Source organism: Lontra canadensis, unplaced genomic scaffold, assembly GCF_010015895.1.
Source record: "Lontra canadensis isolate GAN:19392208 unplaced genomic scaffold, GSC_riverotter_1.0 scaffold82, whole genome shotgun sequence".
NCBI classification, from domain to species: Eukaryota; Metazoa; Chordata; class Mammalia; order Carnivora; family Mustelidae; genus Lontra; species Lontra canadensis.
Window position 1 is genome coordinate 4,513,727 of NW_022631076.1, and position 144,179 is coordinate 4,657,905.

A 144,179-nucleotide genomic window follows, 5' to 3' on the forward strand; every position below is an offset into this window, starting at 1 on the left:
CTTTCTAGGTTGGTAAGGGGAAAGACAATGAAACAACCAATTATAATAAATGGACGGGGGATATACCTAATGGTAGTAGACAGCCCAGAGAGTGCAGGAGTGGAGGTACTGTGGAAAGGCTCTCTGGATGAAGTGATGTCTCAGGTGAAACCTCAGGGATAAGTCGGAGTCAGCAAAAGAAAGGCACTGAGGTGTGTGTATGTGTGTGGTGGAAACAAAGGAGCGAATTCCAGGGTGAAGAAGCCAGAGATAATATGGCTGTTTTGAAAGCAGCTAAGCACACAAGACTGAACTTGGGGTCAAGAGACTTGGGTTCTAGTCCTAGCTCTGCTACTTCCAGAGACATAAGTGAAAGCCACTTACAGCATGAAATCTACTGGCAAGATGCATTAAGCTACTTACAGGGTTGCTGCCCCTCCCCCTCTCCTGAACACCAGCCACATTCAGCTCTCATTTTTCATGGATCATGTGTCCTAGCATTCTGGTGTTTTGCAGCCAGAATTAAGGTTAAAAACCACTGTTTATCACGCTAAGTGGTACCATGGGGCTCTGAAACCTAAAGAGCATTTTCTTTTTACTGGTAATACTGTGTTTTCTATTTTTAGGAAGTTAAATCAAATAAGCATCTCTCCATCCCTTAATCCTGTACACTTAATACCAGCCACTTACCTATAGCTAATGTAACAGCGAGCAGGACAATTTTAAAGTACTGGACGCCGTCTTCTGAAATAAATTTCCTTGGTTCAAAATTTACCTCTTCTTGTTTTCTCTTGCCTTTCAAATAATTAACTCTTCTCTTTTTAGTTTGAACTCTGCAGGGCAAGATTCCTCTGTAGTCATTCCAAGTGGAAAGCAATTAAAAAAATCTTTATTTATCCTGTATGTACTTGAAAGTGTCAGTCGGCTTCCTGACATGCCAGGCCAGCAGCATTTCATTTTGCTTGGGAATTAGGTGAACAGTAGTTGGGCCAACTCAATGAATCATAAAACCTGCTAATTGGAGCTGGAGAATGTTTTTTTGGCTATGCCCTCGCTTGTATTTAATATCTTGATAAATTCTGACCATGCTTCTTGAACTCTGTGAAAGAGGAAAGTGATGCCCCTGCCGTCACTTGATCCAAATATGCTCCTGGAAAAAAAGTAAGGTTTTTCATTGTTTAAATCTGTCTTTTACTGAGCATCTTATTACACTCATTCATTTAAATGTAGGTTATGTATTTATCAATAAAATACACAGATCTCAAGCACCACCTTCCAACAGGCCTTTTTAGTTTCATTCACTGAATTTGTTCTATTTTTCTTAATAAAAACACAAATTAACATGTAGGTGTTTTTCTTGGGAACTGCTTTTTCTTTAAGGGCTTAACCTCAGTTTTTCCAGGTAAACAATAAAGGAGAAAACACTTTAAAGAATGGATAGTTTTCCAGAGGTGACAGCTGGTGTTTCAGCACCTGCTTTTACACCTGGGAAGCAGTGATCAGAGGTGGTTAAATCTCTATTGTTTGTTTAATGGACCAGATTTCATAATTCTCCCTAGTTGTTGTTTTTCACTTTTGCCATAAAATAAGACTAGCAAGACCCTTTGCACTGTAAGAGAGATAAAACTGAAAAATTTGGTCACAACTCTACTGCTTGAGAAAACGTTTCTGTTTGTCAAGGAGTAATATAAAGTGCATTTTTCCATAATTGTTAAGTGGTATATTATTTGTCCAATTTTTAAGAGAAATAAAATGATCTATCTTTTAAGTATTTAGCACCTTTTCTCAATATTTTTAGGATCTCAATCCAGACTCTGTAAGAATTTAATGTTTCCTTAATTAGATTTCTTTCTTCTTTTAGTGGGAGAATAAAAAAAACACACAAAAAAATTTATACTTTGCATTATGGTATCATTCAAATTCAAATTGTGACCCAGGAAAGCTTCTGAAAAACCTATTTGAGATTTTTCTTAACTGGGGGAACATTAAACTATGATTTAGTAAATGGAATCTGGTAGTAGAAGTCAAAGTAATTACTTTGAACTCATACTAATTTGTTCCTTTAAACATGCCTTTTATATCCATTATGTCACTTGATCTTTTCATGACAAAGCATGGAATAATAAAAACTTCCAAAAGTATATCTTTTCCCATGCATTGTCTCAACTACCATTTTTACTAAGATTTTTGCTTTGTTCATCCTTTAAGTTTAATTAGGTGTGAAAATCAAAATCCTTTTTACAGAGTGTTTGTCATCCAGACTTTGATCTCATTTTTCTCTGACTTTAACTCCTTCACCTGAGCCAAATTGTAGGTGTTCCTTAAGATTTAATTCTTGGTCCACTTTTTGTTTTTATTATTTTAAAATTTTAAACTACTATTTTAACCATGTACGTTCTTCCTCGGAGATCTTACTTGCTTGCAGAGTTACCTTCAATTACCACTTTCACAAGATGACTTCTAAAAACACATCAGAACTGACCACTCTCCTGAGAATTTGACTTGAATTTCCAACTCTTTGCTAGACACATTTTTAGAATGTCTTCCCGGAGGAAGCTGTGACCTAGTGTTTCTCAAATCAAAGACATCAAAAGATATCTAAGGTTAAGTTCAGATTCAGACTTGTGTGTATGATTTAGTGTTTGCATATATTGCAAATGTGTCAAATAAATTTTGATTTTCCATTAATCAATCTTTTCTTTCTTTCTTTCTTTCTTTTTTTTTTTTTTTTTTAAGATTTTATTTATTTACTTGACAGAGAGATCACAAGTAGTCAGAGAGGCAGCCAAAGAAAGAGGGGAGGAAGCAGGCTTCCCGGTGAGCAAGGAGCCAAACACCGGGCTCTGATCCCAGGACCCTGAGACCATGACCCAAGCTGAAGGCAGAGGCTTAAACTACCCAGCCACCCAGACGCCCCTAATCAATTTTTTCTATACAATAAACTCAGCCCTCAACTCTTAAGTCCTATGTGTACAAAAACCGAAGTTTATCATCAATCTGATAAAATATGCATTACATTTTTCAGTCTTCCAAACAGTTCTTCACATATCATCTTGAATTTTGATAGTACATTCCTATAAGTATTAAGCATCACATAGAAAACGTGCTTCTCTGGAATTTAAATCAGTTTTCTTAATCACTTTGACACTGTTCTTTAAACTCAATTCTGAATGATGAGTTGGCAGATCCAGATGAATTCCACCCAGATTCCTAAAGGGTTGTCATAATGGGTTGTTAGTCTTTCAACACAAGGGAGTATTTACCGAGCCAAAGGCCACTGATAATTGTCAAATGCCTTTATACAAGGAGGGCTAAACTAAGAAAAAAATCCTCCAAAATATGATAAATTCTAGGTGGCTTCAGGGGTTCTGGTCATTTTAAGAATTTAAGGGTAAACCCTGAAGAAGTGATGGGAATGTTCCAAGTTGCCATTTTTCTCCTTATAGCTTTACAAAGCTTCTGGACGATAATCAATCCAGGGATCTAAATCCAGAATCCAATCACTTTGGAGCATAGTGATATTCATCTAATGGGACACTTTGACCCACTTCTTTAATCTGAGCTCCTTGGCAAATTTTGGTAGAGGCGGGAAAGGGAGTATTGGGTTATCTATCACCTCCTTAAATGAACTGTCGAGTTAGTGAATATAAAATGAGATATTTTGTTACGCATTAATTGGGAAGCAAACGTAGGTAAAATCATATAGAGAGGGAAGTTAACCCTACAGGAAATTAAGTAACCGCAGTCCTTCTGACATTCCTCCACAAATGACTCCGGGGCCCGACCCGCCTTCCGGGCTCTGCGCTCGCTGCGGCGGTGGGGGCCGGGGGCCGGAAGGGCGCGGCCGGGGACGGAGCGGGTGGGGCCGGGGGCGTGTCCTCGAGAGGCGGAGACAATATGGCCGCCCAGAGCGCTTGGAGGACCTAAGAGGCGGCGGCCGGGGCCACGCCCCGAGCGGGAGGGCCGCTCTGTGCGCGTCCGCTCTATGATGCTTGCGCGCGTCCCCCGCGCGCCGCGCTGCGGGCGGGGCGGGTCTCCGGGATTCCAAGGGCTCGGTTACGGAAGAAGCGCAGCGCCGGCTGGGGAGGGGGCTGGATGCGCGCGCACCCGGGGGGAGGCCGCTGCTGCCCGGAGCAGGAGGAGGGGGAGAGCGCGGCGGGCGGCAGCGGCGCTGGCGGCGACTCCGCCATAGAGCAGGGGGGCCAGGGCAGCGCGCTCGCCCCGTCCCCGGTGAGCGGCGTGCGCAGGGAAGGCGCTCGGGGCGGCGGCCGTGGCCGGGGGCGGTGGAAGCAGGCGGGCCGGGGCGGCGGCGTCTGTGGCCGTGGCCGGGGCCGGGGCCGTGGCCGGGGACGGGGCCGGGGCCGGGGCCGGGGCCGCGGCCGTCCCCCGAGTGGCGGCGGCGGCCTTGGCGGCGACGGCGGCGGCTGCGGCGGCAGCAGCGGTGGCGGCGGCGCCCCCCGGCGGGAGCCGGTCCCTTTCCCGTCGGGGAGCGCGGGGCCGGGGCCCAGGGGACCCCGGGCCACGGAGAGCGGGAAGAGGATGGACTGCCCGGCCCTCCCCCCCGGATGGAAGAAGGAGGAAGTGATCCGAAAATCTGGGCTCAGTGCCGGCAAGAGCGATGTCTACTACTTCAGGTACCGCCCTGGGGGCGGGGAGGGGTCATCGGGGTCAGGTCGGGGTCAAGGGTCAGCAGCTGACCTGGGCAGGGGTTGTCTTGATGAGAGCAGGGCCTGAGGGAAGTGGCAGAGACAGGCTGGTCTGGTAGTTGAAGGTCCCTGAGCTCTTGGGTGAGACCCCAGTACAGTGACAGGACAGGCACAGGGTCTGAATGGTGAGAACCCGGAGGGCGTCTTAATGTTGACGGTGCTGGGGAAAATGTTTGGTGGAAAAAAGGGTACTCTCTCGCAAGGATGGTTAGTCCATAGAAGGGTTAAAAGAAGGTGTAATTCATCGAAACTATAAAACCCAGTCACTGTTGGCTCCTGTCCCAGCCTTTCCCAGATTCATCATCACAAGAGTGTTTAATCATGCACATGTGGAAGAATTCGCTATCTGCAGTAATAAGGTTTCAGTTACTTTGTGAGATCCAGGAAAGTTTGGTATAAAGTAGCTACTTGGAATGCCTGAAGTTTCCTGGAACTGTCTTGGTGTCGCAGAACTTACTCTTGAAAACTGAAACACTGTAATATGTTGTTAGACTCCTAGATCAAAATTTGTCCCCCAGGGGATGTTTGGCAATGTCTGGGGACATTTTTGGTTCTGATACCTGGGGAGGGTATGATCCTGGCATCTAGCCGTTAGAGGCTAGGGATGTTGTGAGATATCCTGTAACACACATGATGGTCCCCACACAAAGAATTATCTGGCCCAAATGTCATCAGTTTGAGAAATCTTGGTCTGCACGATTCAGGTTTTCACCCTGATGTGATCTTGCAGTCTGTGGTCATGCTGTCCATGTCATTGGATGAGCCACTAAGCTGAGAAAAGTGCCTGTGGCTATTGATATCAGTGGAATTTTCTTATCAAAAAATTTACTAACTTTTAAAAATAAACCATCCTATTTATAGAAGAGAGTACAAACATGTTATGTTCAGTGGTGTGGAGGGCCATTTTTTTGGGGCTGATTGAATCATTTTTCAGGGAATACATTTGCGTGTTGGAGCCTGTTATTGCCAGCCATTTAGCCATTGGAATAAAGTTTTAAAGGATTTACTTTCTTCATCGAGTAGGTTAATCCACTGGCCCTCAGTGGGGCGAGGGGAATACACATACATACACTCAACAATGTTTATGAATTGAGAGTACTTTTAAATAGATCACCGCCGGAAAATATGTAAATATGAACATATTCCTGATGGTTGTTCAAATATATGGAAGAATAGTTTCTGTAAATTTATTTCACCTTTTCAAGAAAAAGAAATGAACGTGGTGTTGCATTAGAACTTATTTTGTCACTTGATCAGAGACCACTTGTTTTGAAATCTTAAATGATAAAATGGCAAACTTATTCTAAACATTCAAAGGTGATTATCTTCTATTTCCCCATTATTAAATACTAAATTTACTTCAGTAATACTGAATAGGTTATTGTGGAACAATTGTTAATCCTCTCAAGTTCACTTGTTTCATTTAGTGCTATTCACAATTGCTCACTTTTGCACGTTCTTTCATTAACAACTTATGTTTTCTTTCTAAACGGATAATACGCTACTTTCTTTCTGTGAACTATGTATTGACTTGTAGCCAGTTATATTTTTACAAGAATATTCTGTGTCTGGGATTGAACTCCTTGAGGAATAGGTGGCTAGTCTGTTCTCAGTAGAGCGTCTTAGACTTTGAATTTCACTCTCTATGGCATTTCTCCTGGGATATAGTTTGTTTGGTTTGGGATGACGTATTTGTTCAGACTAACTTTGGGTTATTGCAAAGTGTTTTTTGTTGTTTTCCTTGCAGTCGCTGGAAAAGTTATTTAAAAAGGCGTCTTGCCGTAGTGCTAATTTTGATTTGTGGTCACTTAATATTTTTTTAAATGTGTTGTAAATTTTTACAAGTGTATTTAATACAAATGTATTTAACTTTTAAATACAAACTCAATAAATATTTTATGGTAGAAAAGCTGATATAGTTAATTTAAAAAGAACTTTCCAAACAAATTGATCTTACAGTAAATGAGAAACCAGTATAGTGATACTTTCAGAATTAAAATCTTTTTATTAGACAGTGCAGCATGATTTGCTTTTTACTTATTTATACAAAATGAAAAGACACTTTGAATAGATTTGTGCTGCATGTGTTTAGTTCAGGGTTGGAAGGAATGTTGTCTAATTGTTTACTGACTACCTACAACATGTTAGTTACTTTTCAGGATTGTAACACTCACTCTTGATAACCTTCTGAGAGGTTACATTCAGAGGTAGTGCGACCCAGAGTAGCATGATGTGGTATTTGTAATACAGCAGTTTTTCTGACTTTGACTTCCTTTTGCCGTGATGAATGATGGTGGAGGGCACCTACTCATAGTGAAGGTGAATACATTCTTTTTCAACCAAACTGTCACACTTTGCATATCAGCATCCCCATAAATGCCTCAACCTTTAAAAAACCAGTAGCTCGGGGCACCTGGGTGGGTCATTCGTTAAGTTTCTGTCTTCCGCTAAGGTCATGATCCCAGGGTCTTGGGATTGAGCTCTCTGCTCATAGGGGAGCCTGCTTCTCCCTCTCCCACTCCCACTGCTTGTGTTCCCTCTATTGCTGATTCTCTCTCTGTCAGATAAATAGATAAAATCTTAAAAAAAAAAAAAAAACAACCAGTAGCTCACAAACACCAGGCATCTCTGTTAATAGGTGGCTTAAGAGTTAACTCTCTTATTGGTAATGTGAACACCTGCACCCATTTGTTCACACAGATTCTAATAATGCTAACTCCTGAATTAGCCTGCCCCTGGGGAGATTAATTTAAACAAATCTGTGCCTGTTAACGTAGGGTGTGGCTTACACTTATTAATTGGTCTGAAATTAAGCTCAATCGTGAAAGCCTCAAATTTTGGTAAAATGGTGTTTTGGCTGTTTCCTGAGACTGCCAGGTTCTAATAGGAAGGCGTGCCTTGAGTTGCCAGTTAAGCAGTGTAATTATGCCTCCTGTCAGGATTACTGATAGTGTGTGGCAGTTCATACATTATCATATAAAGTGTGTTTTTAAAAAAGGTGTGGTTAGATAAAGTGCTGGATCCATTGGTAATAGTTTCTGAAAGTTTCTTGCCGTCATATAAACCCATTATGTGAACAGTAATATTCTAACTGGTCTACTTGACTCCTGTCATTTCTAGTTTTTGGTTCCCTGCAGTTGCTGACTGGTATTTTTGAAATTATTTTCCTCTGCATAGGACCCTATAGGAGCCAACTCATACCATTTTTATCAAGTCCAAACTTGTTGGTTTCTAGACTTTTAGTTATCATTAGGGTTAAAGATCTGGGAATCATGGCAAACTGTTAAGCTGCTGTTATAAAGTATGTGGTTGGATTTTGGAAAAAATAGTAAACGTTTTTGTTTCTTGTGTCAAAATTATGATGCATTTGTACCTGATCACTTCCCTGAAAAAAGGATACAGGGGAACCAGAGAACAATTAAAATTATCATAGGGAACAGGTGCATGAAGAGAGACTAAAGTTATTTCACTTTGATCTGGAAAGAAGAGGACTCAGAAGCAGTAAAACCAAGGTCTATAAAATCATGAATGAATGATAAAAGTAGAAGTCTCTAGGGAAGGCAGCAGCGCACAGAGATGAAGAGGTCAGGAGTTGGTCTTCTAACTGCGCAAAACCATTTGGTGCAACCTTGAGCTTGTCACTTACACTTCCTGGTCCTGTGGTTTGTCAGTTTGTAAAGTGCATATGATTTTTACCTGTACCTCATTGTGTTACAAGGATTCAATTTCACATCACTGAAATAAATACGTAGATCTCTTAAAGCTTTAGATATGTTTAAGGACTAATTAAGGAAAACAATTCATTAAAGTTGTATGAGCTGAACATATACATAGGTTTAAAAAAATGTATAGGTATATCTGACTTGCTACCAGAGGTTGGTATGCTGCTTTGAGGGCATGAATTCTGAGTCACTAAGCATGTCAGAGTTCAACCAGGCCTTTCCCTCTTTTTTTTTGGGTCTTTTATCTTAAAACAAACAAACAAACAAACAAACAAAAAACCACCACCAACAACAAAAACCTCTGCCTTATAGTCTTTGTTGGGAAAAACTAGCTGAATGGACCAGGGGAGAAATTCATCATCACAGTTCTTAAATATTAAAGTCTCTTTGGCTTTCAGTAAATTGTCTTTTCCCCTAATAATCGGGTTTCTGGCCATCACTATGTAGTTTAGCCTGGTGTCCCATCTGTTACTGTACTATTTATTTACGAAGAACCTATGGCTGTCTCACATAGCTGTCTTTCCTCCTAGTACAGTGCTGAACACATAAATGCTAAATAAGTGTTTACCAATTGACGTGACTCTTAAAAATGTGTGAAACAAGTCTTAAATGACCTGTTAGCCTTTGCTTTATATTTTCTGGTGGTGTGCTGGAGTGAAATTGGTTGAGATAGGAAGTCTAAACATTTTCTAGTTCCTTATTTTCATCATTAATATTGAGGATATTATGGAAGACCAGAAAGCATTTTAGAGATATAGGTACAATGGTAAGTAAAATGCTCATAGTGCAAAGATAAAAGTGAGAAATCAACATTTGAATTTCATTGAGTCTGAGGTTTTTTTTAGCATAGGATCTCAGGTGCCTTAATTCTTTGTGTGTTCTGTGTCACAGCGCTCATAGCTTTGGTAGCCATTAGTATTTTTTTTTTTTAATACTTTACATATATTATCTGACTGGGTTCTTCTAACACTGTTATCTATAGGTACAATTCTCCATTTTACTGATGGGGACTTAGGACAGGGAAGTTAAGTAACATGCTTGAGGTTGTACTGTTGGTAAGGACAGAGTTAGATTCCTAATGCAGGGGATTTAGCCCCAGAACTTTTTAACCACCCTGTTCTCCTGCCTCCCATAGAGATCCCTATGTGTAATCCTCAAATATTGCAACATTTCATGCCTAATTTACTTTATTGAGCTTGGCAAGCTACTAAAACCATGCAATTAGTTACTATTATATTTGTACCTTAAGTTGACAAAGGGTAAATTTTAAATCCTCTTTGGTACTGAAGCTGTTGTACTGAAAGATGATCTTCCAGCTCTGTGTAATATTGGAGAAGAAAAAAAAAAGGGAAAAATTGTAAATCGACATAATTTAAAGCAGTTTTATTCTGGATAATAGAAGTGGTCATTTTGTTCAGAAATGTTTCCCACCTTATCTCTTACTCGCTCTTTCCATATATATTTAACTTAGGATTGACCCTATTATTTCTCAGATATTCATATAGGCAGCATGTTCCCTAAGGAGCAAGCTATAGGTCATCTTCATTTTTAAAAGGTTTCACTTAAATTAGAAGAAATCACATTGTAACTTGAGGGTTAAATGTAGCTTATGAGATAGTTTTATATGTTCCCTGCAGAAAGCTCCTGTGTTTCTTTCAGAGTTGAGGTACAATTGAAATGTGCCCTACAGACCAATTAAAAAAAAAAAATCTCTTTAGTTGGAGGGAGGAACTAAGTGTAATGTTTATTACTAAGTGCTTACTGCATAATTGCAAGTTTGACTTGCTTTTAGTCTCTTTTCTTCCTTTTTTTTTTTTTTTTTTAAGACTTTATTTATTTGAGAGAGAGAGAGAGAAAGAAAGAGCAAGCACACACACACAAGTTGGGGGGAGGGGCAGAGGGAGAAGCAACTCCCCGCTAAGCAGGGAGCTGGACAATGGGCTTGATCCAGGGACAGTGGGATCATGACTTGAACTGAAGGCAGACGCTTAACTGGCTGAGCCACCTAGGAGCACTTTCAGTTTTTTTCCTTGATATTGCCTGATTGAACCCTGGATCTGGAAATAAAAGATAAACAGCTATGGTGGTAGTTCTTTCTCAGCTGTACCATCACAGCTGTTGGTGTTGTGCTAGAGGAAATTTTGTTAGGGTGCAACATTGCCATCTGTCCTACATTTGATTTTTAAAAGCTGACATGCAAAGTCTCACCTGCCAGAACCCCCACAATACCTGTAAGAGAGGAAATACATAGCTCAAAAGGAACTGATACACATACATTCTAAAAATAATCTCAAATTTATGATTTTTTTCAAATTGCTTTTAAAAAGTTTCATTTGTGAGATATAAACTTAAAATTTAATTTTTCATAATTTTAATTAATGGCATAGAAGCTGGTTATTTGCAAAGGCGATGATACTTTGTTGATATTTTGACATATTGCCTTCCATTCTGTGCATGTATATGTTTCTTCTCTTTTATTGTTTTTATACTGGAAGAATCCATAGATAAGATCAAGGATGAGTGTCCTTAAAATGATTTCCAACATGTATGCATGTCTTTAAAAAGGCCTTTTCCAGAGACCCCTAGCTCTTTTTTCAAAATACAGTCTTTTGGGGTACACTTACCTGTCTATTTTTTATTGTGGAAAAATTCAAATACCTGCAAGAGCAGAAGTAATTAGACAAGTATAATGAATCTCCCATGAGCTCATCAATCAGTTTTAACAGTTATCAACTCTTGGCCAAGCTTGTTTCATCAATATTCAGCCCCCTTTTCCCCATTATAGTTTGAAATAACTCCCAGATGTTTTTAATTTCTGACATTTCCACAAGTGACCAGTCCTCAATTCAACCAGAATAACCAGTGTTTTTCCTTTTTCCTTTCTCAAAAAGTGAGTACCTTAAGGCAGTGGGCTGAGATTAGGTAAAATTCTGCATTCAGTCATTTTTTATTTTTTAGTGGATCACCCTGGCTTTCATTTTTTCTCAACTATGATAATAGAGGTAATAGAATTTGCTATCAGTAATATACTGTTTGCATGTAATATTTGTTACATAAATGCTAGTTTATGGAATGAGAATGATTGGCACATAATTTGGATTATATTTAAGGTCTTTTATACCATTTAAATTGTGTTGGTGATTCCTTAATCAAAAAGGTGGAATGCTGTCACATTTTACCAGCAGTCAAATTGTATATAATTTTTTTCTTTAATGATGCTTTAAAAATAATTCTTTACTCCAGCCCCAACTGCTAAGGAAATTCTTTAGTGCTCAGTTTTCCCAAACTCCATATTAAAAGAACAAGCAAACGAACAAACTACTTTCCACTTTTCAGGGAATATATTCAGTTTGTATATTTTAATGTTTATGTTCTAAACATTTCAATATAGAAATTTTCAAATGGATATATAAATGTAGAGAAAATCATATAAGAAATTACCAAGTACCTAGTTCAGCAATTGTTAATTTTATTTCTTCCATATCCCAATCCACTACCCCTGACTCAACCTTCATTATTTTGAAGCAAATCTGACATCAGATAATTTCATTCATAAATGACTACTTCAGTATGCTCTTTGTGAAGATAAAACTATATAAAAAGTTTTATAACCATGCAGAACTCAGTATTTCAAAATTAGTATACAAGAGATGCCAATAAGCAGTTCATGATTATTTACCTGTTACTGGCAGGTAACATTCCACTACTTCATTCATTCTGGGAAAGTTTTATGGAAGAAGTATAGTGTGAATTGGTATTTCTGGGCTCTTGGGGATCAGGGTTGGAGTCATGCATTATAGATCAGGTAAAAGGTAAAAGATATTCAGCAAAGGACTGAAGAGGGAAACCATTTGGCCTGTTTGGAATAAATAAACCAATATAGTTGGAGCAAAGGTCACTGGGTTAAGAAGAGTGGAAAGTAGGTTTTAAAGCTTCTGGGAAGTAGAGGAAAAAGAATGTTACATGCAGGGCTAAGGTGTTTGGCTTCCATTTGCTAATGGGTTAAAGTCATTGAAGGCTATTAAATTGGAACTCTGGTCAGAGTAGTGTTTTAGGAAGAGTCGTTTGGATAGTTGAGAATACAGACACAAGCAAATAGAGTCACTTATCTTGTCCTGGTGATTTAGACCCAAGGTGATAAAGACTTGATTAGGCAACAACAAAGGAAAGGAAGGATGGATTCAAAGCTGAAAATGAAGGAACTGGATTTAGTAACTGACAGGAAATGGGAGAAATAAGTAAGGCAAGAGGAGATAAAATCTGCAGAGGAGGGCTGAGATGGGTCACTTTAGGAAAGGCCTGCATGTAAGGATTGGGAGGAAGGGAATTAGAGATGGGGGATGACTTGTAGGTAGATTTCTTTGTGTGTATGGCATTCGGCTTTGAGGCAATGGCATGTATTATTTAAATTAATTGATTTGGCAATTTTCTGATTACATGTTTTTTGTACTGAAGTACAAAAAGTTAATTTTAATTTCAGATCTTAGTCTCAGCCAAAACTTGACTTAGAGAAATCTTTTTCTTTTAATATGTACTCTGTAGCTAACAAGTAAGCTTTAACATTTAAAGAAGGTAGAAAACAGGGGCACCTGGGTGGCTCAGTGGGTTAAGTCTCTGTCTTCAGCTCGGGTCACAATCCCAGGGTCCTGGGATCAAGCCCCGCATCAGGCTCTCTGCTCAGCCTGATGTCTCTCTCTGCCTCTCTCTCTGCCTGCCTCTCTGCCTACTTGCCATCTCTCTGTCAAATAAATAAGATCTTAAAAAAAAAAAAAAAGAAGGTAGAAAACAATAGAAAGTTGATGTTTCTTTATTCTCAAAATGTTTCCAGTGCTGTAGTTTAGAGAATTTTTAGTGTGGAGGTTTTTATTATTCCTCACAAAGTACTGTTGGCAAGTGATGCACTTCTGGACATGATCTTCAGCCGTATAGCCACCATCTGCTGTCCGCAGTGCTCCTTGACACTCATAGGCCAGTTTCGCCGTATTGCACTCTGATTATTGCCATTCCCCCAGTTCATCCTGTTAGAAACTGGTTTAAAGATATATTTGTGTTTGCTCAGAGTCTGGTCTCCTCATAATGTTTGACTAAACATCATGATGATCCGTGTTACCCGAGTAACATGAAAAAAGAGGTTCTGCTGTGTTAGGGGAGTGTTTTCAGAGTGCAGTTGCACAGGCAAGCAACAGGTTTTCAGAAGAATTAGTTTTTATATGGAAACTGGCAAGGCATGTGACATTTGCTAGCTCAGGGAATGATGATTGCACGTGAATTTATAGAGTTGATAAAATGAGAATATTACTAAATTAAGATGACCACAATTTAAGTAGTTTCTGTATCTCGGTGAAGTTTTTTTTTTTTAAAGTTTAAAGTCAGATACCAAATGAAATTTCTTTCTTTTTGATAATCTTTAGAAACCTCTAAGGATGGAGTTAGGCTTAAGAAGTGCTTTAAACAGTTTAGGGGCACCTGGGAGGCTCAGTGGGTTAAATCCTCTGCCTTCGGCTCAGGTCGTGATCCCGGGGTCCTGGGATCGAGCCCTGCATCGAGCTCTCTGCTTGGCAGGGAGCCTGCTTCCCCTTCTCTTTCTCTGCCTGCCTCTCTGCCTACTTGTGATCTCTGTCAAATAAGTAAATAAAATCTTAAAAAAAAAAAAAAAAAAAAGAAAGCAAAGACAGAGTTCAAATGATGGAATGTTCTTACATGAAAAAAAAATTCATGTCTTTATTTTAATTTAATCATTCCTTTAGGGTATTTGAAAGGTAGAGAAGTTAAAGGTGAAATCACAAGTCGGTTCAGGGCTGGCATATCTGGGGGCAGTTGGTAGGGAATTTTTTTTTGTGGTTGAAAGTGAAATATTAGTATTTCATTACTGGGATTAGAAGTAATCACTTTGGTTAGAAACTGAAAATGACTAATGTCCTTCACTAGTCTTCTAGAATTTTTTTTAAAAAAGTAATTTTCCTAAGTTGTAGTTTGCTGCTTTTAGAATAAAAGCTTAGTCACGTTAAGTTCTGGTGTGTGGGGGACTGCAATTTACCGCAGCCATCTTAGAGGGCAGACTGATAACTTAGTCTAGGTTAAGACCAGAGCTTAAGTGACAGGCAGTCTTTTTGTTAATCTAGCATTATTTCATCTGCCACTGCCAGGTTCGTTTTGGTGCTGTGCACATATTTTATATCTGATGGGCAGAATTCTTATTTAACCATTCTCTTGGGCCTTGCCTTTCTATATGCTTGTCTTCATCCTGCACGGAGGAAGGTCCTTTGTTTAAAAATCTCCTGGGGCAGGCAGGTTGACGTTCCTTTTTTTTTTTTTTAAGATTTTATTTTTTTGAGAGGGAGAGAGCACAGAGAAGCAGATTCCTTGCTGAGCAGAGAGCCCGATGCTGAGCTCAATCCCAGGACTCTGGGACCATGACCCAAGTTGAAGTCAGCGGCTTAACCAACTGAGCCACCCAACCACCTCCAGGTTGACTTTCCTTAAAGCACCAAGCACAAACTATAGCAGTTACAGAGAAGAAAATGGCTTGTACCACTGTTCTGAAGGCAACAGTGTGTATGACGAGTACTTGTAGCTATCCAGTACGGATGCTTCATAGAATTCCATCTTATGATGGGGGACAGTGAGTTTGGTATGAATACCAGACTGGTTACTAGTTGATATTCCACCTTTTTGGGGGTATGTTAATGGTTAAAACTTGATTTCCACTTTCTTACTTCATTGCTAATTTAGTTATCAGTGGAGTGTCTTAGACCTTTCAGTTTCCATTTGGTTTTTAAAATTAATAAACATAGGAACAGCTTAAGCCATATTAAATTGCTAATCTAGATCATAAACTAGGCAATCACATTTCATGAGTATGGCTTTTTAAAAAAAATTTATTTATTTGTTTATTTGACAGACAGAGATCACAAGTAGGCAGAGAGGCAGGCAGAGAGAGAGGGAGAAGCAGGCTCCCTGCTGAGCAGAGAGCCCAATGCGGGGCTCCATCCCAGGACCCTGAGATCATGACCTGAGCCGAAGGCAGAGGCTTCAACCCACTGAGCCACCCAGGCGCCCCATGAGTATGGCCTTTTAACTGAGTTCTTAAGTATTTAGATTTTCTTAATTTGGGGAGGAGTGTCTAAAACTGATCTCTAATGAGCTTTGTTCTGTGGAGGAATGTTGTAGTGAGGCTCTAGTATGCTTTCTGCTGCAGTAGGTAACGGGCATTTCACCTTTTCATAAGGAATGACTCATTGCAGGGCTCACTGGAGAAATTAGGCAATTGATTTCTTTAAAGAATGACTTTCTAGTTGTCTCTAAGCTAGATCCTTAAAAATAATAGTGCTTATCTTTTTGGGAGAGGTTGCTACCTTGGTATTTTCATCTTCTGGAACACTAGTCTGTTGAAGCTAAGTCCACTCTTAAGTTCAGCTTTTATTGCACTAATGAGGTGTCTCATCAGAGTGATATCTGATTGAGAATGTCGGTTGTGACCTCCTTCTGTAGGTTGCATTTTAGAACTTGAATTGTGTTGCAGGAATACTTACATTATGTGATTGTGGGGAAGAAAATGCTGTGATGATCATCTTTTGTCTTGAAGTCATTGGTGGCAGAATACCATAGAGTTTGTGACAAAGTGCAATGTGTTGGTTTGGATTTGACCCAAAGAGAAGTTTTGCTCTTCCAGGGCAGTTTTTTATTGCTTGGTTTCCCAGCCAAAATACTCTGTTGTCTTCCTCTTAATTATTTTTCATTTATTGTGGTCAGTTCATACAAGGTTAAGTTCTAAATAGGACATGTTGGCTTTTTGGAGAAATATTTTAGAATTCTTACAGTTTTCTTCTGGTAACATATCTATGCTGACATTAACGTTGATTTTAGCAAATTTGGCTCTGAAAATTTATTAGATGAGATGGGGCATTCTTCCTATAAAAATTTTCTTATAGATGAATGCTAGATAGCAAAAAAAGTTTTAGGAAAGACCCGTTTTCTGTATAATTCTGACACTTTTATAATTTTTCAGCTTCAACAATATTTCTTATGACAAGTAAATTACTCCTGATAAGCTTCTCTTTAGGAGTTTGGCTAATAAAACTCATGTCAGCAATGTACAAACACATTTGCAAATGTTTGCCTTAGTTTCCTGCTTTGAGTAGTTACATTAGGGAGCATTTAAATATTGTCAGAATTCAATATTTTTTCTTTTGTAAATGTGAGTTCAGATTGGTAGCCCAAAGAATATATGGATTCCAAGTGTTTTTATGTGCGTGTTTTTAATAAGGATTGTTGACTTCAGAAGAATTTTTTCAGAAGAAGTTCTGATCACTGCTAACATTGTGTGTATGTAATACTTACAAAAAAAAAAGCTCTTCAGAAGTCAGTTTAGAGATAAGTTTGTAATATTGAGGACATTTGCAGTGTGCGCATTGTGCTGTGCGTGCAGTTTGTACGGGGATTCTGTCCGTGGCTGCTGGGTGGCTGGTGGGCTAATCTGCAGTAACATCTGTTATGTACTCTGTTGGTGTACCTAGTGGAGTATAATATTCTGTGATACATTATGTCTTCTTACAGGGAAGCTATGAAATTCCTTTAAGACTTTGCCATTTTTTTGAGGAACAAAGATGTAAAACATGTAAAATTCTGGTGTGGTAATAATCAGGATAGGAAGAAAGATGTGAAAAAAGGTTTATGTAGAGATCTAGGGGAAACATTGTTATCTTCTGTACAATGAATGTTCTCTTTCTTCCAGTCCGAGTGGTAAGAAGTTCAGAAGCAAACCTCAGTTGGCAAGGTACCTGGGAAATACTGTTGACCTCAGCAGTTTTGACTTCAGAACTGGAAAGATGATGCCTAGTAAATTACAGAAGAACAAACAGAGACTGCGGAATGATCCTCTCAATCAAAATAAGGTTGGTGAATTTACTTAGAGCATATGGTTGCTATTTCAGAAGCTCTCCACAAAGTATCTTACACTGTAATTATGTCACTAGAGTTTTGGCTGCCTGAACCTCCCAATCTCTTCTCCCCCCCCCACCCAAAGTATTTGGACTTACAGTTCTGATTAATTTTCTGGTAGTTGGCAGTACTTTACGTAAGTAAATTGTGCATAGTTGAAAATAGTATTTCAGTATTTGTCTAGGCCAACATAACATTTTTGGCCTACTGGGAATGTTTACAAAAGATTTCTGTGTTTATGTTAATTGTCTCTTCTTTTTTTTCCTTAAAATAGTTCCTATTTCCCAAAAAGAGGCAAAATTTTAATGTGGCAAGTACACTTACCACATAGTTTATGCTTACCTATCAGTTTTCAGAATTAGGATTTGAAAAAGGGCAGTTTTTATTTTGACTTTTGATGATGTTGAGGTTAATGACTTCTAGCAGTAATATTCACATCCTAATATTGTAATTGGAAATTTTTCCATTAGCTCTTAATTTTATTGAGCTGCTTAGTTGATGGTTTATTGTATAAGAATTTAAACAGTAGCATGTGGATTATTATGCTAATTTAATTGTATCAGAGCACCCAGTATCTTTACCAATTATATCAGAGCACCCAATATCTTTACTTTAGCTCCCCCCCAGAGCAGCTAATCTTATATAACCATTTTGATTCCATTTTTCTTCCTCCAAATTTCAGAGATCTGTGTGTATTTCCACCACTGTCATTTCACAGACGATGTGAAAATAGTGGAGGGAAAAGTAAGGGCTTTTCTTTCCAGGGTGTATATAACCTTGATACAACCTCTTATGCTGCTTGGGAGTACTGTGTTCATTTTAGGAACCCCGAGGCAGTGTGTAGGATGGGATGGGCTTTGGAACCAGGCAGGCATGGTTTGATGTACTGGCTCTGTCACTTATTAGCTCAGGCAGTCATGGATAACTCTTTTTAACCTCTGATGGCCTCAGATCTCTCATTTGTAAAACTAAGGTAATGAACTCTTTCCCTTTGCATTATTGCAAGGAGTAAATAGGAATTTATATGAAAACATCTAATAAAGTATTTGACCCATGTGAGTTCCTCTCCTTTCTCCACTGCACCTTCCTAAGCACCAAGCTTCCTTGGTGAACATTGCTTGGTGGCCAGTGTACATGGAAATTTTTTGACCCAAGATTTCTTCCTCTGTATCTTTTTACTCTTCCTGAAGATGATACAGGTCTCTGCTTTATGTCTCTCTTTATTCAGAATTCAGCTTAATAGTTTGTTAATAATAGTCTAATTTCCAAAAATTGGTATGGGGGACTGATTACATTGTTTCTTCATCTGTTGCATTGGTTACCATGCATCGATTTACCGTAGGGACATTGTCAGGTACCTTGTTTATAGGCGGGATGGGAAGGGAAGGATGAAATTGCTTTCTCTGTTGCTTAACTGTGGGGGTTACTTTGGGTTGATAGCTATGAAGGTGTTAAGGGTAAAAGACGGTGGTGGTAGAGGAAGCTGAAAAGAAAGTAAGAAACTATAGTGTGTATAGCTCTGTGATTCAGCTTAAGAAAACCCTTATTTTAGGTTGATTTTTCTACTTAAATATATAGAGCAAAATTAAGATTTAGTTTCCTAAAACTGCCTTTAAAAAAAAAACTCTAATCACAATGCTGGGTACCTATCAAAAGGGGTCAGATATTTATGAAATGAATGGGATGCTTTCAGGCCGCCCTGTTGTTTTCAGAATCACAGTTAAACTACACTAAGTATATGAAGATGTGTTCTTGATAGTTATGATTCTCTAAAAACCAAAAACTAATTCGTCTCTTTAGTTTGTGTGCACCTTTATGCTCTAGCTGCGCTGGACCGCTCATCGTCCTGCACCATGGCATGTGCTTTCAAGATTCTGCTTGCTCATGTGCTGTTTCCTCTGCTTGGAATGCGCTTCCCCCCTTCCCCTCCATCTGGTGAACTCCTCCTCATCCAAGGCCCAGCTCCATTGTCTCCACCTCTGTGAAGCCTGCCCCTGCATTCTCCAGGCAGAACCAGTCCCTTCTTCCATAATGCCTCCCTGGTGCTTTGCCATTGTATTTGTGATTGTTTGTCTGCTTCGACTAGACTGTGAGCTCCATGAGGGCAAGGACTGTCTTTCTTTTCTTTTCTTTTTTTTTTTCCTTTTTTGGTGTAGGTAGTCCAAAGCCTAGTACAAGGTAGGTACTTAGTAAATGTTTGCTTCATGTTTATTTGAGTTAATATCCACCTCATTCCAGAAGTTTATAGTGGTCATAAATATTGAATAAATTAATATACCATACATTATTTTGAAAGTGCCTTTCATTGTCATTGCTTTCTGAAGTTTCTGTCTGAATTTGGGGGGGGGCATAGTCTTATTTTTGCACCTGATTTTATTTTAATTAAACAGTCACAAAAATGGAGTTTTGAAGTTTTAAAAATAAGCTCTCTTTTGGAGTAATGCCAATATTGACTATCTCTAAAAAAGCAGAAAATGTCTTTGTGGCTAATTCTGTATTATATCTTTTAAAAAAATAATACAGTATGGAGAACACTGGGAGACATAAATTGGTAAATGGGAGTATTAGCTAGTTTTGCTATATAGTTATAAACTTGGCTAAAGTGCATAATTGTGTTGTTTTTGAGATTTTTAAAAACCCTCAAAAGAGGGATGCCTGGGTGGCTCCATTGGTTAAGTCACTGTCTTCAGCTCAGGTCATGATCCCAGAGTCCTGGGATCAAGTCCCCAGAGGGCTCCCTGCTCAGCGGGAAGCCTGCTTCTCTCTCTGCCTCTGTTTGCCACTGCCCTGCTTGTGCTTTCTCTCTCTCTGACAAATAAATAAATAAAACTTAAAAAAACCCTTGAAAGAATTTGAAATGTTATTAAAATAAACTTCAAAATAGGTTAAATTGTAGTTTATAATGACTGATTATAAACTGAGATCTTAGTATATGTTCCATATCAAAAGTAAGTTTACTGGATGCAGAATACTTCAGGTATGGTAGAGAAAATATTTTTTGAAGATCTTTGCAAAGTGGCAGTTGTTTTAGGATGAAAGGGTACAGTGGAATGGGCATTATCTTTTGATTAATATTTACTGTTTTTGCAGTACCTATTCCTTCTTGTCTCAGTCTCAGTCTTAACCTTACTCTGAAAATCTGTTCCATTCTTGATCATATTGTGCCTTACTGATTTGCCACTACCATAGTTATTTCCAGTTGCCACCTCCATCTTTCTAGTGGATAAAGTGTATGTATCAATTAGGTTGCTGGAGCTATTCCATTAGGTTAATGGAAAAAGACTAGACAAAGATTTGGAAGTCCTCAGTATGGAGTTTGAAGTGATGAGCAGCTTTCTCCGAAGCTTACTCCGAGGAAGAAATTATAGTTATGTGGTGATGGAAATGTAGCCACCAGCCATGTGTGGCTGGCTAGTGAGTAGTTGGAATGTGGCTAGTGAGACTGAATAACTAATTTTTAGTTTTGTTTAAGTTTAAATAGCCACATATTTCTGGTGGCTACTGTATTGGACAATATTGAGAGCTATGCCTCTCAATATGTAAATAAGACAACAAAACCTTTGCTTAGAAAGCTAAATATTTAGGCATTTATCCAGGCTTTGATCTTTTAAAGAGGGATGTTTTAAGGTTTCAGAGATACGACCTTCAATTTTAAAAAGGCAGTTAATTTCTTAAAAGGATAAGTTTCCTTAAAAATGTAATTGGAAAACCTGGGATTGGATAAAAAAAAAGGATAGAGTGATTCTGGGTACAAAATATGTTTTGGGAAATCCAGTAGTTTGGTTTTGTTGTTAGCAGTTCCTTTTGTTTCAGTGTTTCAGATGTGTAAACATTAAAATGAAATTCTTATGTTTCTAGTTCTTTTTTTTTTTTTAATTAAATTTTTTTTTTAATTTATTTGACAGACAGATCACAAGTAGGCAGAGAGGCAGGCAGAGAGAGAGAGGAGGAAGCAGGCTCCCTGCAGAGCAGAGAGCCCGATGCGGGACTTGATCCCAGGACCCTGAGATCATGACCTGAGCCGAAGGCAGAGGCTTAACCCACTGAGCCACCCAGGCGCCCTTATGTTTCTAGTTCTTAACAGCACTGAAATGTGTATAAATTAAAGCTACAAAACTAATACTGTCCAGGTTCCCTAACGTTAATGTGACATATGTATATTTTATAAAATGCTTACAATATGTATTGGTATGCAACGTTATTTTTTTAGATTGGCTTGTCAGTGCTACTAATACCTTGGAAAGACTCATTTCTTTCATCACATTTCTCTATTCACACAGATTTGATACATTGGGAAATAAAGAGCATCATGTTGTCTTGTACGGAATTAGTTGTATAAGTCTGCCATTATTGATTTCTCACAAATAACTTTGGTTTATGGTAGTAGCCTATTGTGATTTTATAAATACAGTCTTGGGTTCTATATGGCTGTGTCATAGGTATGTAACTGGGTGATGTAGAATGTGCTTATTTTAATTATTCTCAACAAAATAATAAAAATTCTTGTAGTAAGCTAATATATCTTGGGGGCAGTATCTGCAATTTGAGAAACTAAGTGAACAGGTAGTGAGGGTGGGAATCAGACTGGGTATTGGATCTAGAATGGGTGCAGTGTGGAGAATGGATTTGGGAAAAGATGAAACTGGAAGTAGGGATAGTGGGCTGTTGTAGTCTAGAAAAGTGATGGCAACTAACACTATAGCAGGAGGTATGGAAAGGTATGAGATTCAGTCAAGAGAAATAAGGTATAAGTACTGATGATTGTAGAGAGAACTGTTCATACCTGCTGCAGTTTTGGCTTGAGTCACTTGGGGTGAAGGTTGATAAAGAATAGGGGAGGAAGAGCAAGTTTGGGGATGGGGTGAAGAAGACCGGTTACAAGTTTTATTTCTTGGAGTTCTGAAGGGATCTGGTGCATGCCCAGGAACTCTGAGGTCACGCTTTGAGAACTCCTGTCATTGTAGATTGTCATAGCTTGTTAGAATCGCTTAACAAAGGTGCAAATAAGAGAAAAGTATCTTGTCACACTGTTAGTAGTGTATAAATGAATAAATTAATTTTGTAGAGAGTAAGAAGGAACTTCCCAAAAGGTAGTAGGAGAGTCAAGAAAATTTGGTGTTTTAAAAGCCTAGGAAAGAAAATTTTTGTTAAATGACATGGTGAGATCAAGGAGGATAAAGACTTTGTAGTAACCATTGGTTTCCAAATCAGAAGGCATCTGATAACCTTTCATAACCAGTTTTGAGGGGCCTGGTCTTAAGAAGTCTTTTTTTTTTTTTTTTTTAAGATTTTTATTTATTTATTTGACAGACAAAGATCACAAGTAGGCAGAGAGGCAGGCAGAGAGAGAGAGGAGGAAGCAGGCTCCCCGCCGAGCAGAGAGCCCAATGCGGGGCTCGATCCCAGGACTCTGGGACCATGACCTGAGCCAAAGGCAGAGGCTTTAACCCACTGAGCCACCCAGGCGCCCCCAAGAAGTCTTATTTAAAATGCTAGAAAGTTTCTGGGAAATGAGAAATTAGAAGCAAATGTAGCCTGCTTATTTAAAAGTTTTAAAATTTAGACTTATTATTATTTGATTAGGTAATTTGTACACAGGATGAAAGAATAGTCAGTAAAAAAGTCTCCCTCTCCAGCCTTTCATGTGTAGTTTTCTTCCCGAGAGGAAACTGTTGTTAATCGGTTGTTTTGTATGGCCTTCCAGAGTTTCTGTGCATTTAAAGACATGGGCATATATGTGCATTTTTACCCCTCTCCCCATAAAAATGGTTAGACTACTCTTACAGAGCTTGAATGAGAGGTGGAGGAGAGAGGACAATATTTAGAATGCGTGACCAAGGAACATTATTATTTTTTCCTTCAGTGTATGAAAGAGGCAAATAGAGAAGACAGGCAGGTGTCCAACCAGAGAGAACATTCTTCAGGAGGCCCTCCAGGAACCTTTGAACTGAGTGCAGTATTTTCTGTTATGCACTTTTCTGAGGAGAGAGTCTTATCTTTATCAAATTCTCAAAGGAAAACAGAGCTAAGGAAGTTAATAATGACTGTTTTAGAAGCAGGAGAGGAAGCAAGGCCTTGGCCAAAGATATGAGGGACCAACTCACTTGTTGTATCTCAAATTAGGCCTTTGTTGAACAGATAAGGGATTTTTTCAGTTATTCCAATAGTACCTTAGGGGGCTGACTTATTTGTATCCTTGGGACCCCATGGTCAACTAGTACTAACGAGCTCTGTGGTAGGGTCAGTTCTAATTACCAGCACCTGGTAGAGCACACTGTGTGGTAAGAACTGCCTCTTGGATTCTTCTAGAATCTTTCCATCCACACTGGAAACAGTGACCTCATTCCTTCTACCAACAGTCCTGACCTTTAGAGAAAGTAACTAAAATCTTTTCCGAAGTTGCTGGTGTCTTCTTCATCAGTGTATTAAGCATTCGTTGAATGGAGTGTCTTCTAGTAGTCTGCTGCTAAATGATGATAGCCTGGACATGTGGTGGTGGAAAGAAGCAGTTCCTAGATCTGTTTTGAATATAGAATTTACAGGATTTGCTAATGATTGGGTGGGGAAGAAGACAAAATACTCAAGTGTGAGACCTTAGTTTTTAGATTACGGGGAAGATTGGGTTACCATTCACCGAGGTCACCTTAGGAGAATGGATAATGTATGGATAAAACACATTTTAAACATGCATAGTTTGAGTTGCTTATTAAACATCCAAATGGAAGTGTCATGAATGCAGTTTGTATGCTGATGGAGAGGTCTCAGCTGGAAGGTCATCGGCACGTAGGTAGTAGTATTCTAAGTGATGGGACTAAAGGAGATTACCCAGACATAAGGATCCCAAACCAACCTCTGAGAAAATCCAATAATTAGAACTTGGTTAGAGTAGAAGGAATCAGCAAAGTGGGTTGAGAAAGAATGTCTAGTAAGATAGAGACATGGGAGAGGAGAAAGCTTCAAAAAGAAGAGTGGTCAGTTACACTGATGCCATTGAAGGGTCGAGTGGAGGAAGACTGAGAAACTTCCATTGAATTTGGCAGCATGAAGCTAATTAAGAACTTTGGTTTTCAGTGGCAACAGAAGCCAGATTTTAGAGGGTTGAAAATGAGTAAGAGAGAAAATTAGCATGGGCAAATCTTTAAGTAAATTTTGTTTGGATAGAGAAGAGATTCACCAGATGGTAGATAAAGAGATGCTCATTTGGTTAAACTCCCAACTTAAAGGACTTCGAAAAGTTTGAGAAGAATGGGGTCTGTAGCACAAGTGGAGAAACTGCAGAGGTCAAGAAAGTCACATTTGCAGTATGATGATGATGGACCATAGAACTTGTGCTGGGTAGGGTGGAATGTGGAAGTGGTTAAGGCAGAGTGAGAAAATAGGGCAGTCAATGGACAGGAGATATTGCTGGGGTGAAAGAAACGCAGAGGGCAGTTCTGAGAAAGTGAGCTGCAATGATAGGAAGTAGGAATTGGAGAGTTGGATGCTTGATTGAGATACTGGAGATGGTGTCGTTACTAGCTGTAATTTTAATTGAGTGAGGTTGGGCAGAGGAAGAGATCAAAGGACTCAGAATGTTGGGTGAATTATCCACATGGATAATGAGGTCTCTCAGAAGGAGGATAAGAGTTGGGATGGAGAGAAAGACTGAAATGGAAACTATGTAAGTCTAACGACATAAGGAGAAAGGGAGGAGAGAAAAATGTAGTATAGCCAGATATGAGCTTCAAAGAACTGGTATTTTTAAAGGATCAAAAATGGAGAAATTATTTGAGAGAAATAGAAGAGAGTTATGATAAAACCTATACCACCTCTTGGCCCTTGGATATGCAGTTGAGAGTGAGAAGGAAAAAGGGAGAAAGGAGTTGGGGGAGGGAGAAAAAGAGAAAAGTTTCATTTGAGAGAACCTGAGGGGCAATTGTATCTTCAAGGGATGGCCAAGTCAGTAAGTGCAGGAGCTGGAGAGAATGTTTAGAGAAAATATTGAGGACTTAGGAAAGCCTAGTCAGTCATTCAGGAGTGTACAGTATAAGATTGGGAGTGGGATGGGTCAAAAAAGTTTAAAAGCCACTGAACAATGGGATAGATGAGTGGATGTACAGAATATTATGGGGATGAGTGATGGGTGATAATGTATGATCAGAGGGAATTGACTGGTTACTCCTGATATAGGAATGTGATGTGCAGTGGTATTAATGTTGGTAAATGTTAGAACAGAGTATACAGTTGAAATATGGTCCTGACTGTGGGCTGTCTGTGTGACTCAGACAAAGACACTGGCCAGATACCTGTAAGTATATGTGTTAAATAGTAATAGATGGAGGAAGTCTTGGGACTGTTTCTCTTACATTGATAATCTCAAGGCAGATAATACAGATGACGATTCTTTACATAATAAAATTGAGATGGATATTGTAGACTGTATTAAATTATATTTTCCACCTATTTAGCACCCGTAAGTTTAAAGCAGAAAATGAGACTTGAAGAGTAAGGTCTGCATAACCAAAGTTTTATGTATAATAGACATTTTTTGCAATCATTTATCCCACAGGAAATTTTTTTAGCACATTCTGTGCTTAGGCATTATTGCAGACTCTGAAGATAGAGCAAGGGAAGTCCCTGTCATTGTAGACCTAGAGGTCAGGAAGAGAATTAAACCCTACAGAAAATAATTTGTGTGACTATTTCCACAATTCTCCCAAGGATGTGTACACAGCTAGTGCCAGGCCGGATGTAAAGGAGACAGTTTCACAGAGTAGCTGCCTTAGTTTGAATAGAGCTGCTTTGTAAGTATTGGATTGAAACTCATTCCCATCTTTTGCATAAGTCCTTTAATGACCTGCTATTCGCTAAAGCTGCAAGAAGCTATTTTTCAAGTAGAACTCTTCAAAACTTGTTTTCAGTGATGAATTTCAATCCTCCAGCTTTTCAGTTAACTACTTTTTTTTTTAACAAGTCCTTCTTAATGAGCTCAAAATGTAGTCCACCTAATTTTTTTTTTTTTTTTTTTTAATATTCCCATTGATCTCCTTAAAAAATCTTATTCCTGGGGCACCTGGGTGGCTCAGTGGGTTAAAGCCTCTGCCTTCAGCTCAGGTCATGATCCCAGGGTCCTGGGATTGAGCCCATTGAGCCCAGGCTCAGTGGGGAGCCTGCTTCCACCTCTCTCTCTCTCTGCCTACTTGTGATCTCTGTCTGTCAAATAAATAAATAAAAATCTTAAAAAAAAAAAATCTTATTCCTCACTTGGGATTTTACACTAAGTGGATTTTTCAGTACAAAATCATAGATTCCAGATATTCTTTACTTTTTTGCAAAAGCTTATGGAGTTTCCACAACTTTGTGAATATACTAAAAAAACACTGAATTGAAACTTTAAAATGGTGAATTTTATGGTATGTGAATTGTATCTCAATTTTTAAAAAATTTGAAAGATAGTAAAGTGCACTGTTCTTGATTTTGTGAAAAGGCATTAACTATAGGCTACTGTACATATTCTGGAATAAATCTGAAATTATTTTTTGATGATAATATTGGTTTGGTCTAAAGATACCACTCAGTCTCCCCTCTCGTGAAGCAGGAGATGGCTTTCCTCCTGGAGAAGCTTAATAGGTTTAAGTTCCTAAATTTTTTCCTCCCTCCCTCCCTCCCTCTCTTCCTTCCTTCCTTCCTTCCTGCCTTCCTTCCTTCTCTCTCTCTCTCTCTCTCTCTTTCTTTCTTTCTTTTTCTTTCATCAGAGATCTCAAGTAGGCAGAGAGGTAGGCAGAGAGAGAGTGGGGGAAGGAGGGTCCCTGCTGAGCAGAGCCCGGTGGTGCGGGGCTCGATCCCAGGACGCTGGGATCATGACCCGAACTGAAGGCAGAGTTTTTAACCCAATGAGCCACCCAGGTGCCCCTCTTTTTTTTTTTTTTTTTTTTTAAGATTCTACTTATTTATTTGACAGAGATCACAAATAGGCAGAGAGGCAGGCAAAGAGAGAGAGAGGAAGCAGGATCCCTGCCGAGCAGAGAGCCTGATGTGGGCTCTATCCCAGGAACCTGGGATCGTGACCTGAGCTGAAGGCAGAGGCTTAACCCACTGAGCCACCCAGGCGCTCCAGAAATAGCAACTATTTATTTAGAATTTACAAGCCAAAGTGACTATAAAATACATGCCTATTTTGTTAATTATTGTCTTTCCCTAACCTCCAGAATGTTAGCTCTGAAGCAGGGACTTTTTGTTTTGATGATGGTCTTATACCCAGCATGTGGCTGGCACACAGTAGGCAAATTTGTTCAGTGACAGAGTGAAAGCTGCATTGCAGCAGCATCATACATGTATCACCTTGTTTGATCTTTGTAAGGATCTTATGAGTGGTTATTTACAGATGAGAAAAGTGACCTTAGAAAAAATAGTCTTTGCTTTTCAAATTGGGGTATGAATATCTCTTGGGGGGTATGTAGTATATGGAAAGCCATAGAATTAGGATGGTACTTGAATGATACTTGGATGTATCAGTTTTACTTGATCATTTTGGGTAGGTAGAACAGCATTTTTACTTTTAAACAAACATGGCTTGGGGCGCCTGGGTGGCTCAGGTCATGATCTTGGATCCTGGGATAGAGCCTTGAGCCCTGCTTCTGGCTCCCTGATGAGTGGGGAGTCTGCTTTCCCCTCTGCCCCCTCCCCCTGCTCACGCTTGCTTGCTCTCTCAAGTAAATAAATAAAATCTTTTAAAAAACTTAAGGGGCACCTGGATCTCTCAGTTGTTAAGTGTCTGCCTTCAGCTCAGGTTGTGATCCCAAGGTCCTGGGATCGAGTCCTGCATGAGGCCTACATGAGCCCCACATCAGGCTCCTTGCCCGGAGGGAAGCCTGCTGCTCCCTCTTGCACTCCTCCTGCTCATGTTCTCTCTCTCGCTGTCTCTCTCTGTCAAATGAATAAATAAAATCTTTAAAAAATATATACAAAAAAAACAAAACATGGCTAATTTTTAAAATGAAGTATAAAATTTGCAGGATTTAAGATAAAAATGAGTCCTTTTGGCTCTAGGCATAGAATATGTACAGTTCCAAACTGTCATTCAGCTTTAATTCAAAGCCAGGCTGGGAAAAGTGATTATTTAGAATAAAAAATTAAATTCCTGCTGTTCGGACTATGCTGTGTGACGGCTTACATGGTATACACAACAGGGATGATTTTAAAAGTATTTCTGTATCCTTAACTTCTGTGTGTACTCTTTCCTGTAGTTGAACTAAGCATGCACCTGAGATGGAGGTACAGGCTCTTTTTTTTCCTGTTCCCCTTTCGTAGTCTACCTTCTCTCATTTTATAGGAGAGCACACTTTTTACTTGTCCGCAGTATTACCATGGTGCAGAATGTGTGATCTCTAGTAAAGGAGTAATTTGAGATACTGGTGTTGATGCCAAGAAAATGAATTACTTGGTAACAGTTAAGTCTTTCTGCCAGTATAATTCTTTGTCTAAAATTTATAGAGAATTTAATGTAGACTTTAATTATTAAAAATTTTTGATGATTCACAATGCAATATTTTGACATATAACGCAAAAGAAGTTCAGAGATTGACAATAAAACTCATTCTATTTACTCATTTATACGAACAAGTTTTCTTGGTGTTCATCTTTAAAAAAAAAAAGAAAAGTAGGAGCATAATTGGTTCTAAATCTTGGCCCATTTTAGCAGCTAGTAATACTCATCCAAGCCCATGAAGTTAGTTCTAAATTTAAAAAAATCTCTTTTTTAATACATCTAATTTTTATTTCACTTACTAATGTGTAATTTGCTGTTTGGGGCAGTTATATGTTACTGAGGTAGTAAACCAGAAATTTATTAACTTTTTTTTTAAATCACTAAGTACTTTATGATCACAAGAAATTTAAAAAATAATCTCAGGATGTATAAATGATCAGTGAAAAGTTTTCAAGTTGAAAATAGGAAATAACTTTGGGAATGGAATTATTCAAAGAGAAGAAGGAGTGAAACAAAATGTTTAACCATTAAAGAGTTTGTTCATGTGTAAGTGATTGGTGGGTATATTTAGATGGTGTTAGATACGTCTTAAAGTGATATGTTTATTATCAAAATGTCAACATTTAAAATACTGTAGTACATTCTTTCCAATTACTTACATTAAAGTTTGAAATAGTCTTGATGTCCGCTTTGAAATGTAGGTGAGGTATTTTCAAATATTTTTCAGCCTGTAGGAATGTAGAAATGTTTGAGAAATCACTGGTTGATGACACATGCTCTTCATCTACCCCTTTAATTACCCTCTTTTCTAGCCTGAGTCAAGCTAGGTCAACTGAAAGGCTACATGATAATTAGACCACACTGGTATTTAGTCCCTTTAAGAACCACCATCTCCAAGTTTCCTTTAAATTTTATGTTCTTGGCTTTTAAGGGAGGTCACTGAAAAAGAAAAAGCATTTGAAATTTGCTTAATATTTGTTGTGATATTAGTGCCTTTAATTTTTTTCTAGACTTAATACCAGAACAGCTTTGTTTTCCTTATTAATTGGTATGTTTCCTCCTCTCTGACCTGATATCTATATGATTTAATGTTTCTCTTTTCACCCAGACTTCTAAAAATTTTAGATCCACTTTTGATGCTCAGTGCTAGTATTGATCACTATTAGTCTTTTCAAAAGGAAATTTGTTTTCCCCTGTCACCGATTCTATATTTTTAAAAATTAATTTTTATTGAATATTTGTTCTTTCTGAGTGTACAAAGATCCACCTCAGGTATTTATTGGAAAAAGATAAACTTTTGAAAAGAATTTATAGATTTATTTTTGTATTCCTCCCAGCACCTAAGGGGATAGAAGAGAGTCTCAAAAATTATTTGAGTTATTTCAGTGCTTCCAGCCTAATATACACATTATTATAAAATACATTAAATTTTGATTTGAGGGCTAGCTTATATACTGAGATTTAGCAAGGTGGGAAACTTTTCTTTCTAATATTAAAATGTGTGTGTTTGCTAATTTTTTTTAAAAGATTTTATTTATTTGACAGAGAAATCACAACTAGGCAGAGAGACAGGCAGAGAGGGAAGGGAAGCCGGCTCCCCAATGAGCAGAGAGCCTATGCAGGACTCCATCCCAGGACCCTGAGACTGTGACCTGAGCCAAAGGCAGAGATTTAACCCACTGAGGCACCCAGGCGCCCCATGCGTGTTTGCTATTTTAATTTTGTGATACAAGAAACTTTTGCTTTACTTTTTCTTATACTGAAAAGAAAGATTACAACTATTAAAAAAGTGTTTGCTTTATAACTCCTAAGTTTATGATGGATTAGTCGTTATTTAGAAGGATTCAGACGGGGGTACCTAGGTAGCTCAGTGGGTTGGGCCTCTGCCTTCGGCTCAGGTCCTGATCTCAGGGTCCTGGGATGGAGCCCCGCATGGGGCTCTCTGCTCAGCGGGGAGCCTGTTTCCCCCTCTCTGCCTGCCTCTGTGCCTACTTGTGATCTCTGTCAAATAAATATTTGAAAAAAAAAAAAAAAAGGATTCAGACATACAACTGGACATGAACATGACTCTTTGGCATTCCTCAGGTGAGAGTCCTAATAAAATTTAGTGTTTTTTGTGACAGTCTGTGGGAAAACCAGTTAGTCCAGTTTTTCAGATCACATGCCACTGTTTTGGAATACGAAATTAATTAGTACAAAAATTCTGTCTTCAGAGCTTTCAAGCCAGTTAACGGGAGAAAACATAATAAAAATCAAAATAAGATCAAGAGAAAAGTAGCACAGTAGCTTCTTGAATAATTTCTTACTCCATCCCACTGAGGAATGCACTCTTTATCAGACAGTGGAGTTGTGTATTTTGAATACTTTTAGCCAGATTTTTCTTCTAATTTTTACTTAATGCATCAAAAACACAAGTTAATGAAAAAAATAACGATTTTACCACTGTAGCGCCAATAATTTTATATGTTTCATGCTTCCTTCCAGTCTTTGTGAATTCAGGATTCATTTAGAATAGACCCTGCTGTCTCTAGTCATTTTTGTAACAATGAGAATTTTAAGAGGCTCCACTGTTTCCTCATATAAAAAGTTGCAATATACTTCTGTGTCTGCTGATGCCGTCTTGTTCTAATACCAGCAGAGTATATTGTTCTTTAATAAAGAGTGGAAACATTAAAAACCAAACAAGGTATTATTTAGTGATACATACTAATTTTAACTAGTGACAGGAAAAGTTCTCTATAAGTTTAAGGTTGAATATTAACTATTTTAGAGTTTGGGTAGCTTCACCTACATCCTCAGAATGCTCTACATGTCATAAACGAGGGGTATCCAAACCTGTGCATCACAGAATTACTGGGAGAGTTTTCTTTCTTTCTTCTTCTTCTTTTTTTTTTTTAATATTCGTTTATTCATTTGAGAGAGAAAGAGAGAGTGTGTGGCTGTGTGTGCGTGCACAGGTGAATGGGGAGGAGGGCCAAGCGAGAGAGAAGCAGAGCAGCAGACTCCCTGCTGAGCGCAGAGCCCCATGGGAGGCTCAATTTCAGGACCCTGAGATCATGACCTGAGCCAAAATCGAGTTGAATGCTTAGCCGACTGAGCCAGGTAGGTGCCCCATCCAGAAGAGCTTTAAAAAAAAACAACATTCCTGGGCTTCACACTTTTAAAAATGGCATTCTAAGTGGTTATTTTGCAGCCTGTCAGTCAAATTGGCTTCTAAATAATTTTTTGAAAATCTATAAAAATAGGAAGCAAAGTGCCTAAGAGACATTGTTAGTCTTATTTAAGATGAATATATCTTGGGGCCCCTGGCCAACTCAGTTGGAAGAGCAGGCGATTCTTCATCTTGAAGTTGTGGGTTTAAGCCCCATGTGGGTGTAGAGATTACTAAAAAAAAAATAGTAAAAAAATATAGAAAAAGGATTAATGTGCCTCATAAAGGTAAGCACATACTTTGGAAAAAGATTGAGGCAGAGGAAGGACAAGCATGCCCAGTACATACAGAGAAGAGGGGGAGGGGGGAAGAGGGGTGTGGAGAGGATGGTAATGGAGACATATTTAGTAGTGGGTCCAAGTAATACCATAATTGTGCTAATTGTCAGTTTAATATATTCTGATGCTTACCTTTCTAGACATTGGTAACACTTTTTTTTTTTAGAATATTTTAGATAGGTCTTTAGGTTCTTCAGATTAACTTCCCCAAAAGGAGGTTAATCCCAAGCAATATTCTTTTTTTTTTTTTTTAAGATTTTATTTATTTGAGAGAGAGAGAAAGAATGACAGAGAGAGAGAGCATGAGAGAAGAGAGGTCAGCAGGAGAAGCAAACTCCCTGCTGAGCAGGGAGCCCGATGTGGGACTCGATCCCAGGACTCCAGAGGAAGTTGCTTAACCAAGTGAGCCGTCCAGGCACCCGCAAGACACTGGTAACATTCTTAAAGCAGAGGTCACAAACTCAACACCTAGGGTTCAGACAGGTAATGCAAACATGAGTTGTTGGGAAATTTTGCTAGAAGAGAACCCTTGAGACACCTCTTGTGAGCAGCCATTATTAATTAGTTATGACCTGCTGTGGCCTAATCAAGTCCAGTATTTCTAGATCTTTGAGTTTTTAAGAGAAGCTAGAATCTGGATTTTATGTTTAGATGTTCGTTCATTTTACTAAACACTAAAAACTGAACAAAATACATCTATAGGTTAAACTTGGTTCTCCTGCCACCAATTTGCAATCTTTGTTTCAGAGTAGCATTTCTCCCAGTGGTCCCTGAGTCCTCAGCAGCAGCATCACCTGAGACCTTAGTAGAAATGCGAGTTCCCAGGCCCCACCTCCGATCTCTACTCAATCAATCTCTAGTAGGAATGGGGCCCAGGATTCTGTTTTAAGAGACCCTTTGGGTGGTTCTGATGTGTGCTGAAGTTTGATAACCATTGTTGTGCAGCCTGGAAGTTGATAGCATAATTTTTATCTGATGATTGAAAAGACAAAAATTCATTGACTATCCTATAGATTTCTATGTCAAAAATAGCAGAGGTATATTTTTTTTCAGATACAGATGACCATATGTGTGTGTGTGTGTGTGTGTGTGTGTGTATAGCCAGAATACACACACACACACACACACACACACACACACATACATATATACAGAATCAGAATATACAATGATTAAATCACATTTTGGTTTTTTTTTTTCTCCTTCCTTGTCCCCCTGCCCATCTGCCTCCCGTGGTTGTTGGAACATTCATTGCAAATGAACTTAATAACAGCTCTGCCACATTTTGACTTCACTAGAACACATCTTAGATTTTATTTACTAGTCGATTACAATTAGTTAAGTTTGTAGCCAAATTGAGTTCTGTTTGCTAGAATTAGAACTCCCATTTCTAATTCTCTTTTTATATGGCAGTGAAATTTAACTTATGTGGATTTATGTAAGCCTGGCCTCCTGATAGCTGACCAGTTCACATTTCAGTGGCCAAGTATGCCATTATTTTCCTCCATTCTCAAGTGTTAAGATGATTGCTGTACTAATTACTGTTTTGAAAACCCTCCTTTTTGTGTTACCCATAAATGCATTTGTTCATTTAAAAGTCCCAGTATCATGCTAATCAAATTAATTATGAATTTCATAATTTTCTTATATTTTAAAGTACACAGAAAGCTTTTAAATGAGAAAACTTCATATATGTCTTGGATAATGAAGTGCTAAAGATGTGAGCTTGAGTATTTATAATGCTGAGATTGAGAAGTTCGGAATAATATGATTTAAAGTAATGGATAATGGTATTTGTCTTTCTCTGATTGACTGACTTTGCTTAGCATAATCTCCAGCTCCATCCATATGATTTCACTCGTGTGGAATTTAAGAAACAAAACAGGGGTGCTTGGCTGGCTCGGTCAGAGGAGCATATGACTCTTGATCTCAGAGTCATGAGTTTGAGCCCCATACTGGGTGTAGAGATTACTTAAGTAAGCAAAAAAATTTAAAAAAAAAAAAAAAAGACAAACCAAGAGACAGACTCTTAATTATAGAAAACCGTTGGTTACTAGAGAGGAAGTCGGTGGGGGGATGAGGGAAATAGGTTATGGGGATTAAGGAGGGCACTTGTGATGAGCACTGGGTGATGTATGGAAGTGTTGAATCATTATTTGTACATCTGAAACTAATATTACACCGTATATTAACTAACTGGAATTTAAGTAAAAACTTGAAAGTAATGGATAACAAATTAATTCATCAAATTATATTTATATGTAATATTTACTAATGAAAACATGCTTATATCCACAGGGTAAACCAGACTTGAATACAACATTGCCAATTAGACAAACTGCATCAATTTTCAAACAACCAGTAACCAAAGTCACAAATCATCCTAGTAATAAAGTGAAATCAGACCCACAACGAATGAATGAGCAGCCGCGGCAGGTAAGGATCTAATTGACTCTCCAGTCTTATTTGTCAGAAAATTCTGGTATTTTTACCAGACATAGTTCAAGTAAACTGGTTAAAATGGAAAATATTTGGAAAGAAAACTGTTTTATGTCCTAGGCTATTGCATGAATGCTGGAGAATAATATCATATTTAGGTAAAATGTTTCAGGAAAAAAGTTAAAAATGAATCTAAATTAATATTATGGACTACATTTTTATGCTTTTGTGTGGTAATGTACATCAGATTTGCTTCCGCTAATCTTAGTTTTTTCCTAAAGATTATCTTTCCAGGGGATAATATTTCCCAAGGGGATGAACCATGCAGTTTGTGTTGCTTAGCTTAAAAATATTTTCTATTTATAGAGACTACTTTTTGTTCTGATTTCTTATTATATGAAAGCTGTCCCTCCCCTTTTGAAAAACAGAATTAAATAAGCTTTGTCAATATGGTATATTGTCCTGTGACTTCCATTTTTGCAGAAATTGAGTTTATATTTCTCTCTCTTTATTGCTTCAAGCTGTATTGCACCAGAATCTGTTCTTAGAAAAAAAAAGTATTATCTGAGAGGCCTCCCTGCTGCTTAATAATGTCACATAGACAGGGGAGGAAGACTTGACAAAATACTTAGCTTTCCAAGTAACCTTGCTTATTCACTCCCTAATTATGGTCAAAAAGCTTAGGTACTTCGGGAATTTTTAGTAGCAATTGGGGTGAGGGAGTGGAGGGAGAAACATCTGTGCATATTTTTTCTCTCCTTTCTCTGCCTCCTCCCACTTATAGATTAGAAATGCTGATTTACCTACAACGATTATCTTTTGCTCTCATATTCCCCGTTTAGATGCCTCACTCCACCTTTTCATTTGAATTTTGTTTTTCACTAGTCCCTCAAGTGTCTCACCTCCAGACTTCATAAAGGATTGGGCCAAAACTTTCAGACAGTTGCTCTAGAAGAAACTACATAAAGAAATTCAGTTCCCACATCCTCTGTAGTGTTTTTTCCTCTTCAGGTGAGCCAGGAAAACAGAAGATATTTGGAGCCACATTGGATCAGCATCTTGCTATAGATGTCTCAAGATTTGAAGTTCTAAACTTGCTTTACTGTTGGTCCCCAAGAGATTCAACAGGGGCCATGTAAGTGTATCACATCCAATATAAAAGATGCGTACCTGCATGTGCCTTTAGGCTCTTGTCACCACTTAGGTTTTCTTTGGGCCATTCGGCATTCTGTACCAGGCTTTTCCCTTCTGTTTTACTGTTGCACCCAGTGGTAGTCACCAAACCACTGGTAGTTTTAGTATATTCATGACAACAGGGAAGGAATTCTGCCATTCTGAACTTTGCCCACCTTGATAAAGCCATTCCCTGATTGTATTCTCTCTTAGAGACTGTCTAAAGTCTTGAACATCTTGTCCTTTGGCTTTTTGGTGATTTTTAAATCATTTCCTTGTAAAGATTTTTATCAATTGACATTTTTCAAAGTATGTAATTGGGTAAGACAGTTTGCTTCAAAAAGCCCAAAAGATAAAGAAAGTGGAATAACTAGTAATAATAGTTCCATATTAGAAATTTGAGTTGTCTTACTGAGAATAGGTAGTAGATGGATTTTAGTTTCATCTTTTCCTTGTCAAATAATTCTCAGTATAGCCTATAAACCCAAATATTTTACAGACGAATTGAGTAGCAAATTATAGTGACTTAAACAGTAATTTAATTGTTCTCTGTACCTAAGTTCAGTCACAGGTTTGAACAACTGTAGTAATTATATTCACCGGGTGTTTACCTGGCTGTAGAGACACTGGTAATGGAGATTTTTGAAGCTGAAGTAGTCAGATCAGTTGCTCCTTATTCACTGATACATTGAGTAGTTTTACATTTTCCTTCTTTTATTAAAGTTTATTACATTGTTTTCAAATGAAAAGAATATGTCAAAAAAGTTAAATCCCCCCCCCAATCTTATGTCATTTTAACTCAGATCTTTTGAGGGTTTTATCTTCCTTTTAGCTTGCACAGACAGGAAGTGTTAAAATTATTTAGGAGGTTACTTCTCCAAAAGTTTGAACTGTTTTTCCCTTTATCCTCATGTCACCTGACAGTTTTTGCTGTTTTTGATTATACCAAGACATTAGTTGACTTTCCCCTGTCTTTATCTTCAGCATTAGAGTTGAGGTAATATTTGACTATTGTCGCACTAATAGGGTTTCAGAATAAAGGACTGGGCATTGGGCAACTTCTATAAAAGACAACTTTTATATTAATGTTTTGAAAATCACAATGTCATTCTGACTATTGCAGTATAGATCCTGGTTTTTAAGTAAAAGAAAGATATTGATTTAAATTATATTTTGACATGTATATGTCAGATACATTCTAATCAGCTCTCGTTGTTGAGGAGGTAGTTGACAAAAAAAAAAATAGGCAAAAATAATTCTTCCAACTGTGCTTTTCCACAGCCTTGCTGAACCAGATTGGCAGTATAAATTGCCAGATAGTCCATTTGGAGAAGTTATTTTGATCATCCAGTTAAAAAACTAGACAAAGAGGTTTCTATTTTTGAGGTTCCTGTGGATATAAATGTTTTTATCCCTTAACTATGTCACAGTCTTTTAATAAGGTATTCAAGCCATTGGTATTGTAATTCTTTTTAGAGGGTTGAATTTTGAGACCTAGAACTAGGATTAGATTTTTGGATCTTAACTAGGTTCCACTTTGAATAGGTTGAAATGATTAATTTAGATGTGAAGCCATCATATAAATTAATAATTCTGTCTTATATAACATCCTATGCCTGCATCACCATATGATAGTCTGATTTGAACTCAGTAAAATATATGAATTATAAATTTCTAGTGTATTGATTCCTTGAAATTGCCTTAGCTTTAAAATTACAAATTAGGGCATGTGAACAAAAATGCATTAAACAGAATTCAGCAGGGATTTCTGCCTATAATTAAAACTACATGGTAGAGATGGAATCTGTAAAACCTGATTATGATAGGGTGAATATATTTATATGTATACTATCAGCATATTTGATAAGTGCTTTTCCTTTCATTAGTTTAAAAAGATATCTGGAGTGGGGTGAAGGGTACTCTACCAACTATAAGACTATTATCACAAACAGTAAGATCACTGAAATGTCCTTTTCTGGTCACATATGTAAAGCATGTCCAGAAATCTTTTTAACCTGATTAAATTATGATTTTGCTGTAAGGGTATGTTTCCTAGCTTTCTTCCTTCAATATATGAAGAAATCACGTTTCTGTTTCTTATCTCTTTGATGCTGTCACCTTTGACACTTTCTGGTCTCTTGCTTTTTCTTTTATCCTCAACTCAAAGAAGCTTCATTGTTGAACCATTGCTGCTTCTTTTTAATTATTATAGGGTGCTCAGAGGCTATGGATGTTTTTGATAGTCTTTGAATATTAATTACATATCTTACAGAATATTCACTTTTTTTAACCAAAGTATAAATATTTAAAAATCAGCAAAGAAGTGGATTTAAATGTTATATTTGATCCTGGATTTTGTCCTTGTCTTTGCTAATTCTTCTGTTAAAAGATGAGAAGCTTTACTCTCTTCAAGAAGTCAGACTTTTTTTTTTAATGATTTTTCCCTCCAGTTTTATTGAGATATAACTGACATATAACCTTGTGTAAATTGGAAGTCTACAATGTGATTGTGGCTTGATACACATATACACTGCAAAATGATAACCACAATAAGGTTAGGTAACGCAGCCATCACTTCACACAATTGCCATTCTTTTGTTGTGGTGGTGGTGGTCTTGGTGAGAATAGCTCAGATCTCTCTTAGCATCTTTCAAGTATACAATACAGTATTGTTATCTATGTTCACCATGCTGTACATTAGGAACCCAGAATTTACTCATCTTATAACTGGAAGTTTATGCCCTTTGACCATTTCTTCTCCATCCACCCCCACCCCTGGCCACCACGAGTCTTCTCTTTGTTTCTATGAGTTCAGCTTTTTTAGATTCCACATGTAAGTAAGATCATACAGTATTTGTCATTCTCTCTCTCGGACTTATTTCACTTAGCATAATGCCCTCAGGGTTCATCCATGTTGTTATAAATGGCAGGATTTCCTTCCTTTTGATGGGTGATAATATTTCTTTAAGCATTCATCTGTTGATGGACACTTACGTTGTTTCCATGTCTTGGCTATTGTGAATAATATTACTGTGACATGGGGTTGTAGATACTTCTTAAAGGAAGTGACTTCAATTCCTTTGGATATGTACTCAGAAATGGGATTGCTGGATCAAATGAGAGTTCTATTTTTAATTTCTTGAGGAACCCCACATTGTTTTCCATAACAGCTGTACCAATTTACGTTCCTACCAGCAGTGCATGAGGGTTCCCTTTTCTCCACATCCTTGCTAGCACTGAATAGCCCTTGTTTTTGTTTTTGTTTTTTAAGAATTTTTAATTTATTTATTTGACAGAGAGAGAAATCACAAGTAGGCAGAGGCAGGCAGAGAGACGGGGAAGAAGGCTCCCCACTGAGCAGAGAGCCCCATGTGGGCCTCAATCCCAGGACTCTGGGATCATGAGCTGAGCCAAAGGCAGAGGCTTTAACCCGCTGAGCCACCCAGGTGCCCTCTTGTCTTTTTGATAGTAACCAAGAGTGAATATTTTAAAATATGTTAGAAGAAACTTTTAAGATGAGATTAAATTTTAAAAATATGTGTACTCTAAAGACATTGTGTATGAAAAGCTTGTAAAATATTTCAGTATTTAGTTATTATAACCCATAAAATTAGTCTTCATTCTAGACATTCTAATAGCATTTACTTCTTTCTAACCTCAGAAGGTTACTTCTGGTATTGTCCTATATTAGTGGTTTTGTGATTGAGAAATAGACAAGCTAAAGCACGGAATTCCATAGAGGATATTATATTCCTTTTCTCTAGGTAGAAACATTGGCTGCCTGGGCAGAGGAACTAGATGACATGTTTTCTGGTACTACTTAAAAGCATTATTCTGGGTGATGTAGGAAAGATCCCCTGTACAAAGGTTCAAATAAATAGTATAGACACGTGCTATAGGTGTTCCAGAAGGACGATTTTACTGTGGCTAGGAGGGTTGGTGAAGTCTTTGGAAAAGATACAGGACATATGCTGGACTTTGCAGACTGAGTGGATTTAGAAAAGCAGATGGGAGGGTGAAGACATTCCAGTTAGGGAGAGTAGTGTTAGCAAAGCTCTTAAAATGGGAATGGGCAAGGAATGAGAAGATAAGTTGTTTGGGTATCAGGGTTTCCATGGGAAGTAGTGGGAGTTGAGAATGTTGTAATGGGCTTCCTTAAATGTCAGTCTTTACAATTTTAAACATGTTATCATTTGCTATATTTATAAGAGAAAAAATTTGGGATAGACAAAATTTCTCATAATTCTTTTTTTATAATATAATTACAATAGTATTTTAGCATTTTTTATATTCTTTAACTTTTTTTATTTTTTAAATTTTTTTAAAAAAGATTTTATTTATTTAACAGAGAGAGAGAGAGAGCACAAGTAGGCAGAGTCAGGCATAGAGAGCAGGGAAGCAAGCTTCCTGCTGAGCAGAGAGCCAGATGCAGGGCTCTATCCCAGGACCCTGAGACCATGACCTGAGCTGAAGGCAGAGGCTTAACCCTCTGAGTCAACCCAGGTGCCCCCAATACTTCTTAAAAAAGATATTATTCATTAGAGAGAAAGAGAGTGAGCATGAGTGGGGAGAGGGAGAGGAAGAAGCAGATCTCCCACTGAGCAGGGAGCCTGATGCAGGGGTCAATCCCATGACCCAAACTGAAGGCAGACACCCAACTGACTGAGCCACGCAGCTGCCCCTATTCTTTCAATATTTTAATGCATCTTTTGATAGTATCTTTGATCATCTTTTGATAGTCACAGTATATATACATATATAGACATACTTTAATATGTATACATACCATTATACACGTTATCCATGTTTTATATAATTAATGTGCTATGATTTTATGATTAATTTATATTGCTCCAACAACTGTGTATTATGCTAGCATGATTTACTTGACCATTTCGATAGTGTTATTTCCAATTTTTCACTATCATCGGTAGTTCTCCAGGGAGTCTAAATATGTACGTTCCTTCCTATATTTTACATTGTTTCATCAGACTAGATTCCCAGAAAACAATTAGTGTGAATATATATGATTTTTGATAGATACTGGCAAATAAATTGCCAAAGGGCTACACCAATTTATTTATTTGTTTATTTATTCAAAGATTTTATTTATTTAAGACAGAGAGAGAGATCGAGAGAGGGAACACAAATGCAGGGGAACTGGAGAGGGAGAAGCAGGCTCCCTGCTGAGCAGGGAGCCCAATATGGGGCTCCGTTTGCAGGGATCCTGACCTGAACCAAAGGCAAATGCTTTATGACTGAGCTACCCAGGTGCCCCAGGGTTGCACCCATTTAAAAGTCTGTGGATAAGTTATGTGCACACCAGTTCTAGCTTACCTTCATTGCCACTGAGCATTATCGGTACTTCTTCTTATTGGTAACTCAATATATTAAAAAATGGTATTTCATTGTAAATTTGCATTTATTTGAATATCCATGTAGTTGGACAAACTAAAGCATTTGTGTTTAACTTTGCAAATGAGAAGTGTTTAGAGGATTTTGAATAAGGGAGTAGCTTTTTTATTACCCCTCTGAACTGAATGTAAATGCATCTCCTTGTGGCCTAAGGCTAATTCCAACACCTGTGCTCCCCAAATGCCTTCCCTCCTACCTTGTCAGAGATCTCACTCGATGGATTATGTCCACTACAATTCACCATCAACTTCTCTCTCTAAATAGCTTCTTCCCCAAAGCTCTTAAATATACACAAATCTTCCCTATCTTAAAAAATTATTCATTTTACTCTGTGTCCCTTTTAAGATTTGTTTTCTTTCTTTTCCTTTGATAGTCAAGTTTCTTGGAATTGTGTGTATTTAATACCTACCTTATCTCTTCGTATTTATATCTCTGAACTCCCACTTTTGTTCCTGCTCAGCCATTTGAATCGCTCTCATCTAGATTGCTGATGATTCCTATTAAATTCGATGGACAAATTTCAGTCCTTTTTTAAATTAAAAAAAAAAAAATTTTTTTTCCTAAATAAATTTCAGTCCTTAAATTGCACTACTTGACCTGCTTTAGCATTAAGCACTATGACTACCCCTGGCTCCTGAAATACTTTTTTATTCTGTGACTCTGTACTCTTGGTTTTCCTCCTTGTTTTTTCTCACTCCCCTTCTTCGGTTCCTTTTTTTCTATCCGTCTTTTAAAATCATGGGGCTTCCCAGGGGATACTGTGCATTCTCTCTATATAAGGCCTGCATGGATGACTTCATTCATTCTCATGGCTTCAGTTATCATCTATATGTTAATGATTTCCAAATTTATGTCTTTACTCTGAGCTTCAGTTGTTTGTATCAGTCCACTAGTAACATTGTTTGCTTGGAATTCTCACCAGCACTTCTAATTCATCTTGTAATCTCAATCGTCCTATCAAACCGGCCCTTTCTTCTGTGTGCTGTATCTCAGTGAAAGTACCACTGTCTACCTGGCTGCCTAAACCAGAACCCTGAGCATCATCCTAAACTTTCCCATTGTTTACTGCAAACATCTAATTAGCCAGCAAGTCCCATTGACTTTGTCTCTGTGAATACTCATTTGCTCCATCTCTATGCCAGGTAAATGGCATTTCATCTCCTCTCTCTGCTTCTTGTCTTATTCTCTTCAGTTCATTCTTCATACTGCATTCAGAAGCTCCATCTGACGGGAAGATCTGATAGCGCTATTCTTCTGAAGACGTTTCAATGATTCCTGTTAAATTTTAAGGAAAAAGCCACTAAATATGATGTATAAAGTCAAAACACCTGACATGACTCACAAAGTACTTCATAATTTGGCTTTTGCTTATCTCCTTGGCCTCTCTTTCTTTTCTTGTTCTACACGTGAATCACATGAAACTTTTTGCAGAGTTTTGAATGTGCTATTCATCCCCCCACCCCATGCCCACATCCTGCCCTTGCATTCTCTGGTCATATCTCATGCTGCTTTCTTTCCTACATTTAATTACCCATTTTCTACTCCTCACTCAAGTCTGAACTTAGATATCCCTTTACCTGTTCAGAGAACCTCTTATCAAGTCTGGAGTTAGAGTTCCGCCTTAGCATCTCTCCCTTCTCTTCTGCTCTAACTCTATTAGTTATTCATTGCTTTATCCACGGTATCTCCATTATGTTAGTGTTTAATATGCGTTTGTTGAGTTATGAATTAATGAAATTTTTTTTTTAAAGATTTTATTTATTTATTTGACAGAGAGATCACAAGTAGGCAGAGAGGCAGGCAGAGAGAGAGAGGAGGAATCAGGCTTCCTGCTGAGCAGAGAGCCCGATGCGGGGCTCGATCCCAGGACCCTGGGACCATGACCTGAGCCGAAGGCAGAGGATTAACCCACTGAGCCACCCAGGCGCCCCGAATTAATGAAATTTTTAAATTAAAAATACTTTAACCGAGTCTTCAACTGTGCCAGCACTTAGCTAGGTAGTGGGGATACTGCAGTGAACAGAATAGCTCCTGATCTCACAGATCTTATCTCCAACTGTGATAGGGAGAAAGACAGACAAATACGTATATATTTGTCATGGTATGATAAAGTGCAATGAAAAAAAGAGCAAAGGAGAGAATATGTGTTCTTCAACAGTGGAGAAGTATTGGGAGAACATTCTAGATAGAAGTCTTAATCTGGTTATTGTATGTAGTATGAGAAATGACTTAAGGCTAGGAGAACACTGAAGAAACTACAGGAAATTAAGGCATAAATGATAAGGTCTATTTCATGCTAGTCATAAAGGAATTGACAAAATTTGTTGACTTATCAGCCATGCCCGTGAGGAGTCTCAGAATTTAGGTAATGGGGAGAAAGATACCATTGATAGGAAATGGAAATATTGAGGGGTAGCTCAGTTTTTAAAAAATAATAAAATATGAATATGAGTATTAGAAAATTTGTACCCTTAAAGCAATCATGGGATCTCCGGGTAGTAAAAGATGATGGATTAGAGCCCAGGAGAGAAAACTGGTTTGAAGACTTGTCAGTTTTTATGGAGGTAGTAGTTATGGTGAGAAGTTAGATGTAAAAATTTTTTTTTTCTTAAGATTTTATTTATTTATTTGACAGACAGAAATCACAGGTAGGCAGAGAGGCAGCCAGAGAGTGAAGAAGGGAAGCAGGCTCCCTGCTGAGCAGAGAGCCTGATGCAGGGCTCGATCCCAGGACCCTGGGATCATGACCTGAGCCGAAGGCAGAGGCTTTAACCCACTGAGCCACCCAGGCGCCCCAGTTAGATGTAAATTTTTAAAAAATTAATGAATCCATGGGTTATTCATTCATAGTAACCATTAATCATCATGTATTTTTGTAGTCCATCTAAAAAATATTTCAGCTATCATGTAGGGAGATCCATGACATTTTTCAAAGTTTTAATATTTATCTAGGTAATATAGGAATATAGATGAAAAAAATACTAAAAAATTTATGTTTCAAAAGAGTAGTTTCCTACTTTTTATGTCTTTTAGTCTCATTTCCAGAAGGATTTATTCTTAATTCTGGCTGTTTTCCTTTATAATTGCCTGTGTTTCTGAATAATATAGTCTGCTATTTTTTTGTTGTTAATTTTTGACATTATTTCTTGATTTCTCACAATGGTAAATGAGTACATAGTTCGCTGCTGTCATGTTCCCAGCCCACATAGTTTTATCATGTTTTTGGTTTAATAGGGTCTACATTATTATGACTGAAAATATTCATGGGTAGGTCAAATAATGCCCAATCATCATCATCAGAATGGCTTTCATAATTTGTTGTTGTTGTTAATCTTAAGAATTGTATGCTAGTTTTCTTTATAGTTAATCTTCCCTAATGCCTTATTATTTCTGCCACAGGCCTATCAGTAATATTTTTCTTATGCTGAAATCCATGTTGTTCCATCTTGTGTTTTTCCTGGAGTCACCTTGATTCCCCTTAGGCTGGATTCATCCGCTAGTCCTGCTGGGTAGCTGTGGCTCTAGGGATTTCCTGTGGTACACTTCTGCCCTGGACTTGCCTGGATTTCCTTCTTCTTCTCTCTCAGTATACACCCTTAATTGTAGCTAATCCTCCAGTACCTTTCTCATAAAATATAGCGGGAAATAAAGTTTTTGAGAACCTGCCCATTAGAAATAACTTTATTCCTCTTGGACATAATCAGGTTTGACCCAGCATCATTTACCAAAGAGAGCATTCTTTTTCATTGCTCTGCATTGTCCCATCTGTCATAAATGAAATGGGAAAGGGTGGAGGTTTTATGAAGGTCAGTTTTTGGGCTTCCAGTTCTATTTTTGGTATATCTGTACATGTGAATCAGTTTCTACACTCAGGCCTATTTCATGAGTCTGTTTGTCTCTTCTTTCCTAATAACTCACTGTCTTCATTATTGTAGTTTTATAAGAAGTCTTGATATCTGGTGGTATACATTTCTAGCTTTGTTATTCTTTGTTCAAGATTATCTTGGTTAGTTTTGACTTTTTTGCAGTTCCATATAAATTTTAGACTCACCTTGTCCACTATTCTCCAGAGCTGCTAGGATTGTAATCTACAGGGCAATTTGGGGGAGAATTATCATTTTTACAATGTTGAGTCTTACAATTCACAAATCTTATATATACTTCCGTTAAAACATAACATTATATTAAAATTTTAGTTTTTAGTCTAATGATCTTATATATCTTTAATTGATTTCTAGATATTTGTTGTATTTTGATGCTACTCTAAGTGATTACATTAAATTATATTTGTTTTCTAGTTGTCTGTTGCTAATATATAGAAAAATTTAATTTTATAGATTGTACTCATTTATCTTTCTAAATTCATTTATTAAAGTAGTCAGTGAGCCTCTTCAACTTTATACATGAACAAACAAACCTGTCATTTGCAATTGAGAATTTTATTTCTTCCCTGCTGACCCTTAAACCTTTTTTTTTTCTAGTCTTATTTCACTAGCTAGAACTTCTAATACAGTCTTGAATAGGAGAGATAGCAGACATCTCTCTCTCATTCATGTTACCAGGGAGTGATTTTAGTGTTTCTCCATTAAATATGATACTTGATGTAGGTTTTTTTTGGTAAATACCTTTTTTAAGATTAAGGAAATGAAATTCATTTCTCTTCCTCATCTGCTAAGAATATTTTTTGTGAATGGGTATTGAATTTTATCAAATTCTTTTTCTCTACCTAGTTAAATGGTGAAATGGTTTTTATTCTTTATTCTGTTAATATATTGAATTACAGTGATTAGTTATGTGGTGGATTGCACTGCTTGATTTTTTTTTGAATGTTACATAAGCCTTGAATTCCTGGATTAAGCCAAACGTGGTCATGATGTATTATCATTATTACTATTGTTTAGATTTGCTGTTATGTGGTTTAGGATTTTTTGCATTTATATTCACTAAGAGATTGATTTGCATTTTTCTTTTCTAGTAACTTTCTTCTCAATCTTTAGTATGGAGGTTTTGCTGGCTTTGTATAATAAGCTAGGAGGTAATCCTTCTTTTATGTTCCCTGAAGAGTTTGTATAAAATTGGTACTTTTCTCTGTGTTTGGAGCATTCCTTGTGAGGCATCTCCTTCCTCTCCCCCCCCCCAACTTTTTTTAAATGAGAAGGCTTGAAATTAGGTTCAGTTTATTTGATAGGTATATAGATGAATATTCATATTTTCTATTTTTTCTTCTTTTAAAAGATTTATGTATGTATGTATGTATGTATGTAGGTATGTGATGGGGAGAGAGAGAGAGAGCACAAGCAGCAGAGCAGCAGGCAGAGGGAGAGGGAGAAGGAGATTCCATGCTGAGCAGAAAGCCCAGTGTGGAATTTGATCCTGGGACCCTGGGATCATGACCTGAGCTAAGGCAGACACTTAACTGACCGAGCCACCCAGGCCCCCCTCTATTTCTTCTTGTATCAAATTTAAGAATATGTTTTTCTAGTATTTGTAGATTTCATAATTTTCAAATTTAGTGGTTTAAGATTGTTCCTAACATTTCGACAAGTATTACATGCCCGCTCTGTGTAGGCTCGTTTGATAACGCTCATGACAATCTTCAGACAAGCGGATGGTACTGCCCATCCATCCCCCTCAACTCTGAGTCTTTCTGTTTGCGTCATTCTTCCAGCCTCTTTTGTCCAAAATGTTATCTTTTGCCTTAACGACAGATCTCACTATAGTTTGCACAGCCACATGAGTCAAGCTTTTCCTTGATTTACATAGTAATTTTCTTGTCATGATCTTGCCCTTTCTTCCTGGGCCACTCTCACAAAATGAGGAGGCAGCTAGGGTTTGACTTTGATGTTTACAGACTGTGGTATTTAAGTTAAGTTGTTTCTGCTGACCAGAACTAGACAACTCAGATGTCATACGGGGTTGATTTGAAATAGAGCACTTTATGAACTGGACAGTGAATTCCTTCTGGGTGGAAACATCATTCCTCTGTGTAGCCCTAACCCAGGGTCTTGCATATTTAGCTTTTCATGAGTCAGTGAATATAAAGTGCACATTTTCTCGGTTTTGCTTTAGTCTACAAATACATGACAAGGCCCTTTGTTCTTTGATTAGCTTAGAAAAAGCCTTAGAAAAGTGAATCAAATATTCATTGAATTTATGAAATTCTAACATTAGAAAATGAGAAATTCAATAAAAATTGTATATTTTCAAAGAATTTCCTCAATTTTTTTTTAAAGATTTTATTTATTTATTTGACAGACAGAGATCACAAGTAGGCAGAGAGGCAGGCAGGGAGAGAGGAGGAAGCAGGCTCCCCACTGAGCAGAGAGCCCGATGCGGGGCTCGATCCCAGGACCCTGGGATCATGACCTGAGCGAAGGCAGAGGCTTTAACCCACTGAGCCACCCAAGTGCCCCTCCTCATTTTTTTAAATCAGTGTTTTGATGACTTGAGACGGATAAGACAGTGATTAGGATTTCTATTTTACTAGTGAAAACACAATCAAAGAGATTAAGTGACTCGGGTAAGTAAGGCAGCACCTCTGTTTAGTAGTTTAGTCCAGGATCAAAACATTCAGCTCCCAAACCAGTGTCTTCCTGTTACCCTGTACTCCTTCTACATAGCCGTAGGTCCATCTCTAAAACATGTGAGTGCCAACGTCATGTCTAACATGATGGTTTTCACAGAGATGAAGACTGTGCTGAGTAAAACTCTTAAAATTGTGAGATTTTAAGGGTGACTTTAAGTTCTTCTATTTTACAAATTATTAACAGATTCTTTAAAAGGTATATCCCATTCATGCATTGTAAATATTTGTTTTTGTTAGAAAAAAATTCTCATAGTCTTATTTCCTTGACTCCTACCATTAGTTTTAATTTGTTTCTTAACAGTAATAGAAAATACAGAAGCATATAGAGAACCATCATAAAAGAGACTTTCCTAAGTCTTCTGACAGCAGGTGATTTCAACAGTGAGGTAGGGCTTGAGTCAGGAACTGGATTTGGTAATTACGAGGTTACTGTGACCTTGGGCAGGTCAGTGTTAATATACTACACTTGATCTTGGCCAAAAGGCTGAGAAGCGATCAGTATTAATATACTAATAGGAGTAGAGTAGAGTTTAGGAGGAAGAGAATGAATGGAAGGTCCAGGAAATAGAGGGAAAGTTTCTTTTCTAGTAGAAAGAGGAAGATAGAGCTGGTTTGAGGGAGAAGTTGTGTGTGTGCATAGGGACATTTTTTAGGTTATCAGTGTTGGAGTATATCAGTCTCTTCAGGGAAAGAAGCCCACGGAGAGGAAGAAGGAAGATGGAAAATGTAGGAAGAGAAGTTGGGCAAATTGTTGGGGCAAGAACGGGAGGAGGCGGAAGATATGACCAAGAGCCAAGTGTAGAGATAATCTGAGAAAAGCAGCAGGATACTTACTCCTCTGAGACAAAAGATAAGTAAAGAAAGGGTAAATGACTTAGAGGGGTCTATTGTAGAAGGGATATTTGAAGAGGCTCAGGGCCCTTGCGCTTGAGCTCCTGGCTTTCTGGTTAGCACAGAGTCTGTGGTTACAGCTTCTTGGCATAGGAGCTAACTAACGTTCAGCTTGTGGTACATATTCAAAATAAACAGTGAGAAATAGTTCAGATATATAGCAGTTTTAGATGAACTTGGTTTCATTATCGAAATTTCAGTATGTTTCTGTATATAATCAGTTTACTCTTTTGGTGGAGATTATAATTTCAAAAGGTAAGGGAGGATGTATTTTCAAACAGTCACAATGGGGGGAGTGCTGATGGCAGATAGTGGGTATAGGCCAGGGATGCCACTAAGCAGCCACAACAAAGAATTGTCCAACCCAGAATGTTAATGATGCCAAGACTGGGAAACTTCTTTAGGCCGTTGTTCCTGGTTCAAGTTTTTTTGTTTGTTTGTTTTGTTTTGTTTGTTTTTCTTTCTCTTCCTGCTTCACTGCATAATGGAAATGTAGTTTGCATTCCCCGATTCTCTCCTACCTTCCTGTCTTGAAATAAGCTAAGAGCCCTTTTGAGGTTTTTCTAAGGGCTTTACTATCATCACAACATGGAAATAGATGGAGTAAAAATAACAAGAAAATTACAGTTTCAGGAAATCTTAATTAAAAGCTACCCATGTTATCCACTGGACTTTAAATAGAACAAAATTCTGATCCTTCTCTGGGCTTCCCACTGTTCTTCCCCATTATGGTTTCCTCATTCCCTGGGTTCCCTCCTTCTTCACTCATACTACTCAACTGTGGGGGCCTTGGCAGTGATCCTTTCACAGTCTTCTAAATGAGCAGTGGCAGGAGGGATGAAAAATCCTTGTATTATTGGGGCGCCTGGGTGGCTCAGTGGATTAAAGCCTCTGCCTTCCGCTCAGGTCATGATCTCAGGGTCCTGGAATCGAGCCCCGCATCGGGCTCTGCTCAGTGGGGAGCCTGCTTCCTTCTCTCTCTCTGCCTGCTTCTCTGCCTACTTGTGTTTTCTCTATCAAATAAATAAATAAAATTAAAAGAAAAATCTTGCATTATTTTAACTGGGAATTATAGGAAGGTTCCTTTGTGCATAGGCCCAGCCAGAACTATTTTCCGTCATCTTCCTTCTTTTATGAAATTCACAGAATGAGATTATATCACAGCATTTTCCTATATCCTGCTGCATGGCACAGGGGTCTCCTTTCCTTGCTAGTTTCTCCTTTCCCCCAGCACTGTGTTTCCCACCTTGGATGTCGTGGGTGTGCACGTGCACAGGCCCCGTGCTTAGGACAGCCCAGGCCTATTGCTATTGTGAAATTCTTAATACTTTTTGAACAAGGGACTTCATGATTTCATTTTCATTTCACTGAGTCCTGCAAATTATGTGGCTGGTCCTGCTCACCAGAGTTCTCCCGACCAACTTTGGTCTAGGTGAGAGGCAGTCTGGTTTGGATGAGAGGAGGAAAAGGAGGAGTTTTAACATATTTGTAGAAAGAAAACCCCAGCTGAAAATCTGGAAGGGAAGGGCAGATTCAAATGCATGTACTCAGTCTTCATGTATGAATACTTATCTTTCAGACTGGATACTTTGTTGATTTGTTTATATCTATTAATTTTAATAAGATGTCCATTTACTTATTGAATGCTATTATGTGATCAGTATGCTGAAAAATGTAGTAAAATGATAATTGCTCTGTACTGGGCATGTTCAAGTGTTTGTAAAACCTCCTCATTTAGTTTCTGAAACTCTTTAAGATTGTTTTTATTTTTCCTTTCCCTAGAGTTGGAAAATGACATTGAGATAGGTTAAGTTGTTTAACTTTATAAAACTAGTAAGTGGATAGGTTAAGTTGTTTAACTTTATAAAACTAGTAAGTGGATAGGTTAAGTTGTTTAACTTTATAAAACTAGTAAGTGACAAAGCAAGAATTTGAACTCAAGCCCACTACCAGTCACTCTGCTACTCAGAAGTTAACCTTCCTACCCTTCCTGCCCTTGACAATTTACTGTCAAGTTGATGTTATGAGTATAAACAGAAGGTCAGTTTCTCTTCATCAGTGAATTTTTTTTGAACAATACACAGGCAGAGCAGTGCTTTTCAAATTAAATATAAGGGTTGATGAAAATAATACTGGTATATTTGATCTACATGCTTTTTAATATTTCATGAGAAATAGATTACTAATATAATTAACCTAAAATAGTATTATAGAAAAAATTCCAAAGTCTTCAGTTTTGTATGCTCACTAAATCACTCCCCCTTCCTGTTTCATGATATTCCTGCTACTACTCTGTTGTTAGTGGGACTCATCTGAAAGCATTTTCTTGGATTAAGGGGTCTCAGACTTTAATTTCCATCCACCAAATAAAAATTTGATGTTCAATGGGGTCGGTACTTGCAATTAATTCTAAGAAAGCTAATTTGCAGAGAATATATATAACATCGGTTCTTTGGGTTTTATCATGTAAGCTTCCCCAAATTATGGTTTAGTATCTTAAAACTCCATGCTAGCTTTAGCCTAAACATTACAAGCCTGGGTCTCTTAATTCTGCCCAAGGAGGAGGCAGGTATCAGCACAAATTGCCTACAATTGACGACTTACACAGTCTTACTTAGTAGGCAAATGGATTAAGTGTAACTCAACAGGGCTGCCTGGGTGGCTCAGTGGGTTAAGCCTCTGCCTTCAGCTCAGGTCATGATCTCAGGGTCCTGGGATCGAGTCCTGCATCGGGCTCTCTGCTAGGCGGGGAGCCTGCTTCCTCCTCTCTCTCTCTCTACTTGTGATCTCTGTCAAATAAATAAAATCTTTTGAGAAAAAAAAAAAAAGAGTAACTCAACAGTTTTCTTGGCATTTTTAAAAACTTTTGTCAGCCTGTGATTTCATGAGTGGAAGTGTCTGAGGCCTGTTACCTTCTGATCTAACATAGAGCCAAATATGTAAATGCTTCTGCAGAGCTGTTGTTAAGATCAAGACCATTTAATCACACTGACCTGAGTTTTAATTGCAGCTGCACCACTGAGTAGTTATGCAACCCTTGGTAAGTGACTGTACATGGGACTAATAATGTCTTCCTCAAAATGCTGTAGGAAAGATTCACTGGATTTCTGTACATAAAGCACTGAGCACAGGGCGGGGCCTCTGGATGGGGCTTGGTGGTGGGTAAGTGGTAGGTTGTCTTCTTCCTCCTCCTCTTTTCCACCAAGAGAATATGACCGGGCATCAGCAGAACTTCGGGTCAGCCCTTTCTCTATTTATGCTTAAACAATTTGATATGCTCTTAAATATACCTTGACACATGTCTTCTTGCAGTGAGGAAGAGAAAGGCAAATATATTCCTCCAGTTCTCTGCAAGGACAGAGTAGAATAATATACTTTTTTACTTTTCTGGTGTAATCAGGAATAAAACTCGGAGATCTTGGTGATCAGTATAAACCAGCCCTATGTGTGCGCTACCATACTTTCAACACAAACCAAGCCAGTTGTTCTCAAGCTGAGATCCCTGGGCCTGCATCAGACTCACCTTAGACATATACCTATGTCTGTATATAATAAATCTGGCCCCATAACCCAGACCTACTGGACAGAATCCCTAGGGCTGCGACCTTGGGATATACATTTAAAATAAGTCGCTGTGGTTATCCCTCTGTATGAGAACACATAGAAATATTGACTGGTACTCTCGTCTCCCATCCTTGCCTGCTTAAGCTATTTCCTTGGCTTACTTTGCTGCTTTGTAGAACTCTTACACATTTCTTTCAAGAGCTGCCTCTTCCTGAAAGCCTTCCAAGATTCTCCCAAATTGAAGTTAAGTTTGTATCTTCATTGTTGTGGTTGTCATGATCTACCTTGTAGCGTTTTGCTAGTTTCCCACCAAACAGCACTGAGAGGGCAGCGATGGCCAGTTACCCTAGTAACTCTCTCTAGGGCCTAGCAAAATACTTAACACATAGTGGGTACTAAAAGAATATTTGTTGAATTTGGATTGATCATCTGATTACTTTTTTCCAGTAAACCATCTTGTCCTGACTTCCGCAGAAAAGCAGATTCCTTCATAGTACATATTATCAGGCTCGGGGTTTGGAGGGCAGTACTAATCAACATAACTAGCCCAAGTTCCCAGTGCATCAGAATAGGGATGTACGTTTGTGTGTGATTTGAGCAGTTCCTTTGCAATCCCTGTTTCTTCCTTATCCTCTTCTTTGGATATCCTCTGGAAGCCAAGTTGAACAAATCCCACAAAGTCCCAGTTAAATCCACAGCAATTAAGAAAAGAAGATGCTACTATAGTTGTATCTGGGTTGGTCTTATTGTCAGAAAGCAGATTGATCCTCTCACTAAAGAAGTAGCTTTTAACACACTATCCTGTTTGTCCCCGAGGACTCTGAGATAGACGAAGTGCACCCATCTGTACTTCCGCTGGTAGGGTAGAGGTACTTCCTTCGTCCGTGTGAGGAGCAAAGGTGTGGAGATGAGCTCCAGCGCCCAGAAGGGTGGTTCCTTCAAAGCCATGCAGCCCCTGTCACTGATATTTTAGACACTGTTGTGGTTTGGGATTACCTTTAATCCCAGCTTCTGCTTCTCCATCAGCTAGTCAGCTGGATAGGGCATTGCCCAGATTTTTGGCAATATAATGTGAAGCTCCGAAATTGGAGCTCTCCAGTTTTCTTACATGCTGGAAGGTGACAAAAACAAACAAACAAACAAACAAAAACCACACCAGGGTATAGAGGCATCTGGAGAGTCTAATTAGTGGGGATTAGAATATGTGCTGCCGAAGCGAGCACATTAGTGGGGATTAGAAAGAGAGATAATAACTGAGGTTGATAGCAAATTTTGGGATTTTCTCTAAATATTAAATCACCGTTCCTTTAAAGTGTTAAATTGATTATTTGGCCTCACATCAGGCAACAGGGTTACATTGAGAATATCAATGGATTTGGCGGGTGAAATCAGATTTTCAGTGGGTAGGTCAGGATTTATGAAAGCCACAGTGCTTCTGGAGGTGTGACGGAAGAGATTGGATAGCTATGGTAGAGGGAGGCTTCTTACAAATTTAGGGAGATTCATCTTTCTTTCTTTCTGTCAGTCTGTCTGTCTTTGGACTTTTAGTGGCTGGAGAAGGAATGTAATAAGAACTCCAGATGGCCACGAATTGTCACCTAGTATAAACAAGGAATTCACAAATGAGCAGGTCAGGAAATTTTAAATTTAGGAAGAAGAAGACTTCTCCTCTCCCTGTACCTCTCCACAGCATGCAGGGTTATAAAATGATCAGAGGTAAAGAGAAAAGGTCATTGAATTTGTTAAGAGGAGCTGACTACCTCCTTAAGTAAATTTGGTGAAATGAGGAAAGGGATAGGGTAATAACGTTGAAATGGGCCTAGAGGATGGAGTCTGCATATTGGTCATTCCTTAAGGAACTGGCTTGGAAAATAAAGAAAATGGTAATTCTAGCAGCTGGAGAAAGTTCAGATATATTAAAAACCAGAGAACAATTACAGCACCCCCAAAGAATTCACTTGTGCTGGTCTTTGTAGTCAGACCCTCCCTCCACCTCTAATCCCTGGCAACTATCCCTATAGTTTTTTCTTCCTTGGAATATTATATAAATGGAATCATACAGTGTGTAAAAGACTAGCTTCTTTCACTGGGCATAATGCCTATGTCAATTAAAAAAAATATTTTAAATTACAAAGAAGCCCCCAGCTCCAAAACAAAACAGCTAATGGCCTGAGGAAATAAATGTAGGGAAGGTGAGTTAGGAAGATATGGATTTGTAAAGAGACATCTATTTCTTGAAGACTGTTTCAGTTCTCACGAAAATTAGGTGAGCTGATTAGTGTTGAATGAGTGGTGGAAAGGACGGAGAGCAGGGCACTGGTGACCTGTACCCACCATGCGTCATCTTTGATCAAACTAGCCTTCTCTTCCTTCTCTGGCCTTTCCCATATCTCCCGGCTCCTCTGGGGAGCGTGAGTGGGGGTAGAAATACACGTTCAACATACGCACATACGCACACATAAATCCATGTATCTCCATTTTCATGGCATAAGCATTTCATTTATAGAGAGGTTTTCGGTGCATATCTGATTCAACTCCAGGCTCAGTTGGGGGCTGTCAGATGGCATGTGATGATGCCAGGACTTGTAATCTAGAGCCATACACGTGTTTCTCAGTTCAAGGTTTATTCTGCAAAATAATCCTTTCTAAGTTTTGTATCATTATCCTTTCAATTAATAGGAATTTAGAAATTGAGAGTGAAAAATTGTAGAATGTAAAAAATTGAACTTTTGATATTAAAATTGGAATTTTATGTAAAATATTAGTGATCATATCTGTACATAACTTCCATACTTTGGGTAGTGTTGATTTATTTTGCAAATTAAGTTATAATTTCATTATAAAAGCACTTACTAATCTCATACTCACTGATTCTTCCAGATACTTTTTCCTTTTTCATTAGGAATTAACTGGCGTTTGTTTTCTTTGTTTTTTTCCATAGTTGTGATAATCAGTACATAGATGATATTATTTCCCACAAAAAGTAAATAACAGGTGGGGTTTCTTGGGACATTTTTCACATTTATCAACTATTACCTTCACCTAACTATTGTTCACCCATGATGATTAATGCATTCATGTCCTCGTATATGTTGGCCATGTTTTCTGCTGATGACATAATTTACAGGGAGATGTAAGGAGTCGTTACCATAGAGAGGAGAGTGAAGCGTTCCATTGCAGGTCACTCTTGGTGCTTGCAGGGGGTTATTAGAGATCAACGTACTACTCCTCTGCCATAAGGAGATTTTATTGTATCTTGCATTTATCTGGAGGGCAATTACCTGGCATTTTTCATATATCTCAGAGTCAAAATATAAGCCCTCAGAGTGGTCAAAATTTGCTAAAAGTAAATATGATAAGCCTTGTGCCTACTCCCTGACAGGTTCTTTACGGATATGGCCTTGTTAGACTCCACGTTAATCTTGTGCGGTCCTCATTGCTGTCGCATTTACAAAAGAGGCAATGGGAGGTTTAGACATCTAGAGCTGGGGTTTCAGTTTAGGTTTGTGTGTCCCTCAAGATTCTCACTCTGAGTCCTGTTACTCCATATGTGGGCATTCAATATTTTTTTTCTGTACCTACTTGTGACAGGCCCCATGTGTCCAGAGTTAAAGACAGGTACATGGAGTCCTAAGGAATTCCTATATCTGTTTTTGGGCTGTAGTAAATAAGAGAGAGCCTAGGAAAGAGATAAGGCTTGAGGACAAAGACACAGTGTATTTCTTCTAGTACTGTGTCCACAGTGCAGCTCCTAGTTGGAGCTCAGTAAATACCTATGGAACAGATGGATGACATTACTGAGAAGTAATAACTAACTAAGAGAGAAAATGAAGTATAGGTAGGTTATAAAAGCAAACAGCAGAACTGTCTTGGACCATTTAGTGTTTGAACAATTGCATTCCGCAGTGGCCCCGTGGAGTGTGAGGAGCCTTCAGTGTGCTGACTCAAGCCCAGAATGAGGATGTAGGGCCACTGAGCGACTAAGGTGACCTGGGCTCCACACAACAGGGGGAAAGTCGCCCATGAAAGGGACACCCTTTTTAAAGAGCAAGGGAGTATGCAGAACATTTTAGAGACATTTCCATTAAAACTGGCTCTTTACCCCTTAAAAGTATGCCAAAGGGCTAACCTTCAGTATTGTAGAAAAATCACACAGGTGGAGGAGCTTTTTCCCTAATGATATTGGATGAAGGGGTATTACATAATGTGTTTTCTTTTCCCTCATAAATTATGACATTAAATTTTCATACCAAATGAATCTCTAAAGCTTCAAGTTATATTCTTTGGAAGAGACCTTATGAAGTACTATATGTAGTAGTAGATGGCATATAAAAATCTGTAGTACTGTAACAATTGAGTAGATTGCATAAAATAAAAAAACATCTTTTGATTAATATCATTGAAAGAATTGTGATGTGTTGAAATAATTCATATTTGGAATGTCATTTAGTATCTATAAGGAAAAAGATGGGGAAATTAGGAAATTATTGAAATGATTTCAATTTCATCATTCAGCAGCATCGATGCGCTACTTTCTTGTCCCAAGAATGTGTATTAACAAGTGATATTTTGCCTTTACAGCTTTTCTGGGAGAAGAGGCTACAAGGACTTAGTGCATCAGATGTAACAGAACAAATTATAAAAACCATGGAACTACCTAAAGGTCTTCAAGGTATTATCCAAATCCAGTTGGGCAGTACCTGCTCTGTGCCAGGCTCTGTGTTAGCTGCTGTGGAATCAGAAATGATGAAGACAGCAGGGTCTTTACACTGGGGGATTGGATGCCTTGCTGGGGGATGTTCCTTTTGTGTTTTAGTAAGCCCAGGAAAAATGGATCTGAAAAGCTTGTGTGTTGCAGGGATGTTTCAGATTTTTTTCTGTTTAAAAATTTTGGCTTTAGGTTAGGTTCATCATATCAATTAACCCATGTGCTGCTTTTAGAACCAAATGCAGCTGAATGGCAGAATTTCTCAAGGTTCCTGCTCAAAGCAGCATCTGGCTCCAGCACTTGCCCTTTCACTCTTCCTCTTACCTAAAGAACAGCTAACAACTCTTTTGCCTCTCCCTGCACCAACTCCTGCTGCCTATAGCCGTGGGAACAGGTGCACCTCGGTCTAGTAACAGCAGCAAGTGCGGTCTGGGTTGTAGAACTCAGTTACCTAGTGTGCTTGTCATTTCATGTTGATTCCAATTATAGAGAAGCATTGCTTCTCAAGCACTAGAACTTTGGCTTCTAAATGTTGATAGTGTGGATTGCTCAAAATTTCTCCTCATTCATGGTTATGACATTGTGTCATCCCTCTATGTTCTTGAAAATTATTGCTTTAACTGGTTTAATAAGTTTAGGACTTTAAGTAATGCATTTAAATGTGTTCATGTTGCCTACCAGTAGTCCCCTAGAAGTAGTCAAGGTATGCAATTATTCTATTAATTTGGATATTTTGTTTGGCATTTGAAAAAGATGTGAAAGCTGCAGGTAGAACATGCTTGCATTGGCTTTTCCTTTGAAATCCCAAAACAAAGAAAATTGTGGAGATATTGGTAGAAATTAATGTTAAAAACTGTAAGAGAAACTATTCTAGGACTTTAGGGATACATTAATAGGGAGACTTGGGTATAATATGACTTTAGAATGCATTTAGATCACTAAAATAGTTGACCCTGCTTGAGGAAATGTAGCCAACTTTAAAAAGTTGGCTTGGAAAATGTATTTTGAAGTTGTGTTAAAGTTTTATTAAAATGCTCAGCCATTTTGTTACTGTTTTTTTTTTTTTTTTCTTTAAGGTTTAGTTATTTATTTTGGGTGGTGGGGCAGAGGGAGAGAGAGTGAAGCAGACTCTGTGCTGGATTCGGAGCCCACATGGGGCTCGATCCCACAACCCTGAGATTGTTACCTGAGCCGAAACTAAGAGTCAGATGCTTAACTGACTGTGCCACCCAGGAGTCTGTTGTTACTGTTTTCTTTTAATGTGAATTCTTTGGTATACAGTAACTATGAGTAGATACGATACTATCCTTTACTTATTTGGCTTGTGTCAGTTTTAAATATATGATTCCAGACAAACATAAAAATATCAGTTGTTTTAGGTTACATAAGATTTGCGTAGCGCATCTAGAAATTTCCCAAAATTTAGCTGGTATATATTTCTAATTGCAGGAGTTGGTCCAGGTAGTAATGATGAGACCCTCTTATCTGCTGTTGCCAGCGCTCTGCACACCAGCTCTGCACCAATCACAGGGCAGGTCTCCTCCGCTGCTGTGGAAAAGAACCCTGCTGTTTGGCTGAACACATCTCAACCCCTCTGTAAGGCTTTCATTGTCACAGATGAAGACATTAGGTAAGGCCGTTTAACATAGCTTCAAAAACTTGTTCTTTACACTGGATACATTTTAACAGATCTTTTGTGAAATTAACAGAAGGTGTTAAATACTTGCTTGGAAAAAGGTGAACCCATGGTTGTACTCTCTCCACATTGTTACTGAGTGTCTTCTGCACTTGGGAGTTCTGGCTTTCTGCTCTGAAGTATCCCTCGCATTCAGTGATGCCTTTTGGGATTGCTTCCTGCACTGGTTTCTCTGCAAACCAATCTCTCTTTAAAGCAGATCACAACCATGCTGCTTTAAGTGGAGTTGTGTTTTTAGAGTTCAGTTTGCTTATCCTGATTATATTTACTCTCTTAAGCTCAGTTTTATTTATCTACGATTTATTTATTTATTTATTTATTTATTTATCTCAGATTTATTTATCTCCACTTCATCTTGTTTCAAGTAAAGATTTCAGGTGGTTTCAAAGACACGCATGCACACAATAAAGCCAGATGAGAAGCCAAATGGCAAAGATCAAGCAAAGGGTAGGGCATAAAGCAGTAAAGCAGAGTCAGGAGAAAGGCAAGGATACAAGCTGCATCTCTTACCATCTTCTGCTTCCTAAGACGGGGCCACAAGTTAGGTTTTTGTTTTTGTTTTAAATATTGTATTTATTTATTTGACACAGAGAGAGAGAGAGATCACAAGTAGGCAGAGAGGCAGGCAGAGAGAGGGGGAAGCAGGCTCCCTGTTGAGCAGAGAGCCCAGTGCTGGGCTCGATCCCAGGACCCTGGGATCCTGACCTGAGATGAAGGCAGAGGCTTAACCCACTGAGCTACCCAGGCGCTCTGCACAAGTTAGGTTTTTAGCAGCAAATAGTGAAAAGAAAACATACAATCCAGATTGGTAATGCCTAGAAAAATGTGCTCAAAAGAAGCAAACTATTTCAGATATTAAGACCAGAAAGAAATTCTTACATGGGATTTATGAATTTGAGTATCATTACCTTATAATAAGACTGTAGTGTATTATATTTTCTTTAAAAATAGGACAGTGTGTCTACTTCACTATTTCTACCCTCTGAATGTTAAATCAGGTTTTATTGGAGTATTATTCCTAGACAAAACCAGCAGGTGGCACTTTTGAATCATATAATTTTAAAATATGTTTTGTATTTGTATTTTTTTTTCTAAATCCATAAAAAGTTGGCATGAAAATGTTTTTAAATGAATGAGTCTAGCTACATTTGTAATTGGAAAGCCTTTCCTGGGTTTTAAAGTAGTTCCTTTTGCAAAGATATAGCATAGCTCAAAGTTGCATTCATGTTTACTGATTGTATGGAATTTACGATCAGCTTTATTTTTAAAGAAAAACAAAATGTAAAATCACGGGGAGGAGTCACCTTGCTCTTTGGCTTATTCTTACCCTCGAGGAAGGAAATTCCTCTGGAGACAAGTTCTTACCTGTCTTGGAATGAATACCCAGTTAGTCAGCAGGGGTTCTGCCAGGTTATCACGGCTGTTGACTGAGGGCCTCTGAGTGATGTCATGGGAATGCTGATGGCTTTAACAGCAGATCTTTTGATGGTAGAGGAAATCTCAAAGCCAGATCTGCATGATTTCCTTTTAGGGTAAACTTGTTTAACAAATTTTCCATCTGATTTAATTGTAGTAACAGAAATTATTAAGCAAACATTTCTTACTGAATTAATGCAGTTTCTAAATAAATTACTGCACATGGAACTTTCACCCTTTCTGTAACTGTGCAGCCAATATTCTGTTTATATTAAACCTTTAACTAAAGACTATTAAATACATATATATATGCACACATATGTATGCATATATATATATATTAGCATATTTGATAATGTTTTCATCCATGGATGTATTTGGGGGTTTTTTTGTTTTGTTTTTGGGGCTTGGACTCATGACCCTGAGATCAAGATCTGAGCTGAGAGTGAATTAGACTCTTAACAAACTGAGCCACATAGGCACCTTCTGTATTTGTTTTTATTTATTTTTTTCTTTCTTTAGATTTACTTATTAGAGAGAGAGGGAGAGAGAAAGAGAGAGAGAGAGAGCTCAAGCAAATGGGGGAGGGGGAGAGGGAGAGAATCCCAAGCCGACTCACCACAGCTCAGAGCTGGAGGGTGGGGCTCGATCTCCCAACCCAAGATCAAGATCTGAGCTGAAATCAAGAGTCTCTCGCTTAAGCAACTGAGCCACTCAGGTGTCCCTGTATTTGTTTTTTATTATAAGTAACAAGTTCTCACAAACTTAACAGCCTAAAGCAACACCCAACCACTCACAGTTCCATAGGCCAGAAGCCTGGGCCAGACACAAGGGGATTCTTTGCCCAGGGTCTTACAAGGCTGAAACCAAAGTGTCGGTTGGACTGCATTCCCTTCTGGAGAGCCCTCTTTCAGGTTCCTGTGACTGTTGCAGAGTTCATTTCCTTTTAGTTGTAGGACTGGGGCCTCTGAGTATCTTGCTGGATGTGGGATAGGGCTGTTCCCAGGCTTTAGAGTCAGATGGCAGTGCTTGCCCTGAAGTCCCCTCCACATTCCCTCTCCAACTTTTTTCCAGGAAGGGCATAGCCCCTTTTAGGAGTTTCTCTTATTAGGCTAGGCCCTCTGGGATAACCTCTTTTGATTAACTCAAGGTCCATCGATTAGTAACTTAGTCATAGAGGGATAGCCCGGCCTATTTACAAGTTCTGCCTATCCTTAAGGGGAAGGAATTATACTAAGGAGTCTGTCCAGGGCCAGGGCAATGTTAGAATTCTTCCTGCCACAATGGGCAAATGCTCTAATTTCAGCTTCCATAAGTATGGGAAGTAATGCTCAAGACAAAAGAGAATCAAGCAAACATTAGAGTTTAAGATATACTTTTCCAGCCAAAAGCACAATTTGCTCTATTTTCTTCCTAACAGGATTACTCTAGGGCACTTGTGCAGATTCTCATACTCTCTTACTAGGAGTGAGAGATTGCTAATGCAACTGATATGCCATTTGTCATAAACCTTGAGTCACAAGGCCAGAGGCAAGACTAACTAACTATGTAAGAAATAAACAGTGTGTTCTTCTTGACCCTGCTCCAACTATATAAAAATCTGTTCAACTCCAGTTTCTTTTAATATGACAGAAGCTAGAGAGCTCAGACTAACTCAGTGACAGTCTCCTTCTTTGTGAAAATTCAATAAAAAGTGGAAGCCTATACCTTTTAACTCCTTGTGCTGTTTTTGGACTTGGGTACAGAGGACATTAAAGTTTTTGTGCCTACGTGATTTCTGTTAGCTTCTCACCTTGGATAGAGTCTCATGAAATAGATCAGATGGAATCTAGTAAATGTAACTTTACAAATGGTCGAGGACACAAGAAGTGCACATACTCAGTGAATCTTTTTTTTTTTTTAATGATTTTATTTATTTATTTGAGAGAGAGAGAGTTAGAGAGCATGAGAGGAGAGAGAGATCAGCGGGAGAAGCAGACTCCCCGCCGAGCAGGGAGTCCGATGTGGGACTCGATCCCAGGACTCCAGGATCATGACCCGAGCTGAAGGCAGTTGCCTAACCAACTGAGCCACCCAGGCGCCCCATACTCAGTGAATCTTAGCACCAATTTCCAGAACGTTCCCCTCCTACCCTTGTGCGTTCCCAGGTTCGAGCAGTGCTGTGCTTTGTTTTCCTCAATATCAATAGAGAGTATCACCCCACCCCACCCTGACTTTGGAACCCTCAGTATTCCTTGTTGTGTCTTTTACTTGTTACTGTTCCATTTCCCATTTGACATCCATCCTAACTGCCTTTCCCCTGTTCTCAAGAAGTGCTTTGTCCCACTAGAAAGTCAGGGCTAACGCTTCTACCCGTACCTTTGCTTCTTTCCCTTTCTTGCTTTTTTTTTTCTAAGACTCTTAACTTTCCATTGTTTTCCCTTCTCTTGTGTTTCTTCTTGGCCTCCTCTCTTGGCTCTGGATGTGAATTGCTATTTACTGGCTACCCTCATTAGAACTATTTTAGGGGAGCGCCTGGGTGGCTCAGTGGGTTAAGCCTCTGCCTTCGGCTCAGCTCATGATCTCAGGGTCCTGGGATGGAGCCCTGCATTGGGCTCTCTGCTTAGCGTGGAGCCTGCTTCCTCCTCTCTGCCTGCTGCTCCGCCTACTTGTGATTTCTCTCTGTCAAAAAAAACAAAAAACAAACAAAAAACAACTATTTTGGGAATCCCTCTCTTGTACTGTCAGGGAATGACTGAATTTTTTTCTGATTTTGAAACCTTAAGTACATAACAGTAGACTTTCTTCCTGTGCTTTGTTTCCCATCAAATGGTTCAGAACCTTTTTTTTTTTCTTTTATGACTTGGTATTACTAACTTTCACTTTTGAGGTTCCACTGCCATCCCCCAAACACAGAGAAACTTGTGGCATGTTCTTAACCACTGCACTCATGTCAACGAGATGCTGTTCAGTTTCTCTCCATGGTACATGGCGTCCTGTGGTCTTGGCTTCTTTACGATGCTGCTGTCAGCAGGACTGGGAACCCGGGAGAGAGCTCTGTCTGTCTTTCCCTTAACATAGCCGCAGAATGCCAAACTCAGTCATGTCCTCACTTCATCTCTCTGCTTCGTTGAAAAAAAAATCTCTTCTTTATTCTCCATATAAATTTTTTCTTTTATTCCTGCTTTCAAGTTATTTCTAATATCCTTTATAACAATAACCCCAAATCTTGAAGTTTTTGAAGAAAAAGTCACTGAGCTAAATCTACTCCTACCAGAATTCTCTGTGAGGTGTGGAATACCGGCTTATCTAAATATTCCTTTTTTTGGCAAGGCTCACCTTCTGTGCAGTTTGGTTTTGTGGGCGTAGGAGAAAGTCTTGCAAAGTCTGGGGAGAAGGAAATGTATTCTTCTCAGGAATTTGCATGATTTTGAACTAAAGATAACCTGTAGTACCAGTTGCATATTCCCATTACTTGCCAGACTGTCAGTGTATTTTTACTGTATTTTGTAAAAGAAAACAGGAAGAGCGAGTACAGCAAGTACGCAAAAAATTGGAAGAAGCACTGATGGCAGACATCTTGTCCCGAGCTGCTGATACGGAAGAGATGGATATTGAAATGGACAGTGGAGATGAAGCCTAAGAAGATGATCAGGTAAACTGGGAGCAGAGAGAGAGAGAGAGACTTACCACTGAAGGTGTTTTCTTTTCTTGCTTTTGGCCTTTGTAGCCTACCTCAGCTGAATCTAAAAAAGCTTCTCCGCTGCAGAGATAGGCAGGTACTGTTTTTGGCCTCCTCTCTGTTTAAGAATCCTGTCCTTTCGTCCTCTTGACATGCAGACATTCACGGCCCTGCAGCCACTCGCAAGGGATCTAAACTCCTTCTTTAATGCCAGGCGGAAAACCTGCAAGGTGTCCTTAGAAACAGGCAGGGGAAGGGACAAAGGACTCTTCCAGGTAGGGGGCAGTGGCTGCAGGAGATGAAGGTGGCTGTTGTCCCCACGACGCTCTTTCTGGGGTCTGTTGTGCCCTCCTTAAAATTACGGCTGTAAGGTAGGCAAAGTCCCTCTTTTTTTCTAGGTTCTCTCTAGCGCAGGCTTGATACAGAAAGAATGGGAAGGTCATTTTATAAGAGAATAAATAATTTACCTTACAGCATACAAACTTGGGCCCTATTGTGAGCTCACGTGAGTGTCACAGGCAGTGTCCTGATGGCTGTATTTTCTCGTTAGGTTGTTATGGTCAAGTCCCCAAGGGCTCGTGCGGCACCTTGCTTTCCAACTGCCATCCTGCTTTGCTTTGGTGGGTCTTGTCTTATTTTGTGCTCCCCATAAGCCGATTATTTATTTGTGTCCTTTGAAGCCAAAACTGAAGGGTATCAGGGAGAGAAAGAGAGACAGAGGGAAAAGGAACAGAGTGAGAGTCCTAACTCCAGTTGTTTTGGGACCTGTCCTGCCTGTCCCTTTCAGTCTGGGGACCTGCCCCTCATCCCACTAGTCATTCTTACCTTCAGTGCTAGTTCTGGGGACACAGTGGTGGCCACGACCACACAGTCCCTGTGCTCACAGAACTTACTGTATAGTTGTATTGAACAAATGCTGACATAGCTCCATAATTACCAACTGCGATAAGTGCTCCGAAGGAAAAGCAAAACTACCCAGAGAGCCAGTGGCTGGGGAGCTGGTATGATGTGAAGGGTCGCCAAAGCCTCTCTGAGGCGGTGAGGTTGACGTTGAGTCTCAACGACGAGCAGTGGTAGGCCAGAGTCTGGGTAGAAAGGGTTCCCGTCAAAAGAAACAACAAGGAGAAGTTGCTGCCTTTAGGGAACAAAAAAGAGATCTTCACAGTTAGAATGTAATCTGGGGAGGGTTGGGAGAATGTGAAGAGGTAAATCGAATCATACTTAGCCTTATGGGTTACTGGTTAACATCAAAGCCAGTGGGAATCCACTGAAGCCTGAGGAAGGTGATGAGATATGCTTATTTATAAGATCCTTGTGGGAGCCCCTGGGTGGCTCAGCCATTAAGCATTTGCCTCTGGCTCAGGTTCTGATCACGGGGTCCTGGGATCGAGCCCTGCATCAGGCTCCTTGCTCAGCAGGAGGCCTGCTTCTCCCTCCCCCATTCCCCCTACTCGTGTTCCCTCTCTCGCTGTGTCTTTCTCTGTCAAATTAAATAAAAAAAAACAACTTAAAAAAATGGTTATAAGATCCTTGCGGCTGTTCCCTGAGAAAGAGGATGGAGCAGGAGAGCCTGGAAGCAGGGTGACTGGTGAGGAGGCGGTTGTCGTCTGTCAGCGAGAGAGACAGTGGCTTCACAAGGGTGTTGGCAGTGGGTGCAGAGAAAAAGAGTTAAGCAAAGGTCCATTTGAGATGTATTTGGAGACAGAATCAAGTGGATCAGGTGAGTGAGTGGAAGTGACGGGGGAGAGTGGTGTGGATGCTCCAGGTTTTTCCCTGGAACCACTGTGGGGAGGGCCAGGGGCCTGTTTGGTACAGACACAGACGGGGTACTGTGTGCGGGGAGGCTGAGTTCATGGTTCATACAACCATCCCATCCCATCTGTGCCTTTGTGGGAATTCAGGGAGCGCAGCTCATGCCGCAGGGATAAGAAATCAGGTAATAATTGTAATGCCTTCCATTACATATTCAGTGACAGTGTCACCATTTGGTGACTGTTTTCTGAACACACAGAATGTTGAAATCCAGTTCAGTGCTATTTTAAGTTTTTTTCTTCCCCCTTATTGAGGACAGGGAGACGCCATGTTCATCTTAATTCTTGTTTTCTGCTCTGGCAAGGGTATGTTTTATGGGCTCTGATGAGTGTGGTTGGTGTTTGTCAAATCCTTCGGAGGGAGGCCTGAACCGTGTTTCTTTCGCCTGAGGGCTTACGCCACACTGTCTCTGGAACGCGGGGTGGCCATCGGGACGGTGTCTGTGCTTTCTCAGAACCAACTCTAGAAAAGCCCTCCTCTTCTTCAGAGCTTTCCAGCTTTTTGTTATCTCTCGGGCTCTTCTAAAAACAGTTTAAGACAGTTGAGGATCATCTAACTGAGGTTTCATTAGACCCTTGCTGGCTTCGCAGATTACTTTGCAGGTGCATATCAAGGCGGCACCCTAAGTTATGTGAGCGAGCATGTGTCAGGGACGAGGCACTTTGCTCATATAAAAGCTGGCATTGCTCACTGCCTGGCACAAATGTGGTTAATGGTGGGAACAAACTAATTAATACTGAGTGATTAGACTTTTAATATATACTTACTATAGCTGTTATTTCGGCATGTTGGGTAGAGAGAGTTTCATAGTGTATGTATCACACTGCAAACTTGAGAATGGTATTATTAGACCAGGCTAGTGGACTTGAAGGTTGTGGAAGAATTAGAAGCATTCCTTAATTAGCAAATTAAATTTGCCTAACTGACTCATTTAGCTTCCTGTACACTTAAAGTGTTTCATAAACCAGAGCACTGCTGCTGGACTTCATTACGTGTTCATGATAACCTGCAGAATAGGTAGGACTGGGCTTGACCAAAGGGTAGGTCATGGCCCTCGTCACATGGCTGTAAGAGGGAGAACCAGCACCACATAGTTCCATTCGGGTCTGTCAGCCTCATCGTGACACGGCTCCCTCACGCTCCTTATTAGCAACGTGGGCCTTGATTTAATTGTTTTACGTATGTCCTCAATAACAGGTTGAGATTTACTGTGTTAAAATTTTACAGTCATAACGGGGTAGCCAGGTTATCAAAATTTTAGGAGTGCTTACAAGAGGAAGAAAACTGTAAAAACCAAAGATGTCAAAATATTTAGCTACAAATGGGATACAGGATCAGATCTATAAATAGTCCTGTCAGCAATTGCTCTGTACCAGATCAGCCAGTTTAGATGATGAGAAGGCTTCAGTGCTTGTCAGCCATAAATGCTCCGAAGTAAAATAAATCATGGTTAGTTGACGTTTTTCTAAATTCTCTCAAAAATTTTGTGTTTGGTGGGAGGGATGGGGTGGAGGGGTGGTGGACATTGGGGAGGGTATGGGCTATGGTGAGTGCTGTGAAATGTGTAAGCCTGACGATTCACAGACCTGTACCCCTGGGGCAAATAACACATTCTATGTTATTAAGAAAAAATAAGAAGAAGGGCAAAAAAACCTGTTTGGATTTAGCTATTACGGTTTTCTTTTTTTATTTGTATGATTTCTCTTTTTGTACAGGTTTAATTATAGATAGAAAATATTTGCGTCAGCATACAAAGCTATACATTTGATTTCTCTGAAAATGACATGAGTATAAATTTATTATTAAAGCACTTGAAATAATGAGGGGATATGTTGAAACTTTTTTTATGTGCAAAGTGCTATAACTAAATGTTAAGGCTTTAAAAATGTGGTTCTAAGTGAAATTAAGCTTCTAAGTACTTTTTTAAAGTTCTGCTGACCTCACCTGAGAAATCATCGCAGCACTTAAGTTTGTTTGTTTTTCCTTACAGGTAACTTTCGACCAACTTTCCCCAAGAGCAAATTTCTAGAATTGAACAAAAGCGTTTCCACTGGGTTTTGCTTGTAAGAAAAAACGTACCCGAGCACATAGAGCTTTTTAATAGCGCTAACCAATGCCTTTTTAGATGTATTTTTGATGTATATATCTATTATTCAAAAAATGATGTTTATTTTGAGTCCTAGGACTTAAAATTAGACTTTTGTAATTTCAAGCAGGACCCTTAAGATGAAGCTGAGCTTTTGATGCCAGGTGCAATCTACTGGAAATGTAGCACTTAACGTGAAATATTTGTTTTCCCCCCTGTTTTAATATGAACCGATCAGGAGTACCAAATAAATCTCCCAATTAAAGATTATTGTGACTTCACTGTATATAAACAGATTTTTATACTTTATTGAAAGAGGACATCTGTACATTCTTCCATCATCACTGTAAAGACAAATAAATGATTATATTCACAGACTGATTGGAATTCTTTCTGTTAAAGAGCACACATAATAAGTAGCCTCCCCCCTGAGGATTCCTGATTTACAGTCAGCTGTGATCCCTGGGACTTAGGTTTCGAGCGGAGGTGGAGAGTAGCTCGTGCATTTGAAATTCGCCTCCGGAAAGCGTGGAAACGTGCCGCTTTCCCCTGACTTCTAAGTTACCATCTAGTATGTGTGATGTTTTTTTTCTCCCGTGACTAGTACTTTTGTTAGTTCTATAAAAATAAAGCATTTTGGTCCCTTGGGCATGAGTGAGGTACGCAGGTACCCTCCACATAGGACTGCCAGGTCCACGTCTGTCGGTTTTTTTCTGGGACACTTTGGATCTTCTAATGTCCACTGGCCCTGCGAGTTAGCAGGTGCAGGTTGGACCCATTGCCACAGAGAGACGCGGCTTTCTAGACGGAGGTGCTTCGTGAGCCAGATCGTCGCAATTTTCTAATCAGTACCTGGCCTCCGCAGTATTCGTGTCTGGTTGTTGTTGAAACTCCTCAATGCAACTTCATTCCCACTTGAATTCCTTGATACCTAAATTACTAGAATTGGCACAATGTCATTAAGTGAGTTTTAAAATCAAAACATGTTTAAGTTAATCTGATGCTAAGGAAAGGAGGGGAGTGTTCATTAGCAAATTTAAACACATTTTGAGAAATAATACCCTTCTGTGGGAAGGGTATACGTACTTCTTCACTCTGAGTTCTTCTAACGTTAGACCCAGAAATGATGTGGTCCCCAGTGTGACTAAGTCCATGTAGCTGTCACATGTACATTCTAGTACGGCTACCTCCAGCACCCTTCCCGTTCCTAAGGAAGGGAGAGAAAATAGTCAAAGCAATACATCTGGTTAGGTGGGGGCTGTTGTCTCTCTGGACCTTATGCCAAACTACGTAAATAACACCTTTTTGGAATTCCTGATTTATGTTCAACTTGGATCTCTGGTCCTTAGGCCACTAGTATCCTCAGAGCAGTCTCGCTGGCAAATGAGAGGGATGCTTGCAGACGCTGGGCAGACCATTGGCCAAGGAGGCATGTTCTGGGCCCATCAAACTGCCCCAGTGGGGCTGGCAATAGGAAGTTAATACTGATTTCTTTTTAACACCTGTTGTAGCTACTTAGAATGGATGTCCAAAGGCTTTTCTTAGACTTCCCCAAGTTCATGAGTTCTCTTTTGTTATCAAGCTTGGGGGTAACTTCACCTTGGGAGTCACATGTTCTTTTTACAAAGTTATCCAACCAAGATAGACATGCTTTTATGAACAGCTTTTGTAAAATCAAAAACACGATGTACACACATACACAACTTTGATTTTTGTTCTTCTATACTTTGCTCAGGTAGAGAACAAGGTATGAAAGCCATTACATGGTGTCCAACTGGGACCATCTCATAAATCCAGGTATTCCCAAGATACCCACAGGACAACATGTCCAGAATGAAATTCATTATCTTACCCCCAAATCTACCACCATCTTGCATTCCCTAACTAGGGTAAAAGCAAGTCCTCTGATCCAGTTGCTCAAGGCAGACGCCCATGAGTGATCCTAGATGCCCTCTTTCCCTTGCATCCACTGTCCCATCAGTCCTGTTAGAACTGCTAGATGCACTTCTCACACCCATACCTCTTCTCCATTCCCACAAGCACCACCTTCCTACAACCTCCTTTCCTCTCCTCTGGACTTTCAGTCCCTTGCTCCCTCCCTCCCTCCTTCCTTCCGTTCTCCTTCTCTCTCCATTGCTCCCTTTTCTTCTCCATGTAGTCATCAGAATGGTCCTCAAAACCAACGTGACCGTATCGTTTCCACACTCAAAATTTCACACCTGTCTGTGTAATTTTTAAGAATTATTTTAAGAACAACTTTTTAAGAGTGAGCACTTTGCAGTGAAGAGAACCTGTGTTTGAACCCTGATTTTGCCATGTGTGTGACTTGTCAGGTTACTTAATTTCTTTGAGCCTGTTCCTCCTCAGTGAAATAGGAATAATAATACCTACCTCATAGAGTTGTCGTGAGGACTAAGTGAGATACTGTTTATAGATTGTTTAGCACAGTGCCTGGTGCATAGTGAGCGCTCCGCTGGGGCTTGCTCTCGTTATAACCCCTGCAGATGTCTGTTTTATGTCACTTCCAAGAGGCATTTTCTAATAACTGTAACTATTCTCCACCCCCCATAAGACTCATTTTCTGCCTCAGCACTCTTGTTTATTTCCTTTGTAGAATTCTTCCACATCTGTATTTATTTGTTAACTTTTTGTCTATCTCTTACTAGAATGTAAGCTCCATGAGAGCGAGGATGTGTCTGTCTTGTTCCCTGTTTCAACCCCAGCACTTAGCCTAGTGCCTGGCACATAGTAAGCACTTAATAAATGTTTGTTGAATAAATGGATGAATGATCAAAAGGCTCTTCAGGGTCTGAAATCCGCCCATCTGTCTGGCTTATCCTGCCACTCTCCCCACTGCACCTTCAGCGCAAGAAAAACCGCATTACTCTGTCCTTTGAAGTGCCCCTTGGGCCTCTGTGTCTTTGCACCTGTCATTCCCTTTGCCTGCCTGTCTACATGGCAACTTCCCGGTTATTGGTCAAGTCTCAGCTCAGTGGCTACCTCCTCTCTGAAGCTGTTCCTGATTTCTCCAGGCAGATGTTCCTCCCTCTTCCAGGTTCCCACTGCATTTTGTAAATACCTCCATGGAAGCACTTTACTGTATTGTATTGTAAATTTGTTTGCATGTCTGTTTCTACATTTAGACTGTAAGCACCGTGAAAGCAGAGATTGCATCTTTTCATCTTAATGTCCCCAGAGCCTAGCACAGTGCCCAGCACATAACAGTTTTGTCAATAAATATTTGCTGAATGAATTTGTAAATGAACAACGAGTCTTGCACTGGGACAGGTATTGCGAGACGTATGTATTATCGAGGGAAGGAACGCCCCCGGTGGCTTCCAGTGTATTTCTTTGTCCTAGAAAAGAGATCTAGAAAGCATTATGTAATCTCTCTGAATATAAGATTACTTGTTTGAATTTTAAAGATAAGTTGAATAAAATAGATCCTCATAAATGATTGCAAAAGATATCAAAAAGCTTTGTGATCTCTCAAATGCTACAAAGTCCAAAATAAACATTTGCACTATTAGTATTTCCATAGTAAATGCTATGCGAAAATGTACAGCAATAAATTTTGAAGCTTTAAAAATGTTTGTGTAAGTCTGGCCCATGCTTCCTGGACACAAGGTGCTTTAGGTTGGGGTGTAGGTCCCCAAAGCTTCCGGAGCTCATTCAGTGACCTTTCATTTGCTGAGACAGTTGCTCCGTCACAGGCGGGGATGTCTGCGGAGCAGAAAGGACGGAAAGCTGCTCCACAGAAGCAGAGGGAGGCCACACTAAACCTTGTGGGGCCGTAGCCCCTATCTGGGCTGTCACAGCCCCCGACCCCGCTTGCCTTCGCTGCGGGGATTCAGACATGACCTCCATACAAAATACACCGCAACGGCCCCCGCGGAAGGTGCAGGTTCACGACGATGGTTCCATCAGACACTTCCAACAGGATTCGCTGGAGATGGCTTTGTGATTGGGAGCTGGAACAGAGAGACACCATCCGCATGTCTCAAAGGGTCTGGGGTGGGCTCCAAAAATTTAAGTTACACACTGATTTCTCTAGAAGGGCATATATATGTAAGTTACTTTGTTGACTACTCAGCTTTTGTTTTTATAGCAGGAAGACATGTTTTTATTTCACTTCTATAGCATCTCATAATTTATAGAACACTTTCACCCCCGTTAATGTCATGTTTGAATTTTAACTTACGTTTAAGCTATGTTTTAGGCACGTTATCCCCATTTAAGAGTTGAGGAATCTAAGAAGCAGGCAAGTTAAAGGACTGACTCTAGCCAGAAAGGTGCAGAGGTCTTCTGTTTCTAGAATGCCCTGCAACCTTCCAGTGCTCTTCCTCACTTGGGTTTCAAGCTGCATTTCTTTCTGTGACTTCAGAGAACAACACAGTTTGGTTTATTAAGTGCAGTGTGACTCTCCTGGAAGCTTCTATAGGGCAGGGTGCTTTTTATTTTTATTTTTTTAATAGGAAACCTGCTTCTTTTATGTGGGAATGGTCAAAGCTTTTCCACTGATCTCTTCTGCTAAGCAATCTTTATTGGGATTACTTCTCTTTTATAAGAGGTGGGAACAGATGCGGTTTCTTACTTAGTCACAGAATGTTGGGACTTCTTTTTCTCTGGGGGGTTAGCATTTTCTTTCTGCTGTAGTACATTCAGCTTTTTGCTTCATGAGCTTGATGCTGTAGGAAGTCCAGCGGCAAGATGCAACTGGACCGTAGGCGCTGGGAAAAGGGGCTTTAAAGTGGGGTGTGTCTACACATGCATCAAGGCATGAATAAAAACATTCACCAGGGGTGGGAAAAATACCTGCCCTTTTGATATTTGTTTGCTTCTCATCCTTTTGAGATCTAAGTTTTTGAGTGTTTTATTATACACATATTAGTAGAGTAGCACATGCATGTAATTTATAAGTAAATATCCCCAAATAATTGGGATATATGCTTTTGTTTTTGAAAGCTTTTTTAAAGATTGATTTATTTTAGAGAGAGAGAGAGAGAGAGAGATTGTGTGGGGTGAGGGGCAGAGGGAGAGAATCTCAAGCAGACTCCCCACTGAGGCGGGGGACCCTACATGGGGCTCGATTCCATAACCCATGAAATCATCACTCATGAGATCATGACCTGAGCTGAAACCAACAGTCAGATGCTTAACCGACTGAGCCACCCAAGCACCCCAGAAAGGGTTTATTATTAAAAGGGTTTGAAGACCACTACCTCAGTGCAGGACTCCTTATCTGGGGTTCAGGGACCCCTGGAGTCAAGGAGCCTGTTCTTGCCATTGGATGCAAAGGTTTGTGATAACTTGCACTTCTGAGGTAGCCGCAGCCTCCACAAAATTCTTGATGGAGAATATGTATGCCAGCGACTGGTGTGTGGCACGCATTTCACAAAGAGTAGCAGCCCCTTCCCTCCAAACAAGCCAAGTGACTTTTGGGGGGATTAGGATCTGCTTTCTGAGGAGCTACCCTGAATTTTTCTGACTGGGCAAGCGTTCCTTGGATGAAGAGAGAACCCAAGCAGGGGATATTTTGGGGAGGGGGGAAGTGGAGGATGAGCTGTCCCAGTGCCCTGATAGCAATGTGATTTACATTGAACTGCCTGGCACCCAACAACAGCTAGTTGTGTGAAAATAGAAACATTTGGAAACGTAAGAAGAAAGATACAAATGACAGCACGGTAAAAAATGCTGTTTATGGTGGCATGAATGCCTTCTTTGAAAATCTTTCTCTTTCCCTCCCCTGTGTCCCCCAAAACATAGAGTCACTCAGTATAATGTTATAAATGAGGAAACCACAGCTGTATAGCTATAACAGTTATTTTTAAAAAACTGAGGTGCTGCCTCAGAGCAAACCAGATTTGAGTGTTCCCAAAGCCACTGTGAGAAGGGATGGATTAGTCACCTCACACTCGGCCCTGGGGAAACACAGTGACTCAGTGAACAAAACACATTCTGCTTTCCTGGAACTTTAAACTCATTCAGGGAACAGTCACAATCTTTGTTCTTCTAATTTTTTTTTTTTTTTAATGAAATCCAATAGGCTCCACTGCCATATCCCTGAAGACCAGTGGAGAGGCAAGAGATAATGATGGGAGATCCCTACCTGATACGGAGGAATTCGGGGAAAAGATAAATGCGACAAGGAAGAAACCTATACTCTCACGAACATGTCCACTTAGTGTGCTCTCTTGTTAATTCAGATGTCTACACCTAAATTTAGATCATATCCTCAAATAGAAAAGGAAACCTCTTATCTTTTCCATTTCCTTATTTAACCATCTGTGGCAGGCACAGAAGGTTGGTTAACCCACTAGCCATTCGCAGATGTTCTGGTGCCAACCCTCATGCTCCTGATTAAGATCTGATGCTTAGATCTTCAGCAACTGTCATGTGACCTCAAAGGACAAATATGAAGATGAAAAACCAGCACTGCAAGGAAGGTGGACTGGAAACCCAGCAAGAGGCCAGATTCTCAATGGCGATGTTGAATTCTTGGACCAGCTCTGATCATACCTCCCCTGGGCCTTTTGTTAAATCAATAATATCAAAATGAAATGAATGAATCTCCCCCCCACCAAGCTATTGCTAACTGGTACATGCCCAAATTTAGACTTTGTTTTGTGTACTAATGTTCAATAAGTCACCCAGAGTTCTTTCAAGTTTTCCTTCTCATTCTCATTTTTCTTAGGTTACTCATATCAGGCTTTGTTAACCCTATCTGGGTTACTATAGTGACTTCTATCTGCTCTCCCTGCCACTAACCCTTCCAGCCCCATGCCTTTTTAAATATTGTTGCCAGGTCTCGCTCAAGTACCTTTAGATTATCTGATGTTCTGAGTCACATTTCTGCTGGGTTTCTATCCTTTTGGACCAGGTCTGAATTCCTCAGATAACCCTCTTGTCCTTGGTCTACACAGCTTACCTATTGACACTCCCAGCTAAAACCCCCTTTCTAAAAACATCTTAATTTTATTTTTTTCAGTGTTCCAAGATTCATTGTTTATGCACCACACCCAGTGCTTCCTGCAATACGTGCCCTCCTTAATACCCACCACCAGGCTCACTCATCCCCCTGCCTCCCTCCCTTCCAAAACCCTCAGTTTGTTTCTCGGAGTCCACAGTCCCTCATGCTTCATTTCCCCCTCCAATTTCCCCAAATTCACTTTTCCTTTCCTTCTCTTAATGTCCTCCATGTTATTCCTTATGCTCCAAAAGTAAGTGAAACCATATGACAATTGATTCTCTCTGCTTGACTTATTTCACTCAGCACAATCTCCTCCAGTCCTGTCCATGTTGATAAAAAAGTTGGGTATTCATCCTTTCTGATGGGAGGCATAATACTCCATTGTATATATGGACCACATCTTCTTTATCCACTTGCCTGCTGAAGGGCATCTCGGCTCTTTCCACAGTTTGGCGACTGTGGCCATTGCTGCTATGAACACTGGGTGTTCATTGCTGCTATGAACACAGATGGCTCTTCTTTTCACTACATCTGTATCTTTGGGGTAAATACCCAGTAGTGCAATTGCAGGGCCATAGGGTAGCTCTATTTTTAATTTTTGGAGGAATCTCCACACTGTTTTCCAAAGTGGCCGCACCAACTTGCATTCCCACCAACAATGTAAGAGGGTTCCCATTTCTCCGCATCCTCTCCAACACTTGTTGTTTCCTGTTCTGTTGATTTTGGCCATTCTAACAGGTGTAAGAGTAAGGTGATTATCTCAATGTGGTTTTGATTCGAATTTCGCTGAGGGCTAGTGATAATGAACATTTTTTCATGTGTCTGTTGGCCAGTTGTATGTCTTCTTTGGAGAAGTGTGTGTTCATGTCTTCTCCTCATTTTTTGACATGACTATCTGTTTTTTGGGTGTTGAGTTTGAGGAGTTCTTTATAGATCTTGGATAGCCCTTTGTCTGTGGTGTCATTTGTGAATGTCTTCTCCCATTCCATGGGTTGCCTCTGTTTTGTTGACTGAAACAGTTTTTTTGGTTCCTTTGCTGTGCAGAAGCTTTTGTTCTTGATGAAGTCCCAAAAGTTCATTTTCACTTTTGTTTCCTTTGCCTTTGGAGACTTGTCTTGAAAGAATTTGCTGTGGCCAATGTCGAAGAGGTTACTGCCTATGTTCTCCTCTAGGATTTTGGTAGATTCCTGCCTCAGATTGAGGTCTTTCACCCATTTCAAGTTTGCCTTTGTGTATGGTGTGAGAGAATGGTTGAGTTTCATTCTTCTATACATACCAGCTAAAACTCTTAATTAAGATAGAGACACTCCTATCAAGTATGGTATACATTACCTTTCACAAACTGAAGACCATGGTTAGTCCTTCTTTTTTTAAAATAAGAATTCTTTTAAAGATTTTATTATGTATTTAATTAAGAGAGAGGGAGACACAGGGAGAAAGAGAGAGAGTGGGGTGAGGGGCAGAAGGGAAGGGAGAGGGGGAGAATCCCAAGCACACTCTGCATTGAGCACAGAGCCAAACCGGGGGTTGGGGGGTCATAGGATGAGGAAGGGGGCTTGACCTTACGACCCTGAGATCATGTCCTGAGCCAAAACCAAGAGTTGAACACTTAACCAACTGAACCACCCAGGTGCCCCTTGTCCTTTTTGACCGATGCCAAATTCTTTACCATACACTTTGTGGTAAATATTTTGGTAGCATATACTAACTTGTTATTAGCAGGATCTTGAGCAAAGTTCTGTTGATAATCAAATTAGTATTTAGGTATTCTAGAATGATCATACTTAAAGAGCAATTAGCATTTAGTGCCATTCCACTAAAGCCTCATTTTTCAACTTTTATTACTACCCAGGAATACCTCTTTGTACTTATCACATAAAATAAGCAAGAGAATCTCTCTGCTGCTCTTTCTTCACAAATTATATAAGATAATTAAGACATAATTGCTTTCTTTTTTCTTAATCTGGAGCAAATAAATGGTGTAAGAATAAACAACAAGGCCACAGACTGAGTAATCTTGCAAACACTTTGCCTCCTGGAAAGAAAAAGCAATAATCTCCACTAAACTTGAGCAATAATAATTATTTCAGCAATTACAAAGTCATAGGTCTTTCCTACCTTTAATTTAATGCTATTCAGACCTTTTAAAAAGTCCATCCTTTTAAATAATCCATCTCTATCATATTAGAGTTTTTTTGGTTCTAAACTTATGCCTCTAGTAAAAGTGGTAAATCAACTCAAAATAGAGTTATCATATCTGGGGAGTCCTGAGGTTCCAAAGTCATCAAAGAAAGTGAAAATATATATAGTCAAAATTACCCTCAAGGGGCTCCTGGGTGGATCAGTGGGTTAAAGCCTCTGCCTTCGGCTCGGGTCGTGATTCCAGGGTTCTGGGATCGAGCCCCGCATCGGGCTCTCTGCTCAGCAGGGAGCCTGCTCCCCCGCTCTCTCTGCCTGCCTCCTCTGCCTACTTGTGATCTCTGTCTGTCGAATAAGTAAATAAAATCTTAAAAAAAAATTACCCTCAAAAACTCTACATCTCCTATTTAGTATACCATACATAGTTTGACATATACGACTCTATAAAGTAATTCTAAACATTAGTCTGAAGCAGTGATTCTCAGTCTGGAGTACTTCTGCCTGCCTCTCCCCAGCTCCTTCCACCAGGAATATGGTGGTGTTGAGACGTCTGTGGGTCTCCCAAAGAAGGGAGAGGCTGCGGTCGCTACTGACATCAAATGAGCAGAGGACAGGGATGCTGTTACAAATCCTACAAGGCACAGAACAGCACCCACAAATGTCCATGGTGCCAAAAGCTTGGCGGGAAGACAGAGACTTAAAAAAAAAAAAAGTCTTTATGAAGATATCTGTGCATTCCATGTTGCCTTTCAGGTAAATGTTAGTCCCCAGAAGTGAATGGGGGATGGGTGAGTAGAGAATTCTAAAACACTCCCCCATGCCTGAAGGATTACATACCATTCTGTTTTTTTAAAAAAATATTTGTTTTTTAAAATCATATGCACTAAAGTTCAGGCTTTTGGAGTATTTGAGTACTTGAGTATTGAGGCCTATGAGTAGTGACTGATTTATGTATATCCTCCTCCATAACTGAGAGAGGAAAGTTCTCTCACAACCACCTTCCCAAATTCCCTTGTGCCACCCCTTAGCCGTCAACCCCTTCCCTACCATAAACCCTTGTCAGCCACTGGTCCCCTCTATATTCCCCATAGTCCTTGTCTTTTGTAGAATGTCATGTGAATGGAATCATACAGTATACAGCTTTATGGGACTAGCTTCCTTCACTTAGCCTAATGCATTTGAGAATAAGTCATGGTTCATTCTTTTATTGCAGGGATGTTTGTTTATCTGTTGTTATCCATTCATCTGTGGAAGGGCATTGCATTACTCTGCTGTTTCAATAACAAAACTTGGTAACATATCTTTTTTTTTTTCTTAGATTTTATTTATTTGACAGAGAGAGAGAGAGAGAGAGAGAAAGCATGCACACGCAGGGGGAGCAACAGAGGGAGAGACAGAAACAGACTCTCTGCTGAGCAGGGAGCCCGATGCAAGGCTGGATCCCAGGACCCCGGGGATCATGACCCGAGCTGAAAGCAGACACTTACTGACTGAGCCACCCAGCTGCCCCAACATAGCTTTTTTTTTTTTTTTTTAAAGATTTTATTTATTCATTTGGCAGACAGAGATCACAAGTAGGCAGAGAGGCAGGCAGAGAGAGAGAGGAGGAAGCAGGCTTCCCGCGGAGCAGAGAGCCCGATGTGGGGCTCGATCCCAGGACACTGGGATCATGACCTGAGCCGAAGGCAGAGGCTTTAACCCACTGAGCCACCCAGGCACCCCCAACGTAGCTTTTTTAATCTTAACACATCTTAAAGGGTTTTGTTTATTATTGAGAGGATCGAACAAAAGAGTAGCTTCATATTCCATGCATAGGGAAGTTCTAAATTCAATGAAAGTCAGATACCATATGAGTCAATTGCTCTGTTTTTTCCTCATTCTGTATTTTGCTTCAGAGAGTTGCATCCATTCACCTTGATATCTATGCTCAGGATTGTGCTGGATACAATAATGCAAATACCACCTACTCTCCAAATGCAACACGTGTGTTAGACATCACCTTTGTCCTCTGGTCTAATCCATTGTAATGTGGAGATGCTGTTTGTGTGGTGATCACAATCTTGGTGCAAGAGGAAAATGTTCTCATATAATCTTAACGATATTCTTATGGATTCATAACTTAACCTGATATTCATTTTAACATTTTTTAAGTATTTTGAATGATCTCTTTCTTGTCTTTTGAGAAAGACACTAAGCTATTTCACTCTTCGTGATGAGAATTTCTTTGGCTATCCTAGCATTAAACAAACATGGATAGGAGGGATTTCTGGCCACGACATCTACCATATGGCTGATGCACAGAATAGATCCAGCCAATCTGTCTGGAAAAGGGCATGTTGCCTTTCTCATTTATCAGTGTGTGAGCCTCCTGACACTTTGCCAAGAGGCGGACTTTCTGGGTAGATCTTGGTCAGTGTTGCTCCAATGACTGTAGCATCTTCCTTATTGGAAATTTCAGTTTTCAATTTCTTTCCTTCCTTAGTGGCTGACTCATTTCTTTGTTTTGTCAGACAGTGTTGGTGACAGGTTTTGGTTAATTCCTGAAGAAAATAATGCTGGCATCTGACTTGGTCTTCTATGGTGATGTTAAAGAATAGAAAATTGGCTACTGGATTAGTGACTTCAGTAAACAGCTAACGGTTTGACCCAGTGATGCGCTTTCAAGTGATCTAGCTACTTTACGAACTGTGTGTAAAGATACAGATGAAAAGGGGAAAGGATCCATGGGGCATAAGCCCAGGGTCACTCCTGTGGTCACATTAATTAAGGCGCCACACTAGAAAAGGGTTTGAGCTCTGCAATGACTGGCCCTCCCTGCCTTAAATTTTCTATTAGTGTGGAGAGAAGATCAAACACTTCCAGGATAGATCCTTTTTTCCTATTACAGCCCATTTTTATTTCCATGGAAAAAGCATAGCAGTTCTTACTCCTATGTTCATAGCAGAACTTCCAGAGCTATCTCATGACATAATAAACAATGCCAGACATACACCTCCTTATATTCCAGACTCACCATACCCCCACAAGAGAAGGGTTACTATCCCCATTTTGCAGATGAGAAGAAGGAGTCCTGGGGACCTTCAGGAAGACCCCTCAGCTGGTGGACACCAGATCCAGGGCAGAGCCCAGGGCCAGGGAACATGCAGGACATCTTCCGCACCTGTCCACTCTGGCTGTGGGGGCAAAAAGAACATTCACAGCATGAGGGACCACCACGATTCTACAAAGGAATGTATTGTGTGAAAACGAGAGAACAACCTTTCTGGCAATATCCTTGTGAAGACCCCAGAAGTGAGAGAAATAACAGGACTTCTACTAAGTGGCAATGGGGAGTTTGAGGGGAGCAGAGGGTCTGGGAATGAGAGAAGAACAAGAAAGTAAGAAAATACATCTTGTAATAGATATGCATATGTTTTAAAACGGAATGCTAAAGAAAAATGTAAAGGAAGGGCTTATGTCAAAGTCTGAAAGGAAATGGGCACACTCGTCCCATGTTGAAAGAAACCACATTTAGATATTTTAGCAAATATTGCTTCTTCAGCATTTCGCATCTTCACTGAAATGGCATGCTTTATTTCTCTAATGCTTCACTTTCCCTGGCCTTTGGTTGGAGAGGCAGCCTCATTACCTTCATTTTTTACTGGCTGTCAAGATAGCTCAGGTTCAGATGGGCCACGCTGAGGTAATGACCCAGGCAGGGTAAATGGGAAACTTTCTGTACTCTTGGGAACAAGTCATCAATTTCGTATATTTCCCGAGTGCTACATTCTTTCTAAAAATAGCATAAAAAATGTATGCAAGGTAGTTTCTGGATTGTTTTTATTCAAGAAAATTTTAGATGGGCCGTGCCAGCTCATTCATCAACGTCCACGAAATACTTAAATGAAATGCGCTTCATGAAGCAGGTGCTGAAAGTCAGTGCTGAGTTTCTAAAACAACTCTTTGGAGGTTGTATTCGCCAGGCTCTCTTAGAATCTCGTCCTGGTTCTTTCCCAGGGCTGCTGTGTAATCCTAGCCAGGGCTAGATCAAAGGGAAATGTTTCCATGATGAGGCTGCTTTCCCTTCGCCTTCCATCTTCCTTCTTGTCGGTCATTCCCACAGCGTGCAGAGCTGCACTTCAGGACCTGCACTAAGAAAGGAAAAAACAGGCAGGGCTGGCTCACAGAATGGGGCTATTATTTTCCTAGAACCATCATTCGGTGTTAACATTCATGTCCTATCCGCCCGCAAACGCGGCCTTGCCATTACCCTCAATTATGAATGGCGACAGCATAAGTATCGTGGGAGATACCATCTCAGCTCTCTGGCCAAAGCGGACTGGTGTGTTTGACACAGGACAGCCACAGCCTCCCCCCCGCCACACCCCTCCGCCAATCCCCGCCCCACCCCCAACACCGACATCTACATCATCCGTGCTTGTACGCACTTGCCCCCAAGTCTTTCTCTCTCACCACATAATTAAATCCATCTGGATCTGAAAGCTTTGTATTTATTGCTGGCTCATTTGGACACTCTCTTTCGGTCTCACATTGTGACAGTTGAAGAATTTCAAAAGAGGTAGGATTTTGAAACAAGGTCTCCAGAGAATTCATAACAGCAACTGTTTCTCTTTGCTTCTTTTCAAGATCCCCACATCAAAGTGTCAAGACATAAGTGTCCTTCCTCTTTTTTGCAACTCTTTCAGCTCTTTGGTGTGGCCTGGGCCATTATTCTCCCTGCTTCTATGACCCTGTGTGTTGGTTTGCCAGGGCTGCTGAAAGAACGTGCCCCAGACTCTAGGGGGCTTACGCAACAGTTTGTTTTCCCACAGTTCTGGAGGCTGTAATCCAAGATCAAGAGGGTGGCAGGTCTGATTTCTCCTGAGGCCTCTCTCATTGGCCTGTACATGGTTGTCTCCCTCTCGACATGTCTGAGTCCAGATTCTTTTTCTTACAAGGACACCAGTCAGCTTAGACGAGGGTCTACCCAAAGAGCTCATTTTAACTCAATTACCTCTTTAAAGACCCTCTCTTTAAATAAGTCACGTTCTGAGGTACTGGGGTTTAGAACTCAACATAGGAATTTGAGGGGGATGTAATTTGGTTCTTTACACCCTAAATACCTGATTTCAGTTTAATGCAGGACTCCTTGTCTGGAGCCTGTGGACTACTTTGGGTCCAGAAATGTGCTGAAATTGTACGCCAAAGCTTACTGTCATGCTTTAGGAACATGCTCCTATCAGACTCTTAAAGGGTTCACAGTGCACAAAAAAAAAAAAAAAAAAGTTAGGATCTGATGGCTGACGGAAAAGGCGTTGTTGTTCGTCTCAGAATATTTTTCCCGTAAATAACAAGGCCTCTTCACCATCGTGTTTGTATTCCACACACACATACAGAGCATTGCACAGCCCTTACAGCATACCAAGCGGTGTTGTGAGCGCTCCACGAATACGAACTCCGTTAACCCTCACAGGGAAGCTACGATGACGGTGATGTTGACAAATGAGGAAACGGAGGCATACAAAGGTTAAGTAACTTAGATCACAACGTGAGTGACCAGCAGAGCCAGGATTCAAATCCCAGTAGCCTTGGTGTAAGAACGCTAACTTCCCACTAACTCTTTTTCCGTCTTGTGATGCACGAGGACGCCAAGCCATGGTATTTGCATCCTGAGAGTCAGTTATCTTCACAACCCTTGTTATAACTTACATTTTCACCCCAAATCTATATTGGAAGTATTTCAAAGGGATCAACAGCCTTTGTGGGGCACGCCTGCCGCTTTTGGCAACTTCCAGTTCTAACACCCACTGCCTCCATTTAGCTGATGGTTCTGTGTTTCTACAATCACACCTTCAGGCAACTGCCAGCCCTCCTTAAAGATGAACTGTTTGACTCAGATACAGGGGCAGTGGTGATGCCTCCTAAATTGAATAACACTCAGTTAGCACTTTCTTAATACAAATAATAGTCTTAAAAACCCTACGAGGCTTTCTGCCCTATTGTAATCATTCTATACGGACCCAACATTTGGAAGAAAAGGAAGACGTTCTTGATAGAATTTTTAGTTTTCTGTAGACTTTGGAGGAACAGTAGTGTTGTCACTGGGTCATTGAGAGGACGCAACCCCTGGCTGACCCTCCAGCTGCACCCCCACCCCGGGGCAATGAGAGGCACCCCGCCCTCTCCGCTGTCTTTGGGATGTACATTCCATGACCAGTCATTTCCAGGAGGCAGCCTTGAGAGAGTAAGGTGTTGCTGAGACCCTCTGGACGCTATACATGGTGACTGAACCCTAGCGAGGCCTCTGTTTCAACTCTGAGGATTCTAAGGAACGGTGCAGAGATCTGCTGGTCTTGGGGAGCCCAAGATGTGCCTCCTATAGTAAGTTCTCTTGCTCGTCGAAACTGCTCCCCTTCCGACCTGGAGGGACATGCCTATGCTCGGCAAATGGGGCTGATTTTGAATTTCACCTTGGAAGCTCCCGAGGTTGAGAACCAACAACAACATTCTCTCATTTCCAGGCCAAAAGAGGCCATGAAAGGAGCAGTTGTCTTTTTGGGCTGAGTTGCAGGCAGGAGTTAGCCAGCAGCGTTCGCTTTCACGCCTGTTCTTGGCTGCCTTGTTTCTGCTGTCTTCGACCTTCTAGCCCCGTGGGACAAGAAGAAATGCCTCCTTCCCTTGGATGAAAGGTGCCCAACGAACAGAACAGGAGAGGAAAGTAAGTACAAATCCCGTCCTTTTGTCATTTGATAAGATTTGTATTCTCCCAGTTTTTCAGAGATTATAGATGTCACTGTGAAGCCTTAGAACTTGGTAGCGGCATTTGCTCTGATGCTTTTTTGAAACTCAGATGTGTGTGTGCAAAAAGATATATTTTGAAGGTACAAGTGGTCCTATGTGTGTTAGGACTGTGTCGGGATTCCCTGTGAAGGAGAGTGGAAGCCGTAGACTGACTATTGCCAACAGTAAGGTGCATACATACGGTAAACGGTTACATATTTATGTGTTTCTCGTGCTTAGCTTCTTGGCATAGTTTCCGAGCCACAACTACAGTGGAAGCTGGAAAATTTTGTGAATAATTATGATGCTCTTGAATCTATTGAAGAGAATGCACGAGATCCTAATGGGCGAAAGGTGCTGTGTAACTTCCTCAGCTGTGGAAATTGTCAATCCATTTATTTCAGCTAAGTCACCTGTCAAATCAGATCACTGCCCAATCTATTACTGAATTATCAGTAGTAAAGGCAGCCTGAAATGCCAGATGAATAGTGTCTGGGACAGTGTCGAAGGCACAACTCTAATCTTCGTGGAATTGGCAACTGGTTTAGCCACAGGATGTGGGTTGCTTAATGACATTTCATGTTTTTATTTTTGGTATCACATCAAGTGTTTAGACTAGAAATCATGCCTCCCCCACCTCATTGCTCCTAACCCCTGTAAGGGACTCATTTTTAAAAAGAAAAAAACATCCACTCATGTAGATCCAGGCTTAAAAATCCTTCTTCCAGAGTTCATAGGGATAAAGAGATTTATCTGAAATTGTGTTTCTCAGGCTCACCACTTTTCAATAAATTCAGCCTGTTCCCAGGTGCATGCTCTGGAGAGGCTGGTTTTGTTTGAGGTGTTAATGATCATCACTGCTGAGGAAAGGAGCTTAGGGGTAGCCCTCTTGTAGGTGAGACCATTACTGCCCAGAGAAATATTGATTGGGAGCCTCATTTGAACTCTTACATGCTGGGACCAGGACAATCAGGGAATGAGGACCCCGCACAGTGCTGCTTCTCCCATTAACCTCAATGACCTTTCCCTCTGTGGGGCATGGGTCCTCAGGGAGCCCTGAGCCCCGATGGACGGCCAGCTGCAGACAAAGCCACTTTAAACCCAGAGATGGCCTGGAAGGGCATGGCCCCTTAGGTAGGTCTGAGTTGCCTCAAGGATAAAAAGGTCCTACGTGGTGTTTTGGAGAGGGATTGAGCCGTGGTTTTAGAACTATTCTTTCCAAAGACCCTTACATTTCTCCTTTGTCCCTATTTGTGACACTGTGTAGATTTCCTGACCAGAACGGTGGCTCATTTGAATTTTAGAGCTCATATCCCAGCCCCTCTGGGACCGATCGACTTGGCCTGTCTGCCCTGAGTGGTGTTGACCCCTCACTGCGACGCGGGGGGTGCACCCTCAGAATCAACCGCCCCCCAAAGTCAGGCTTGCGGACTTGGAATCGCAGCTTCCCCGTTGTTCCATGTGCGTGATTTCTTTTCTTCTTCCTCGGTGTGGGGGCAGATCCCCCAGTGGCTGCGTGTTAAACATCCACATTTCAGCTGCCGGAAGTATGTGGTGTAAGATCCTCGGGAGAGCTCGCCGCGCCACGGTTTCCCCAGCCTGCAGCCGCGAGGCGCTAGGCATCCCCAGACGGCGCCGGCGATCGCAGGGCCGACCCCACCTCCTCTTTCGGAGGGAAAGGAGGCAGAGGGAGAAGCCCGGCTGGTGGTGCAGACAGGACCCCCGGGCCGCCTGGGTCCTCGGAGCAGGAGCCCAACTTCCCACCGCTGTACGGGCGGGACCGGGGACCGGCCTGGCTGGCGGCTGGGCTCGGGTCTCAGCTGCCACGTAGGGCAGGGAGTCAGAGGCACGTTTTTTTTTTTTTTTTAATTTATTTTTTAAAAAGATATTATTTATTTATTTGACAGAGAGAGATCACAAGCAGGCAGAGAGGCAGGCAGAGAGAGAGAGGGGGAAGCAGGCTCCCCATTGAGGAGAGAGCCCGATGCGGGGCTCGATCCTAGGACCCTGAGATCATGACCTGAGCCCAAGGCAGAGGCCCAACCCACCGACCCACCCAGGCGCCCCGAGGCACGTTTAAAATGCCCGCGCTTGGGGCACCTGGGTGGCTCAGTGGGTTAAGCCGCTGCCTTCGGCTCAGGTCATGATCCCAGCGTCCTGGGATCGAGCCCCGCATCGGGCTCTCTGTCTCTCTGCCTGCCTCTCTGCCTACTTGTGATCTCTGTCTGTCAAATAAATAAATAAAATCTTAAAAAAAAATGCACGCGCTTGTTTCCAATCTGTCTAATACGAGGCGGGGGGCGGGGGAGCTTCACTGCGGGCGCCCGGGGCAGGAGCGGTGTTGGGCGGAGTTGGCCTCTTTTGAGGCGGTTTTAACGGGTGACCCTTGGCAGTGAGATCCCGTTTTCCTCTTGTCCCCTGCCCTCCACACCCCTTTTGATTTTAAGTAAGTAGAGCTGCATTTCCCCTTTATTTATTTACTTACTTCCCCCGGGGCCGGACGCCTAGCACATTCCGAATGAAACCGAGAACCTCTAGGGGTCAGTGCGGCGTAAAAAATGGCCCGAGCTCGGCCTGGGCCGCGCCATCCTTGAGGTTTCCATCATGGCTCTGTCCCTTATTCATTCTAATGAGGGAACGGTCCCATTACTTCATGCTGAGCCCGGCTCCAGAAGCAATCCCCTTGATGGCCATTTTCCTTTAATATAAGTTTAAACATTTGCAATCAAAGGCAGCTCTAATTTGAAATTTAGGGCTGTGTTCAAATTTGTTGCATTTCACCAATTTTGCTGGAACAGGGAAGGGTGCCCCCTCCCACTTGTCCTTTCAAAACTCCATCCCTGGGTGGGCAGAGGCCTGCTGCCTTTTCACCTTATTTCCTTCCCTTTTATTTATTTATTTTCTTAGTGAAAAAGCGCCTGCCTGCTCCCAGGCCCGTGTCCTTTTGTATAGAGATGTTCTTTTGGCTTTCGTCTTTCAATTTGAAAAGTCCTAATTTATTTCATAATGTTATCAAAGGATAGTTAAGCTTTCTGGCCCGGTGTGGGGGCTTGTGTGGGAGAGAGTGAGAGAAGGCAGCACTCATTGAAATGGTGGGTGGGGATGGTGCCATGTCTGTTGCTTCCCTGGGCACATACTGCAAGAGTGGGAAGAAAGACCCTGGGGATTTCTTGAGGTACAGCTTCCTCAACTCCTCCCTTTTACTCCTCAAGCCTCTCAATCACTGAGACAGTCCAGCTTCCACTTCTCTTCTCCAGCCTTTGATTCTGTGTGATTTCCTGAGGCCCTTGGCCCTGTTGAACATTTCTTTCCGATGTGCTTTTTGCTGTTCATTTGCACTGTTGTGTCTCACAGCCTCTTAAATCTGGTATGGTATTGGCACCGCTATGTCTAGACCTTCTCATTCTCCACTAACAACCTTGTGAGTCCATCTTGGCACCCTGAATGTGGGCCCTAGAATCTTTCTTGGTGGTTCCAAGGAGGCACTGCCAACAGATCAAAGTTGGCATGATGGGTGTCCCCCTGCCCAGCTTGCCTTAATTACATCTCTCCTACAATGAAAAGAATTTCATTTTGATATGCATCCTTTCCCTGGATGACATCCTCCTCCCATAGTTCCAATAGCACCCCAGTATCTAGCTCCAGAGCAAGTCTTTCCCTGATCTCTAACACAGGTAATTCTATAACCTATTAGATTCCTCCATCTGGAACGCCTACCAATACTTCTAATGTCACATGTCTAAAACCAAGCTCATCATTATACCTCCCCCAAATCTGGGTCTCCTGTATTATTCTCCAACTTTGTTAGTAGCATCACTATCTACCCAGTAGCTCAAGCTAGAAGCTCTCTTCCTTTCTTGCAGTCTCCTCCTACCCTTACCTCCTGTATCATCATTGCTTTTCCCTCAAAATTCAACCAGTAACAGAGAGTGGATATGAGGAGCACCAGATGAGTGGAATCAGTATTTGGCAGAGAAGACTTTAGCATCTTCATAATCTCCATTGACCTACCACTCATATCCAGCCATCCCATGTAAACATACACTAAGTGTAACTAGCGTATTTACTCTACAAACACAGCTTTCCCATTCAACCTCTCCTTTCAGGAAAGCAGGCTCTAACATCCTGCATGTGAATTTTGGTGCTTTCTACAAGAGCAAGCTTACTAAAGCACAAATCTAGTCACACCATTCTTTAACAAACCTTTTCTGATTTCTCTTTGCCTATGAGATAAAGGCCCAAACTCCAAGCGTGTTATCTGATGTTCTGTCTGGCTCCAGTCTATATTTCCAGTCATATTTACTGTCCTTTCCCCCTCCACATCCAGGTCCCTTGCCTGACATGTTTTTTGCACACATAATTGGTTCCTGTTTTCAGGGCATGTTTCTTGCAATTATCTTCCAGGTGTACTTTTATTTCTAATTCTTTATTTGGTCACTCAGCTCATATGTCACTTCTGTGAAGCCTCCCCCAACTTATGCAAGTAGACCAATTCAAATTAGATAATCTCTGTTGTGTGCTCCCTTAGCACATGATGTGTTTCTTATAGCGTCTGTTATACAGTGTTCTGATTGTTGCCTTTCTTTGCCACCAAATTCCAAGTTCTTACCGGGAAGGACCGTCTGCTTGCTTTTTGTGTCCCTAGCACCTTGCATGGTATCTCGGACATGGCAAATGTTCATTAATTGTGAATGACGGAGGTAGTGGATGTGCTAAAGGAAGACAGGAGCATCGTTGATGACAAACTGCTACAATTTTGCTGCAGAACAGTCCCTAGTAAGAGCATTTAAAATCCAGAAGTGTGGTTCTGGGCTCTACAAGGCACAAGGGAGCCCTACTCCTGGCCCCACCCACCTGGAATGAGGAGCTCAAGAAAGATGGTGCTTGTGGAAGAGTAGGGATGAGTACTTTGGCCAGACTCTGTGTGTGTGTGTGTGGGTGTGTGTGTGTGTAGGGGAGGGAGGGAGGTGGAGAGCAGGGATAGGTAGTTCCGTATAGAACTATCTGTTGTGTAGACGGTTTATAAGCAAGATAAACATATCCCGTGCTTGCCCATTGTCAAAGACAATAAAACCAGTTGATTTTCAAATGCTATTTGAGCTGCTACTGGGAGCAAATGTGCAGATAAGCACAGAGGAGTGTGCTAGATAGTGTCTCCATCATTGAGTCATTTACTGTCAGCTAAGGAGGTGAGATTTTTGCAAAGGTGGATGAATGATCTTAGTTTATTATCCAGACTGGGGTGTTTCTGAGTGGGAAAGGGGACACTATTAAGTATTTCACCAGGAATATAGGTACAACCCGGGATGGTGCCACGGAAACCCAGACAGATGGTCGTACTAATGGAGACTGTCAGCTGTGTCCTGTGGACTACAGGTGTCCTAGTTTCAGGGAAGAAAGTCATCACTATGAAGTTTGGGGTTCACAGAGAGAGTCCCTGAAGAGGGGCACCTTGATGTAGACCTCAAAGGAGGAGGAGGAGTTGGTGTGGTGAGAAGAGGTAGGAGAGAGTGTTCAGTGAGGAAAAGGGAGTGAGCATGAATACGATGGTGGCACATTGAACAATTTGTATAGCAGAACACGAACAGACCCCTTTGTTGGGCGTTGGGTCAAAACCCAACTGACACATGGAGATGGTTTGCATTTGAGAGGCAATAAATAGGTTCAGGGGAATCCAGGAAAATTCGAGGCTTTGACACTGGATGATTGAAAAGGTGGTCGCCCTAAAAAAGTAGATGGAAATAGTATGATAATTAAGAAAGATAATTAAGTAGGGGAAATAGAAAGATAATCAAGTCGGGGAAATTTGAAATATTTTTGCCTTTTGATTTTGATGTCAAAAGTGGTATATCTTGGGCACCTGGGTGGCTCAGTGGGTTAAGCCTCTGCTTTCAGCTCAGGTCATGATCTCAGGGTCCTGGGATCGAGTCCCACATCGGGCTCTCTGCTCTGCAGGGAGTCTGTTTCCTCCTCTCTCTCTCTCTGCCTGCCTCTCTTTTCACTTGTGATCTCTCTCTGTCAAATAAATAAAATCTTTAAAAGAAAAAAAAAGAAATGCTGAATGATCTAAAGAAAAAAAAAGTGGTATATCTTATTTTAGAAAACTTGGATAATGTGGGAATTATGGGTGAGGATTTAGGTATCTTGTGATTCTGATATCCTATTCCTGGAATATTCCCAATGTTATATTTATTCTAAAGGAAGACATGGAAACAGCAGGAGGAGTGAAGGTGAAGTCTGGTTTCCATGTAGTTTTTCAAACGGTTTGTCTTCTGTGCTTTAGACAATATTTCACTCATAAAAATGTATTTGTTTAAGACTTATTGGTCCCTTACTCAGTGCCAGACACTGTGGAGGAAATGGTGTTTTTTTTGAGAAAGAGAGAAAGAGAGATTGCACATGGGCTTGGAGGGAGGGGATGGTAGAGGGGAAGGGAGGGAGAGAGAGAGACAGAATCTCAAGTAGATTCCTCACTGACCACAGAGCCTGATGCAGAGGTCTATCTCATGACCCTGAGATCATGATCTGAGCTGAAACCAAGAGTTTGGCGCTCAACCGACTGAGCCCCCCAGGCACCCCAGAAATGACATTTAAAAGTGACGTGGAAAGATTCGCAGGTGAAAACTTTGGAACAAGTGTCACATGAATGGTGATGAAGAGTTTGGAGAAGGGAGAGATCAGACACCTGAAGGAAAAGACCTATTGGAATATACTCCCGAAACATGAATTCCAGTGGTGGGAGGGATAAAATATAAGAGATGTTGACAGGCTCCTTGAGTGTTTGAGGTTTAGACAACTGAAGATCCTCTAGGGTTTTTATCTCTGTGGAGTCTGGGTTTTTAGATTTTTCCCCAAAGTAGTTTCTTCTGTTTCCTTAGTTCTTGACCCATCTTCATTCATCAGAGCTGTTGCTGTTTTAGCAGTGACAATATTTATGTGGCATATTGGTGAGTTGTGACAAGGTTTAATTCCATGACATTGTCTAAAGGTTCCCGACTGGGCACAAGACTGATGGAACTCTCTCAGGTGACAGCAGCTTGAGCTGAAAAAGATGCCTTTAATAACAAATACTCTTCCTTCTGGCTCCTTCCTGTCCTCCTGTCCTCCGATTTCAGGATCTCCAACAGCCAGTTATTCCTAGGGTCTTCTGAGGGTATTTCTGCCGAGGCTCTGGTTGGTGCTGTGGGTTCCAGGGAGGCTGCAGGTGGAGCTGCTCTTTATGGGAACATCTGTCAATGCTGGGAACCTGGGCTGTGCCTGCCCCCCCACCCCGAAGTGTCCTGTGGCCTCATCTGTATGCACCCATACAGCCGAAGCCATCCGATGGCCGCTCCCTTCCCGTGATGACTTGGAAAGCAAGGTGATGTCTTTTCCCCAGCTTTGTGTCACTTTGTTCTAAGGCACTGCTACCTTCTGCCTCTGAAATAACAATGAAGATAGATGTTTCAGTTTTTGTAAGTGGCCCTCGACTTCCTGAGACCCTGCCATGAGACCGGAACTCTCTGGGCCAGAGGACGGTGTGAGGGAAGGATCCTGCGTTACTGGAAATGCTTCCTACCCTGAGATTCTGGGACACGGTCATGGGACGAGGGTTCGGGGCTTGTCAGCTTCCTGTAGGATGACCTCTCAGGTAGGTCTTCTCCAAGTCTCATATAACTGTGTCTCTGCAGAAGTGACTCAGCTACTCTGAAGACATCCCTGATGTCTTTTTTTTTTTTTTAAGATTTTATTTATTTATTTCACAGAGATCACAAGTAAGCAGAGGCAGACAGAGAGAGAGAGAAGGGGGAAGCAGGCTCCCCATTGAGCAGAGAGCCCAATGAGGGGCTCGATCCCAGGACACTGGGATCATGACCTGAGCCTAAGGCAGAGGCTTTTACCCACTGAGCCACCCAGGTGCCACCCCCCCACCCCCGGTGTGTCTTTTTAAACACCGTCAGGATGACATCATAGTCTTCTGCCCTTTCGGTAAAGATGCTACTTTAGGTCCACAATTTCTGCTGTGGGAAGCAGAACAGTAAAGTCTGAAGTGATCGTCCCATCCCTCCACCAGAGGGCAGATATGTCCTATGTCTTGAAACACTCTCAGATTATGTTTTACAATAAAGACTGCGTTAATAAAAAAGATGACATAAAAATTATGTTCCCGTGTCCTTCTCTGTATATCTCTAATATTTACAAGCATCTACAGGGTGTATTAGCATATAGAATATTAATATCTATCCTACGTGACTATGTATATTGTTAGAGTGGTTTAACTTAGACTTCCACTGATAGTGGTTTTATGGACACGGAAAAGGTAGTTAGCGATAGAAATTGTTTCATGTTATGCTGGATTTCCTTTGAAGCAGAAGACATATTTCAGAAAGGTGATTTTAAGAAGAAAGAATGGATAATTAATTGGCACGGCATGCCATTTTGCCAGACTCTTTGCTGTCATATCCTACTTTTATCTAAAGTATCTTTGAAACAGCAGTCCTGATTTACTGATTTATTTCTATGTCAAGCTTCCCCCCCCCCCCAGCTTGGAGAAGAGCTGTCTGCCATTTCTAGGTGGTACTATTTTGATTTTGAGTCTCCTTTTTGTTAATTTACTCCAACTAAATGGGAAGTTAAGTCCTCATGAATGTTATGGCTGATTTGTGGTTTTAGGGAGTTCTCTAAACCACATAGAAATGGAGCCTGATAGTGGCAATGTGAGGTACAGTCTATTATGGATTTCTCTTTGTTGAGAAAACCAACATGTAGACCTTATCCCAAGGCCCTGGTGAAGAGAAGTTCTTTATATACCTTTATTTAGGCCATGGTTTTTAAAAAAAATTGGTGCAATGGCGTATCTATTATTTTTTTTAGTACATATGTGTTTCTAAAAATATCAAACCATTGTCTCACAGTTAATTTCAAAGTTGATACCATGTTCAGAGCCCAAAGGTGTTCTGGGGCTTAGGTACTCCCTTTGCCTTAGTTCAAAGGAAAAACTTTACATATCCTGCACTATTCTAGGGACATGTCAAGAGAGGAAGAGAGCCAGGGTAAAGGCCCTGCATTAATTTTGTTGAAAGAGTGAGCGTAGGGTGGCTCAGTGGAACGATATTGCCTGAGATCAAAGTTACAACCTTTGACCATCTCCAGTATGTCCTGCCTTTTCCTTACTGTTAGGAAATACAAAGACTGCTGAAAATGTTATGGTAGCTGAGCCAAAGAGCACCTCCCCCAATCCCTCTCCCCCATCCCCATGGTGGATAGGAGTGTTGCAATGTAAGGAAAATGAGGAACAGGAAATATTGTCTCAGGGAGTTTCCTTTTTCTCTGTCTTTTCCTCACTGTTATGGTTTGGAGACCTCAAGGATGTTGTGCCTGGATGTTCAAGTTCCTGGCAAACTGCATAGGACGAGGTATACTTCTAAGCCTCTATTTCAGGAACTTAGCTTAGATTTTTGCCATGTAAATATGGTCTGTGGATCAGCAGCTTTGGTATCACCCAGCAACTTGCTAGACGCGCAGAATTCTGTGCCTCACCCAGACCTCCTGAATCAGAATCTGGATTTAAAAAAAAAAAAATCCAAGTGCCTCACATGTGCATTAAACTTTGAGAAGTGCTGGCTTAGATTTCTTTTTCTCTCTCTATCTAAACCAGGGTGTTCTAGAGTAGACTTTCCCTTTTCTTACGCTACCTTTTTGCTGGAATACTGGTCTACCCAGTGCAAGTTATCCAAAAGTAGAACCCCAGATGTCATGAACCTAATGACCAGATTTCATATGGACAAAAAGCTTGCCAGTTTATGGCCATTTCCTCTGTATGTTTTTTTCTCTTTGAGCATCAAGTATGAGATGCAGTTCGACATGCATTAAGCAGCTTTGACAAAACGCCAACTTATGAGACATAAAATAAGGCAGTGATTATTCACATTGTAAAATAGTCTCTGCCTTACAAGGAAATTTACTAAATTATTTTTTTAAATTGCCCCAGGATACATTTGAAATAGAATTTGACTCAAATGTTGAGTTGCAGTCCCATTTTTGAGACAGCATATCATACATATCATAGATGGAGACATGATTGCACAGTTAGTGGTTTTGGGCATATTATTAATAAATTTCTGAAAGAGCTCTTGACCACCCTCCTCATTTCTTTTTCCCATTTCATTCTAATTTCTCTAAGTCTACAGTGTGGAATGACTTCTTTTTATTCATCTACCTTTTGTTCATCTAGCTCTTACATAACTCAATTGCTTCACATCCCTATGAAGCCAAGACTCCATGGAGCTTGAATTAGGAGAGAAGACACCTAGAGATGAATCCAAGAAAAATGACCCTTTAGCCTGATGAATAGTAATAGTGGTATTATGCTTGATCTGAGCCTGTAAAATCCTCTGTAGTAGTAAAACCCTGACAAGGGAAAGTAGATCCATTCTCTCAGAGCACTGAGTGACACCACAGGAATATTCTTCAGGTCCCAAAGTATTATCGACAACTGGTAAACCACATTGGAACAACCACCCAAATCACCAAGTCCTTCATGTTCTCATGGCCTTTGTTCATATCTGTATAATGGTACCTAGGTTTCTATGGTGCAATCTTATTTTTTATTTTTCCTCTAGGAGTTTTTGGGGGCAAGAACTTCGCTTTTTTCAACTTTAGGCATCCAGTGCCTAGCACATAATAGTATTTCACAAAAGTGTATTGGGTGAAAGCTTTACTAATGTACAGCATAATTACTGATACCTTCAGAAAGAGCAAGAATTTGACATTTGAACAAAGCATCTATAGAGTGAGGGAAACACCAATCAGTTGCCTCTTTTCAGAAAGGCAGCAGTAACATGGTTCATCTGAAACAGTAGATAATAAACACTAGTATTTGGCTTAGAAATTGTAGCCATATTTGAATAATAGTAACTATGAAACATTGGAAGCACTAAAAGACAACAAGAAGCAGAAGCAGCAAGAGAAGGAGGAAGAAGAGGAGAAAGAGAAGGAAAGGGAGAGCGGGGAAGGAGGGGGAAAACGAAGCCTATTTCTGTGAAGAGTTTTGACTATCCTGTTACACCTCAGGCAAATCATGCTTGTGAACTGAGGCATTTTTCAGGTCAGTACGAAGAAGGCAACTCTGCTTGAACCCTTGCTTGTTAATATAAGCAGATAATGTTTTAAAAAGTAAGAATCCTTTTTTCTTGCTTAGAAAGAAGAATCAAAATCACATATTTGTCACCTAAGTACCAAAGTAAATGTAGAGAGTACCCCCAGACACATTAGAAATCTGATAAGGTAGATGACATTCCAGGGCACCACTCTTTACGTAGTCTGTGCCTCCCCAGCCAGGTGCTTGAATCCTGCCTGCTGTGGTCATTTGGGTCCACCATATTCAGAGATCTCTTTCCCACGCTATCTGGAGGTGGTCTTCCATTCAGAAATTTGTGAAGATATATTAGTTCATGATGATGGAACTCATGCTTTGGGATGAAAGTTACACATATTTTCTGTACATTTAAAAATAATTATGTACAACAAATTAAAAGTGACATAGTTGGATTCTGATATAATTTTTCCTGTTAAGGAAATGGTGAGCTAATGTAAACAGAAGGAGCCCTGTTTCTGTCCAGTTGGACATCTCTCCTACCATTGCATAAACTGTGGCTATTCTCTGAAGTATTTTCCATGGAGCTAGTTTTCCTTATTGGTGTATCCAGAGATTACACTTGCTTCTATCATGACCCAGTTGGCTGAAAACGCTGTTTTTGTTTTTAAGAAGGGGCAAAAAATTATTTTACTTATAGTATTCTACTGTATTCACTGGGTAGCCTATTACCTCCAGCAAATTATTATTATTATTATTATTATTATTATTATTATTCCAAGAATGGGATAAAAGTTGTTTGTTCCCATAGCTTTCTCATCTTCTACTCCAATTGTTCTCAAGGCTTTGGCCATCTGCCCTTGTGTTTTCCATGATCGACCCTTTAGTGCTTGGAGGAAGATGATTTTCCATTGTTCACAGGAAAAATAACTCCTTGATCAGAGTGAAAGCTGAAAATGGATCCATTGGAGAGAAATATAGGCACCCAGGTGCTTCCCATGTGACATTAAATACATCCCTCTCCTAATTGCAACAGCTAAGTAGTGATCCTTTTTAAAAATACCATACTCGATATACCATAGAGTTTCAAAGATGGAGTTGGTGGCAAGAACGTGGATGGACAGAATACAGAAAAAGACAAATATAATGGGAGTAAATCTTTGAAGACGATTGAGCTGGCATTAGCATTAGTCAAGAAGCACCAGATTTCTCATGAATGAGAGAGAGTAGAAAGTTAAGGTTTCTTCACTAGTGATTTTTGGAGTCACATGACAAGTAGTCCTTTTCCTTCTCCTTGGGAAAGAGCTAACCCTTGGAGATGTGACACTTGCTGGAATCATTCACTTTACTCAAGCCTACTTGCTTGTTGTTTTTTTAACTTTAAGGACTTACAGCCACATTTAATTGAGCATTTCAGAAGTGAAACTGAATATACACTTGATTGATTTCCTGGAATGTCCATCTCCTGTTGGTTAGGGTGATGCATGGATAGTTTATGAGAGTGTGTGCTGTAGCCTGAGACCTAGGAGGGAAGAGGAGTGTTTGAGGCATGACTGGGTCCTCAGCATTTTCTCACTATGGGGCTTTACAGGCTGCTTGATCCCATGGACTTATGGATACTGTAATGTGTCTAGGGAACTTTTTTTGTGGCTATCAGAGGTATGACCGCAATCGTTATGAAATGTGGCTCAAGCAGTTGACAAGTGATAAAACAGTTGATCTCTCATCTTCCAGGGGCTGTTTTAATGCTGTAAGCACTCTCTTGAAGAAGATGGGAAGCAAAGCTCTTGACTTTTGCTCTATTTTTGGGTGGGTTAGGTTTAAGTTGTGTTGACAGATGCTTGTCTCCAGAGAACTTGTTGGAAGGAATAAATACATCTGTGGACCATACAGGTCCTTTTTCCAGAGTGTTCTAAGAGTGAATATGGAAGGATTCCTCAGACTCATGTTTTATACTGCAAAGAATTACCACTAATTATTTGGGAATGTTGGTTGTTATTGTTTCATTTGCATAAGAGGATTTAGAATTTTGGGGATTATCCAGTAGCTCAGGGTTATCAATCCCAATTATCCAAAGTTCAGATCCTCCTGACATTGGCTAGAGTAACTGGAAGGAATTTTCTAATGTTGGTTCCAGCCTTCTCAACACCTGTCAGCCCATTTAGAATTGTTACATTAACCTATAACTGTCATTTCCAACATCCAAATTGTTTCTGGCCAAGAAACTGTTTAAAGTGCATGATGTACTTCTTGGAAATATTTATAAGAGAAAAATCAAACTTTAGCATGTGGTAGGAAGTATACAGACAGGTCTGATCTATGAAAAAGCAGAGAGGAGCACAAAATTTAACTTCAGCACTTTGGATATTTCCTTTGAGTTTTAATTTCCTGTATTCCCCAGCTGGTTTAGGGATGCCTACTTTCCTTTTTGTCTTTATAATAAATTATCCCTGTTTTTCCATGTCAATAAAATATATGTATCCACCAACAATTTTAATGGGTGCTTATTATTTCGTTGTGAATGTTTTCACCAAGCCCTAACTGATGGACATTTATATATTTATATAAATTTATGTATTTATATGTTTATACTTCCAGTTTTCTGCTCTTCTTTGCAATGCTTTCTAAGAATTTTCACATATACAACTGTGTATCTTTATCAAATATCTTAAAAAGATAATTTCTTTTGAGTGGAATTAATGAGTCAAGCTGTATATGCAGTCTAACATTGATTCATGTTACCAAACTGCTTTCCAGAAGGTGCAAATTTACATAATCATCAAAAAACATCAGGGTACCTTTTCTTCCAAACCTAGCCTGAACTGGTCTTCGGAATATCTTCCATCAGTCAGGGAGATGAAAAATTGTTTCTAATTATTTCAATTTTTATTTTTTGATTATTAGTGATTTTAAATATCTTCTCATGATTTCTTAGAGTCTTATAGTTTTAGTTCTTACATTTAAGACCATTCTATTTTGAGTTAATTTTCATATGAGGTGTGAGGGAGCGGTTTGACTTCATTCTTCGGGGCATGAATATTCAGTTGTCGAAGCACCATTTATAGGGAGGGGTCTTTCCTCACTGAGTTTTCTTAGCCTCCTTGTTGAATGAAAGTCAATTGACTATAAGTGTATGGGCTTATTTCAGGACAATCAATCCCATTCCATTTTATGCCAGTACCATACTGTCTTTTTTTTTTTTTTTTTAAGTAATCTCTACACCCAAAGTGGGGCTTAACCTCATGACCCCGAGATCAAGAGTCACATGCTCTACCAACTGAGCCAGCCAGGCGCCCCTACTGTGTTTTGATTATTGTAGCTTTGTAGTCAGTTTTGAAGCTGGAAAATATGAGTCCTTCAACTTTGATCTTTTTCAAGATTGTTTTGGCTGTTCCTTTCATAATTTCATGGAATATTTCTATTTCTTTTTTGAACTGCTTATTAATATCTGCAATAATGACTTACTTGATTTGTGAAAGGACACGTTTTTTCATCTCTTCTGGCTTTGGGGAATGGCATGAAATGAGATTGTGATGTGAGACTCAGCATAGCATTTTGGGTATTATCATTCTTTTATTGAATATCATGTGAAAAAAATCTAGATCAGGCAAATTTTGTTTTTTTGTTTTTTTTTTTTTAAAGATTTTATTTATTTGACAGACAGAGATCACAAGCAGGCAGAGAGGCAGGCAGAGAGAGAGGAGGAAGCAGGCTCCCCGCTGAGCAGAGAGCCTGATGTGGGGCTCGATCCCAGGACACTGGGATCATGACCTGACTGAAGGCAGAGGCTTTAACCCACTGATCCACCCAGGCAAATTTTGCCCCTAGATCAGGCAAATTTTGAATAGGAAAAAAATTAAACTTCGGTTACTATCACAAGCAAGTCTCCCTTTAGACAAAGATAACTTGAATCAAACAGAAGAAGGCACATTGGAAGGCCTGGGTGGCTCAGTCGGTTAAGTGTCTGACTCTTGATTTGCTCAGGTCATGATCTCACCATTCTGGAACTGAGCTCCACACTCATTGGAGAATCTGCTTGAGGATTGTCTCTTCCTCTGCCTCTGCCCCTCCACCTGCTCATGTGCTCTCTCTCTCTCTAAAATAAGTAAATAAATCTGAAGAAGAAGAAGAGAAGACTCAGTAAGTAGAAACATAGGCTGCATCAGTCAGCTGACCAAACAGGAGCGTGGGTGTAGTCTAGGATGTGAGATGATCCACTGGTGGGTGGAACAGGAATATTAACATTTATTTTTAAATTAATTTTATTTCATTAAAAACATCTATTTTTTGGCATATGGTTTATAATGTTTATGGTATGTGAATACAGTGATACCTGTGTATATGCTGTGAGAAAATTACCTCTATTAGCCGTAGATGTTAAATTGTTAAAAATAATGGCTTTCCTGGTAATGGTGAAAAATAAAGAAAAATAGGGGTCTCTGGTCTCATTCTGTCTCAGGCCATCTGGTGTTGAGCACTCTCATGCATTACCTTTGCTTCAGTGCACGTGTAACTTGAACCCAGTTACTTGGCCATCTAATTTTAGTTCCTCTTGGTTAGGGGGGTCATGGAAAGTTGAACATTTTGGGTGGGTGTTAATCTCTGCCTTTGAAAGTTGCCCTTAGCTTCTTACTCACGGGCTGTGCAAGCTTAAGACTCTGCTTAGGGCGATCAACAATTAGAGCCAGAACAACAACATACCTCTCCCACTCCTTCCTACTCTCTTCATTACTCTAGCCTTTCCCAGTCTTGGCCGTGTTTTTGGTCACTCTGTAATCTCAAAGCACTAGACCTTATTTTTGACTTTGATACCCATCAGAATGTATCTGGGACACATTCTCAAGAGCCCTAATCTGTTTACTAGTGAATCTTATACTAAGAAAAAACAACGTAATGGGAAGAATATTGGGTCTGGAGTCAGAAGGATGTACTCTAATGTCAGCTGATAGATCTGATCTTCCTAGTCCATTTAGGCAAGAAAATGGAAAAGCATTTTCACATCATTTAAATTTGTTAGCAAAATATTCCCATTATAAATAATCTTGAAAAATGGCTTCTACAGACAAATGGCTGTTGGGAGAGTGAGTTCTGACTACAGGGGAGGATACCTTTACTTGTATAAGACAGAACACATTATAACATTGTAACATATAATATTATAATTATAATATTTTGTTATAATATTGTATCTAATGTGCATTTAGCAAATTATGGGCAACTACATACTTCTCCATCATCACTGAGCGGGGAAGGCTATTCCTGCCTTTTTTATGTGAGTAGAATGCTCTGTCATAACAATTCCAAGCTCAGACTGTATATTCTTGAGATATATCCATTAATCCAGTAATTATATTCATAGAAATTTGTCAGAGATTTTATTATTATTTTTTTAAATATTTTATTTATTTATTCGACAGAGAGAGAGATCACAAGTAGGCAGAGAGGCAGGCAGAGAGAGAGAGAGAGGAGGGGAAGCAGGCTTCCTGCCGAGCAGAGAGCCCGATGCGGGGCTCGATCCCAGGACCCTGGGATCATGACCTGAGCCGAAGGCAGAGGCTTAACCCACTGAGCCACCCAGGCGCCCCTATCAGAGACTTTAAAACACTCCAAAATGTTAACAGTGATTATCTGTCAATTAGTGGGATGTAATTTTTTTACTTTCTGTTATATCTTCAGAACTTAGTTCTATGAGAAGAACTTTCAAATAAGAAAAACCCAAATATTATTAAAAATGGTGTTCTGAAAAACATGGCATGTAGAAATAAATGACAGCAGGTCACCACTAAATAACACTATGAGCCATTACTTATGTATTGTAAACTCTACTGTGTTTTGATTATTGTAGCTTTGTAGTCAGTTTTGAAGCTGGAAAATATGAGTCCTTCAACTTTGATCTTTTTCAAGATTGTTTTGGCTGTTCCTTTCATAATTTCATGGAATATTTCTATTTCTTTTTTGAACTGCTTATTAATATCTGCAATAGTGACTTACTTGATTTGTGAAAGGACACGTTTTTTCATCTCTTCTGGCTTTGGGGAATGGCATGAAATGAGATTGTGACATTGTGACATTGACAACATCTAGGCTTTGCCACTTTCTACCTGTTTGACCTTGGACAAGAAACCTTTCTATGTCTCACTTTTCTCAACTGTATAATGGGGATTTCCAGCCACAATAACTGAGCATCTACTATATGCCATAAACTATTTAAAATAATGGAAATAAAGCAGTGAAGCCCAAGTAGACAAAAACCTTTGCCTTCTTAGAACTTACATTCATCTCCTTTATCAGAATGACACAGATAAAGTAATAAGTATTAATTATAATTGCAATGATTATTATTAACACTGTACTGTTTTTTTTTTTTAATGAGAAAATGAGATCCTAGTAGCAAGTAACTGAATTAAAAAGAAAACATGTGAAAGATAATTGTTGGTAAGTCAGGACCTGCCTTTCATGGAGCTGGGTCAGAGCCTAATGGATGATTTATACAAAATCATTCTATTAAGCAACCCAATTGCTCGGTGGGCCCCCAAACTGGTACAGGATAGACACTGAGGTGGACAGTTCTTTTTCCTCTGGACATAACATGAAGTCAGAGGACTAGGGCATTTCAATGGAAAGTCTCCCCATCACTCAAGCCAATGCCATGGGCTCCTATCAAATCTATTCTGTTCACATTCTCTCTTACATATATTTTGAATTGCCTCTGTTTCATTTTATTATTATAGTATATATGTGGGATACCTCAGGGAGAGAAGCCTTTCATGAGAAATGATGGTTCACAAAGTCGCCCTGTGGGAAAAAAAAAATAAAAAATAAAAGTTGTCTTTGAAACACCTGTCAGCATGTATTTACCTACATGCCAGTTAGTGTTTTAGAGAATTCTTTTCAGAAACATGAGCATAAATATATATATATGTATATATTTTTGCAGGCTCAGAGTTCGTTCTAAGTAGCTTGAAGTTCCTTGCATAATTATTTGTAAGATTGAAAGAAGAAGAAAAAGATACAAAAACAAAGAAAACTCATGTCCATTTTCTTCCTCTTTACCAACTTTCCACTATAGAGATTAATTGAAAATGCTATGTTTTCAGGTTTTTTTTTTTTCCTGACCCAAATCCCTTGAGAGTATGCTGTGCAATTTAAAGCATTATAAACCTTGAGGATCACATTGTTATTATTTATAACAAGCTCCTATTGGTTGGGGGCGTAAGGTCACTACTGCAGCTTGAAGTAATCTTTTTCTTCTTCAGGAAAAAAATACCTAAGCTCTGCTGACAAGAAAATTAGATCATAAAGGAGAAAATGGGACAGTATGGTTTATTTTATAAGCCGTACCTGTTTAAAAGATACATTGTTTAATAGGAATTTTACAGTGCTTCTGGCTATATTCCCTTCTGTCGTATTTAGTGAGGAAGTTTCCAAGGTAAAAAATTAAACACCTTTGGGTTTTGCCTCAGGCTCCATTTCTATCTGGTATAGATCTCAGCAAAGGGCAACATTATGATTTTGTTTAGAGTTTTGTTTAAGACAATGAACAGAGAGTTATGGAAAATATATCTTTGAACAAGTCTTCACATCAGGAATGTGTATTTTAAAAGGTGGAAATAAGATGTAATTTTGTTTGTGAACAAAATCAATTAGCTTAGTGCCAGGAGCACTGACCAAGGATTCAGGATAGCTAGAGTCTGAGTATAGCTTTGGCACTCATTAGCTGTGTGTCTTTGGGCAAGTTGGTTTACTTCTCTGGACTTCAATATACCCGTACATACAATGGAGGCATTAGGCTGCATCACTAGCTTTTAAATATTTCCAGTTACATTTGATATTATTATCCCATATAAGTATATATGTATATGAATAGATACATAAACATAAAAATTTAGTAAAAGAATTATTCTTGCTCCATATCTGATGCCCTGATATTTTCTAATCTATTCCATTCCAGTCTCTTTCATTTAGAGAAAAATGTTGGTTGAAACTTACTGAATTGATTTCACTCATAGGTGGTTGCAATCAAACTTCCATAAACCCTGGGCTAGATAGTGTTTAAGATCTTTGTTAAGTCGAAACACTTTTAAGTAGAATAATGAGGGATTATGGAATTGCTCTTAAGTAAGAAAATACCTCTTCCCAGGGAACGAATAGCTCTTTCCTTTAATGGGACCCATCAACATATTTGATAATCAACTAGATTTTTGCATATGAGGTTATTTTCTTCACCTTAGGTGTGGCAGGATGTTTGTTAGCTTCTGGAATCCTGTGTATTAGTGGCTGCCTCTGTGGCCACCAGGGCAGATTTAGCGGAAGTCATGAAGTAGGTGACATTTACAGAATCCCTGTCCTCCTTGGCAAGCCTCCTCCTTCAGATTCCTGCTTCACTACAGGTCCAAGAGATGGACACGGTCACTCTACAATGCAGGTGACCTTGGGCAATCATGTGAGGAGCCAGCTAAGTTCCAAGCATGTTGGTATTAGAATATTTAGCAAACCAAAGACCAAAACTCCTCTCTTTTTCTCTTTTTCTAAGGATTTTATTGATTTTTTTGAGAACAGGACAGAGAGAGAGAAAAAGAGAGAGAGAGAGAGAGAGATCATAAGCAGGAGAGGCAGAGGGAGACGGAGAAGCAGGCTCGCCGCTGAGCAGAGAGGCTGGGGTTGGATGTGGGGTTAGATCCAAGGACCCTGGGATCATGGCCTTAGTGGAATGCAGATGCTTAACAGACTGAGCCACACAGGCACCCCTCTTTTTTTTATTTTTATTTTTTTGCTAAGTAGGCCTCATGCTCATCGTGGAGCCCAGTATGGGGTTTGAACTCAAAACCCTGAGATTAAGACCTGAGCTGAGATCAAGAGTCAGATGCTAACCCACTGAACCACCCAGGTGCCCCCAAAACTCACCTTTAATGCGTGAGGGCAAACTTGTCTGAAAATGAGAACCGACTTCTCCAGGCAAATCTCATTTCCTCTAAGCCTTTCTGACTATTACTGTCTTTACTGTTCTCTCATTTTCCTGAGTTCTTGGTGCTATTTTAACTTACATCATTGCTTCTCAGGGTTCTGGAAGAATTAATGGGTATGCCATGATAAAAGTATCCAGTGAGATTGAGACATGATGGTAAAAGAGAGTGAATGGGTTTATTTATTCCTGTTGAACATTGTGAAACTCTGATGAAAGAATTTAGTATGCAATTTACCATCCTTACCTGACTGTGAAACCCTTCAGAGTCTCCTCTAGAAGGAGGAAGCCCAGTGAGGGTAGGGAGCTTACCGGTTTTTTGTTGGGTATTGAGTTGATAAGTTCTTTTTAGATTTTGGATACCAGACCTTTATCTATTATGTCATTTGCAAATATTTTCTCTCATTTTGTAGGTTGCCTTCTGGTTTTGTTGACTGTTTCCTTTGCAATGCAGAATATTGTTTACCTTGATGAAGTCCCCAAAGTTCATTTTTTAAAAAGTTTTATTTTATTTTTTTCAGTGAGCTAATAGTTCATTTTTGCCCTTGCTTCCCTTGCCTTTGGTGATGTTTCTAGGAAGAAGTTGCTGCCTGTGTTCTCCTCAAGGATTTTGATGGATTCCTGTCTCACATTGAGGTCTTTCATCCATTTTGAGTCTATTTTTGTGTGTGGTATAAGGAAATGGTCCAGTTTCATTTTTCTTCATGTGGGTGTCCAATTTTCCCAACACCATCTATTAAAGATAATGTCTTTTCCTTTGCCTATTCTTAACTGCTTTGTTGACGATTAGTTGACCATAGAGTTGAGGGTTGTTATCTGGACTCTCTATTCTGTTCCATTGATCTATGTCTCTGTTTTAGTGCCAGTACCATTCTGTATTGATGATGACAGCTTTGCAATAGAGCTTGAAGTCCAGAATTGTGATGCCACAAGCTTTAGTTTTCTTTTTCAACGTTCCCTGGCTATTCAAGGTCTTTTCTGATTCCATATACATTTCAGGATTGTTTGTTCCAGCTTTGTGAAAACTGTCAATAGTATTTAGATAGAGATTGCATTGAAAGTTAGATGGCTCTGGACATTTTAACAATGTTTATTCTTCTAATCCATGAGCATGGAATGTTTTTCCATCTCTTTGTGTCTTCCTCAGTTTCTTTCATGAGTGTTCTGTAGTTTCTAGAGTACCTTTACCTCTTTGGTTAGGTTTATTCCTAGGTGTCTTATGGCTTTCGGTGCAATTGTAAATGGGATCGATTCCTTAATTTCTCTTTTTTCAGTCTCATTGTTAGTGTATAGAAATGAAACTGATTTCTGTGCATTGATTTTGTATCCTGGCACATTGCTGAATAGCTGTATGAATTCTAGCGATTTGCGGGTGGAATCTTTTGGATTTTCCACATAAAGTATCATGTCATCCGTGAACAGTGAGTTTGACTTCTTCTTTGTCAATTTAAATGCATTTTACTTCTTTTTGTTGTCTGATTGCTGAGGCTAGGACTTCTGGCACTATGTTGAACAGTAATGATGAGAGTGGGTATCCTTGTCGTGCTCCTGACCTTAAGGGAAAAGCTCTCAGTTTTTCCCCTTTGAAAATGATATTTGCTGTGGGCTATTTGTAGATGGCTTTTATGATATTGAGGTATGTTCCCTCTATCCCTACACTTGGAGGAGTTTTAATCAAGAAAGGAGGCTTATTTTATTTTTCTGCATCAATTGAGGGGATCATATGGTTCTTGTCTTTTCTTTTATTAATATGAACTATCATGTTGATTGATTTGAGAATGTTGACCCACCCTTGCATCCGAAGAATAAATCCAAATAGGAATTAAAAATGAAATCAGAAAAAAAAATGAAATCAGCACGTTGACTTCTCTGCCTAGGCTTTGTCAAGGGGAGAGGTGTGCATCATAGTTGGAAGTGAGAATTGTGTAATGATTAAAATCATAATAGTAACAATGCTTAATTTGCATACTAAGCTACAGACTGACAGATTGTGTATATGGACATTATTTATATATTTAAATATATATACATATATGTTTCTATATATGTATAATTATTTAACCCATCTATGAAGTTGATATTATTCTTACTTTACTACTGAGCAAATCAAGGTTCCTTTAATATGACTTGCCCATCAAATGCATCTAGGAGGTGGAAGAGTTGGGATATCATCAGTTTTAGTTAAGTCGCTGGCTGATGTTACTGCCCAAGTATGAATTACTTTTTTTTCCCTTAGTTTTTGGCAAACATTTTAGAGAAGTGTAACATGTAGAAATAAAATACACATATGCTGGATTTTCACAAAGTGACTACAGGCAGGGAAGCCGCACCTAGAACATGTTCAGTTCCTCAGAGTCCCTCCTATGCTCCATCCCAGGCATTGGGTCTCCCCACCTTGACCACTAAACAAAACCACTGTCCTGCCTTTTGACACCAAAAGACACATTTTTGTCTTTTCAAACATTATATAATTGAAATCATAAACTAGGTACTTCCTTATATGTATTTTTTAAGATTTATTTATTTATTTGAGGGGCGGGGAAGGGAGGCAGAGGGAAAGGGAAGAGAGAGAATCCTCAAGCAGACTCCCCGCTGAGTGTATAGTCCCATGCAGGGCTCCATCCCAGGACCCTAAGATCATGACCTCAGCCGAAACCAAGAGTGAGTCGCTTAACTGACTGCGCCACCCGTGAGCCTTCTTGTATTTTTTAAAAAAGGAAGTATTAGGAACTTATAAATTTTTTTTAGTGGAATGTACGTATTATTTCAGATGATTTTAATTGATTCCGTTTGATGAGCTGTTTTGTTCTCCCCTGATGAGTTGAGAAGGCTGGCTTTGAGATGAAGATGAATACACTTCTGCCAAAGGGAAGTTACGCTTGATTTGGAGCTCTGTTTGAACAGGTCAATTAATCAGATCGCGGTGTTAAAATATTGCTACTTTCAGGAATCATTGCAGGTGGTATTAAATTATAGAGTCTATTCTTGATGTTTATGAATAACTCATAATAAATAAATAGACTTTGCATTTTTACAGAGTGACTAATAGAGTTTGACTTATTTCTGTGGGCTGATTTAATGCGTTCAATCAACTGCCAGGAATGAGTGCCAGGGAGGCATTGCCAGCGAACAAAGTCAAGAGGAGGCATTGCTCTTAAGGGAGGATAAGGCCTTGCTCTTAATAGATAACATCTTCAGACATTTTACATAAGCCATGTGGGTCTTACCAACTTAGAGACTGTCTTCACCTGCTAGTTAGGTGGCTCTGTCAACCAGACAACTTGGTTTTCTAATGTACCTAGCGAGCTTCCATTAATGTTTAAGAGGAAACTACAATAGATCGGCTCTCAGTGCCTTAGTTTTTACATCTGTGAAATGAGGATGATGATTTTACCTGCTTCATAGCATTGTCGTGAGGATTAAATGAGATAATACGAGTAAAGCCTTCGTAATAATATCTGGTGAATGGTAAGCACTCAAGCAGTGTTAGCTAGCAGAGATGGGCTAATGTATAAGTGGGGTAGATGGCAACCTACATGGTGTTTTTGAGTGGCTCTAAGAGATTTCCGTCTATAAAAAAGGTCTGGTTTTGTGAAATGTCAGGGCCATACGTCAGAGGCAACAAGGTCAGACCAGCCCATTGCCACTCACTCAATCTCTTCCAGTATGTCTAGTACTTCCTGCTAGGTCCCCCTCATGATTCTGTTCCCTTGTAGAGGCTGCTAGTGCAGACTGTCTATTTGCAGTCTTGATACATGATCTTGAGCTCCACAACCCACATCGAATTGCCAGTGAGGTAATTTCAACTGAATATCCTATAGGCACCTTAATCTGGACGTGTTCAAATGTGACTTCACCATCTTCTCCCCTTCATCTGGACAAATTAATTAATTAATTAAATGACTCACTCAGATGCTCATCATGATTATACTAAATGCTGGTACTATGCCAACACTGGGAATACCATGACAGGCACCATGGAGTTGTTCCCTATCCTCATGGAGCGTTCAGACAGGGAAAGAGCCTGGTCACACCACGTGGTCAGTGCTGGGAAGGGGCAGTGCATGGTGCTATGGGAGTATACAGAGGAGGATTAATTAATCCAGACCTGAGCAGTCAGGAGGACTTCTGAGAGGAAGTCACATCTAAGAAAAGAACTGAATGAAGTTTGCTTCAAAGTGAAGTAGGGCAGGTAAGCACCAGTGCCTAGGCTGACACGTAGCATTGTGTTAGTGTTATTCTCTAGCCCTCATTTTCCACATATATCACATTTTCCATATATCACAAAAGCCTGTTGACTCATATACATATGGTGTGTGTGTGTGTGTGTGTGTGCGTGTGTATGTGTGTGAATAAGAACAGTAACACTTACAGATGTGTAATTCATGCCACACAATTTCTTAACTTTTTAAAAATTTTTATTTTATTTATTCATTTGAGAAATAGAGAGAAAGCATGAGCAGGGGCAGGAGCAGAGGGACAGAGACAAGCGTACTCCCCACTGGGCCAGAGCCTGACATGGGGCTTGATCCCATGACCCCAAGATCATGACCTGAGCAGAAATCAAGAGCTCAATGGTGCCCCCTAGTTTCTCAGCATTTGCGATATTTAGACTTCCTCACAACCCAAGGAGGTAAATCTTACATTGTTCTTCTTTTATAGGTTTAAAAACAGAGGCACAAAGATGTTGAGTATCTGCCCCATTGAGCACTGCAGGTAAATGGCAGGCCTAGGATCCACTCCTGGGGTGCGCTCTAGGGCTCCCTTTTCTCAGCCAGTGTGTTGGCGAAGCTTCTCCAGCGCATCCCCCAACCCTTCCCCCTCAACCCTAGTGTTTTCCTACAGGCCTTTCTTCTTCATGCCTGGTCTTCCAGTGATTCTATCTGTCTTCATCCTTACTGTTTGCACACAGCCTCCCACGTCTTTCCTAAGGTAATCTTTCTAAGCTGGGACTCTGATCCTATAACCCTTCCCTGCTAACCTTCTGGACTCTTCCCTCCCAGCATGCAGAGTCCAGTTCAGAGTTCTTATCTTGCCGTGTCTGACCCGCCAGAGGCCATGGGGCCCTGGCTCCCACTCTGGCAGCGTGGCTCACCAATGCCCACTTGAACCCCAGTATTTCTCCAAGGGGACCATGGGTCTCCCCCACTTCTGAATCAGTGCAGCATTGCTTCTTCCTTCACTGACCAAGCCCCCTCCTCTTTTGGTTGGACTGGTTCTTCCATGTGCTTCACCTTCCCTAGTCCCCACCCCCTTCTGAGTCTAGGTGAGGGGGCTGGACTCCGTGTTCTCACACCACACGTCTCCCCTCACCCCTGCAAGCTTCGCCATCTTGGGAACTTTCTGTTTCCTGTCTTTCTGCTCTAGACTCTGAACTGTGTGGGCAAGGGCTGTTCTTATTTATTTTTACACCTCCTGTCCATTGCCGGGCCCAGAGTAATGTCCAATAAATGATTGATGAATGAGTAAGTAAAAGGATGTCAGATACAGAGAAGAGCCCTGGGGCAAAGGATCTGAGAATGGATAGGGCTTGCTTGATGGAGGAACAGGGCATGGAAATAGCAAGTCAGGGGGCACGTTGCTAGCAGTTGGAGGAATTTAATAGAGGCTAAGACGCAATTATGTACCAGGGGAGGGAGTGATGGAGGGACATAAAGAGACTGTGCTGCTGACATCTCAGTGTTCCTGTGGACAGTCATCACTTCTCTTATTCTTTTAACCAGTATGCACCCTGGCATCATCAAGGTGGTTAACAATGAAAAAAATCAGTCCCACTATTGTCTGTCTGTCCTTCTGTCCATCCGTCCTTCCTTCCTTCCCTCCTTCTTTTTTTTTTTTTTTATATGGTGATATTTGTTTTATTTCGGTAGTCCGGAACTAAACCCACACTATCTCCATGGTATGCCTGTACATTGACTTTTTTTTTTTTTAAATTTTAAATTTTTAATTTTTTATAAACATATAATATATTTTTCTCCCCAGGGGTACAGGTCTGTGAATCGCCAGGTTTACACACTTCACAGCACTCACCATAGCACATACCCTCCCTAATGTCCATAATCCAACCCCCCCTCCCAACCCCCCTCCCCCCAGCAACCCTCAGTTTGTTTTGTGAGATTAAGAGTCACTTATGGTTTGTCTCCCTCCCAATCCCATCTTGTTTCATTAAATCTTCTCCTACCCCCTTAACCCCCCATGTTGCATCTCCACTCCCTCATATCAGGGAGATCATATGGTAGTTGTCTTTCTCCGATTGACTTATTTCGCTAAGCATGATACCCTCTAGTTCCATCCACGTCATCGCAAATGGCAAGATTTCATTTCTTTTGATGGCTGCATAGTATTCCATTGTGTATATATACCACATCTTCTTTATCCATTCATCTGTTGATGGACATCTAGGTTCTTTCCATAGTTTGGCTATTGTAGACATTGCTGCTATAAACATTCGGGAGCACGTGCCCCTTCGGATCACTATGTTTGTATCTTTAGGGTAAATACCCAGTAGTGCAATTGCTGGGTCATAGGGTAGCAACCACTCTGGAAAACAGCATGGAGGTTCCTCAAAATGTTGAAAACAGAGCTACCCTCCTTCTTTTTCATTACTTCCTTCTTTCTTAAAATGGCCTTTCCAAATGACAAAATTAATATATATGATTTGTCGAAAGTAAAAACATCGGGTGGCTTAAAACACTAGAAATTTATTTTCTCACAACTCTGGAGGCTACAGGTCCAAAATCTGGGTGGGGGCAAGATGTCCCTCTGAAACCAGTAAGGGAGAATCTTTTTTTCTTATTCCAGCTTCTGGTGGTTGTAGCTGCTCCGTGGTGTTCAGTGGCCCGCAGCCACCCCCTCTGATTTCTGCTGCCATTTTCTTATGACGTTTTTCCTGTGTGTTTATGTCTTCATGTGGCCATCTCTTCTCTGTGCCTCTCTCTTTTGTAAAGACAGCAGCATATCGCAGTAAGGACCAACCTGCTCCAGTATGACTTCTTAACTAATTACATCTTCAATGACCCTATTTCCAAATATGATCGGAAAAGTACCAGGGGGTGAGGACTTCAACATGTCTTTCTGGGGAACACCATGATTCAACTTATAGCAACTATACTCCTACTTCAGAGGTAACCACGGATAACACTTTTTATTTTCTGCATCTTTAAAAAAATGCACCTGTATATTTATATGCAGTTTTTTAGTTATTTTAACCAAAATGAGATGTTACTATATATATATGCTTTTTTGTATCTGCCTTTTTTAAGTTAATGATTAACTGATTACTATTATATGCTCTTTTGTACCTGCCCTTTTTTTTTTTAAGTTAATGATGAACTAATTTTCACTATCTGATTTCTTTTGTTTCACTTTGCATCTCTTGTCTTTAGGCCATTTACTGTGATTTTTTTTTAGCTATTATATCTGAAATGTGATCCTATAATGCTTTTTTGAATTCTTAGCATATTTTCTGATTATTATGGAAACTTGCCGTGTTCCCCGTGGGGATAAAAAAGAAAAAAGGAACAGATTTAAAGGCCCCATTTCATTATGCATAATCCAGGTAAGCATGTCTTCTGGATGTTTCTGCTCTAATTGACGTTCAGAAATTGAAGGCCAAACTGAGTCCCCACCCTCCACCCCAGTGGAGGAGGGCTGAGGTCAAGTGTGACCCTCGTTTGAATCTCTCTGATTAGATTCAATGAACTGTGTGCCTAATGAAAAGTTTCATCTAAAGGCTCATTTGTTCAGAAGAACTTTTTCTTAACCTCTCTTTCCTCTACGTAATGCAAAATCTGCAAGGAAAATGCAAAAGAAGGAGGCTTTGATGCTTAAGCATAATCCAGATAATCCTGCCAGTTGACTAAAACAAAATGAGACATACTAGGGAAGAGGATAGAATCTAATCTTTATTTTCCATCTCTCTCTCTCTTTTCTCTTTTCCCTTTTGCAACTGGCCCTGGTGCTTTTCAGAAATAAGAACTTGTTTTCTGCCTAAATAAAAAGAACACATGTTTGTGATGCCACTAATGATTGAAAGGCAGCCGTCCAGAATGGATAAGGAAGATGTGGTCCATATACACTATGGAGTATTATGCCTCCATCGGAAAGGATGAATACCCAACTTTTGTAGCAACATGAACGGGACTGGAAGAGATTATGCTGAGTGAAATAAGTCAAGCAGAGAGAGTCAATTATCATATGGTTTCACTTATTTGTGGAGCATAACAAATAGCATGGAGGACAAGGGGAGTTAGAGAGGAGAAGGGAGTTGAGGGAAATTGGAAGGGGAGGTGAACCATGAGAGACTATGGACTCTGAAAAACAATCTGAGGGTTTTGAAGGGGCGGGGGGTGGGAGGTTGGGGGAACCAGGTGGTGGGTATTGGAGAGGGCACACATTGTATGGAGCACTGGGAGGGGTGCAAAAACAATGAATACTGTTACACTGAAAATAAATTAAAAAAATTAAAAAAAGAAAAAGAAAAAAAAAGAAAAAAAGAAAAAAAGAAAAAAAAGAAAAAAAAAGAAAAAAAAAAGAAAAAGAAAAAGAAAGGCAGCCGTCCAGCAGGGCTCAGAGAATATTGACCCCCCAGTGATCAGCAGTGGAATCCCTCTGAGACAAGTTCAGCTCAGAATATTTTATAGAGAGAAGGGGGCCATCACCAATGTGGGAGGTTTTATGGGATATTCGGAATATACTTCCTGCCCACAAATATTTTTTCCTACTGACCCATCAAGATGCCTGACATTATGACATTGTGCACTTCTTGTGACAATGCCACTGAAGGACAAGCTTAAAGCATGAAGGTTACATGAGCTCGGGATATAGCTGCGAACCTGGGGCCATTAGAGATAGCTAATGCAGAACAGAATGCAGGAGTGTTGAGCTTTGTTGGAGGATGAAAACCAAGAGCATGTGAGTGTTTACACCTGCCAGTGGTACAGCTGTGGGGGTGTCATGAGAGAGGCAGGAGTAGAGGGGCTTAGGATGGAAGTAAGAGAGAGGATGTGGCTCCCAGAAGTATAGCTACCGATGACAAAGGACAGCCCACCTTTTGGAGTCAGACTACTTGGGTTCAAATCCGAGTTCTGCCACTTATAAAATGGAGACTGGGGTCAATTTATGGTCTCAGTTTCTTTATCTGTAAAGTGGGGGTGGGGGTAAGAGCTGAATTATCTCAGAGGGTTGATGTAAGGATTAAATAAAACACGGAGCTTGGGACATAGTAAATGTCTGATAAATATTAAATACTAGCCAAGGAATTTTTAATGTGCTCACTTTAGCAACATTATAACTTTCCATTCCCACAACAATTTTATACTAGTAGTCCCTTGTAGAGATGAAGAAATTGAAGCTTACAAAGATTAAATAATTTGGCCAGTTTTAGGTAGTTAGTAAATCTCAGAATGGATTTGAATCTAAATTGCTCCCAAGCTTACTCCATGAAGTGTGGGCCCTGCAGGCTGCTAATTTGCAAGCCCAGGTATCTTCAGTGGGGATCCATAGATACATGATCCAAGGTGGGATTTGGATACAAGTGACTTAATGAAGGGAGAACCTTCAGGAAAGAACCTGTAGCAGAAGGGGGAGAGCAAGATAGGAAGGAGAAGGGCCACCAGTGAAGATGTAGTCTAAGGCAAAGTCTAGTCTTGGCATGGTCATGGCGGGGGAGAGGGCAAGGAAAATAAATCAAGTTGTACACCACAATTGTTCCCTCTTGAGGTCCATAGGTGGCTTTATTTACTCTCTGAATCAGTAGTCACTGGCTTTGGCCTGCTCCCCTCTCCTTTCCCTTTCACCTCTTAGGTGAATGAGACTTTTATTCCTGTGTAGTTACCCAGAGGAAGGAACAACTGTGAGCTATTAATTTCTAATATTGCCAGTGGCTAGGATGAGTCTATCAGTCCAGTATGGGTATATCAGATGAAATCAGGTATACCTGGGTGCCCTGGGTATACTCAGGTGACTTGGTGGTATGCCAGCAAAAAATATTACCAGGAAAATCAAGGGGACAAGCCCAGAACAGGGGTCACTCTGGGAGTAGTATTGACTTGCGATGATGCGGAGAGATCTACTGTCCTGTGGAATGACAGCCTAATCAGGAAAAGTATTCCTAGTCATTGAATCCAAGAGTCAAGATGAAGATAATGAAAGAAAAATTTGGGAAGGAAGGTATTGCTAAATCATAAAGTTGTGAAAATCTGGTGAGGCCAGGTCAGGAATGAGGGCTGAAATCGAAAATACTCCTTCATCTCTCAGCGTATAGGCACTGATCTACAGTCTTAAAGAAATGTGACTGTAGAACATGGAAAGAGGGGGTGACCAGATAATGTGATTTTTAGGATATGCTGAAGGGTAGGCTGATCTAACCTGAGAACAGGTGGCTGATCTAACCTGGCTGATCTAACCTGAGAACAGGTGGAGCCAGCCTGAAATGATGGCAGGGATTTAGGGGTGAGGGGTGCATAAACTAAATTTCTGGGTCAACTTCGGCAGCACACACCATGGCTACTCCTTTTTGTCCCCATGGAACATGAACTTATCACCCATAAAAATGAGGATGTTCTCTCCACCTCTAAAACTTGATTCCATTTTGTTAGTACTCAACCCAGATACCACTGAAGTGTGGCTTTCACCCAGATTAGATGTGACACTCTTGATATGTATCACTAGTGTGAAATGATGGGTTTATTGCTTATTTTGTGTGTGTGTGTGTTTCACCTTGAAAAATCAATGAAAAGCTTTGGACTATAGCAGTATTGGTTTTAGTATTACTTTTTAAAGTTAGCTTAATTTTTTTTTTTTTTTTAAGTAGGCTTCATGCCCACCATGGAGCCCAACACAGGGTTTGCACTCACAACCTTGAGATCAAGACCAGGACATTCAACTGGTGGAGCCACCCAGGCACCCCTAAGTTAACTTACATTTGTTAAAAAAGTAAACTCTATACCCCATGTGGGGCTTGAACTCCTCACTTAAGAGTTGTATATTCTACCAACTGAGCCAGTCAGGCGCTCCTGGAAGATTGGTTTTAAATCACACTTAGCACATGTTTCGGTAGAGATGGATGGTTATGGCATAGAAGCATTCTAGGCCGGAAAGTGTGAAACTCATGAGGCCGACTTGTTGATTGTCTTGGGAGCGGGCCTGGTTATCAGCACTCCAGAATGGCAAGATCCACATCCCCCCACAAAGTGTAGGTAGAGAGGGCCACCTGATGGGCTTCTTGTGGATTAGGAGCAAAAGGGTGAACCCAAGTGGTAACTTCTGGTCTAGCAACATGGTTCTGGAAGCGGTAGTCTGGTACCTTAGTGGACATCATTCAGCCAGTAGCTGCGCTGATCTGTAGGATCTCTAGTGTTGCCTCGCTCATTTAAAATTTTACTTTTAAGGGGATGATGTATCCTTGGTTCTCTCTGTGTTCACATATCTCTCCCCCTCTGCCCTGCTTTTCTATCCACATGACTCCAGTTGGCTTAGCCTCACCTATGGTAGTCAAAAAGTAGCACCTGGATATCATGGTCTAAGTGATATGCTGATACTTTCCAAGTAGCTATTCAGAGTGACCCAGGGAGACTCAAAAAGAGACATTCAGAGGACAACCTTGAGCTGACGCCCACTCGTATTCCTGGATGAAAATGTTTTCTTTGAGCTTATAGCAGTAAATGTCAAGTCACATATAGGTTAGGGTATTTTCTTAATCTGCTACTATACCTGAACTCTTCTTCAGGCATGGGCTTAGTACCATGCACGTGTCATTTAAAAAAATTTTATCTGTCATAACTATATGTTTAGAAAATATTTGTAACTCACTGAGCATATGGATTTCTTGATTGAGTTGACCTTGGAGGGTTAAGAGAATTCTTCCCTGAGAGTGCTGGGTGTAAGCACACGTGAGTCTGGTCTCACTAGCTCCAGCAGGTGAGAAACAGATCTTTTCTTTTCCAGTTCTTATTGCAAAAAGTTTCCGGGCCTGAGTCCTAGGGCTGGGTAAGCTGTTCATTCCATGAAAATGTCCTGAGAGTCTATTATCACTTGCTTAAATGGGAGGAAGTCAATCAAGGTCCACTTACATAAGGAGTATAATTTAGATTAGAATTTTAAGGAAGAAAAACTGAGATCACTGTGCAAATTGGGTTGTTTAGAAAAACTGAGATCACTGTGCAAATTGGGTTGTTTTACACTACCCAGTATATAGCCTGTCTGTATCTGAGTGAAAACGATGACCTATTTATCCCCATGCTCTATGAGTTCTTCCACGCTCTGACACTTGCTCTGATGTGAGGCTAATCTATTAAATCACTTTCTCTATCTCATTAAAAGCATGGCTTTCTGTTCTTCTTTGCTCCAAGACTGGCCGTCTAAAAAAGACCTCTGTCTTCCAAACCACCATGAACTTCTTCTTAGCTCCTAGGTTTTACATTTGGGACAGCAAACACAATTCAGGCTTGGCCTTCCAGTGTGCTTTGTTTCATGCACCCCAGAGCCTGGGGTGGGGGAGCACCCCTGCTTTCAAAGCAACCTCCTCCACAGTGAAGGTGCTGCTGCTTCTTAGCTCAGTCATTAATAGAACATTCAAAAAAAAATCAGCTGAGCTTAATTTTTTTGTCATCCTAATGAATGGGAAGTAGAATTTATAGAGAAGAAGATAAACTAGGGATGGTTTTCTTTATAAAATAATTTAATATGGGATTCCTTTTAATCACAACCACGAATATATGTCTTTGACTGGTACATCAGCTAGACTTTTCAAAAAATGCTGTACACTCCCACCAGTAAAAGGATCCCATTAGAACTCAGAACAGAATTTCTGTTGTCATTGTTTAATAAAAGCAGAAAGAGTCACAAATGAAATCATCAAGTGATTTGTTAACTACTAGTGGGAGACCAATGACTTATTATTGCCTCCCATGGAAAGCTGAAAACACCCCCCAGAAGAAAAGCTCAACACAGGAAGTATTTTTAGCTACTTAAACAGCTGACGGTAAAATGTCAGTGTCCCTGTTAAACAACTGTCAGAAGCCTGACTACATATATTGACTTGGATTGAGAGAAAAAGAAACTAAGAAACTTAATTTAATTCTAAGGCAGCACCAAAGTTGATCATGTTTTGACACCTGGATAAGTGCCTCACACTCCAAAAGGGTATGGTCTGTGATGATGATGTGAACGTTGCTGACTGCTCATTACTCATTTCTGTTGGTTTTGAACATGAATTATGGTGGATTTGTGGCCTACAGCAGAACCCAAATTGGAAGATGAAACAGGCTATTTTATTTGTGGCTTAGAGCATTAGAATTTCCCATTTCATGTGAAAACCTGCTCATGTAGAGAGCCTGGCTCTGAGAGTATGTTAGAACTGGAAAGTTTCCAATACTCAGAGAAGAAAATTGAGACCTGGAGAGTAACCAGTTCACTGAAAAGTCCGATTTAGGAAGGGGATGGGAATGACATTGTTCCATTTTTCTTCAGTCATTGCCTTTAGCTGTACTCAGCTTAGTCTCCTCTTTCCATCCCTCTATGACGTTTCTGGCTCATCCCATATCTTTCCAGCCACTTCCAGTTATTAGCAACGTTGGTCCAGTCTAGGCCAATTTAAAGTGATCTTAATACAATTTGATGGTCTTGTCCCCTCCTGGCATGGGCCAGCCTTGATTCCGAAGGACTTGAGAAGGGGAGGGAGAGCACTGTCAACCATTGCTCACTTTCTCTCTGCTCTTCCTCTCTGCTCGCTCTGCTGTGGGCCTAGTTCCTCTGGGGTTAGAGATGGCAGAAGGGAATAGGGAACAAATTGTTTTGTTTACTTAACCAGTTAGGGGAGTGCAGTCTTGTGTTGCATGTTGGCCCAATACGGTCCCTGTGGCCGTTGTCCAAACACTGGCTCCCTCAGGGCAAACATGTGAGTTCTTTACAGGATTTAGTGAGATTTTGTGAATCAGGCTGTGGATAGTCCAGCACCTAAGGCTGGTAGACTACTCTATAGGTGTTTTTGTAGAGTTCTGCCTGATAGAACTTGGGTAGAGTACTGAAAAGATAGCTTTAAGTTGATGCGAAGGCACCCCTTTGCAAGGACACTCACCATCCTCATCCTTCTAGATCTTGGGAGTGCTGGTTTCTCTGTTGCAAATTTGTCCTTGTTCTGCTATCTAAAATGCTGGGCTTACCAACCAGTCTGTTGCCTAAGCAGATGTCCAACCAGGGAACCAGTGCCAGACTCCCTTTCTGGAAACTCCTGCCTGCCTCTCCCTGCTCTAGCACTCCTTTCAGGGCCAGTAATGCATGACTCTGGACTTTCCTCTGCTCCCCTCCCACCCTGTTGGGAAGTAGGCTGGAGGTGGAGGACTAACCCAAACCCATGGGAGACAATCACAGGAGCTGTAAGGAACAAAAGGATGGAAAGGAAATCAAAGCGTGCTGTTGCCAAAGTGAGTTACAGTTTCTTAGCTGTGGAGACTGTCTTGATTAAAGCTTGTGCTGGATCTTGCCGCTGCATCTGTTTCAGAGGCCAGAATTTCCTGTTCTTCTCCGTGATTTATTACTCTTGGTAATAAATGCACTGTGGTAATGAACAAAATGTAATGAACTGTGTTGGCAAATGGCATGGCTTGTGACTGTCCCACTTACAGTTTTCTCCATTCGATGAGACGCTGTTCTAATCACTTGTGAAGTTTTACTCTTGCTTAGAAAAAGAAATTGTAATATCTTGTCGAATTTGTACATGTAAAACCGTACCAGACAGCACATTTTCTCAAGCGCTTTTTAATCATTTGCCAAGAACACAAAATTTAAAGTAGTCTCGAGCTTCCAGGCCAAAAAAAAAAAAAAAAAAAAAAAGAGCTGTTATTTGGGTTAGGTTTACCATTGTTTTCATGAATCCTTGTTAAGAGTTTTGCAAATAACATGATGTATTTACAACCAACAGAAATGTTCAGTAGCTTGATCTGTTGATCAAATATTATTAAAGAATAGCTGTGAAACATCTTGAAATGTAGAGCTTCTGGTTGGAATGTATACAAAATTTCATGGTCTTTCAAACTCATTTTTAATTTTATTTTTTATTTAATTTTATTATTTTTTAAAGATTTTATTTATTTATTTATTTGACAGAGATCACAAGTAGGCAGAGAGGCAGGCAGAGAGAGAGGAGGAAGCAGGCTCCCTGCTGAGCAGAGAGCCCGATATGGGGCTCGATCCCAGGACTCTGGGATCATGACCTGAGCTGAAGGCAGAGGCTTTAACCCACTGAGCCACCCGGGCGCCCTCATTTTTAATTTTAAAGCAGCCTTTTCCTTTTCCTTGAAATAATTTTCACTAAAACCCAACGTGGGGGAAAAAAAAAAAGCATTGGCGTTAGATAGGTCATTATTTAAATTAGGCTCTGCACTTACTGCTATATCATCAACCTGGCTACGTAACTTAGCCTCTCCAGGCCTATTTCCTCATCTATAAAATGGGGTGGTAGTCACTAACTCATAGAAAAGCCTTGACAATTATTTGAGAATATGTGAGATGCTTAGACTAGAGTTCGCACACACGGCAAATGCTCAGACATTCCATCGCCGTCATCACTGACTCTAGTGGCGGATGGATCCCACTACTGGCTCAGTTCCTCCCTTCCTTGTGTCTTTGTCCTTTGCTACGTGACTTTGCAGACCCTTCACCACAGAGGTGAAGTCCATTTCCCCACCTTCCATCTGAGCTCAGTCCTTTGACTGGCTTTGGCAAATGGAATGTTCACAGAAGCTTGAAAATGCACATACTGTGTTTTTGTGGTCTCTCTTGATTCTCTGGCCCCAGGCCCTGCACCATCCATGAGGATTGTTGGAGGACGTGAAGGGGGTTCAGGGGGCTCCAGTTAGCCCAAAGGAGCCATCCTGGAATGGCGCAATGGCAGCTGATGGTCAGACATGGGATTTAATCCAGCCGGGACAGGTTGACATCTAGACAGCTAGACCAGTGCTGAGAGGGTGGTTCATGCAGCATCATTATTGTGGCAACAGGTGATGGAGACAGTCATTAATAATTATTTGTTTGAATTTGTGGAGCAATGTCCTTTGAGTGTATGAGTTATCTCCTCAACTAGATTTGTACTTCTTTGTTTTCTCTACAGGGAGATGCTTTTTCATACAGCACTTTGTTATGATAGTAAGTACTCAGCCTATTTCCCAGCATATTATAATCCCCGGCAAAATTAGGGAGGCCATGTGTTTGCTCATTAGTGGAATGAATGATGGCCCTGTAACACACATTAGGGTTTAATTCTCAGCTCTGTTTTTTTTTTTTTTTTTTTTCTAACTGGGTAATATTAGACTTACTTAACCAGCCTGATCTTGTTTCGTCACCTAAAAGTGGAAATACTAGTATCTTTTCTTTTAGTAAGTGAGGTAAGATACACAAAGCACAGATTAGGCATTCATGAAAGCAAACACTTAATGGCTTCTATAGAGTTCCTTACATAGGTTCAAAGGCTTATTTGAAAGTCTTAGCAATGGATTACCCTTCTCATACCTTTGGTCAAAGAATGATATTCCTACATTGTACAATTAGTTTGTACAGCCTTGATGAGGACATGCATGAAAGTAAGTGAGGAAAGGACTTTAGGCTGGTCAACTGAATCAACCTTGGGCGTCAATAGAGTGATTGATAGAGACCTCAACCTGTTCAACCCTTGTCTCCTAGCCACTTCCCTTCATCCTCCCTTATGTTCTTTCTACTTTCTCATGCCCAACACACCCAGTGCCCTTCTGTGGCCTGCTGGATGCCCAGAACCCTCCGTGGGGCTGTCCTTCTGGGTAGAAAGTGGCCCATGCTTCCATCCCTCTGCCTCTCTCTCCTACTCAGTCCCTTTCATTTCAAATGCAAGCTTCCTACTCTGCTTTCTCTAAAACATGCCAAAGGATGCTGTGCCTTTACCTTGAAGAAATGTTTCTAATGATGAGCAGGAACTTAATTCATAATGAGTGGATCCTGGCTTTGTTCGGTTGGTTGGAAGGGCCTTGCCTCACCTCCTTTCAGCTCTACTTTACAGATGGTTACTGGCTCTAACTTTAGAGTCAGCAGGCTCTGCTTAGAAAAGTTAGAAGATTGATAAACTGTACTTTCCTCAACCACCTGAAAAATAACCCATGCCTAAGATTTTGCTTTGAATGAGAAGTTTCCAAGACCGAGGTTGCTCATGCTGAAGGTAATTTGGCAAAGCGGTTTTGAATCCAGGCAGGGGACAGGACTGAGTGCTTTGCTTTGCCTTTCTCTTCTCGCATGTTGTCCTTGAGGCTTTTTCTCTCTTGCAGATGGAGGTATTCTCTTTTCACCTTTGTAGTTGCTCAAACTTGTTGCTTTCTCACCCAGACTCTAAAGGCCAGTTCTCTGCTCTCCTTAGCATCAGTAAAACTAGAAATAGTTAACATTTATCAAGTATTTATTGCATGCCAAGTACCATGCTGGGCAGGCATTTAGTGCATTTAATTATCAATAAGTCAATGAAGCTGGCATGACCGTTATTCTGTTTTTTTAAGATAAGGAAATAAAGCACCGAGAAATGCATTACATAATTTTTGTACAGTTTGCTTCCAAATTTGGATTCGATACTTTGGGAAATGATTTATCTGAAACTTAGAATGTGATCACTGTCTACAGAAGCTCTTCACCAAAGACTGGAACCCTAGTCCTGTGAGATGATCTGTGAAGTGTAAGATCATCAACAGAGTGTGCCAAGCATATATAGTGAGTATGCACAAATGTGCATATAAAAGACCAGGAAATTAGTCCCAGGAAAAAGACCTTTTTTAATTCATTATTTTCTGAACTAATAAACCACAGCAACATTTTGCTCAACATCAGTGGACCTTATTATGTTCTACAGTATGCATGCTGGATAAATGTACTTATGCATGGTAATGGGACTGGTTTTTAAGCAAGCACAATGAAATGTGAATCCAAATATATTCTTTCTCCTTTGGAGGAAGTCACCTTAGGAGACTGTTCATTTATTCCTGTGATGTTGTTTTAAATCTTAAAATGCTTCAATGCTTTTTTTTTTTCAGTGTTCCCTTTAGAGCTAAAGCCACAGAGGAAAATCAAACTCATTACTTTGTAATCACATCTTGTTTCTCACCCAAGAGAGTGTCTGTGAACTTGGTCACCCAGCTCATTCACCAGACTTGGTACTAGATAAAATTTTTCTAAAAAGTAATAAATAAAACTTCAGAGGAGGGACGCCTGGGTGGCTCAGTTGGTTAAGCCGCTCCCTTCGGCTCAGGTCATGATCCCAGGGTCCTGAGATTGAGTCCCGCATCGGGCTCCTTGCTCGATGGAGAGCCTGCTTCCTCCTCTCTCTCTGCCTGCCGCTCTGCCTGCTTGTGCTCTATCTCTCGCTCTGACAAATAAATAAATAAATAAAATCTTAAAAACAAAAAACAAAAAAACTTCAGAGGACGAAGAGTTTCCATGGGTGAAGATGCTTGTATTGAAGGTAATTTAGCCTCCTGCCTGCTCTGAGGTGCAGGGTTTTTGAGCCAAGATGTCAGGTGGGATTGAGTGCTCTGAGCCACCACCTTAAAAAAAGTCTTTGTTCTTATGTTCTCTGTCCCCTCAACTGTCTCTGGACAACTCCTTCTATCACTTTCCTGGTTCTTGGCTTGAAACAGTTCATAGCTTTGTCCCCTGCTTGGTGTTGATCTAGGCTATCCTCTCAGCCTGCAGCAATCCCTTGGCTTCTGTCCTTTGCATGCTCTTACTTGCTTTCTTCTTTGGTTTTCTGCCTGGTAAAGTCCTTGACTATGATTTCAGGGTGTCTGTTCCTGAGTTGAAACTTCTCGACTGTTACCCCTGGGTGTCTGGATTCCATTTCTTCCTGTGATGTTGTTCTAAATCTTAATGCTGTTGCTACCTTGGTTGAACCTCCCTAGAGTCTCCAACATGGCCACTCTCTATATTTCCAACTGGCACTAGTGTCAGACTTACAGAAAGGATGCCCCTCACTAAGATTCTCCATTGTTGCCATTTTTGCCACTTTGGTTTATCATTCTTGCTGACACCAATGTGGAGGGTGCAGCCAGCTGGTAGGGAGTGGAGATATGTGACAATTGCAGAGCTGAAGTGATGAGTGTCTGGACCAAATTAGGGCAATGAGGAATAAGGAGGAAGGTCTAGATGAGAATGCTCTTATGAAGACAGATCAGCAGGAATTAGCCTTCCATGATATGGCTGTAGGCAAGGAGGAAGAAAATGTATATGACTTCCACGTTTCTTTATAGACAACTGGTTAAAAAATTTTGCTGAGACTGGGGACTCAGGAGGAGCAGAATGTTTTAAGGACAGAAGCTTCAGTGTGTGTATATATATATTATATATATATATACACACACACACACACATAAAATTATATATTAAATACATAATTCATTTATTTATTATTTATTCATTTATAATACATTTATAGTATACATTTATTTATTATATATTAAGTATATAAATTAAATATATTACATATTAAATATATATTATATATTAAAACCATATATATAGTTTTATAAAAAGATTTTATTTATTTACATGAGAGAGAGCACACACAGATGAGTGGGGGGGAAGGGGAGGGAGAGAGGGAGAAGGATAAGCAGACTCCTTGTTGAACAGGGAATCTGAAGTCTGACGCAGGGCTCCATCCCAGGACCCCCGGATCATGACCTAAAGGCAGATGCTTAACCCACTGAGCCGCCCAGCTGCTCCAAGCCTCAGTGTATATTAATTGTTACCAGCTTAAGAATAATAATTAAAAAAAAAAGTGATAAAAAGAAATACTCCCTGCTGAGATGCTATTCCAGTGAATTACAATTACATATGTGCATATTTTATTCCTTAGTACATGCTAGGATTTGAAATTTATAGAAACGTGATCTACAGATGTAAAAGCATAAGAAAGGGGATCTATAAGACAGATAAAGAAAAAAATAGCGAAGTCAATTGCATCGGTGGCCCCGTGTGCTAACATCTCTGTGTAGTGACTCCCAAGACTGTGATTTGTGATTTGCTTCGTGCATAAAGATGTATAGTTGGGCAAGGTTGTAAAAATTTTTTTGAGGAAAGTTACTACATTACAAGTCATAATAAACCTTTATTTTGGCAAGCAAAATGAACGAATTTGTCTGCACGATTAGGAGAAAACTCTAGCAAATCATCAAGATATACAGGAGTTGGCAGCATGTGCATTTTTTGGGTTGTTTTTCAGAAACATATTTATTTCCCCTCAAAGGGGAAGAAAAATCTTGATGATAACATTGCTAAAAAGGAGAGAAGTCTAGGTGCTTTCTCTGCCCACAGTGAAAATGACTTTTCCATCTGTATGTAGTGTGTTTCATATTTCATATTCTGCTACAGAATTAAATTGTTAATAAGTGGAAACTGTGTGAAAGAAATTTTTTTCCGAATTATGATTCATATTTGGAAAGGATAAGCATCTAAATGTTAATGACAATAATACCATTACTGCTATGCCTGAAAATAAATCTAGGTAGGAAGAGATCCGTCATGATTAAAAAGAAATCAAGTTTATGTAACATTGTGTGTCAACTGTACTCAAAGAAAAAAATTTAAAAAAGAAATGAAAAAAGTTAAAAGAAAAATGCATAAAACAACAACACCACAAAAGGAATTAGGTTTGCATCAGGAACCTGCTTAAAATTCACACTTCCTGTGAAATGTCAAGGTCACACACCAACTCTCTCTTGTCCTTTAAAGTGGCTTCCAGCACAATCTGGTTAAGAGTAGGACCATCTAACTTAGAGTGAACTGGAGGCTGACATTTTGAATCATATCAATTTCATGGGCCATTTTAATAAAAAAAAAAAAATAGTTCAAGAAAGGATGTCCTTCACTAAGATTCTCCACTGTTGCCATTTTTGCCCCTTGGTTTTATCATTCTTGTGCTCTCTCTGTTAGTACCTCTACATATCACTACTACCCTTTTCCTTGAACCACCTGAGAATATGCTGCCTGTCACTTCTAAGTACTTGAGGGTGTATTTCCTACAAAGACCATCTGCAGCACAGACATCAAGATTACAAATTACATGGATACATTGCTATTATCTAATTCACTAAACCCATTCAAATTTTTTCCACTTGTCTTAATGATGTCTAGGATCCAACCTAGGGTTACACATTCTAGGTAGCTATAAAGCCTCTTTTTTTTTTTTTTTTAAAGATTTTATTTATTTATCTGACAGAGACACACTGAGAGAGGGAAAACAAGCAGGGGGAGTGGGAGAAAGAGAAGCAGGCTTCCTGCCGAGCAAGGAACCTGATGCGGGGCTCAATCCCAGGACCCCAAGATCATGACCTGAACCAAAGGCAGATGCTTAATGACTGAGCCACCCAGGCGCCCTGCTTACTTTACTCTTTACTCTTCAGTTGGGAGCAGCTCCTCAGTCTTTTCTCATCTATAATGGTTTTGATTTTTTTGAAGAGTATTAGTCAATGACATCACAGAATGTTCCTCATTTACATTTATCTGATATTTCCTCCTGAGTGAGATTATGAGTTTTTGTCAGGAACCCTATAGGTAGGATGTTGTACTCTGTGTTGTTTCAGGAGATGGCATCTCTCGGGTTTCTTCACTGCAAAGTTCATTCATAAGTTGTACTTGTTAATAAGTGTTATGAGTTTGGATTCTACTGTGAGGAAGAATGATATCGGTATATACTCATGGATTCCTATTTTATTCAAAGAATTATAATCTTACAATAGATAAGAATTATCTCTTTTGATGCTCAAATCATCCCAGATCCAGCTACTGGTAGTTCCTTCCAGCTGGATTTCTGTCCCTTTGAAAGTTCCCTGACGTTGTTAGAGCACTTCCTTACTTTCTTCCGCAAAAAGATGTTCCAGGAGCATCTTGTACTTTCCCTGCCTCAGCACTGGAACCAGCTGTTTGTTCGAGGGGTCCTGGGTCGTTTTGGTGGAGAATAGTCTTTAAAACCAAGCAGGACTTGCTTACTCCTTGTTGTCTCTCCTTGTGGCCCTCTTGGTGGATAAGTCTTGGAAATATAATGTATGGATATGCAAACACATATGTGTGTTTGTGTGTGTGCATGGGTGTGTGCGTGCGCGCGCGCCTATGCGTGTCTATATGTTTCCACTTGGTAGTTTTCGAAGTATGGTTCCTGGACCAGCAGCAGCAGCAGCACTGAGGAACTTGTTAAAAGGGCAAATTGCCAGACTCTCCTCCAGATCTACTGAATCCAAAACTCTGGTAGCAGGGCTCAGAAATGTGTGTTTTAACAAGACTCCTGGGTGATTCTGATGATGCACTTGAAGTTTAAAAACTACAGATCCGCTGATAAATTCCGTGTCAGTGTGTGTGTATTGTGTGGATCAGTGGGTCAGTAGTTTTTAACTTAGGGATACATCAGAATATTTATATATATTTGTTTCTGTATTATTTTTATCTCTTTGTGTGTATATATAGATATCTCTATCTATCCATCTATCTGTCTATCTATCTACAGAAAACCATGAGTTTGCTTTGATACTTCCAATTCCAGTTCCAATCCAACAATGGAGGGTATATTCTGGATTGTTCTTTTCTATATTTATAGTTCCCTTCATTGACAGGGAGAAACTATGCTCCCAATTTTCTCAATATATAGTCACCGTTTGTGTCCATTCCTCTGCATGGAAGCAAACTCTCGACCCTGGCAGGGATATTACCATTCCTGGTTGCCTTCTTCCCTTGGCCCCAAACCCTGTTGGCCACATCCAAAAATATTAGAGGAAGGAAAGGAGGGAGCCGTATTGATTTTTCGAGAATGAAACACTAGGAAAATATTTTTAAATTAATGTATGGAGTGCCAATGTCAGTCGATTCATAGTAATTGGATGTTTACTCTTGATTACCAGGTGATAAATATCATTAAGTTTTTCCAACCTTACCTGGATACTGTTCTTTTCTCAAAATCCAGTCTCTTTTTTAGTCCTTCATTTCCCCTTTACCTCACCTCCATCATTTTTATTGTCAGTTTATTGCTTTCATTAAATCGAGATGTGTATACATCATTCGATTTAGTCTATACCCTCTCTCTGTACATAGAGATCTACTGCTTTAGCAGCTGATTCTTGCAGAAATTTGCCTTTATCTTCTTTTAAAATTTTGATTTATTATTATTATTATTATTATTATTATTATGAGAAGAGAGAGCCTGAGAGTGGGTGGTGGGAAGGGGCAGAGGGAGAGGGAGAGAGAAAATCCTAAGTAGTTTCCATGCCCAACTCAGTCTCACAACCCTGAAATAATGACCTCAGGAAATCAAGAGTCAGCTGCTTCCTGACCCAGCCACGCAGGCACCCTCTTTCTCCTCCAGGCTCAGTTCACCTGCGTGGATAGAATTCTGCACAGGTATTCCCATTTTTGAGCATTCATTCAACAGATGTTGTTGAGAATGTATGAACTTCATTTTGAAAAAGTTGAGTCTGAGGTGCTTTTGAGACACTCAAGTGTAGGTGTCTGCTTGGCAACTGAACATACAGAATGGGATTCAGAGTAGAGTCTTTTGGAGGTGGAAAGAAATAAAACAGCGACTCATCGGTATGCGTACAGGTGGTACTTTAGGCTGTGTAGACGAATGAGATCCCCTAGAGAGAAAAAATGTAAAGTGAGAGGGGAGGGCCTGAGACCTATCCTTTGGGAACTCTGATATATTTTTTGGTCAGGGAGAGGCGTGTGCATCGAAAAAGAAGATGGAAAAAGTTGGTCGGAGCATTAGGAGGAAAGCTATGAGAGAATGTGTCTTATTAGTCAAAGGAGAAGTGTTTCAATAAAGAGGAAGTTTAATAACGCTTGGAAGCCTGGGAAATAAGAACATGCGTTTATTTGGACTTTGTGTGGTCTTATTAAAGGACCAAGTGAAAAGTCGTGTGCAGACTTGTTTCTGCGGTGTAATGGGACTAGGAGCTCGATGCGTAGTTGGAGTAGTGAGTGGGAGATGACAAAAGAGAGACTGTGAATACTTATTTTGAGAGTTTGGCTTTGAAGAGGGACACAAAGATAAAAGCTGGGGCTGGGGAAGAAGAATGATAAGCCAAGGGGGTTTTCTTTAATGGGAGAGAATAGACAGTATGGAGGGGTTCACTGGGGAGCAAGAGGTTGAGGGACAATGAAGTCATGGGGTCTTCCATATGGATGATGAAATCACTCAGAATGATGGCTGGGCGTGAGTTAAATACTTTAGCAACGTATCAAAGTCCTTAATAAATGAGGAAGAGTGGCCAGAGTTCTCCATTTCAGGATGCACACACTTAAGTTCACATTTTAATGTTTGTGGGTATAAATGCAGCTTTTAGTTGTTGATGAGTTTATTTATTGGGGTCATTTTGTTGTCCTCCCCCTCTTCCTCCCAACCACTTAAAGGACTTGTGAAACTTGCAACTATTTGCTTCTCTAAACTGAGAATACATGATTTTATATCTCTAACTCTATCTCTATCTCTATAGTTGTGTGCTTGACCAGGTTTACTTAAAATTTCAGAGGCTCAGTATCCTCCTATGGAAAAAGAAGGTAATTGTACCTTCTTTCTTTTAGAGATGTTGTAAAGATTAGGTTAGTTAGATCCTATTAAGCTCGTGTGCTTCACTTGGCAAATAGTAAGTGCTTGATAACTAATAGATGTTTTAATTTTTGCATTCAAAACTTCAATGCTGCCCATAACAAAGGACATGTTAATAGATATTATTATAATTATAATTATAATAGATATTATTGCTGTGGCTTGATAAATACTGGATAAATAAATGGATAAAAAATGGAGCAGCCCTTTCCTGTGTTTAGTTTCTAGACACACCTGTTTCAGGACCCACTCATCTCTGATAGAAGGAAACCATACAGGAATTCCTGAATTGGCTCTTTGAGATTCTTTTTTTTTTTTTTTTTTAAGATTTTATTTATTTATTTGACAGAGAGAGATCACAAGTAGGCAGAGAGGCAGGCAGAGAGGGGAGGAAGCAGGCTCCCTGCTAAGCAGAGAGCCCGATGCGGGACCCAATCCCAGGACCCCGAGATCATGACCTGAGCTGAAGGTAAGGTAGAGGCTTAACCCACTGAGCCACCCAGGTGCCTGGCTCTTTGAGATTCTTACTGTGCTTTGATTTTAGTATTTTTGGTTAAGTAAGTTGCTAGACTACAGAGGCACTGTGTTATTGTAATACTTAAAAGTATTTAATTAATAAAGAAACTTTAAAAATAACCCCCTTCCTTTATAAAATTATCTTTGAAATACAACGGCTGAGAATTCAACCTTCGTTGTCAGGAAGTTCAGATTTACAGTCCTTGCTTTCTACCAGCCTAGGCTTCCCCTGAATTTATGCTTTACTTTGGCAATCATTCACAATTACCTACAGAAGATATATGGTATCTCTCTGTGTACAGAGCACAGATATTTCTAAAACCACCCAGAGAAGGGACGAAATATTTGAGTTCCAGGTGTCGAGGCTATTGTCTGATCTTGAATTTCTTAACTCATTTACACTTTGCTTTTCACCAATAACTTCACATTAATATAGGGTTTCATGCGGGATGCTCTTCTGGTCATTTTTATTAGGTATAAAACATGAGTAGTTCTTTAAATATTGTGTTTGGGGGACAATAAGTTAGGCAGATTTGGCCTCTTCCATAAACAAATCTTACTTGCTCACTGTCTTGGCCACAATTTTGGTCCCTATGTTTATCCACATTTTTCTTCATAAATAAGAAGCCTTCTTAGGATTCTAGAACATATTTAGTGCTAAACTCTAATTTAAGGAACCAAACTATTATAAATTCTGGAGTTTTCTTTGCAGAGCTTTACATTTGGGTGCCAGATTGTTTGACATTTAAGATGTTCTGGTTTTTAAATTTGAAATGAAGGGTGTGGTGTGGGAAGGAGTATCGGAGACTTCGGGGTCAGCCTCCTGGAATTTTGACGTGTTCTCCGTTTGGGGGTATAGTCATCACTAGGCAACCTTATGAAGCAGGTGAAATCTGTCTTACTCTTCCAGACTCTGAATTCTGAATTGTTTTCCAGTCTTACTGGTTTGATTTCTCCCCTCTCCATAAGAACGCAGAGGCTCTGTACTCACTCTACTCCCCGCCCCCCATCAAGACTATCAAAAATGGATCCATATCTCAATTATACTACGTCTTGTTTCTGAAAATGCAATCCATAGCAATCTAAATTAGAGTTATTTGAGAGGCTTGTTGAAAACATAGATTTCCATCCTTACTCCATTAGGATATCTTGGAAATCTGCAGGTTATCAAATTTCCCAAGTATATATAAGGCATGATAAATTTTGAAAGCACTAATTCAAAAAATTCTCTTTCCAAAGACGTTTGTCTTTTAGGAATTTCTTAAGCCGAAGAATACAACCGGAGTCATGCAGTCGTAGGTATTTCTGTGTTGCTGTTTTTTTTCCTAGTACCTTAGAAATCAGACCATGGTAGATTGTATGGATGTTTCTGCATAAAGAATTCTGGGGAAAAAGTTGATATTTTTAGGGTCTGATGAGGTTAGCCTAAGTGGAATATTATACCTGTTATAAGTAAAAAAGAAAATTAATCAATCAGCTACTTCTTAGAAATCTGATGTTGTATAAAAAGCGATCCTTCCGGTGAAAGATTTTGGAAATAATATTTCCTTATTTTCCTCCAGAGAGGATAAAATGGACAGATGACAACAGGATGAATTCAAGCTGGAAGTTAGGATGAACTTCTGTATGTTTTTGAAAACCAAAATGCATTTTTGAAGCAGTTATCTTGATAATCTAAGCTTAAAAATCGTTTTTTTGAAATATCCAGAGAGTCATGTCAATAATTTCTAGGAAACTTACCTTATTTTGACAAACCACTTTGTGACTTTATGGGAGTTGATGTACGCTTAGTGAAACAAGGTGTGGAATATATTCTTTTAAGGATTTCGATTTCCTTCCTTGAAGTTCCCAGATAAGTTGACCAAGAGCGCTTCTACATACAAAATTGCTGTGTCCAATTAATTCATTAGACGTTAGTTGAATTCAGTTGAAGGATTGTTTATTTTAGGTGGCAGGTATGTCCTTTAGTATGCCAAAAAAAATCAATTTGATCAATTTTGTGTTTTAGTTTTTAGTGAGTTGCTTTGGCATCGTGGCCGGCAGTTCAGGCTTATGGTTTCATTTGAGGAGAATAATTTTTCTGGACATCACTCAGAACACTTCTTCCTAATGCTAAATGGCTAGTTAGGGGGTCTGTATGCTGATGCATCTGCTTCCTGATGAAACTTTTACTTTGGCAAGGTGAGAAATGTCACCTTGGGTCAGCCCCAAGTTTTGTCTAACTCAGATTCTGCCTCAGGCAATAGAAATAATGAATTGATTTAGAGAAAGCATGGGAAATTTTTTCGCAGACTGTTGTGTTTTAACCAGACAATTAACCTTAAATTTTCTAAATAAAGTATCAGGTCCTGGTGAAAATGTTAAATGCCCACATCAACAACAATTAAAGGAAACTAGCAAGAAATTATGCTGTCCGTTTCATTTCAAAAATTGACTTTTTCAGAGAAGTTATAGGTTCACAGCAAAACTGAGCAAAAGGTACAGACATTTCCCATATACTGTTGTTCTACACATGCATGGCCTTCTCCATTATCAAAATCACCCGGCAGAATGGGACATTTGTTACAACTGATAAACCTACACTGACATGTCATTATCACCCAGGTCCATAGTTTATATTAGAATCCATTCTTGGTGTTGTACATGGGATGGGTTTGAATGAATATATAGTGTCATGTATCCTCATCACGGTATCATACAAAATAGTTTCACTGCCCTAAGAATTCTCTGTGTGTCACCTATTTATCTCTCCCTCCTTCCAGACCATGGGAACCACTGATCTTTGTACTGTCTCCATAGTTTAATCTTTGACAGATGTCATATAATTGGAATTGTATCGTATGTATTCTTTTCAGTTTGGGTTCTTTCACTTAATAATGTGCATTTGAGTTTCTTCCATGTTTTTTTCCCCTGGCTTCCTAGCTCATTTCTTTTTAGCATGTTGCATTTTTTAAAAAGAAATTTGAACCTAAGAGGAAACTTCTGGACTCTTCCTTCTTTTTGCCTCAATTTTTATCCTTAAGTTTTCACATTCTAGTTACCATTACCTTAAAAGCCAACTCATGTTCTAAATTAATGTCTTTGTTTTTTCTCTTTTTTCCACCTATTTTTTTTTCCTAGAATTTATTTCATGCCAGTTTTGGACTTGGCATTTTCCAGGTTCTAGAGGGCTACTTAATAAAGCTTAAGACTGGGGTGTCTGGGTGGCTCAGTTGGTTAAGTGTCTGACTCTTGGTTTTGGCTCAGGTCATGATCTCAGGGTTGTGAGATTGAGCGCTGCATTGGGCTCATGGTGGGCGTGGAGCCTTCTTAAGATTCTCTCTCTCTCTCTATCTGCCCCACTTGAAAAAAAAGCTTAAGATTTTTTAAAGAAAACTAAAATACAATCATTGTTTTAACTTACTGTAAAGTTGATGAAATGGAATAAATGAAAATACTATTGGAAGACATTAGTTATTAAGTATTACAATATATCAGACCTTTAGCTAGACAGTTTATACACATTAAGTTCTGTCATCCTTGGAACAACTTTGGAAGTTTGGCCTTATTTTTCTTGTTTTACATTATGACAATTTGGGTTAGTAAGAATTGAAATTTGGGGCACTTGGGTGGTTCAGTCAGTTAAGTGTCTGCCTTCCACTCAAGTCATGATCCCGGGGTCCTGGGATAAAGCCCTATGTTGGGCTCCCTGCTCAGTGGGCAGTCTGCTTCTCCCTCTGCCTCTGTTGCTCCCTGCTGTGCTCTCTCTCTCTCTCTCAAATAAATTAATAAATAAAATCTTAAAAAAAAAAAAGAATTGAAATTCAAACTCAGTCTGGCTGACTCTGCAGTTTTCCTTTTATTACACCAAAACTGAATAAAGAGATGGCACAGAAAAATATCCTAATGGTTGTTGAAGAGTAGATAACTATACGACTATCACCTTAAGCTTCTCAAGTAATAGGATTTTATAATTTCCTGTGCTGTGTAATACAATTTTTACATTGCATGATGTTTTCCTCTTGATTAAGCATTTAACTCCTACTGGCTTTAATCAAACATTGGTGAATTAGATCAGATATTACCATTTTACAGATGATAGGCTAAATAACTTGTCAGAGTCATATAGCTAGGGAACTGGAATTCATTTATGATGTGTTTAGAATGAGCTCGACACAAAATCTTTAAAAAAGTGAAATTCTGAGCAGTAAGTGTAACCATTCCTTAGATCCCCTACCCTGAATGGAAAGTGGATGCTCTGTGTCTCTGGGATTTATCCTACAGATCATTGCTTTCCTTTTCAGAAGCTGCATGCACTAACATCAAACAAAATGCTTGTGGAAGAATTTGGGCCTCTGAGGGGAAGGAAAAGTAGGAAGGAATGCCAAAAATGGGGGAAAGAGATTAGAAAGATGAGTTTAAAGAATTTTGCCTTGGGCTGGCCCTGTTGCCATCTGTCACAATGCTGTTTGCATAAGGGTCCTTTTAGCTTTAGAGAGACTAAGAAATATTTAACGATGCTAAGAGGTATAGCATATGAATCAGTCTCAGAATTCCAATCTTTACTTATTTTTAATCATCTTCATTCACATGTCTGAAAGTAATTATACAAGAAGAAAAAAATTGTTAAATTTACATAATAACTAACCTGGGGAGGGCTGGGTACATCAATTTTATGGTTAAGCTAATTGTCTCTCATAATTAGTTTGATGATATTGATATTTTTAACAAATCATATAAAATAAATGGAGTTGAATGGTACATTATTCTAAATTAAGAACAAGATATAATCTGTTAGTATAAAGCAGTGGTGATTGTGTGTTAGATTCTGGAAAGAAGGTAGGGAAGGTGATTTAGTTGTTTTATGCTGAGGCTCCTATTCGAATAGTGATGATATTTAGAAGTTGCTGAACAATAACAGGTTTTGTTCTAAGAAATAAAAGCCAGAGGAAGTTTAAGTGCTCCCCCCCTTTTTCATAATACGGTTGTGAGAGGCTGTATCTGTATAAAATCAGTAGAGGCTTTTTACAGACAATGTCACTGCCCCTGCCTAAGCAATGAGTAGACTACATCTTTTAGTTTTATTTATGTTTTCTTCCTGTAAAGGCTTAGTCTTTTACTCGTATAATAAGCTATGGAAACTTTGGTATCAAAACCTCATAGAAGCTGGGAGACCTTATCGGTAAGTGTACACATAGTTAAGCTTTCAGTAGACTAATCAAACAGGAGACTATGTAAAATGGATTTGTAGATTTCTTGCTTTAGTTTTGTTAAATTTATTTTATTATTATTTGATGCATGTATATTTAGGGTGATGTCTTGATGAAGCGATTCCCTTATGATTATGAAAGTCTGTGTTAGTACTCCTTGTCTTGAAGTCTACTTTGTTTGATCTCAGTGGAGCCACGGCAGATTTCTTGTTCAGTGTTTACATGATGTGTTTTTCTATTGTTTTGTTTTCTTTTTTTTTTTTTTTTTTTTAAGATTTTTATTTATTTATTTGACAGAGAGAGATCACAAGTAGGCAGAGAGGCAGGCAGAGAGAGAGGAAGGGCGGGGGGAAGCAGGCTCCCTGCCGAGCAGAGAGCCCGATGCGGGACTCGATCCCAGGACCCTGAGATCATGACCTGAGCCGAAGGCAGCGGCTTAACCCACTGAGCCACCCAGGCGCCCCTCTATTGTTTTGTTTTCAATCTGTTTGTGTCTTTACACTTAAAGTGTGTATTTGTGATCAGTACATAGTTGAGTGTTACTTTAGAAAAATCCAGTCTCCTACTACCTGCCTTTTAATTAGAGCATCTAGTGCATTTATATTTAATATTATTAGGGACATATGTGAATTTGTCCTGTTTTCTATTTGGTCTTTCATTCCTGTTATAGGTGATTTTAGTATTTTTTGGTGTTTTATTCTATCATTCAATTTATGTTTTTACTAACCCCATTAAGGTTACGTTTTGGTGATTAGGAATTACAATTACATAAGTTAACAATTACATGTGTGTAATTGTAATATGTAACAATTACATAAGTTAAGGACACTTATGATAGTTTATCCTGATATATTTTACTGCTTGTATGAGAAATTTTGATAGTATAATTCAAGTTATCTCCTTTAGAACTCATATATTTTATGTGCTTATATATTATAAACCTCACTTTATGATGTCATTATTTTCACTTTAAAAAGTCCTTTGTCTTTCAAAAAGTTAGGAAATGGATTTAGCAAAGATTATTACAAATTTCAGTTCTGAATTATTCTATCCTGAAATTACCATGTCATACTATTTCATTTTGGCCTCAAGTACTTTGTTTTGCATTTCTTATAGAGTATATCTGCTAGTAATGAATTCTTTTTGCTTTCAACTGATCTGAAAATATTGTTATTTAATCTTCAGTTTTGAAGGATTTTGTTGTTGTTGTTGGATACAGAGTTCTTGGTTGACAGTGTTTTTTCCTTCCAACAGTTGAAAAATATCATACTATTGCCTTCTAGCTTCTATTATTTCTAGTGAGAAGTTGTAATGTATATTGTAATTTCTCTAGAGGTATGCAGTGTGTCTTTTTTCTCTGACTTCTTTTAGGATTTTTTCCTTTATTTTTGTTTTCACTAGTTGGACTATGATATGCCTAGTGTGAGTTTTTCCTGTGTGTGTTTACCTTGCTTTGAGTTTACTGAGATTATTGTACATATGCAATGGTATTTTCATTAAAATTTGTAAAAAATAAATCCACATTACTTGAGATATTTATTTTTTGTTCAAATCTCTCTCTTCTCTCTCTCTCTGGAACTTCAGTTATAAATATATTAGTCTGTTTTATTTCATTCCACAGACTATTGATGCTCTGTTAATTATTTTGAAATCTTTTTTCTTTGTGTTTACCTTTTCTTTTTCATTTTTATGATTTTTTAATTAATTATTTTATTAACATATAATGTATTATTTGCCCCAGGGGTACAGGTCTGTGAATCATCAGGCTTACACACTTCACAGCACTCACCATAGCACCTGTGTTTCACTTTTGATAATTTCTATTGTGCATTTATTAACTTCATTAAGCCTTCCTCTTGTAGTGTGCAATCTTCTCTTACTTCCATGCAGTGAAAATATTTTAGTTCAGATTTTTTTTTTTAGCTTTAGGATTTCATTTGGCTCATATTTACTGCTTCTCTATTTATTCATCCTGAAATTATCCATCTTTTTATCTATTATATTTATATTTTTATGTAAATTTGAAAGCATTTTTTTAATTTTTATTTTTTGAAAGATTTTATTTGTTTATTTGAAAGAGAGAGAGTGAGTGAGAGAGAATACAAACAGGGTTAAGAGCAGAGAGAGAAGCAGACTCCCCACTGAGCAGAGAGCCTGATGTGGGACTCCGGGATCATGACCTGAGCCAAAGGCAGATGCTTAACTGACTGAGCCACCCAGGCACCCTAAAAGCATTTTAATAATCATATTACAAGTCTTGTCTGCTGGGGCTCCTGGGTGGCTTAATTGGTTGGGCAACTGCCTTCGACTCAGGTCATGATCCTGGACTTCCGGGATCAAGTCCTGTATGGGGCTCCCAGCTCCTTGGGGAGTCTACTTTTCCCTCTGATCTTCTCCTTTCTCATGCTCTCTCTCTCACTCATTCTCTCTCAAATAAATAAATAAAATCTCAAAAAAAGAGAAATATTTAAAAAAAAAAGTCTTGTATGCTAATTCAAATATCTTGAATATCTATAAATCTGTTTCCATTGACTTATTTTGTATTTTGATTATGAGTAGATTGTTCTGCTTTTCCACATGTCTCAATTTTTGGTTGTATACTAGACAATGTAAATGATATGTTATAGAGATTCTGGATTCTGTTTCTCTGAAGAGTGTTGAGTCTTGTTTTAGTATGCAGCTAAATTGTTGGCTGGATCATGTTGATCTCTTTAGTCTAAATTTTAGGCTTTCTTGATATGAATCTATGCTGGTCTTGCCTTTACTCTTTAGACATAGCCTTTAGCCTGGTACATGGTTCTTACTTTTAATTAGGTATTTCTGGTAAAGCTTGAATGAAAGATGATGCAACAGGCGCACCTGGGTCGTTCAGTGGGTTAAAACCTGTGTCTTCAGCTCAGATCATGATCTCAGTGTTCTGGGATCGAGCCCTGCATAGGGCTCCCTGATCAATGGGAAGTCTGCTTCTCCCTCTCTCTCTGCCCCTCCCCCTGCTTGTGCTTGCTTGCTCTGTCTCTCTCAAATAAATAAATAAAATCTTAAAAAAAAAAAAGAAAGATGATGCAACAAAATATAATGGAGGCTTCAATGAGGTTGTAGAAAGGAGGGAAGAAGTAGATATTTGGCAAGTTTTGCAGGATACTGCTTATGAGGAGTAAAAGCTAGGGAAGTATGTAAAATGGAAAATTAAAACATGGCAGCAGTTTTTTTTGGAGAAAAGATAAAGTCAATTTTGCTTTCAATTTTTTAAAATTTTTAAAAAATAGAGTTAAAGCTCTATTTTATTAACATTTTACATTGTAAAGGCAAGGTATTATAGGACTTCTTACTAGAGTCATTGAATTTTAGAGCCAGTAAGAACTTTAAAGACCATTCAGTTTTTACCTTCAACAATCTTGGTAATTTAGTTCACCTATAACTTGTAATTACTCCTCCTTTTACTCAAATAGAGCTGAGTATTGCTAGAAACTATCTTCTGTTTTCAGTAGTGGATATTTGTGGATTTTTTAAAAAAGATTTTATTTATTTACTTGACTAAGAGTACAAATACGGGGAGTAACAGAGGGAGAGATAGATTATATCTATCTTTTTATGTAAATCTGAAAATATTTTATTTTTATTTTTTGAAAGATTTTGTTTGTTTATTTGAGAGAGGGAGAGAGAGTGAGTAAGAGAACACAAACAAGGTGAAGGACGGAGAGAGAGAAGCAGACTCCCCACTGAGCAAGGAGACTGATGTGGAGCTTGATCCCCGGACCCTGGGATCATGACCTGCGGTGAAGGCTGCTTCTTAACGAACTGAACCACCCAGGTGCCCAGTATTTTGCAGATTTTTATAGGAGTTTAGTGGGAAGGGAAAGTTGAACTAGGGCCCAAATAAGGTTTTTGGCTTCACTGATAATCTTTTTGGTTATATAATATCAGAGCATAACAGTCTTGAGAAGTTATTGAGAACCAGCTGCAAAAGATTCTCCCCCAAACTCCTCTCTCCTGGTTAATCCGTACTATTCCATTCAGCTTCTTTCCCATACAAGTGGAAACTGGACTTTCCCTTTGACACCCATCAGATATCCAGGATTCTGCTCACTTCTTCTGGAGATTAAAAGTGTATTTGATTGGTGCAAGTCAGATGGGCACCAAACAAAATCTTAGAATGCAGACAGGTGTTTTTTCTGTTGGCTGAAACTGGAGGGGCTCTCTGGTTGAATACCCACTGGAAGGATAATGTGTAGAGACTGGGTGGGGAAGGGGAGCTGGTGAAGAATGATGCTTGTTCCCTTGGAGCCCTGAGGATCTGATTCTGCTCCACGTTTCCAGAATCATCTTTGTGGACTCCACCCACCTCTCTCACCTGCCTGCAGTCTAGCATCTGTATCAGGATTGCTGGGGGTGAGGGGAGTCGAGAGTGGTGGTGGAGCTTTTATTTTTATATTATATATTTTATATTAGGCTTGCCATGATTTTTTTTTCCTTCTAAGCCATAGACTTTCAAAACTCAAAAATCAATAAGAAACACCTTTCCCCCTATGTTTTCCGTCTTTAAATTCCTTCCCAGAGGCAACAAACACCGAATAGCTTAGCAGTTTAAATGGGGAACTAGGCAAAGAGAAAACGAAACGCTGGGCTAACACTGGCTAACACTGATTAGAAAATCAGAAAAGTCAGGTGAAAATATTCTAAAAGCATTAAAAATAAGCTGAAAAATAATGCAGCTGAAAAAAAAAAAGGCCTGGAAGTTCTCTGCTTCTTTAGAAATACTGTTCAGGGGGCACCTGGGGGGCTCAGTGGGTTAAGCCTCTGCCTTCGGCTCAGGTAGTGATCCCAGGGTCCTGGGATCGAGCCCCGCATCAGGCTCTCTGCTCAGCAGGGAGGCTGCTTCCCCCCTCTCTCTGCCTGCCTCTCTGCCTACTTGTGATCTCTGTCAAATAAATAAATAAAATCTTAAAAAAAAAAGAAGTACTGTTCAGTAGGTATATTGGTGTTTTGTTGACCTTAAATTATATCTAAAATTCAAACTATGTAAAAAAAAAAAACAAGCACATAGTTGGTTGAATGGTGAAAACCATTGAAAACAATCATCAGTGTAATTGTTTGATATAATTCACTTTTTCTATTTTTCCCTCAAACTGCTTTTGAGTTACATTTGTAGGTAAATTTTATAGCCATTGCTATACAATTATAGCTTAGTGGTTTGTATTTATAAATTTCCTAACTCACATTTGAGTAAATTTAATGAGCTAAAAGGTTTTTAATGGTTTCTGTCTGTGTGTGTGTGTGTGTGTGCATGTGTGTGTGTGTAGACTCCCAGTGTCTGTATAATGATCTCTCATTTGTGAAATCCATAAAAAAATGAGAACGTGAAGACATTTATTAAGATATTATCAGAGGAGGAAACACTATATTTACTGCATGTTTATTTAGATTCTGTTATTTATTACAACAGTTTTAAGATGATTCTTGGTTCTAAAAACAGTGCACATAGGCTTCCTTGTGTTCTAGGAGGGGCTTGTGAGACCCCATGTGACTATTATATGAGCTAAACTCTGCTCAGGTGTAAGAACTCTCCTTGGAGTCTAGGTGTCTTAGTATCATTTCAAAGTCATGTACGAAGTTCAGCTTGGGGTAGTTGGGAGTTGGGAAACTAGTGTCAGAAAATCTGATAGCCTGTGCCATGTGTCTTTGGGCAAGTCAGTTCCCAGGCATGGGTCTCAGTTTCTTCAGCATAAAATGAGAGAGATGGAATGATAATCTCTCCTGTCTTCTGTAGAACTAAAAGCTATAATTCTATTTCACTTTGTATACATATAATAGAATTAGAGAGAAGGACGGTGTCCTGAAACACCACGCATTTCACTTGGGTTTCTAGGCAGGGCTCCACCTAAATCATTTTGGACAGATGCTTTATCTAAGCTACTCTAAAAGATCTTCATGGACCATTCTTGATAATTCCATCTGCCATTTAACTCTATCAAGAATTTTGTTGTGTCCATAGCTACACTGTGTCTTGAGCACTGTAATTACTCAGTAACTACAGGCTGATGATGACACTAAGGCTCTACCTGTTATATTGTAGTCAAACTCCACTTTGTCAAGTTTTATTTTCTCAGTAGATTCAGAAAGTAAAGATGGGTTGGGGTGCTTAGGTAACTCAGTCGATTAAGTGTCCGACTCTTGATTTTGGTTCAGGTCATTATCTTGGGGTCCTGGGATGCAGCCCTGCCTTAGGCTCCCTGCTTAGTAGGATTCTGCTTTTCCTTCTCCCATTGCCCCTCTCCCTGGCTCATGCTTGCTCTCTCTCTCTCTCAAATAAATAAATAAATAAAATGTTAAAAAAAAAAACAAAGTAAAGATGGGTTATTTACGACTTCAGGCTTTATTATATGTGGGAACAGGAAGGAAGTAGTTTGTTTCTTCCCTTTGTTGATGGTTTTTGGAGGGGTTTTGGTTGTGTCTTTTTATCTCAAAAACATCCAGATGAACAGGGCAATACAAATGACGTGTTGAGGAATGCCCGTGACAATATTAGGAAGAATATAGAAAATTCTGATTTTCGTATTCTAAAAATGGTTTTTAATACCTTGGTTATTTAATGAATGAATGCATGTAAGAGATTCCATAATCTGTTAAGTGTTCTACTGATAGGAATAATTATTATTTTATTTCTAGTATTGTTGATTAATTTGAGCTGGTTTCTCCTGTACTCTCACCCATCTACCCTTTTGACCAATAAGCTGACTCCCCCAGGTGCAAGAAGATAGAATCAGTTAGTTCCATCACTTCAAATATTAACTTAGTATTTAGTATAGGACTACAAAAAGCATGTACATATTCCCCTGTCTTCAGGGATTTTGCCGTCTTTTGGGGTTAGAAGAACAATGACACTTTACAAAAACAATGATAAGCAAGCAGTGCCCAGAAAGACTGCTTTGTGCCTATTTCCTTGAGTCTCCCAGTCAAGTTGACAATGTCTTTACGTTCCTGTGACCCATAATACACTCTTCCATGAATCACATTTCTAACTTTAAATTATAATGATTTGTTTATTGTCTCTTTTCCCCATTGGGTTGTAAATTCTGGAAGAGGAAGGTCCATGTTTGTTCATCAGTGTCGTGTACAATGGCCATTGTATGTTAGTGCTCTCTTGTATATTTGCTGAATTAATGAGTGTATATGTGGAAAGGTAGGGTAGGAGACTCCAAAATGGGATGTGCACTAAATATAGTCCCTTAGGAGATATGCAAGATGATCCAAAGACCATGGGAAGAAAAATATTAGCCTATTTATTTTTGTACTTGTTTCTTACTTAAAGATTTTCTATTTTGTGTGGGTTTTGCAATGTTCACACTGTATTAGTTCAGTAATACATGTCTATATTTATAAAATGGTATAGTAGGTTAAAGATGGCTCCAAATTTTTTGACGCTCCTCCCATTGAAAGGTAGGGATCTATATCCCCATTCTCTTGAATCTGTGCTGGCTCTTTGTTTTGATTACTAGAATATCATGAAAATGACACCATGTCAGCTTCTGTGCCCAATCCTTAAGAGACTGGCAGCTTCCAGTTCATCTTATGAACACTCACTCATGAAGTCCCAAGTCACCATGTAAGAAGAGGGATTACCCTGCTGGGGAGACCATGACCATGTAGATGCTCTGAGGTCTCATGGAGAGGGAGAGGGGCCCAGCTAAATCTAACTGTGTCTTCCAAGGCACCAGACTTACGAGCAAAATGGTCTTGTATCGTTTAGACCAGCCTGCCTGAGCCATTAGTAGGCTCACTGAGAGATCCCAGTCAAAGAAACAGAATTACCCACTGAGACCTATCCTAATTTGGGACCAACAAAATCATCAGCTATAATAATATGGTGGTGTTTTAAGGCACTAAGTTTGGGAGTAGTTTGCTATATTAACAATAGATACCAGCACTATATTGGGGGATTTTTTTTTTTTTTTTTAACCAAAGGGGATGCATGATCAAAAGTAACCACTGAGTTAAAGTAACAGGGGATTAATGTGGTCAACACACGTGAGAATGATTTCTTGGTTCCTAGTTTTCAATTTACTACTAAGTTTAACAAAGATAGACCTATGTGGTTAGTAAGCTATTTAGTCACTTGTAAGAGTGCTAGGTCTGCAATTTCCCAGCTATTAATCATTTAAAATGTTGTTTTCAATGTATAAATGACTAGGTTTTTTATAGATATAGCCAAAGAATATTAAAAATTATTTCATACTTGCAAGGCCTAATCCACTATGCATGATTCTGAGGGTTTGGACTTCTATCTTAGCAGGGCTATGAAATGCAAGGAGGATAGGTTTTGAAGTTAGGCAGATCTAGTTTCATTCAGTTTGGGATCTGTTGCCGCTAGGTTTGTAAGAGTTGATCAAGTTACTCAATTTCTCTGAACTTCAGTTTCCTCCTGTAAAATAGGATAAATCCCTAACATACTTACATTGAAGAGTTGTTGTGAGGCTTAGTGAGGGTCAAGATATTATATCTCCTACTATTATTATTATTTTTTGGTTATTTTATTGACCTTGAGGTTTTTAAATCAAAGGGTTTAAATTTAGCAAACAGTGGCAGAGAAACATGGATTATTGCTATACTGTGATTTCACAAATATTTTTGGTTTAGTGCGTGAATATACTCGAAACATGGCCATGAATATTTTTCAACCAAGACGTCTGTTTCAAGTGGGAATGATGTGGTTAAAGAGTTAATTAGTTGAGAGTAGCTTCTCATTTCAGCCCAGCTTAACCCAGTTGCCCAGGAAGAGTTATGATTTTAGCCAGATTAACGGTAAATTATTTCTTCTAAAATTATGATCTTTTAAGTGCTTATTGGGCAGAACGATTATCTATCAAACATTACATATCTGATATCACTAAATATGTGGTCACATATTTATGTGCTCAATGTACTTGTGGATAATGAGGGTGAATTTATTTTTCTAAGTGTTTCCCCATCAGACCATAATGATATAAAATTGTCTAATTTTTTTTTCAGAGTATATTATGCAGTTAAGATCAATCTGTTGAATACTGAATTGTGGTACTTGAGGAAAGGCAATGTTTTGTCCCTAAGTCAATCTCTACAAACTTACTTTTTTAAAACTTTTGGTAGGACATAAAATTTACCATCTTAACTATCTTTCAGTGTACAACTACAGTAATATTAGCTATATGTACATTGTTGTGCAACAGATCGCTGGAACTTTTTCATCTTACAAATATGGAACTCAATACCCATTGGATAGCTACTCTTTTCCCTCTCCTCCTAGCCCCTGGCAGCCATCATTCTACTTTCTGTTTCTAAATAAGTTTATTATTTTTATACCTAAGTCTTCCCCTTCTGCTCACTTCCTTGGGTCTATCGGTGCACCGCTCTTCATGTAGTTCCCTCAACTCACGTCTCTGCAACTTATCTTCAGCTCCCATACTGACTTTATCATGCTTGTCAAGTAACTCTATTCAGTTATGTATTTTGAATAGTCTCATTATTTTGCTTTCCAGAACAATATTTTTCACTCTGTCTATAGCCTCAAGCTCGGTGGCAACCTAGCCCAGAGTTTCACAGTATTTTTCCAGGTCACCTTTGAAACTTTTGGTTAGGAGCCCTAGGATGCCAGACTCCTTCAGGTGTAGTCTGAGGCCATTTCCTACAGCCACACATTGACAGATATTGGTCTTCTTAGCAGTTGGAAGTAGTTAAGCCTAGTGGAAAGTTAAACATATGGAATCCTGCCTTGACTATATGCTTGATGGAGAATAATATGGTCTCAGCGTTGTTTCAGGGTCTTCAATCATTTAAAGTAGATGCTAGGTTTGGTACAGTAGTCAATCTCCATCAAGCATATTCAGAAACCTTGAATCATTCAATTCAGCAAACCTCTGCTTATGATCATTCAATTCAACAAACCACTGCTCATGTGGCACTCATGATAGCAATTTGAGTGATAAGTGAGCCTTTGAATGGCTTTTCTCCTATTGAGAACATTTCCCTCAAATGTTTGAAGGTTGATGAACTTGGCCAAAATTATCCAGGGGCATGTCAGGTGCCTATAGCCATGCTGCTGATAATTTATGTTGCATTTTTATTTCATAGAGTTTGTACTTCTTCCATGATTCCTCATAAACTCTTCATGAGGTAGAGAATATATACAGGAAGCTCTTCTTGTAAAAGGATTTTTTGGCAGAAAGCGGCTTATAACGAGTTAATATTTCTA

The 144,179-nt window shown here is 39.7% G+C and overlaps 1 protein-coding gene across 1 annotated transcript; it reads left to right on the forward strand.

Moving 5' to 3' along the window:
- The first annotated feature begins 3,972 nt into the window (after window positions 1-3,972).
- Window positions 3,973-68,128, forward strand: MBD2 (methyl-CpG binding domain protein 2). Its single transcript, XM_032882473.1, has 7 exons — window positions 3,973-4,613; window positions 17,142-17,301; window positions 34,602-34,739; window positions 56,953-57,043; window positions 58,529-58,709; window positions 63,687-63,825; window positions 67,655-68,128. Exons 1-6 carry the CDS (start codon window positions 4,075-4,077, stop codon window positions 63,811-63,813), a joined length of 1,236 nt encoding a protein of 411 aa, XP_032738364.1. The 5' UTR covers window positions 3,973-4,074; the 3' UTR covers window positions 63,814-63,825; window positions 67,655-68,128.
- Window positions 68,129-144,179: the final 76,051 nt, after the last annotated feature.

Excerpts from the sequence above, each read along its gene's own strand:
- MBD2 (XM_032882473.1), top strand. The coding sequence starts at position 4,075 with ATGCGCGCGCACCCGGGGGGAGGCCGCTGCTGCCCGGAGCAGGAGGAG. Across the intron at positions 17,302-34,601 it reads ATCCTCTCAATCAAAATAAG|GGTAAACCAGACTTGAATAC; the intron begins GTTGGTGAATTT and ends TTATATCCACAG. Across the intron at positions 34,740-56,952 it reads TGAATGAGCAGCCGCGGCAG|CTTTTCTGGGAGAAGAGGCT; the intron begins GTAAGGATCTAA and ends TTGCCTTTACAG.